Source organism: Neoarius graeffei, chromosome 5 (assembly GCF_027579695.1).
Source record: "Neoarius graeffei isolate fNeoGra1 chromosome 5, fNeoGra1.pri, whole genome shotgun sequence".
Taxonomy (NCBI): Eukaryota; Metazoa; Chordata; class Actinopteri; order Siluriformes; family Ariidae; genus Neoarius; species Neoarius graeffei.
Genome location: NC_083573.1, coordinates 93214820 through 93351042, shown reverse-complemented (window position 1 = coordinate 93351042; position 136223 = coordinate 93214820). Strand labels below are relative to the sequence as shown.

General features: G+C 41.4%; 2 protein-coding genes across 3 annotated transcripts; both read left to right on the top strand.

Annotated features, from left to right (window-relative positions):
• The first annotated feature begins 9047 nt into the window (after positions 1 to 9047).
• Positions 9048 to 47301, top strand: cpb1 (carboxypeptidase B1 (tissue)). The gene is made up of 11 exons (XM_060920729.1): positions 9048 to 9115; positions 9214 to 9289; positions 15270 to 15394; positions 20025 to 20124; positions 20216 to 20317; positions 26908 to 27012; positions 28251 to 28361; positions 31520 to 31610; positions 35506 to 35708; positions 37817 to 37901; positions 47117 to 47301. Exons 1-11 carry the CDS (start codon positions 9048 to 9050, stop codon positions 47299 to 47301), a joined length of 1251 nt encoding a protein of 416 aa, XP_060776712.1.
• Positions 47302 to 63561: 16260 nt separating this feature from the next.
• On the top strand, positions 63562 to 135979 carry gyg1b (glycogenin 1b). Of its 2 annotated transcripts, none has more exons than XM_060922534.1 (7): positions 63562 to 63659; positions 78919 to 79054; positions 99127 to 99301; positions 103463 to 103625; positions 121240 to 121366; positions 128000 to 128213; positions 135181 to 135979. In XM_060922534.1, exons 1-7 carry the CDS (start codon positions 63653 to 63655, stop codon positions 135325 to 135327), a joined length of 969 nt encoding a protein of 322 aa, XP_060778517.1. In that variant the 5' UTR covers positions 63562 to 63652; the 3' UTR covers positions 135328 to 135979. The 2 variants fall into 2 exon arrangements, with proteins under 2 accessions (XP_060778517.1, XP_060778518.1); XM_060922535.1 differs by lacking the exon at positions 63562 to 63659 and adding an exon at positions 63702 to 63798.
• Positions 135980 to 136223: the final 244 nt, after the last annotated feature.

Genomic DNA, 136223 nt, shown 5'->3' with positions numbered 1-136223 from the left:
GAAACATTTAAATGTCTTGGAATGGCCTAGTCAAAGCCCAGACCTCAATCCAATTGAGAATCTTTGGCATAACTTAAGATTGCTGTACATCAATGCAATCCATCTAACTTAAAGGAGTTGGAGCAGTTTTGCCTTGAGGAATGGGCAAAAATCCCAGTGGCTAGATGTGCTAAGCTAATAAAGACATACCCCAAGAGACTTGCAGCTGTAATTGTTGCAAAAGGTGGCTCTATAAAGTATTGACTTTTTTTTTTTGGGGGGGGGGGTGAATGCTTATGCACACTCAAGATTTCTGGGTTGGGTTTTTTCCATCTTAATTATTATTTGTGTCACAATTAAAAAAACAATGTGCACCTTTAAAGTGGTAGGCATGTTGTGTAAATCAAATGGTACTAACCCTCCAAAAATCCATTTTATTTCCAGCTTGTCATGTGACAAAACAGGACAAACACCAAGGGGGATGAATACTTTTGCAAGGCACTGTATTTTCATAATGACATTTATAGTTTTAAATTTTCCTAGTAAGAGATAAACAACAGGTTGACTTTACACCACACAGCCCAGGCAGACTGGTCAATATGACAAAAATGCAAATTGTATTTCTTAGGCCTTACATCTACTTTTTTGGTGTCTTACTATCTGTTTATGTATGGTATTTCTCTATGTTTGCCTGATACAGGAACACGTTTTTGATATGTCCGAATAGAAGATACTAAAGTCCACTTATTCAAATTCTGCACCTTCATGCAAAAATTGTGAATACTTATCCTGCACCGAGCTGCTCGTTTCTTCAGCCTTTTTTTTTTTTTAAATCTGTTGATACCGATTTGCACATGCACTACCGGAACTTACGTTCATGTTGTAAGAATAGGGAAAATATTATTCTTACAACTCATCATAAGAATAGCCACGGCCTTATCTATTTGTCCATGACAGTCAGTTTCTCCACAATGACAGCTTAGCAAGTGAAAATATCTTGAATATAGTCCAGTGTATCCAGTATTTCCTCTTATAAGATTACAATATATCAAATATAAGATTATTAAAACAATTGGAGCTTTAAATTGACCTTTTGTACAAATTCCAAGGTTGAAACTGTTTTTGTTCTATTGGCAGATTATGTTTCTAATTGTAAGCATTTTCTGTATTTCTGAAAAAGATCTTCTGAATAATCTTAAATTTGATTTGTTATCTAATAATAAGAAATCCATATTCAGAATATTTTACTAGCTAAGATTAGTGTTGTAGTCGAGACAACTTCATCCGAGACCAAGTCATGACCGAGACCAAAGTGTATTGAGATCGAGACAAGACAAGAAATTTGAGGGGTTGAGATCAAGTCAAGACCAAAACCAAGGCAGGGCAAGACCGAGTCAAGACCAAAACCAGACCAGGGTGTATGAAGTGGATGGGGGAGGGAGGGGTGACAGCCATTAACAGGAAGAAAATTTTTAAATTAGCAATGGGTCATGTTATTTGTCGCATTTGAAGCAGGAAGTTTTACATCCAGTCACGGTAACAATGTTAATAAATAAATCAGACAATTCATAGGCAATTTAGTGAAATCCCTACAGTTGTGGTCTTGACCGGTCTTGGAATAAAATCCTGAGTCCTCTACGTCCAAGACCAAGACAAGACCGAGTAAAAATGTGGTCGATTCCAAGATGAGACCGAGATCTTCAAAAAGTGGACTTAAGATCAAGATCGGTCTCAAGTACCACAACGTTAGTGAAGATATCACTTGATGCATCTTGGAAGAGCAGCTCCCCCTTTTTTTCTTTTTTTTTTATTTTGTCCCCAAAGCAATATCATCTGGCGTCGCTGCACTGGATTCTGCTACATTTGCATTTTTAAGCAGTAAAAATGAAAATAACGATGTTGTAAAGACAACCAATGGGTCTGGCACTAAAGTGTGTTTTTTCAAGCTTTTTATTTTCCTCAGCCAAACAATACACTTGCTTTAATTATCTCAATTGAACAATTAGAAAATTCCACTCAATTTTTTATTTTTATTATACCTTGCAGTGTAATGAAAAGCTTTTCTCACTGTTCTTTCTGGTGCAAGAAAACACAATAGTACAGCTTAAGAAACAGAACAGTGCAGATGTAACCTACAGGTAGTGCAAGATAATACACGCTTTAAAAAATAAAAGCATTAGAACAAGCTGTAAGTTTTCCAAAGGAGGTAGAGATACTTTAATAGCTTGCAATAATATCTGTATTAACTTGAGAATAAAGCTGTAATGATCAATTTTAATAGCTTATAAACAATTCAGCGAAATAAAACATGCAACCAAATTGCAATACCAAATTTCCCCTGTCAATATTTTCATTGCTCTTAACATACAACTATCTGAGGAAAATAATTAAACATACAATTATGCATAGACTATAGGATCTATATTTTGGCTTTATTGATAAACAGGAGATCTCGTGCCATTACCATGAATTACATAAATTATCAGAATTACCAGCCTTTGTTTATCAATGATGCTTAACTTGTATATACTGTAGATGCATAATAGTAATAAAAATTGCAAGGATTTATGGATATACACCTACACACACACACACACATGCACATTCTCTGATATGAAATATTCATAGTACTACATATCCAACAAGTGTTGCCAGGCAAAACAAACCTCGCCCGGCAGCACTTATTTTATACCTATATGTTGATAATGGTAATATTTCTCAATCAGCTTATCAGCTGTCAGGTTATAGTCCTATGAAAATCTATGACCTTGAGTTTGACATTTCAAAGTCATTCAAGGTCAAAGCTCATGGCAGCAACTGAAAGCCCATATGGGACTTCTTATATGTTGATAATGGTAAACATCTGGCTATCATGAACCATTTTATAACTTTAAAATGGTTCATGATAGCCAGATGTTTACCATTATCAACATATAAGAAGTCCCATATGGGCTTTCAGTTGCTGCCATGAGCTTTGACCTTGAATGACTTTGAAAACCCATGACCTTCAGTTTGACCTTTCAGGGTCACTCAAGGTCAAAGATCATGGTGTCAAATGAAAGCGCATATGGCGCTTCCTATAAGTTGGTAATGGTAAATATCTGTCTACCATCAACCATCTTCAAGTTACAGCCCTCTGAAAATTTGTGACCTTGAGTTTGACCTTTCAGGGTCACTTAAGGTCAAAGATCATGGTGCCAAATGAAAGGCCATATTGGAGTTCCTATATGCTCATAATAGTAAACATTTGTCTATCAGCAACCGATTTTGAGTTATAATGGAAAATATGTTATTTTGATTGAAAGGTTGACCTTTCCAGTGACCTTGACCTTCACCTTGACCTGATTACTCCCAGAATTTAATCAGGTAATCTACAGACAATTGCCCACCTACCCTGAAAATTTGAAGTCAATTGATGCAACCGTCTAGACGCTAGATTGTTAACAGACAGACACACAAACAAACAAACAGACAGACAGACAAACAAACAAACAAACAAACAAACCGCACTGATTACAATACCTCGCCCTGCTTACTCCGTCGCGGGTGAGGTAAAAAAAAAAAAGGTCACTTCAGGTCTTCAGAAGGTCTTGATCAAACTTGAGCTGAAACTCAACTTCTAGAAAAAACTGAACATGTTGACATATCACAGTGAAACATCCTTCGAGTTATAGATTCTCTTAATATATTCACCAAGATCATGTATTTAATATCACTGACCTGTTATCTTTCTCATACGAGTGAAATTGTGATGTGAGTTAGAGACTGTATGTGACTGTAAATAGTTTTTGGTGGTCCGTCTGATTACTGTTGTGTTAAGTAGACGTTACATATTTATACATGTAAATGGTTTAATATTTGTATTTGTATTTGAAATATGCCATCATAGTATCTTGTCCATTTTTATGTCTGTTTCAGTCATTAAATGAATTATTGTGATGGTGAATGTGTTCAGTGATGTTAGTTGTGCTTCTTTGCTGTGTATCACGCTGCGAAAACCGTTTATTCACATTGTGAAATGTTGACTTTTTAAAATAGTTCTGAACATTATAGACTTTCCTGAATTTAAATGTGTTTATCTTTTGCGTGTACTCAATGCAAAAATGTCGAGCATCGCGACATTTTCACCCCTTTCACATACAAAACCTGTTATTGTATCAGGATAAACAACACATGATGTGACGTTAGAACGGCTTCCTAAGTTGGGGTAGTGAGGGACTGGAAACAGGCGCAACAGTTCAAGGTGTTGAACGCTTTATTTTAACTTTCACTTTTCAGTGACTATTAACATACATACACGTTGGGGAACGCAGCTCTCTCTCTCTCATTACTGCCCATCTGAAAGACACACAGAGACACACATTCGTAGACAACCAGTAACTCGTCACATGTTACCTACTGGTTCGATCTGACTCTTCACCATTCACAGCCGATGCTCAACCACACCCTCGCTGCCACAGATGTATAATTCATGAGGCAGCAATTCCATATTGTTGTGAAAAGCTGAGACATTAGCTAGTGAGTTAGCAACATGGTACCAATCGAGTGCCATTTTCATCAAATTTTTATTATACCCCCGCTCCAAAGGACGGGGATTATACTGGTTTTTACCTCTGTCTGTCCATCCATCCGTCCATCCATCTGTATTTCCATCCATCCGAAACACCCTTGTCCTCAGCAACTATGAATCATAGCCACTTGGTACCAAACTTCAGCTTGGGGTTCTATACCGTGTATACCATTTTCAGGTCTGTCGCACATCGACTTCCTGTTTACCGACAATGTATTTATGAAACATACAGTATAGGGTGAATTTACAAAATTTTCGTAACACTTTTCTCAGCAACTACAAATCACAACTGCTTGATATTTGGTACCGAGCTTCAGCTTGGGGTTCTATACCATGTATACAGTTTTCAGGTTTGTTGCACATCGACTTCCTGTTTACCGACTGAATGCATTTACGAAACATATAGGGTGGATTTACAAAATTTTCATAACACTTTTCTCAGCAGCTTCAAATCACAACTGCTTGATATTTGGTACCGAGCTTCAGCTTAGGGTTCTATACCATGTATATAGTTTTCAGGTCTGTCGCACATCAACTTCCTGTTTACCGACAATGTATTTACGAAACATACAGTATAGGGTGAATTTACAAAATTTTCGTAACACTTTTCTCAGCAACTACATATCACAACTGCTTGATATTTGGTGCTGAGCTTCAGCTTGGGGTTCTATACCATGTATACCATTTTCAGGTCTGTCGCACATCAACTTCCTGTTTAACGACAATGTATTTACGAAACATACAGTATAGGGTGAATTTACAAATTTTCCTAACACTTTTCTCAGCAACTACAAATCACAACTGCTTGATATTTGGTACCGAGCTTCAGCTTGGGGTTCTATACCATGTATACAGTTTTCAGGTTTGTTGCACATCGACTTCCTGTTTACCAACAATATATTTACGAAACATATAGGGTGGATTTTGACGCTATTTCAAGAAGCAAAATGCAATTTCAAAATGACAGTTTACCAGGATGCTGTTTGAAATCCCTGGGGAGAGACACTGCTCTTTACTTACTTGTTTCAGGGTTCATTATTTGTTGAAGTCAACATTCATAATAAGTGTCCTATTCCTTCGATTGCTTGCATTCTGATATAAGCGAGAGCGACAGGGGGGATATGTAAGTGAGCAGGAGCTCACAGTTGATCTTGTTTTGAATTTACAGTGAGGCTGTATAAGAATTTGGATTATGTAGGTGTCTGTAGTTCTGTTTTAATATCACTGTATCATCATATACATCACTGCCAGAAACATGAGGACCATCACAACATGTGAATCCAATGGTTCTTTTTCCCACTGGAGCCATGGCAAAAGATTATCATTAACATTACTCAGTCACCAGGGGATAGATTAATGTTTCGACTTTACAACATACAACACCATTACAGCATAATAGTGATAAATAAACAAGCTGGTTTCCAATTACAAACAGACTTGTGCGCTTATCCAACAAAGCACTGCGTGAAGACATCGTGCTTTGCTAGCAAGATTTTAGACATGTTTAGGCAGACTGACTGTTTGTACCACCACTGGCTCTTTACCCAACATGATCTTAGCCAAGGCAAAGTTAAAAAAAATAAAAATAAATACAATTTTAAAAAATCATATTTATTTGTCAGTTCTGGAAATATATCTATGGATTGTATAATTTGAGAAGTCAAGTATGTTGCAGGCAGAAACCTGATTTTTGTCCCTTTTTCTGTTTTCCCAGACTGCCACTTCAATTTTTTTCTTAAATTAGCATCTCTATGTATGGCAGCCATTTCATTCCACTCTCTGTACTGGAATTCCAACACAAGAACTCCTCATTTTACTTAATAAGTTATTGATTAGAGGATCACCTGAACCAAATCATATTTAATAAGGAAAAGTATAAAAACCACTGCTGTGGTCATCACTATCCTCTTGCAATAGGACCAGTTTGGATGGCAAAAATAGTACTAGTAGTACCTTAAATCTAATTGAAATACAACCCCAATTCCAAAAAAGTTGGGACAAAGTACAAATTGTAAATAAAAACAGAATACAATGATGTGGAAGTTTCAAAATTCCATATTTTATTCAGAATAGAACATAGACGGCATATCAAATGTTTAAACTGAGAAAATGTATCATTTAAAGAGAAAAATTAGGTGATTTTAAATTTCATGACAACACATCTCAAAAAAGTTGGGACAAGGCCATGTTTCCCACTGTGAGACATCCCCTTTTCTCTTTACAACAGTCTGTAAACGTCTGGGGACTGAGGAGACAAGTTGCTCAAGTTTAGGGATAGGAATGTTAACCCATTCTTGTCTATGTTCTATTGTGAATACAATATCAGTTTTTGAGATTTGTATATTATTGCATTCCGTTTTTATTTACAATTTGTACTTTGTCCCAACTTTTTTGGAATCGGGGTTGTACAAAAATATCTATTCATCATGCCAAAAGAGATAAAAAGAAAAGTTTTGGGTGAGAAAAAGAAGGGTTCAAGTCTGACTTTACTGGCAGAGGGATACGGTGAGTGTCAAGTTGCTTCCATCCTCAACATTTCAGAGATGGCAGTTCATAAAAGCAAGGTCAAGTAACAGACACTGGGGACAACAAAGTTACAGACTGGCAGAGAGTGAAAACAACTCTCCACTGACCAGGATGATCATCAACTCCATCGAATATCACTCAACAACTGTAGGATTACATCAAGTGACCTACAAAAATAATGGCAAATGGCAGCTGCACAGCAAGGATGGTTTGAAACAGGCTCCTCTGGGCAGGGTTGAAGTCATGCAAAGCTAGGAAAAAGACCTTTATCAATAAGAAGCAAAGAAGAGCCAGGCTAAGGTTTGCTAAAGACCATAAGGATTGGACTGTAGAGGACTGCAGTAAGGTCATCATCTCTGATGAGTCCAGTTTTCAGCTTTTCCCCTCATCTGGTCATCTAATGGTTAGACGGAGACCTGAAGAGACCTACAAGCCACAGTGTCTCACACTCATTGTGAAATTTGGTGGAGGATCAGTTATGATCTGGTGGTGCTTCAGCAAGACTGGAATGGGGCAGATTTTTGTTTGTGAAGAACACATAAATCAAGCCATGTACAAGGTTATCCTGGAAGGAAACTTGCTTCCTTCTGCTCTGACAATGTTCCCTAACTCTAAGGATTGGGTTATCTAGCAGGACAACGCTCCATGCCACACAGCCAGGTCAATCAAGGTATGGATGGAGGACCACAAGATCAAGACCCTGTCATGGCCAGCCCAATCTCCAGACCTGAACCACATTGAAAACCTCTGGACTGTGATCAAAAGGAAGACGGATGGTCACAAGCCATTAAACAAAGCTGAGCTGATTGAATTTTTGCATCAGTAGTGGCATAAAGTCACCTAAAAGCAATGTGAAAGCCTGGTAGAGAGCATGCCAAGACACATGAAAGCTGTGATTAAATGTCAGAGTTATTCCACCAAATACCACGAGCTGGCCTAGTGGTTAGTGTGTCTGCCTCTCGATCGGGAGATCGCAAGTTCTACTTGTGGTCGGGTCATACCTTCATAAAAATGGTACCTACTGCCACCTGGCAAGGCACGCTGCAATACAGATGTGTGTAGGTTACCAGAGAACTAGCCCCCCACTGTAACCCTAGCTGCATAAGTGAGAGGCCAAGGGCTATGGAAATGGAGATCGGTGCCACACCCATGCACTTCAAAGATCTGGTCAGTACTGGGACAGAAGACTACCTGGGAAGACCAGATCCTGGCGTGGAAGGGACTTTGACTTTGATTTCACCAAATATTAATTTCTGAACTCATCCTAAGTTCAAACATTAGTATTGTATTTTTTACAATTGAAGATGATCTTGATTTCTATGCATTATTCAAGGTCTGAAAACACTGTATCTTTTTTGTTATTTTGACCAGTTGTCATTTTCTGCAGTTAAATGCTCTAAATGATAATATTTTTTGTGGAATTTGGAGGGAAATTGTGTCAGTAGTTTATGGAATAAAACAAAATGTTCATGTTCCTCAACCACATACGTATAAATAGTAAAACCAGAGAAACTGATAATTTTGCAGTGGTCTCTTAATTTTTTCCATTATATATAAAATGTGCTAAAATATACACATTTTTATATTAAGGCAAATAAATAACTTTGATGTTTTGTTAAAGATCTTGTCCTGTTGCTCTGATTCTTTTGGACTTAATGATAAAAATTTAAAAAAAAAGCTTGAAATCTTCAGACACTTTTCAAACCAGTAGCTAAAAATGTACATCTACTCCCACTATCAAACCCATGACCTTGGCTTAAAACCCCTCTCTCTCTCTCTATCTGACTTTTTTTAGCATCTATAAATATACTTATTCACATGTTAATCATTGATGACCTTTGTTTAAACTGGATGAGCTCACGGCTGAAAATGATTTGATATGTTGGTGAGAAGATCCTCAGGGATTGGACGGCTCCTGATGATCCGGTCTTATAAAATCAAGCAATGGAACGTTACTGACAGTTGATCAGGTATGATGAAGGCTCTTCTGCTTTTGGGATTGGTAGCAGTGGCTCTCTGTGAGCCGAACCGCTATGTTGGGTAATTTTTAAGGAGGGGAGAGTTTGATGGAAAGATACCATTGATTTAAAACAAGGGCAGTAAAAAATGATAACATCTCTCTCACCTTTGTCTTACAGGGATAAAGTTTTCCGTCTGTGGCCTGTGAGTGATACACATGTATCATTCATCAAGGATCTAGCCAGCAACATGGAGGTATGTTTATTTATTTCAGAAGTGAACACCAAGGTTCTGAACTCGGACCAATTAAAATTACATCATTCCAGTTAATCATCTCATCTCATTATCTCTAGCCGCTTTATCCTTCTACAGGGTCGCAGGCAAGCTGGAGCCTATCCCAGCTGACTACGGGCGAAAGGCGGGGTACACCCTGGATAAGTCGCCAGGTCATCACAGGGCTGACACATAGACATAGACAACCATTCACACTCACACCTACGGTCAATTTAGAGTCACCAGTTAACCTAACCTGCATGTCTTTGGACTGTGGGGGAAACCGGAGCACCCGGAGGAAACCCACGCGGACAACATACAAACTCCACACAGAAAGGCCCTCGCCGGCCCCGGGGCTCGAACCCAGGACCTTCTTGCTGTGAGGCGACAGCGCTAACCACTACACCACCGTGCCGCCCTCCCAGTTAATCATCATCAAGCAATATGAATCGATGAGAGTTTATTTTAAGGAACACATATGAGGGGTTAATTAAGATCTTGCTTAACTGTGGTCCAAGGAAGGACAAGTGGTGAACCAGCAACAAGGCTCAGTGATTTGCATGGGGCACGAAGGCTAGCCCATATGGCCCAATCCCAATCCCACAGAAGAGCTACTGTAGTACAAACTGGTGAAAAAGTTCATACTGGCTAAAACAGAAAGGTGTCAGCATTAACGTTTTCAGCAGTTTGTGCTACAGCAGCTCTTCTCTGGGAAGAGCCCCATGTGACTCAATGAGCCTTCGACACTCATGACCCTGTCGCCTTTTCACTGGTTCTCCTTCCTTGGACCACTTTTGTTCAGTACTAACCACTACATACCAGGAACACCCCACAAGATGTTTCATTTTGGCGATGCTCAGATACAGTCATCTAGCCATTACAATTTGACCCTTGTCAAAGTCACTCAGATCCTTACACTTGCCCATTTTTCCTGCTTCCAACACATCAACTTCAAGAACTGACTGTTCTCTTGCTGCCTTTAACAGGTGCCATTGTAATAAGATAATAATCAATGTTATTCACGTCACCTGTCAGTGGTTTTAATGTTATAGCTGATCAGTGTATATAATAATGCTCAAATTAGACACTTTTAAAAGGTTTATTCACTATCTATTAATCTTTATTCACCACAAACTGTATTAATACATACTCATACATACATAAAAATGAGTAATTATTGCACCAATAATGATAACGCCATAAGCACTTTATTAATAACTCATTATACAAAGTATTAATAACCTTAATGTCCACGTTAGACCATTAGGAACACCTATTAGGGGTTAATTAAGGTCTTGGTCATTGTTCTGTAAAGCTCAAATTAGACATTTATAAATGGTTTACCCACTATGAATTCAATTTTATTCATAAACACTTGCATTGGTTTATAATTGGTGATTTATTGTGTGAAAATGGTGAATAAATCCTTTATTAATTGTGATGCTGCGTTGTTAAATTAATGAGTATGAAATATTCATATTTCTTATTCATATAATAATAATAATTAGTGTATAATCTGGGCGGCACGGTGGTGTAGTGGTTAGCGCTGTCGCCTCACAGCAAGAAGGTCCTGGGTTCGAGCCCCGGGGCCGGCGAGGGCCTTTCTGTGTGGAGTTTGCATGTTCTCCCCGTGTCCACGTGGGTTTCCTCCGGGTGCTCCGGTTTCCCCCACAGTCCAAAGACATGCAGGTTAGGTTAACTGGTGACTCTAAATTGACCGTAGGTGTGAATGTGAGTGTGAATGGTTGTCTGTGTCTATGTGTCAGCCCTGTGATGACCTGGCGACTTGTCCAGGGTGTACCCCGCCTTTCTCCCATAGTCAGCTGGGATAGGCTCCAGCTTGCCTGCGACCCTGTAGAAGGATAAAGCGGCTAGAGATAATGAGATGAGTGTATAATCTTATATCTGTGTGCTGTCAGTTTAAGAGCTTATAAAAGCTGGTCACTAATACTACAATATTCTGTCGTAGAGTTTTTTAGTTATTACTGATTAGAAGCGAAAACAGCACTCTTTAAATCCACTTGTGCCCCGTATTCAAAACTCAAGATCATCTCATCTTTGTCTTTTAGCAAACAAATGTCTGAACACGATTACATCCGAGGCGAGCAAAGCCCATAAATAGATAACTGTATTATTTCTGATGAAAAAAAACACAATTATTTTCATTTAAAGAATGAATCATGAAATGTTTCTGAAAACTGAAATATGGAAGATGGATTGTACAGTAGTATAAGTTCCTTCAGACATCTGCAGAAGTCACCTGCCGCAACCTGAAAGCTCAGTAATTCAATAACTCCTGCTCGTTAATTTTCATAATGAAGATATTTAATAATCTGTCATTAACCAATCATTAATAATGCATTTATTAGTCATTTCCACACAACAGATCTCTAATTATAAACCAATACAAGTGTCACTACATTCATGAATAAAATATAGGGAATAAAATGTGTCTAATTTTAGGTTTCACTGAACTCCTAATACGTGTTCCATAAACATGACTATCATTATCACTGTCACTAATTAGTGACTAAACAGTATGAGGATTTCAATAAACACCAGTCACGTCATATGATAGACTTATTACACTATTAATTCTAATAAGATGCGACTTTAGGTTATTAATTCGTGCCAGATAGCTTGTAAAGCAATGTAATTTACTTAATGACTGTTTATTGAGGAGCATCACAACGAATCGTGCACTTTTTTCAGCATCTTTACAGAACAGATGTCTATTAAGTAGTGATACAGGTCTAATGAATAAAGACACTATTTTGTCTTTGGTATCCTAAATTTTCTGGATTGATTCTCATCTCATCTCATTATCTCTAGCCGCTTTATCCTGTTCTACAGGGTCGCAGGCAAGCTGGAGCCTATCCCAGCTGACTACGGGCGAAAGGCGGGGTACACCCTGGACAAGTCGCCAGGTCATCACAGGGCTGACACATAGACACAGACAACCATTCACACTCACATTCACACCTACGGTCAATTTAGAGTCACCAGTTAACCTAACCTGCATGTTTTGGACTGTGGGGGAAACCGGAGCACCCGGAGGAAACCCATGCGGAAACGGGGAGAACATGCAAACTCCGCACAGAAAGGCCCTCGCCGGCCACGGGGCTCGCACCCAGGACCTTCTTGCTGTGAGGCGACAGCGCTAATCACTACATCACCGTGCCGCCCCTGAATACTGAATGATGGAATTAATTTATTGCAAAGATATAGAAGATAAAAACTCAGCCGGGTCACTTTTGACCCATGTTTTGCATCAAAGGGTTAAGAACGTGTGTTTTCGAGCAGTGTCCATGTTGAAAAGTGGTATCACCTCGTTAAGTTGTAACTCCTTACTGTAGCTGTCTTGGGATGTGCCATTTTTCAAATGAAGCAAAGTTTTGTACCTGACAGGAGTGAGTGATTTTCCATCCACATCATGGCATTTTTGGTTTGTTTATCCACGGCTTTCCTGTGAGAGACAATGAGGGTCGCCATGACACCCACCTCTCCTGAATGCCGGTCTTTGATTTCTGGTTAGCAGCTGAGGCCGAGGGAGCAGAACGTAGCCGAGTGGACCTAGCTACAACAGCCATGTTTTAGTCAGAGGATAACGTCTTTTTAAATTATGTCTTGTTCTGGTTCAACGTGTGCCATCATCGGGTGCACAAACAACTCGCGAAAGCTTAAAGATTATATGAATGGAATCTGTTTTGAGCACAAAAAACGGACTTGCACTGTTGACGTGTTGTCCAGCACCATACGCTGATCATCTGTACATACGATTCCTGTCTTTCCACTAACCGCTGCATTTTGGACCTAAATCAACAGCATTAAGTCTGTGTCATTGTTGTTTAGATATTGTACATTATTTAGACATTACAGTCATTTAGCTGATGTTTTTATTCAAAGCGATTAACAATAAGTGCACGTAGCCGAGAGAATCCAAGAGTGACCAGTGCTGAAGTACGAGTGTAAACAAATAGCCTCCAGATACCATCCAATATCTGGAATGATCAGCGGAGTTAAGAAGTTGAAGAAGCTCTGACAAATACGTAGACAAGGAATTATTTAAGTATGATATGTTTATTGTTTCCAAAGTTTGACAGCATCTGCATTAAAATGGTTAGCCAATGCTTCTTTGATCGAGCTTTTGCTTCTTGAGCCGATACATATTGAGCCTGTATGGTATTTGGCAGACACTTTTGTCCAAATATATAAACACTACATGATTAGTAAACCAATACAATAATACACTCGCTCTACTCAGGCCCTGTCCACACGGCAACGGATTCAGGTGAATCTGATAAAATTGTTTATCGTTTCGGCCTGGTGTCCACACGGCACCGGCGTTTTGGGTGCCCCAAAACGAAATCTTTTGAGAACGGGTTCCAGAGTGAAAAAATCTGGCAACGGAGCCATTGCGAAGTCGTCTGGATGAGTAGAACGGATTTGTTTACGATGACGTCACAACCACATGTGCTTCACGCCGGGTAGAAGTGTAATGAATTTGATGCGAGTTGTCAACAAATCCTATAACTTGGTTCATGAAACGCGCTTACAAAATATTTTCACTGTGAATATTTATTGTGTAATGGTGCAAAGTGAGAGAGAGAGAGAGAGAGAGAGAGAGAGAGAATAGCCCTTAGGGCAGAGTCAATCCTGCCAGCAAAAATAGGGGAAAAAAAGGAGCGATCTCACCTCTTCAGATGTTGGTTTAAGTCTGACAATACATTCCTCAAAAAGGGCGTAGAAGAACAAAGTAATCCATCAACGTGTAGCATTCAATTTATTCCGGACCATTAAAGAATTCTGGAGGATATCAGAATGTTGGCGTACCGGCTTCCATCTACCCCCGTTCATTCCTCTTTCCACGTCTCCATTCAAAAACCAAGCACGTGATTTAAAGGGACTATATCCATAGGATAGGGAGTGAGAAAGTGTGTGCGTGTGACAGTGACAGGGATAGTCACTGTGCGCATGCGCAGTTATGCGCATGCGTCTACTTCTATTGTTCTGGTGTCTCCGATGGGACCGTCTTACAGCACATGTAGAGGTGTGGCATGTGTATTGCATCGTTTTCAGCAAGCGTTGCGTTGCCATATGAACCTGATATTTTACTGATCCGTTGCCCATGTGGACGCGATATTTAAAAAAAAAATCTCGTTGCCGTTGTCGTGTGGATGTAGCCTCAGACATAGCCTACCTTCCAGATCACTGCAAGATTTTCCTTTTTTTGCTCTGGGTCGGCTCGACCTCAGCTTTCAAGCAAACAAACTCACCCTCTCTTTTACACATAATTTTGCCAATTTTATTCCGTGCTTTTGTAATTCCTTAGTTCCTCACCACTAAGAATAAAATAATTGACAATGTCAACGTAGCTGGTGTCGGGCCACAACTTCATGTTGTCTATCCATTCTGTGAAGGTAGACGGATGGGGCACTTTGATCGTATTATCCCCAGAGCACATCAGAAACCCAGACCTGTGTAGTCATCTTTGATCTTACTTACCGAGCAGTTAGCGTTAGCTATAAACGTCAGCACAGTGGAGCGGAAGAAAGATCTCGGCTTCCACTATGATGCAGCAATGAATCATGGGAAAAGTCAGAGTTCTGGAAAGTTGTGGATAGTGGGACATGTGGCATTTTCATTTGGGAATAGATACATTTGCATGAATCAGACCTCCCAATCAGCTGTTTTCGAGAAAGATAGATATAATTTTGTCTGTTTAGTTTACCTTACAAGCAATTTCTTTTTTAAAGAATCCATGTGGTCTAAAGACCACAACAACATTTTCCTGGAGCTGGTACCACAAAAATTCCTAAAGATATAAAGCAGGTTTAATGACGCTTGTGTCATGTTTAAGATCTTCAAGACAGCAGTGACACATCATTAACCTCACAGTCTCTTTTGAGGAGATGTGAATGAGGCAGTTTTGACAGTGTGGTGTATGTTGCGCCCTCTGCAGGTCGACTTCTGGAGCCCTGAAAGCGATGACCTGGTCGCCGTGCAGACCAAAGTCGACATCCATATCCCTGCTTCTCACACTGACATGGTTTCCGTCATGCTGCAACAGAGTGGCATGGACTACCAGTGAGTCCACCTGAGAAAGTGCCTATCATTACCTATCATCAAAAATAGCAGGAGCATCAACAAGAGAAAACTAGATTACACTTCAATTTCGAAACAAAAACATTCATCACGCTTAGATTAAAGCTCGTGTTGAATATTGACAGGAGCTACAGTACGTGGTCCTAAAGGTTTGGGTTTTTAATCAAATTAAAGCATAGGGTATTTTAATGCAGACTATATGCTAAGAAATAATGCATTGATAGTGTTATGATCATTTCTCACAATGCAAAATATAAACAAAACCTTGGACGTGTATAATACCAGTCAAACATTTGTCCACCCCTAGTCTACTCGTTCATAGGTTTTTCTGTATTTCGTATTTTCGACATTATAGAACAGTACTGAAGATGTCAAAACTATGAAATAACATCTGGAACATCGATGGAATTATGTAGTAATCAAAAAGGTGTTTGATATTTTAGATTCTTCAACGTGTCCAGCATTTACCTTGATGACTCTCTGCACACTATTGACATTATCTTAACCAGCTTCATGAGGTAGTCACCTGGAATGCTTTTCAATTAACAGGTGTGCCTCGTCAAAAGTTAATTAGTGGATGAGTTTCTTACTTTCTTAATGTGTTTGAGATCAAATAGTAATTAGTCAATAATAAAAATATTAAATAGATAAATATATGTTATTTAACAGCTGGGAGGTCCGTATCATGAAATACCATGACTGAGGTGTTGAAAGTACTGAGCGAGGCCCTTTGGGCCGAGGTCAGTATTCAAGGCCGAGGTCACGGTATTTCACCATACGAACCGACCTTAAGCTGGCAAATAATATATTTATTTTTTTCTTTACCAAATTCTAACACAAAACGAGAGCGCCCGAAAGGGAAAACCAAGCCGAGCCGCCATTTTGAGTCCTCATTCACGGCTGTAATGCAAATTGCTTCCTCCTTGGTATACAAGTGCACTTCCATGGCAGGGAAAAAAAACTATGTTTTGCCACCTATGTAGTCCCCTATTTATACAAATAGGAGTCATTCAGGATTCAGCCATGTTTTTGCTCGGCGTTAGCAACAGTTACAGGTTTTTAGCTTTCTCCTGAAATGTTTTCTTTTATTTCTTCTTCCTCAGGGGAGTAAAACTCGCTTTCGCTGTGAACACTGTCGTTATCACTATCCATGCTGTAAAATTAATGCTATTCTCCTGAGAAATGCGAAAATAAATGTTGACAAAAATTGCTATGAGGTTTGTTGTTGTTGTGAACGAGCGAGTCGCCAGAGGTCCATAACCGGGGTCCATATCGTAGGATACAGACTTGCTCACAAACCAATCAGAGCGCAGAATTTGATGGAAACCGGACCGCGAAAAAAATAAATAGCCCAAATTTGACAACTGTAGTAATCCATGCACTGTTATGTCAAGAACTGAATAACTAAGTAAAGAGAAACGACATCCATCACTTACTTTAAGACATAAAGCGACTTTTAATTAATAAAAATAAAGAAAAAATATTGAATTAGAATTAGGTGTGTCCAAACTTTTGACTGGTACTGTCTGTGCGCATATATATATATATATATATATATATATATATATATATATATATATATATATATATATATATATATATATAATTCATTTTTGGTGACTTTTGGTTACTGTAAAAATTTTCTTGAATATTGTTAACAGTATATGCAACTGTCTGGTCCATTTAGTATGTTCCATGTCATATTTAAATAATAATGGCTGGCTTTTTTTCATGGTATATCAGATTCCATTCAGCTAGCATGATATTGAACAAGTCAAAGATGAGTAGCTGAATGGAATATATCTGATCTACCACAAAAAAAGCCAGCCAATATTATTATTATTATTATTATTATTATTATTATTATTATTGTCACAGTCACTCGCCAGTGTGGAAGTTTTACATCTCCAACATGTCTCTTTTCCAGTTTTTCACTGTCCATTGGTATGTTTTTCTCTTGTAAATATGCGTGAGGAATATCTAATGAAGTTTTGGTAGCCCTTCAGGTGTTCAGGGTGTCTTTAGTTTCAGTTTTCAGTTTATTTATTTAGTGCTTAAGCCTAGCACTGGATTAGCCTTGTCTTTTCTCTCTCCCGGCTGACAAAGAAATGATTTCCGCATGCGCAGCAGAAAAGTTTTCTCATTGGATCTTCACATGAGCTCCAATGTGTGATGTCATGTTGTCTTAACAACATGTAATATTACAACATCGCATGCTCATTCTCCATTGGGAAGAGTGGCATAATACACGGAGGATAAGCGATATGATAACAATATTGCATGTTGTCAATAAACCTGCTAGAAGGGAAGAGATTACATGTTTTTATTCCATGGAAAAAGTGGCCTGTATGTACAGTGGTGCTTGAAAGTTTGTGAACCCTTTAGAATTTTCTATATTTCTGCATAAATATGACCTAAAACATAATCAGATTTTCACACAAGTCCTAAAAGTAGATAAAGAAAACCCAGTTAAACAAATGAGAAAAAAAATATTATACTCGGTCATTTATTTATTGAGGAAAATGATCCAATATTACATATCTGTGAGTGGCAAAAGTATGTGAACCTTTGCTTTCAGTATCTGGTGTGACCCCCTTGTGCAGCAATAACTGCAACTAAACTGCAACTAAACTGTTGATCAGTCCTGCACACCGGCATGGAGGAATTTTAGCCCATTCCTCCATACAGAACAGCTTCAACTCTGGGATGTTGGTGGGTTTCCTCACATGAACTGCTCGCTTCAGGTCCTTCCACAACATTTTGATTGGATTAAGGTCAAGACTTTAACTTGGCCATTCCAAAACCTTCACTTTATTCTTCTTTAACCATTCTTTGGTAGAACGACTTGTGTGCTTAGGGTCATTGTCTTGCTGCATGACCCACCTTCTCTTGAGATTCGGTTCATGGACAGATGCCCTGACTTTTTCCTTTAGAATTCACTGGTATAATTCAGAATTCATTGTTCCATCAATGATGGCAAGCCGTCCTGACCCAGATGCAGCAAAACAGTCCCAAACCATGATACTACCACCACCAAGTTTCACAGATGGGATAAGGTTCTTATGCTGGAATGCAGTGTTTTCCTTTCTCCAAACATAATGCTTCTCATTTAAACCAAAAAGTTCTATTTTGGTCTCATCCGTCCACAAAACATTTTTCCAATAGCCTTCTGGCTTGTCCATGTGATCTTTAGCAAACTGCAGATGAGCAGCAATGTTCTTTTTGGAGAGCAGTGGCTTTTTCCTTACAACCCTGCCATGCACACCATTGTTGTTCAGTGTTCTCCTGATGGTGGACTCATGAACATTAACATTAGCCAATGTGAGAGAGGCCTTCAGTTGCTTAGAAATTACCCTGGGGTCCTTTGTGACCTTGCCGACTATTGCATGCCTTGCTCTTGGAGTGATCTTTGTTGGTCGACCACTCCTGGGGAGGGGAACAATGGTAATGAATTTCCTCCATTTGTACACAATCTGTCTGACTGTGGATTGGTGGAGTCCAAACTCTTTAGAGATGGTTTTGTAACCTTTTCCAGCCTGATGAGCATCAACAACACTTTTTCTGAGGTCCTCAGATATCTCCTTTGTTTGTGCCATGATACACTTCGACAAACATGTGTTGTGAAGATCAGACTTTGATAGACCCCTGTTCTTTAAATAAAACAGGGTGCCCACTCACACCTGATTGTCATCCCATTGATTGAAAACAGACTGACTCTAATTTCACCTTCAAATTAACTGCTAATCCTAGAGGTTCACATACTTTTGCCACTCACAGATATGCAATATTGGATCATTTTCCTCAATAAATAAATGAGCAAGTATAATATTTTTGTCTCATTTGTTTAACTGGGGTCTCTTTATCTACTTTTAGGACTTGTGTGAAAATCTGATGATGTTTTAGGTCATATTTATGCAGAAATATAGAAAATTCTAAAGGGTTCACAAACTTTCAAGCCCCACTGTATAATAATTAAATAATATTGGCTGGCTTTTTTTCATGGTATATCAGATATATTCCATTCAGCTAGCATAATAGTGAATGAGTCAAAGACGAGTAGCTGAATGGAATATATCTGACAGACCATGAAAAAAAGCTAGTCAATATTATTATTATTATTATTATTATTATTATTATTATTATTATTATACATACACATTCCTTTCAGGTGTTCAATGCATCTTTCTCTTTCAAAATTCTCTCAAAATCTTCCGTATTTAATGAAGCAAACCTGGCGGCCATGTTTGTTTACAAATTATCACAGTCGCTCGCTAGCACAGAAGTTTTATGTCCCTGACGTGCGACGTCATGTTGTCTTGACAACCATGCAATATCGTAAACCATATTCAACGCTCATTCCCATTGAGTAGAGTGACGTAATACACGTAGGACAAGCGATAAGCTAACAATATTGCATGCTATCGAACCAAATGAGTGAAACCTGCTAGAAGGGAATAGAACACGTTTTTATTCCATCAAAAAAGTGTCCTGTATGGATAATAATTATACATATTTGGCAAAATGGAGATTCTGATTGTAAAGACAAACTTCACTGAGGATGCTATGAGCGTGTTGTAGACTGGCGTTTGGCTCGTGTGTGTGTGTGTTACAGAGTGCTGATTGAGGATGTGCAGACAGCTGTGAGACAACAGTTTGACAACAACAAGCAGACCAAAGCCTACAACTACATGAAGTACAACACCTGGGCAGATGTGTGTAATCTTTCTCTTCATATCTAGCTGATGTTCTCTGTTTGTGTATAGTATGTGTTGTAATTGCATATTGGTCTGGTATGATGGACAGATTGAGGCCTGGGTCAGCTCCATCACCTCGGGCAACCCTGCACTGATCAGCCAGTCGATGCTTGGGAAAACTTACGAGGGCCGCACCATGCACCTACTCAAGGTGAGTGTAGGATTTTGAAAAGGTGGACTTTGAGTTTCGTATCAGAATCTGAATTGGACTCTTTTTTTAGTTATTAGTTGTACAGATAGCAGCATAAATTCGGCAATGTGTTGTGATACAACATTGAAACAACACTTCTTGGATGCACATGACATATCATGTCAAAGCTTCATGACCTTTTGGATGCCTGATATGTAGAAGAAGAAGGGATCAGGGGAGATTTTTATGAATCATTAGTTATAACCCAGTTCTAGGCATTTTATAGAATATTTTGAATCAATAGATTAAACATTATTATTATTATTATTATTATTATTATTATTATTATTATTATTATTATTCAAATTGGCAGAGGTGGACAAAGTACCCAACTTCATTACTTAAGTCAAAGTACAGATCCCACTGGTCAAATGTTACTCCGATACAAGTGAAAGTTGTCCAGTCAAATTTTAACTTACAACCCCGATTCCAAAAAAGTTGGGACAAAGTACAAATTGTAAATAAAAACGGAATGCAATGATGTGGAAGTTTCAAAATTCCATATTCTATTCAGAATAGAACATAGATGACATATCAAATGTTTAAACTGAGAAAATGTATCATTTAAAGAGAAAAATTAGGTGATTTTAAATTTCATGACAACAACACATCTCAAAAAAGTTGGGACAAGGCCATGTTTACCACTGTGAGACATCCCCTTTTCTCTTTACAACAGTCTGTAAACGTCTGGGGACTGAGGAGACAAGTTGCTCAAGTTTAGGGATAGGAATGTTAACCCATTCTTGTCTAATGTAGGATTCTAGTTGTTCAACTTTCTTAGGTCTTTTTTGTCGTATCTTCCATTTTATGATGCGCCAAATGTTTTCTATGGGTGAAAGATCTGGACTGCAGGCTGGCCAGTTCAGTACCCGGACCCTTCTTCTACGCAGCCATGATGCTGTAATTGATGCAGTATGTGGTTTGGCATTGTCATGTTGGAAAATGCAAGGTCTTCCCCGAAAGAGACGTCGTCTGGATGGGAGCATATGTTGCTCTAGAATCTGGATATACCTTTCAGCATTGATGGTGTCTTTCCAGATGTGTAAGCTGCCCATGCCACACGCACTAATGCAACCCCATACCATCAGAGATGCAGGCTTCTGAACTGAGCGCTGATAACAACTTGGGTCGTCCTTCTCCTCTTTAGTCCAAATGGCACGGCGTCCCTGATTTCCATAAAGAACTTCAAATTTTGATTCGTCTGACCACAGAACAGTTTTCCACTTTGCCACAGTGCATTTTAAATGAGCCTTGGCCCAGAGAAGACGTCTGCGCTTCTGGATCATGTTTAGATACGGCTTCTTCTTTAAACTATAGAGTTTTAGCTGGCAATGGCAGATGGCACGGTGAATTGTGTTCACAGATAATGTTCTCTGGAAATATTCCTGAGCCCATTTTGTGATTTCCAATACAGAAGCATGCCTGTATGTGATGCAGTGCCGTCTAAGGACCCGAAGATCACGGGCACCCAGTATGGTTTTCCTACCTTGACCCTTACGCACAGAGATTCTTCCAGATTCTCTGAATCTTTTGATGATATTATGCACTGTAGATGATGATATGTTCAAACTCTTTGCAATTTTACACTGTTGAACTCCTTTCTGATATTGCTCCACTATTTGTCGGCGCAGAATTAGGGGGATTGGTGATCCTCTTCCCATCTTTACTTCTGAGAGCTGCTGCCACTCCAAGATGCTCTTTTTATACCCAGTCATGTTAATGACCTATTGCCAATTGACCTAACGAGTTGCAATTTGGTCCTCCAGCTGTTCCTTTTTTGTACCTTTAACTTTTCCAGCCTCTTATTGCCCCTGTCCCAACTTTTTTGAGATGTGTTGCTGTCATGAAATTTCAAATGAGCCAATATTTGGCATGAAATTTCAAAATGTCTCACTTTCGACATTTGATATGTTGTCTATGTTCTATTATGAATACAATATCAGTTTTTGAGATTTGTAAATTATTGCATTCCGTTTTTATTTACAATTTGTACTTTGTCCCAACTTTTTTGGAATCAGGGTTGTAAGTTAAAGTACTGAAGTACTTGCTTTTAAAAATACTTAAGCATTAAAAGTACAGTTTCTGTCAATGCATTGTTGTATTATTGCCACAACGCTTACAAAACCTAACGCCGTTACCAAAGACAGAAATGTGAATTCACAAAATGAACGCATGCTGTGCATCATGTGCATCATGAGAAGTTAATGTTATTCATGTTAGCGTAACGCCATTTTTACATGCTAACTAACAGTCTCCAAGTTAACTAGCTATGTGTAAATGTTAGTTGTGGACAAGGCTATGGCAACTTAGCGGGCAAATCCATAGAAAGTCATTTGACTAACCAGACTGCATAGCTATTGCAACGTTATCGCTAGCTCTAAAAGCACAGACAACTTTGTTGCAAGCTTTCTCTTGGAATAAAACGTTTATATACCTCAATATGCTTCCGCAGGTTGGACGGCGAGTTTTTGTAGGCTGTAATGTGGTTCATTTTCGGCAAACAAAGCAAATATTTAAAATGAAATGAATCTTTAATCCTTTCAGAAAACTGAAACATGGGTTCATGGGCGATGAGTGCGTGCGTTCCCCAGAAGACCCGCCTCCTTCCATTCTGCCATTAACTGATTGTGTTAAATAAAGCTGCTGAGAAATCATTGAACTTGATTTTATACAGTCTATGGACGTGACGTGACCCGAGTAATTACTGATCGGCTCTCAGTGTCACCTGCCAAAAAAACCACTCACGTTTTAGAAAAAAACATCCACTTTCAAAGCTGCTTCATAGTAACGAGTAACGAGGACCTTGATAGAAATGTAGTGGAGTGAAAAGTACGATATTTGCCTTTCAAACGTAGTGAAGTTAAAGTCATAAGTTTCCAAAAAAAAATAATACTCAAGTAAAGTACAGACACTCAAAAAGTGTACTCAAGTAAATGTACTTCGTTACTGTCCACCTCTGGGAACTGGATTTGTTTTCATTCAGCAGTTCCTCTTAAACCCATTTCACACCATTATGCTGAAATCTTTCCACAGCAGGGCATACATTGTTTGTTTGTTTGTTTGTTTGTTTGTTTGTTTGTTTGTTTGTTTGTTTGTTTGTTTGTTCATTTTGCATGCTATACAATAATCTAGTAATCTAATAAACAGCACACGGCTGATATTCCAAGCTGTAGTCTACTACAAAAGCGTGTGCGCTGACACTGGTTAAAATCCACAATCTAACAGTTGTAACAGCCACCAAAGTGTAGAAGTGAGACTCTCATTGGTTTAACAAACTTTATAGGATCATATATAGAGGATATTACACGGTTGGTGAACATATTCACGAGTGTGCCAAGTGAATGAGAAGATAAACTTCATATCTTCACGCCACCGTGTAGTGTTCTTTGTATGATATGGACACAGCCACAAAATAAATACCCAAGTTATCAAAAGAATTTTAATTTGAACCGGTTCATCATTTTGACAACGCGCATCCAGTCAGCGGGAAAACACTGGGAGTGACGTCATCGGAATGAAATATCAGGAATTATTATTATCCATACAGGACACTTTTTCGATGGAATAAAAACGTGTTCTATTCCCTTCTAGCGGGTTTCATTCATTTGGTTCGATAGCATGCAATATTGTGAGCGTATCGCTTATCCTATGTGTATTACGTCACTCTACCCAATGGAGAATGAGCGTTGAATATGGTTTACGATATTGCATGGTTGTCAAGACAACATGACGTCGGAGATGTAAAACTTCCGCACTAGTCAGCAACTGGAACAATTTGTAAACAAACATGGCTGCTAGGTTAGCTTTGTTAAAAACAGAAGATTTTGAGAAAATTTTGAAAGAGAATGGCGTGTTGAACACCTGAAAGGAATGTGTATAATAATAATAATAATAATAATAATGGCTGCCTTTTTTCATGGTATATCAGATATATTCCATTCAGCTAGCATGATATATCTGATATACCGCTCAACACCAGCCAGTATTATTTAAATATGTCAGATTTCAACATATCACTCAGATCCGTGATGTATTTCGTATGAAAAATGTGAGTTTTTCAACACGAGAAGATAAACTTCATATCTTCAAGCCAACTTGTGATTTTCTTTTTATTGTATAGACACGTTCACAAAGTACCCAAATTTATCAAAACAACTCACTCATCGATTTCCTCATGAGTGACATAGAGATTTATGTCACGGTTTTGGTTCTCCACGTCCCGGATGGAGCTCGGATAAAAAATACAAGTGATGTATTTCCCAGTAAAACACTTGTGTCTGTATAATATAAAGTGATGCACGACCTGCGTACAAATAAAACGTCAGTCAAAAAGTCAAAGTCCTTCACATGCCGGAATCTGGTCTTCCCAGGCAGTCTCCTGTTCGAGTACTAACCAACTCTTTAAGGTGTATGGGTGTGGTGCCAACCTCCATTTTGATAGCCCTTGGCCTCCCACCTATACAGCTAGGGTTACAGTGGGGGCAGGTCCTATGGTAATCATGAGAGTTTGACTTCCCTACTCACATCTGTATTGCAGCGTGCCTTGCCAGACGGTAGTAGGTACCATTTTTATGATGGTCTTTGGTATGACCTGACTGCAAGTAGAATTCACAATCTCCCAGTCAAGAGGCGGACAAGCTAACCACTCAGCCAACTCGCAGATAAAGCGTCAGTAAGTTCACTATAAATACAAGAAGCCAGAGTTTGTTAGAGAACATCCCTACACATACAGCATCATGAAGACCAAGGAGAAATCTAAACAAATTCTGGAAAAAAAAAACATTAAGTGGAGGAACCCCTCAACTTTGAACATGTCATAGACTGCCATGAGTTTAAATCCCAAAGATTACCATAACCATCCATGACTTGGAGTCCAGGGAGCAATCTTGGCCTTGCTCTGTTGGCGGATGGGAGGGACGCAATACTCCGTCTCCCTCTAATCACAGTGTCACTCAGGGCCGCGTTAACCCTTGCCGAGGCCCTGGGTAGACACACCCCCGAGGCCCCACCCCCACCTGTTGTCAACTGCGCTCAGCAAATTCACCCCCTCGGACATGCCTGTCTAACTAGACACAGAAACTTAAATAATGACAGTGGCACAATTAGAAATACTATTGAACGATAAAACTTTATATCCATCAACACCTATTTAATCGAGAAAAAGCAATGGTGAAATAGGCAACTGCATGGTGAAAAAATCCATCAGACATCACGGTTAACAAGTCTGGTTAACTTAAGTTTAGCCTCAAGAAGCCTTTGAATGAGTGAGTCAATGAACAACATGTCAAGAACATAACCTAGGCCTACAACAGTTTCTTTAGTATTCAGAACAAGAACATTCATTTGGTATATAACCGTTCGTTTTCATTTTGGAATCCAGGAGACTTAACTTGTGAAAACAAAGAGCGATAGCAAAGAAAGAAAAATATCTTGCTTCTCAGAAATAAATCTCAAAATGTTAGGCTATGTGAAACATTTCATCCTTTCACACACAGAATGTCCCAAACAGCAGTGACACACAGCTTTGTGCATTCAGTTTGACAGCCATGGGTCAACTTACAAGGGCACTTTCCTACTTTTCTGGAAAGCGAAGTCATTAATTAAATCATTGAACTCAAGCTGGAGTTCAATTTATGCGATGGGACAAGGTGGGCTTCCTAACGGGTGGCGAAATGCATCAAAAATGTTATCAATATGATCAAAACTTCTGAAAATATCGTTTCATATTTTCCGATCTCGCTACCTCCGAGGCCCCCTAGTGGCCGAGGCCCTGGGCAGCTGCCCATGAAGCCCATTAGGATAACGCGTCCTTGGTGTCACTTGCTAATCAAGGGCATCTCTGAGCTCATGGATGAGGAAGAGCATGGATAGTGCTTTCCTCTGTGTGTAAGCACCAGTTCGAGCATCTGCTCTTCACTGATTGGTTGCTGTTGTGTGATGGGAGAGCTGGCTGATGGGAAGGAACTGGGCAAGTTTGAAAATATGGAAAAGTTCAAGGGGGTCAATACTTATGCAACCTCATCTTTGACACTTTTATTTGTTAATAGTTGTGCCAATGATCAATCTTTCATATATTAACAATACCACCAATATTAATATTATGGGCTGTTTTGTGTAGGACCATATACAAATCCTACATTAAACTGATGTGAAGGTTAAAGTATTTCCACAATCTTACACACTCGGATTGAAGTTCACATCCACATTTTATTCCAAAGATACGTTTTAAATGATTTTTAAGAATTTTTTTTTTTTAATGGTCAGTGCAGCCATACATTACATTACAGCCATTTAGCAGACACTCTTATCCAGAGCGATGTACAACATACCCAGAGCAGCCTGGGGAGCAGTTGGGGGTTAGGTGCCTCACTCAAGGGCACTTCAGCCATTCCTGCTGGTCCAGGGAATCAAACAAGCAACCTTTTGGCCATGGCTTCCTCATACATGAATTATTGTCACTGACTTGATGCAAGTGCTGAGTGACATCAATTCAGTGCCATTGCTGTTTAAATTAGGATGAACTTTGGCTAATAAATTCACTTTTTTCACAGATTGGGAAGAACACTGGATTCACCAAGCCTGCCATCTTCATGGATTGTGGAATCCATGCCCGCGAGTGGATCAGCCCTGCTTTCTGTCAGTGGTTCGTCCAGACGGTGAAGCCAAACTCAGAAACTCACTCACTCACTCATTCACAGATCTGCAGGGCTAAATACTTATCAAGGGGTGCGAAGTAAGAAATAAAACACTCCAGGACATGCCATGATAGGAAATTAATCAACAATGGAGCCATGTGATGCACCTTAATGCAAAAAAAAGCACAGTTTCTTTCACAATGAAGAAGATGAATATTTAACATTTATTCCAGAAAATCGAGTCGTACATGAGCTGATAGCCGATAATAATAATAATTCTTGAAAATTTTTAAAAAGATACATTCTTACCATCAAATACTTTCGTTCCATATTTTGTTGCTTTGGGGGTTTGGGTTTTTTTTTTTTGTATTTTTGGGGTTTTGTTTTCGAATTGAGTTTTTATTTCGTCCTCGGTTGGTTCAGCAACACGCTCCGCTATTTTGTTTTTGTCTACTCACGGTATATGAGCTGATATCCTAGTAGTAGAGTAGCCAATCAGAGCACGCAATTGCGCATATCCAGTGAATATGGATAGAATAATTACAAATCTCATCTCATCTCATTATCTGTAGCAGCTTTATCCTGTTCTACAGGGTCGCAGGCAAGCTGGAGCCTATCCCAGCTGATTACGGGCGAAAGGCGGGGTACACCCTGGACAAGTCGCCAGGTCATCACAGGGCTGACACATAGACACAGACAACCATTCACACTCACATCTACGGTCAATTTAGAGTCACCAGTTAACCTAACCTGCATGTCTTTGGACTGTGGGGGAAACCGGAGCACCCGGAGGAAACCCACGCGGACACGGGGAGAACATGCAAACTCCACACAGAAAGGCCCTCGCCGGCCACGGGGCTCGAACCCGGACCTTCTTGCTGTGAGGCGACAGCGCTAACCACTACACCACCGTGCCGCCATAATTGCAAATATCAGTGTTTTAAATTTTTTTTTATACTACAACAAGTAGTTTGCTGAGTGCTATATTTTTTCTTTATTAAAAAAAACAACAACAACAACAACAACACATTGTACACCTACTTGAACACACTTGTAACAAACACTTCAGGTTTCTTTCGCCTCCTTACACATTACAATAACACTTTCACACCATGTTATATCTCTACCGGTTTGTAACACAAATGCCATGCTTTTTTATTGCATACTGTACTGGTATTTGTGTGAATTATTTTATTGCATCATTATTATGTCACACGTTGAGAAGTAATCTGTGACGCTGTGATGTTCCTCATGTTTAGGCCGTGAGCACGTATGGAAGTAACCCTCAGATGACCAGCCTGCTGAATACGATGGATGTCTTTGTGCTGCCTGTGTTTAACGTGGATGGTTACGAGTTCTCCTGGAAGAGCGTATGGATGGTTTTTCTCCTCATGTCACTCATAATATACTACGGTTCAATTGTCTGAGCACGACCAAGAACTATGGTTCTTTTTAACTATCAATTAGCAACCTTTATAATTGTGATTAAACGTTTTAGTGCCACAGAATACTGTAGGGGAGAGCGGGGAGAATTGGGATGAGGGAGAGTTGGGACAGTTTGTCTTCCCATAAATTAATTTCAGCCAATTAGGTTTTAGATGACATCAGAAGATAGAAGTCGCCCCTTAGACTAACCAACTTCCTTTGGAGACATGAACCTGGAGATAGCAGTAAGGTTTGTGCAGTTAAATATTTTATCAACCAAAATTTGTATTTTCTCCTTCGCCTCTACCTACCATACATTCTATGGTATAACGTATGCTGAAGAGTTACCATATATAGTATTATTTATTAAACTTAAATTCTGAGGAAAAAAAATTTAAGGATTTTTTTTTCCAAAATAGCCAGATGGGGAAAGTTGGGACAGTTCATTATGTTACAGGTTTTTTCTTGTGGTTTACAAATATAAAATTGTTAAAAAATGTTTGTTCAAAATGTGGGCTTGTCCCTTCATGAGGATTAAACTTATTCCATTCCTTCTTGAGAATGGAACTGTTTTGTCGAGTCAGGTTTTCGGTAAACTGACATTTTTCCTATCGCTGTACCACCATTAGCTGTTCATACAGTTCATATGATGCATGTTTTGATAACGAGACCGTCAATGACGACGTAGCTCACTCCAGCCTCGTCTAGTCCAGAAGGAACGATCTAAAGTGGGCCACCTTGAGCAATAAATGTTGCAAGCTATATACACTATATACAAGCTATATATAGAAGCGATATCCACCCTAGGAATACCGACCGATTTGCCAGAAAGAATTCAAAACGGTGAGGAATTGACCGAGAAGAAGCGATTTTTGTTGAACTGCACATTAAGGCTTAATTAGTCCATAACTTCATTAATAATTGGAATTTGTAATGAAGCAAATCTGGGTAGAAGTTATATGCACCCTAGGTACCTCTACCTTCCTGCCAGAAAGAATCAAAATCGGTGAAGAATTGCTGGGTTTCACATGACATCACATCCGCCTCATTAGTTATTCAAAACTTTAGCTGGTGGTCTACCAAAGCTCAGTTGACAAAACGTTTGTACGGAGAAGGTGCATTGCTCGCATGAAAAATGCCTTACGCTTGCGTTGTTTTAGGTTGTTCGAATCGATTAAACCATGAAACTGATAAAAGTTTCTTCAGGGTTCCCCGTGAACTCATAAAAAAGGGTGAACGAACACAGGATTTCACAAAAAGATGTCGAGAAAGGTGGCTTTTGAACCTCTCACTGAAATCGAAGGGAGCCGAGTCGAAGCATGCTCAAGTTTGCAGTGATCACTTGGTGAAAGGTTTGTATTTCCCTCTCAGCTATGTCCTTACTGTTTTCCAAGTACTTTTCTTGCCATGTGCCATTATTTTACGGTACCTTTTTTAGTCACGAAGTGCTAAAGTCCCCAGCTGTTTCTTTGTTTACTCCTCACAAAGTCCATATGCATGAAGGTCGCGACAAAATTCTTCCCCAGCCATACAGTTACAGTGCGCCGTGATCACTTCTCCGTCTTGTTTAACTAAGATCCAGGTCTTTAAAGGGGTTTCTGATGATCTTTGTGAATGATTTAGCTGAGAGATAAGAGCCAACACAAGTGAGAATCAAGCAAACTGTTGTTTGTTTACACTTCAACTTGCAGCGCTTTGTTGTAAAGACGCGAACAAAAAGCTTAAAAAAAACATACTTACACGGGCAAAAACAATCCAGGATTCATTTGCCAGCAACTTGATCCTGAGGTCCTTTACCCAGCCACATACAAAAAAGTCGTAAGCCTCCGTACTCTTCCACGCTTTCATCTGTTTTGCGGTGTAGAAGGACGTCTGCAACACCAGATAGTTCGAGATGTCGGGGAACTCGACTGAAGGGTAGTTTCCAGATCGTATGACAAATCCTTCTTTCCCAGACTGTAGGGGTCGATTCCATTGCACATAGCAATCTTCTGAATATATCTAAAGTGAGCAGTGACTTCTAGATTACAAGCATACTATGATATGTTATTGCTAGTTGTTTGCACTACGGCAGCCATTTTGGTTTGCTAGACCACCAGCTGTTTCACCGGAAGTGAAATCACTAAGAAAAGTTATGTGATTGAAACCCAAGAATTGTGGGAGAAGAAGCGATTTGTGTGGCAACTACTCATTAGGGATTGATTAATTACTCCATGTCTTCATTATTAATTGCACTTATGTATGCAAATTTGGGTAGAAGCTATATGCAGCCCAGGCAGACCTACGTTCCTGCCAAAAAGAATAAAAATTGATGAAGAATTGAGACAGAAGAAACAATTTTTGTGAAATGTGGACAACGTTGGACGGACGATGGACAACACATGATGGCATAAGCTCATCGCCCGTTGGCTGGATGACCTAATAAATAAAAATTAAACGTAGGATTAAGCGAGGTATTTTATTTTTGTTCCAAGTCTCCCAACATAAGGCTCCATTTCTCCCCTCGATGTCTCATGTCTCTGTGCAAAAAATAATGACAGAAAAATTGATGCCTGAAGGCCAGTATATGTGACGAGCTGAGAAGCAAATGTTGTAAGAGCGTATAAGAGGTAAATACTCTCTCAGGCAATATGAATGTGACACTAATTGCAAAGAATTACACACAATCTACAAAAACTGAAAACCCATCCCAAGTCTCCCTGCTTTCTCCTACTTCTTTTTGAAAGAACTTCTGAGAGTTTCGGTCACAGGTCTGCATTCATTTCTTTACTTTTTTGAAAGAAAATGATCAGAACTGCAATCTAGTTTTATGAATAGACTTCAATCTAAATCTGAAATCAGATTAGTGGTTGAAATGAACATTGTGCTGCATGTATGCTCTATTTATTAGTTTAACTAAATAGCATTAAGATTGAGATCATTATTTGTCACACAAACGAAAAATTGTCTCAGTTTCTGAATAACCAGTTTTGAACCTGGAAACAGTTCTAGCTTTTTCTGCAAACTTGACTCTATTTCTGATCACTCACATGAAACTTTGATACACTTTGTTTGAAATATGAGGTTAAGAAATAAAATGTGGTGTTGTGATGTGGGCCTGTAGAACAGGATGTGGAGGAAGACGCGCTCTCGCAAGAGCGGATCCAACTGCATCGGTACCGATCCCAACAGGAACTTCGACGCTGGATGGTGCAGTGAGTACATTCCCAACATCATCATCCTTACTATTGGACTGCATTGTACTTCATTTCTGATTTTTTTTTATTCTTGAGGATTTATTTGCCTGTTTATTTAAGTAGATAAATACATACAGTTGTAGTCAGAAGTTTACATTCAGTGACATGAATGTCATCTTGGATATGAATGTCATGGCAATATTTGGGCTTTCAGTAATTTCTTTGAACTGTTCTTTTTCTGTGGCAGAATGATTCTACAGCATACAGCTTTAATTAAAAAAAACACTAGAATTTGGTGCACAAGTTTTAGTTTGGGCGGCACGGTGGTGTAGTGGTTAGCGCTGTCGCCTCACAGCAAGAAGGTCCTGGGTTCGAGCCCCAGGGCCGGCGAGGGCCTTTCTGTGCGGAGTTTGCATGTTCTCCCCGTGTCCGCGTGGGTTTCCTCCGGGTGCTCCGGTTTCCCCCACAGTCCAAAGACATGCAGGTTAGGTTAACTGGTGACTCTAAATTGACCGTAGGTGTGAATGTGAGTGTGAATGGTTGTCTGTGTCTATGTGTCAGCCCTGTGATGACCTGGCGACTTGTCCAGGGTGTACCCCGCCTTTCGCCTGTAGTCAGCTGGGATAGGTTCCAGCTTGCCTGCGACCCTGTAGAAGGATAAAGCGGCTAGAGATAATGAGATGAGATGAAGTTTTAGTTTTAATTTTCTTTGGGTTTTCTGAAATCAATCAAAAGCGAGTCAAAGAGTCCCATATATACGTTTGGGTACGTACGTTGGGGGAGTGCCTGTTAGAGAACACACTCTGTCTAGGCCGTCGGCATGGTGAGGTAGGGTGGCCAGTTCCTTTCCTCGCCGCCTTTGACTTCCCCAGTGCTTTTCCACCAGGTCCCCATTCACTGCTGGGTGGACAGGGATTCCCGGGGTGGCCCCAGATTCCCGTCGAGCCGAGGCTCGACCCGGGGACCATTCACTTAGCGGTCAAGTGCTCTAACCACTTGGCCACCTGCGCTCCTCTGAAATCAATACAGGGTCAAAATTATACATACTGGCTCAAAAATATACATACAGCATACCTAATATTTGGGTAAAATGTCTCTTCACGAGGGGCGGCATGGCGGTGTAGTGGTTAGGACTGTCGCCTCACAGCAAGAAAGTCCTGGGTTCAAGCCCAGTGGCCAACAAGGGCCTTTCTGTGTGGAGTTTGCACGCTCTCCCCGTGGGTTTCCTCCGGGTGCTCCGGTTTCCCCCACAGTCCAAATGCATGCAGGTTAGGCTAATTGGTGGTTCTAAATTGACCGTATCTGTGAGTGTGAATGGTTGTCTGTGTCTTTGTGTCAGCCCTCCGATGACCTGGCAACTTTTCCAGGGTGTACCCCGCCTTTCGCCCATAGTCAGCTGGGATAGGTTCTAGCTTGCCTGCGACCCTGTAGGACAGGATAAGTGGCTACAGATAATGGATGGATGATCTCTTTGCAAGATTCACCTTGACCAAACATTTTTGTTTACCATGAACAAGCTTCTGGCAGAATTCTGGTTGGATATTTCATGACTTTTCATGGTAGAATTGGTAGAGTTCAATTAAGTTTGTTTTTTCTTGGCATGGACTCAATTTATAAGCACAGTCCATATATTTTCAATAGGGTTGAAGTCAGGACATGCTTTAAGCTTAATGTTAGCCTGCTTTATCCTCCACAACCAGCTCTGATGCATGTTTGGGTTCATTGTCCTGTTGTGATTCCCAAGCCCCAAGTCGTGTTCAAGTTTCTGATGGTTTATGCTGAAGAATTCTGAGGTAGTCCTCCTTCTTCATTATTCCATCCACTTTGTGCAATGAACCAGTTTCACTGGCAGCAAAACAGCCCCAGAGCATGATGATCCTACCACCACCAGCTGGTACAGTGTCCCTCTGTACATGGTGGTCATTGTGGCCAAACAACTCGATCTTTGTCTCATCTGACCATACAGCTTTCCTCCAGAAGGCTTTTTCTTTGTCCGTGTGGTCAACTTCAAACTTTAGTTAAGCTTGAAGGTGTCAATTTTGGAGCAGGGGGTTATTTCTTGGACAGCAGCCATGATCTGTGATCCATCAGCTTCCAGTTCATGGCAGGGCTGTGCCATGGTGGTTCCTGGGTTGTTCCTGACCATCCAAACTAATTTCCTTTCAGCTGAGGGTGACAGTTTGGGTTTTCTTGAAGCAAAGTGGTTTGGCAAAGTGACTACACCTCACAATAACTTGGATACAACTGTTTGAACTGATTTTGGAATTTGCAGTTGTTTAGAAATGGCTCCAAGAGACATTCCGGAGTTGTGTATATCTGTGATCCTCTTTCTCAGATCTGCACTGAGCTCCTTGGACTTCCCCATTTTACTGTGTGTTGGTCAATCCAATGAGTGCTGTAAACAAACCCTTTTTATGAAGGCACAGAGAAGCTACCAGCTGTAGTCAATCATGATCCCTAACAGGAAGTTAAGAGACCTCGGCCTTGGCAAGAAGAGAGACATTTTGGAAGTTTCAGCACCTCTGAATTAATCATCTAAGTGAGCGTATGTAAATTTTTGACCCAGTATGTATAATTTTGACCCTGTGTTGATTTCAGAAAACCCAAAGAAAATTAAAACTTGTGCACCAAATTCTAATTTTTTTTGTATGCTGTATAATCATTCTGCCACAGAAAAAGAACAGTTCAAAGAAATTACTGAAAGCCCAAATATTGCCATGACATTCATATCCAAGATGACATTCATGTCACAGTATGTAAACTTCTGACCACAACTGTATGTATATTTATTAGATAAATCAGAAAAATAGATGTGAAAAATAATTTTTGCTCATAATTATAATGAACAAAGTATGATTGTTGTTATTGTTGTGTATCGAACTGTATTTATTTTACATTGAGTAAATATTTAACTTAACACAACATTTTATTTATTTATTTATTTATTTATTTATTTGCTCATTTATTCTTTTTTTAAGTCATTTATTTACCCTTTTTTGGTCTTAAATTGTGAAGAAACTTTAATACTGAGGTAATAATAAATCATTTAAAATAATATTTTTTACTCCTCCTTATAATAAACAAATGATTATTGTTGTCACTGTTGTATATTAAATATAATTTAATATACAGATGATGCTGAGGCGGCACGGTGGTGTAGTGGTTAGCGCTGTCACCTCACAGCAAGAAGGTCCGAGGGCCTTTCTGTGCGGAGTTTGCATGTTCTCCCCGTGTCCGCGTGGGTTTCCTCCGGGTGCTCCGGTTTCCCCCACAATCCAAAGACATGCAGGTTAGGTTAACTGGTGACTCTAAATTGACCGTAGGTGTGAATGTGAGTGTGAATGGTTGTCTGTGTCTATGTGTCAGCCCTGTGATGACCTGGCGACTTGTCCAGGGTGTACCCCGCCTTTCGCCCGTAGTCAGCTGGGATAGGCTCCAGCTTGCCTGCGACCCTGTAGAACAGGATAAAGCGGCTACAGATAATGAGATGAGATGAGATACAGCTGATGCTTGCTTTTATTTATTTATTTCGCCTCATCATCATCTTCACCATTGTACTTCATGCAAGATGTTTTTATTTATATATTTGGGTCTGTTTATTTACTTTATTTATTTAATTGTACATTTGTTTCTTGCTGTTTTTATTCACTTATTTATGCTTTTTGGTATTAAATTTCAAAAAGCAGCTCAGAGAATGAAGGAATAATAGAACATTTAAATGTATTTAATTTATTCTAATTGTTCTTATTGTTGTTTTATAGTAAAGCTGCCTTTTAAAATGTATTCAAAGATACAATGAATATAGAGTTAATATTTTGGCCTGTAAAAGGAAGACAAGAAGAAGAAGGAACAATTTGGAATAATATAAATTTGTTTCTCTCTTTTACACACACACACACACACACACACACAGCGGTGGGAGCCTCCAAAAACCCCTGCAGTGAGACTTACTGTGGACCTTCTGTCGAGTCGGAGATCGAGGTGCAGAACGTGGCAAACTTTATCCGCAGGAACAAGTCCATCATTAAGGCTTATCTCACCATCCACTCATACTCTCAGCTCCTCCTGTTCCCGTACTCCTACACATACGCACAGGCCAAAGACCATGTTGAGCTGGTAGTACTACACACACACACACACACACACATTTTCAGGAACTCACCTGTGTTCCTGAAAATAGGCGTGTTTAACGAGGCAGCTCATTGATGGAACAGATAGCATTGATGCCTTGATGAAATGTTTTCAAAACATTGTTTCGACTCATACATTCTGAGATAGAGATGAAGACTCCACCTGTTTACACCTTACAGGTTTCACCAGAGGTGTAAAATATACGGCCCATGGACCAGGCCCGGTAATGATTCACTGATTTGAAAAATGTCTGTTATTCCACTAGGGGGCAAAATAGAGCAATAATTTTAGGGTAAATTTAAGGGTATAAACTCAACTCCTGACAAAATGTGTGAATAATACACTACCGTTCAAAAGTTTGGGGTCACTTTGAAATGTCCTTATTTTTGAAAGAAAAGCACTGTTCTTTTCAATGAAGATCACTTTAAACTAATCAGAAATCCACTCTATACATTGCTAATGTGGTAAATGACTATTCTAGCTGCAAATGTCTGGTTTTTGGTGCAATATCTCCATAGGTGTATAGAGGCCCATTTCCAGCAACTCTCACTCCAGTGTTCTAATGGTACAATGTGTTTGCTCATTGCCTCAGAAGGCTAATGGATGATTAGAAAACCCTTGTACAATCATGTTAGCACAGCTGAAAACAGTTGAGCTCTTTAGAGAAGCTATAAAACTGACCTTCCTTTGAGCAGATTGAGTTTCTGGAGCATCGCATTTGTGGGGTCGATTAAATGCTCAAAATGGCCAGAAAAATGTCTTGACTATATTTTCTATTCATTTTACAACTTATGGTGGTAAATAAAAGTGTGACTTTTCATGGAAAACACAAGGGAACGGTGCGACATGAACTAAAACGAAATCAAGCTGCAGGTAAAACCAACTTTGTTTTCATTTCTGGTTCTTTTACCATCAAGGTAGTAACTGATTAGTTCCAGATGGTGGCAGTAGTATTCTTTGGAGTCATAAAACTCCAAGAAGAAAAAGATGTTTGCTGTGCAATACATGAAAATCTAAAACTAGCACTACAACTATATAAAAACAAAACTAAAGCTAGTTAACGTCTCACAATAAAACTAAAACTACTTGTACTACTTGTACTTGTACTACTTGTACAGTTTTACGTTCCTTCGCAATAGATTTACATTCCCTTTTAATAGTTTTACGTTCCTTCACAAAAGTTTTACGTTCCCTTGTAATAGCTTTACGTTCCTGAGCAATAGTTTTACGTTCCCTCACAATAGCTTTATGTTCCCTTTTAATAGTTTTACGTTCCCTCACAAAAGTTTTATGTTCCTGAGCAATAGTTTTAGGTTCCCTCACAACAGTTTTACGTTCCCTTGCAATAGTTTTACGTTCCCTTTTAATAGTTTTACGTTCCCTCACAAAAGTTTTACATTCCTGAGCAATAGTTTTACATTCCCTCACAACAGCTTTCTTTCCCTTGCAATAGTTTTACGTTCCCTTTTAATAGTTTTACATTCCTTCACAATAGTTTTACGTTCCCTTGTAAGTTTTATGTTCCTTCACAATAGATTTACGTTCCCTCGCAACAGTTTTACGTTCCCTCACAATAGCTTCCTTTCCCTTGTAATAGTTTTATGTTCCTTTGCAATAGTTTTACGTTCCCTCGCAACTGTTTTACGTTCACAAAAGTTTTATGTTCCCTTGTAATAGTTTTACGTTCCCTCACATTGTGATTTTCAGACTCACAATCCTTACTTTAGTTCCTCTACTATTACATTGTCATGGCACACATCCAGAATTGTCCTGTACCACCTTTGATGCATTAATTGAATTTTAATGGACTAAAATAAGTTGTATTGTTGTTTAGTAACTATGTAGAAATAATAAAGCACATGCTCAAATGTTGCACATGTTTTACGCACAAACCTGAATATCTATGCAATCACAATTTGTATGTTTTTTATTTGTAAATAATTTTGCAAATTATATTGATTTTTCCCACTGATTAACTCCTGATCATTATTACAGCCATTTCAGCTCCAGTTTATAACACAAAATATGGAAGATTTTTGGACTTGCCCTTGTAATGCAAGTGAAAGCTCTCTCTCTGTGTGTGTGTGTGTTAGATGAGTGTGGCAGTGTCTGCATCAGAGGCTCTGCGCAGTCAATATGGTACTAGCTACACCAGCGGCCCTGGAGCCGCCACCATCTGTATGTACCACTCTCACACACACACACACACACATATATATATATATATATTCATCCTCTGTCCCTCTATAATATATAAGAAATGCTTAATCCTGAGCTGGATTTCTTCTTGGGTGCATGTTTTGTGGCATAGACAACAAATCCAACATCATTACATGAGTCTTTTTTATTTTTTTTTTCTATTTTGCATAAGGGAATATCACATTACACCCAGAGCATATTTTCCAGTGAATGCCTGAGTGTCAAATATGTTAAATGAACCCGTGGTTACAGAATTTATCAGTTCCAGATGTGTGTGTTTCCATGGATGGGGATAATTAACTCTCAAACTCGTGGTTTATTATTTATTATTATTATTTATTATTCTGCTTAAAGGATATTATACAACATGCAACAAATTATGAATTATTCAGTATCTACAGTGAAATTAATGGAAATATAATATGCATGTACAAGAGAATAGATTGTAAGTTTGGACGCCATGGTTCAAGAGATTAAAGGGTTAAAAGAAAATGAATGCTTGTACAATTCATTGTTGCAGTCAAGAAGAACAAAATTTGGACTTTCTCTGCATGATCTCTGTCTATTTCTTTCTTTTCTTCTTTTTTCTTTGCAAAACATCAACACTAGTGTTTAACCCTCTGGGGTCTGAGGGTATTTTCTGGCACTAATGATTTTGGCGTGCTCTGATTTTGTTGTCAATTTCAACAAATCTAAGCAGTATTTTCAAAGTCATATGACTTTTTTGTATTCAGCACAAGTCCAGTTACAATAATATCTCTGTAGTTTGTATGTCATGATTGTACTTAAAAAAAAAACAGATGAATGAAGATGTTGTAAAAAGCATTTTTAGAAGTGTGTTGGAATGTGTGAAAAAAACATGACCTTACCCATTGTGACGAACTGTTTTGATCACTTGAGGTGATTCTGTTCAGTCTGAGGAATGGATCAAGCACAAAAACTTAAATCTGCTCCATTGATTTGGACAATTAACTGGCCATCAAAAAATTTATGTCCTATTGTTTTGGGATAAAGGGTTGGCAGTGGGAGGGGCATTCAATGAGAAGAGAAAAAAATCCATTCCATTCAATGAGAAGAGTGAAAACCGCTTCCACTGCCAACTCTGAATCCCATCAGGTTGAGTCCCAATGGGTAAGGTCATGTTTTTCACACATTCCAACACAGTTCTAAAACTGCTTTTTACAGCAGCTTCATTTATCTGGTATTTGACTTTATTTTGGTATTTGACTCTATTCAGTGGGTCTTGAAATTAACTCTTGTACTGTTTTACTCAGTTCAGAGCCACAACCATCTCTGTTACTCTGTTAAACAATTACTCTATAATTTTTGCTCCAACTCCAACTCTCTAAACTCAAAATCGAGCAAAATTAACTATTTTTGAGGAAAATACTTTTAACTCTGGAAAAATTGCTCAGTCACAGCGCACGCACATCAACCAATCTGCTTATCAGAAATATTTACACTTACTCGAATTGATCTTCGGCTGGATCGAGTCGAAGTAAAAAAAAAAAGCACCGCTCATCATCAGTGTCGCAGTTCTCAAGATTGAATTAAATCACTGTACTGAATCATGAATTGAATCACTGACCTGAAATTGAATTGCTGTCCTGAATCATGAATTGAATCACTGACCTGAAATTGAATTACTGTTCTGAATCATGAATTGATTCGCTGTCCTGAAATTGAATAGCTGTCCTGAATGATGAATTGAATCATGAATTGATTCGCTGTCCTGAAATTGAATTGCTGTCCTGAATCATGAATTGAATCACTGTCCTGAAATTGAATCACTGTCCTGAATCATGAATTGAATCATGAATTGATTCGCTGATCTGAAATTGAATTACTATCCTGAATCATGAATTGAATCATGAATTGATTCGCTGTCCTGAAATTGAATCGCTGTCCTGAAAAATGAATTGAATCATGAATTGATTTGCTGTCCTGAATCATGAATTGAATCACTGTTCTGAAATTGAATCACTGTCCTGAATCATGAATTGAATTGCTTTCCTGAAATGGAATTGCTGTCCTGAATCATGAATTGAATCATGAATTGATTCGCTGTCCTGAAATTGAATCATTGTCCTGAATCATGAATTGAATCACTGTTCTGAATCATCTGGAGCACATAAAATCCATGTGCCATGTCACAACAAGTTTTACCTCCAAATAGCCTAAACTATGTCTGACAAATTTTATCCTGTTTACGGTGGGCGTTTTCACCACGAAAAAGAAACCAATCGAAACCGAAAGAGTGAAAGTGATCATCATGCCGTTATCACATGAATAATCTCTTATGAATGTGTAAGTGGGCACTCAGTGTTCCGACTCCGATGTGACTGAGTAAGGTGACAAGTTTTATGTTTCATCTAACTTAGAAAAGTATGAAGTATAAAGTTTCTGTCAATATGTTTATCATGGGGTGGCACGGTGGTGTAGTGGTTAGCGCTGTCGCCTCACAGCAAGAAGGTCCGCGTTCGAGCCCCGTGGCCGGCGAGGGCCTTTCTGTGCGGAGTTTGCATGTTCTCCCCGTGTCCGTGTGGGTTTCCTCCGGGTGCTCCGGTTTCCCTCACAGTCCAAAGACATGCAGGTTAGGTTAACTGGTGACTCTAAATTGAGCGTAGGTGTGAATGTGAGTGTGAATGGTTGTCTGTGTCTATGTATCAGCCCTGTGATGACCTGGCGACTTGTCCAGGGTGTACCCCGCCTTTCACCCGTAGTCAGCTGGGATAGGCTCCAGCTTGCCTGCGACCCTGTAGAACAGGATAAAGCAGCTAGAGATAATGAGATGAGATGAGACGTTTATCATGCTTGTATGATGAAAAACCCGCAAAGATATTTATCTAAATCCATGACCTACTCATTCTAAACCTGCCGAGCTTCACCGGCGAACCTCTCGACCCCAGAGGGTTAAGAGGAATGTAAGAGGTTACTCAAGCATTCTGTGCTAAATTAGATCTTATATGGCAGATGATCTTTTCTGCACTTTTCCACTGTAACTCTGCTATAACCCGCTCTTTGTGGGACGTCCAAGTAGTTCATTATACCGAAAAGTTTGTAACGCTGAAATGGACCCACTTGTCACACCAAACACTCAGGTTATATGCAAATTTTAGGCACATTCTCCTCATCATGAACTTCTCCTTCCGAGTCACTATCACAGTTCACTGACTGAGTTAAAGGATCACGAAGGGAGGCGATGATTTCTTCGTCTGTTATGGAAATGACGGAGGTGACCGGTGTATCGCTCATTGTCAGTGTCCACACACTGACTCTCTGTTTTCTAAATCTTCACCATTCAGTTTACAACCCCGATTCCAAAAAAGTTGGGACAAAGTACAAATTGTAAATAAAAACAGAATGCAATAATTTACAAATCTCAAAAACTGATATTGGATTCACAATAGAACATAGACAACATATCAAATGTCGAAAGTGAGACATTTTGAAATTTCATGCCAAATATTGGCTCATTTGAAATTTCATGACAGCAACACATCTCAAAAAACTTGGGACAGGGGCAATAAGAGGCTGGAAAAGTTAAAGGTGCAAAAAAGGAACAGCTGGAGGACCAAATTGCAAATCATTAGGTCAATTGGCAATAGGTCATTAACATGACTGGGTATAAAAAGAGCATCTTGGAGTGGCAGCGGCTCTCAGAAGTAAAGATGGGAAGAGGATCACCAATCCCCCTAATTCTGCACCGACAAATAGTGGAGCAATATCAGAAAGGAGTTCGACAGTGTAAAATTGCAAAGAGTTTGAACATATCATCATCTACAGTGCATAAAATCATCAAAAGATTCAGAGAATCTGGAAGAATCTCTGTGCGTAAGGGTCAAGGCCGGAAAACCATACTGGGTGCCTGTGATCTTCGGGCCCTTAGACGGCACTGCATCACATACAGGCATGCTTCTGTATTGGAAATCACAAAATGGGCTCAGGAATATTTCCAGAGAACATTATCTGTGAACACAATTCACCGTGCCATCCACCGTTGCCAGCTAAAACTCTATAGTTCAAAGAAGAAGCCATATCTAAACATGATCCAGAAGCGCAGACGTCTTCTCTGGGCCAAGGCTCATTTAAAATGGACTGTGGCAAAGTGGAAAACTGTTCTGTGGTCAGACGAATCAAAATTTGAAGTTCTTTATGAAAATCAGGGATGCCGTGTCATTCGGACTAAAGAGGAGAAGGACGACCCAAGTTGTTATCAGCGCTCAGTTCAGAAGCCTGCATCTCTGATGGTATGGGGTTGCATTAGTGCGTGTGGCATGGGCAGCTTACACATCTGGAAAGACACCATCAATGCTGAAAGGTATATCCAGGTTCTAGAGCAACATATGCTCCCATCCATACAACATCTCTTTCAGGGAAGACCTTGCATTTTCCAACATGACAAGGCCAAACCACATACTGCATCAATTACAGCATCATGGCTGCGTAGAAGAAGGGTCCGGGTACTGAACTGGCCAGCCTGCAGTCCAGATCTTTCACCCATAGAAAACATTTGGCGCATCATCAAACAGAAGATACGACAAAAAAGACGTAAGACAGTTGAGCAACTAGAATCCTACATTAGACAAGAATGGGTTAACATTCCTATCCCTAAACTTGAGCAACTTGTCTCCTCAGTCCCCAGACGTTTACAGACTGTTGTAAAGAGAAAAGGGGATGTCTCACAGTGGGAAACATGGCCTTGTCCCAACTTTTTTGAGATGTGTTGTTGTCATGAAATTTAAAATCGCCTAATTTTTCTCTTTAAATGATACATTTTCTCAGTTTAAACATTTGATATGTCATCTATGTTCTATTCTGAATAAAATATGGAATTTTGAAACTTCCACATCATTGCATTCCATTTTTATTTACAATTTGTACTTTGTCCCAACTTTTTTGGAATCGGGGTTGTATTCATGTGTTGCAAATCACTGATGATGTCATTTATGTCACAGCAGGGCAGGGCAGGGCTAGTATGGGTGCGGCAGGGCGGGGCGGGGGGGTATAAAAACACCGCTGGGACACTTTAACTACTTGATAAGTTTAGCTTTATCAGCAGTCATCTTATCCTTTTATCGATCCTTTGGTCACCGTTCTCAATAATTGTTAGTGATCGAGACCTAAGCGAGCCTCATTAAGCCTTTGTTTTATGGCGTTAATATGTATTGTTAATGTGACTGCAGACTTGATTACTTATTGTATGTCTCTGGTGGGAAGAGGAGCGCATGGCTCAGTGATGTTTTTATTCTGAAGACTCCGACTCATTATGACAAAAGGCAGGGACACGAACTTAGTTTGTTATATGTGAAAGTTCATAGTAAAAGAGTTTGTTATAGTGGCATTGTAGTGTACATATGAACACTTCATGATATTCTGATGTTAATAATCTCGTTTAGTGATGTGAATTGTTATTTCTCTTCTTTCATACCACAAGGGGGTGCCAAATGAAACAAATTCGCTAAATGATAGTAAGATAAATAGTAAGATGTGTTTTTTCACTTATCTTGGTGCCCCAAGGTGGTCTGATATCTCAAAGTGACTGCTTATCCTGCTGATAACAAAAAATAAATCCTTTCAGAGTCAAGTTAACATAAGATATCATTCATTACACCCATCAGAAATAGAGATAAGAATGTATACTTTAACTTCCATGAAGCACAGAAAAGATAGATAGATAGATAGATAGATAGAGCGGCACGGTGGTGTAGTGGTTATCACTGTCGCCTCACAGCAAGAAGGTCCTGGGTTCGAGCCCCATGGCTGGCGAGGGCCTTTCTGTGCGGAGTTTGCATGTTGTCCGCGTGGGTTTACTATGAAAACTAACCATGGTTTTTTTGGGAAACCATGGTGCATTTTACCTCAGTGTTCACTTAAATTTTTAGGTTCTAAGTAAATGTTAATGGATCTGGGCTGTTAATCGAGATCCTTCTCTACAGCATTGACTGTTGGACGAAAGCATGGTAATACTACAGTTAGTGCATCCTTTTAAAAACCATACTATCCCTTTTTAAACTAATTTCGTAGTTACTATGACCTATTACACATACAACTATGATGCTACCACAGCTACTGCAGTACTATGGATAAACCACAGTAATGCTATGGTTGGTTCATAGTACTTAGAATCACCATGAAATACCATAGTAGAACCATGGTTACTGCCATGGATGAACCATAGTAATACTATGGTTGGTTCATAGTACTTAGAATAACTATGAGATACCATGGTAGAATCATGGTTACTACATAAAAACCATGGTAAAACCATAGTAAACCATGGTAGATCTTGGCAAGGGCCTTTCTGTGCGGAGTTTGCATGTTCTCCCCGTGTCCGCATGGGTTTCCTCCGGGTGCTCCGGTTTCCCCCACAGTCCAAAGACATGCAGGTTAGGTTAACTGGTGACTCTAGATTGACCGTAGGTGTGAATGTGAGTGTGAATGGTTGTCTGTGTCTATGTGTCAGCCCTGCGATGACCTGGTGACTTGTCCAGGGTGTACCCCGCCTTTCACCCGTAGTCAGCTGGGATAGGCTCCAGCTTGCCTGCGACCCTGTAGAACAGGATAAAGCGGCTAGAGATAATGAGATGAGATATATCAATGTTTGGTGTTAGACCAGAACGTCAGAGATGTAGGAGCTCATCTGGCCTGCCATCAGAACAACTGTGACTACCAGAACATCAGACAGAACTGAAAAGTGACAATGTGAGAGAGGACAAATTGTTTACAACAAGAAAATCAACAAAGGATTTCCTAAATTTTGTTCCCTAAGATAAGATCGACCCAAAACGTTGATCAGTACTGAATTCACATGATAAACGAGAGAGGAGATACAATTCTAGTCAAAAGAAAATGTTAAGTTGACCTAATGACTAGTTTGTTAGCAAAAAAAACTACAATACAATGACCAAGTTTTGTGCAGAAGGTCGAGTTCTTTCAAATCAAACAATCAGAACTGAAATCCACTGAGAACTGAAGGAGGGAGGAGATATGAGTTAACTGAAAATGAACGAAGTTGTAAACAAATTGTTTACAACAAGAAAATCAGCAAACAAATGGCCAAGTTTTGGTCACTGAAGAAAGATCTACCCAGAACATTGATCAGAACTGGAATCAGGTGAGAAATGAAAGAGGAGATACAATTTTAATTAGAAGTCCCAAAAATTCATGAAGTTGACCTAATTAGCAGTTCGTTAGCAAAAATTTGACAAAACAACAACTACGTTTTGTACAGAAGGACTGTTTTCAAACGCAACAATCAGACCTGAAATCCATTGAGAACTGTGGGACGAGATACGATTTAACTGAAAATAAACAAAGTTGTAAACAAATTGTTTACAACAGGAAAATCAACAAATTTTGTTGCTCAAGAGAAGATCTACCCAAAACATCTATCACAACTGAATTGGATGAGAAATGAGCAAGAGGAGATACAATTCTAGTGAGAGGCCTGGAAAATTCGTTAATTTGGCGTAATTAGTAACTCATTAGCAAAAGAAAAAGACAAAACAATGACCAAGTTTTGTGCAAAATGATGAGTTCTTTCAAACAAAACAATCCGAACTGAAATCCGTAGAGAACTGACGGAGGAGATACGATTTAACTGAATTGTGGACGACCGATGGACGACAGATGCCAACGCCATGGCAACAGCTCTTCGGCCTTATGGACAAATGAGCTAACAACTCTGGGCTGAGTTTCCCAAAAGCATCGTAGCACAAAGATCATTGTTAAATGGTAGAGCGAGCAGCACAATGAACACTCTCTCCTAGTTAAGATGTTCTTAGCCTTAAGAGGTTTTTGGGAAACCTACCCCAGATCTCTAACATATACAGCCTCATCCTTTCTGTCCTCAGTTTGACTCTTCTAAGTGTTTGTTCGCTCTTTCAGCTCTGTTTAAAATGCACATAAGCAGACAATCCATTTCCCATCATGCCTTGCTGGCAGTTGATTCTGTGAATAGTGTTTGAGTTAACCCTTTGATGCAAAACATATGCACACCCCTTCTAATGCACAACATGGGTCAAAAATGACCCGCATTCATTTTCCAGGTTATTTCATGCTGACTGAGTTTTTCTTTGCTCTATCTTTTGAAATCAATTTATTTTATGATTGAATATTCCAAGTATTCTTTAAATATCTTGTTTTTAGTTACCACAAATCATTAATTTAATTTTTTCTTTCCTACTTTATGAGCAAAAATACTTTTTATATTACTACACATGGGTCATCCAAGTGTGATTTAAAATTAAATGTCTTAATACTATAATAATAATTTGTTTCAAGTAATTACTTTAGCAGTGAATGGGGCCAGTTATTTATTTATTAACTATGTAGTTAGCTAAGCCAACTACAATAAAATTAGCTAACGAAAGTAGAATATGTCAACAGCTCGGTAGCTTATAGTAATTACTTGGAACTTTCCGACAAGTAATCGACTCACTCTCAAGGTAACCTAAACATCATCAATTTTTTTCTAAGGTAATGTTAGAACAATTGAAAAACATTACTTGCATGTATGAGATGGGCAAAGGGCGCTGTGCTGAGCTGTGAAATGTCTGACACAAGCACAATTCACAGTTCCCACCAAACGCTGGAGTAAATGCATGCGGGTCGGTTCTGACCCATGTGTGTAAACTTGATGTAGAATTACAAAAGCTCTGCTTGTTCATAACTTAAGAAAGGAAAAATAAAAATGATGATTTGTGCTAAACAAAAACAAGATATTGACTGCATATTTGGAAAAGTAAATGACAAAATGAATTGATTTCAAAAGTATATCATAGAAACACTCAGCCGTACATGAAATAACCTGGAAAATGAATGCAGGTCGTTTTTGACCCATGTTGTGCATTAGAAGGGTAGTGATACAAAAAGGGTTTTTATTCAAAAAGTAAGAAAGGAAAAAATAAAATAAGGATGTATGATGATCAAAAACAAGTTAATTGAGGAATACCTTGAATACTGAATGATGGGATTAATTTATCGCAAAGATATAGAAGATAAAAACTCAGCCGGGTCACTTTTGACCCATGTTTTAATCATTCAGATCAGAGCCACTGTTGATTTCATGTGTGTTATTAGTTTTATTACATCTGTGCTCTGCTTTTATGGTTGATACACAATCATGATCAGTACGTGTCATGCTTCATTATCCGTGTATGAGTGTGAGTGTGTGTTTCTTTTCCCGACAGACCCTGCTGCTGGTGGTTCTGATGATTGGGCCTATGATCTGGGTGTGAAATACGCGTTCACGTTCGAGCTCCGTGACACAGGTCGTTATGGCTTCCTGCTGCCCGAATCTCAGATCAAACCCACGTGTGAGGAGACCATGCTGGGAGTCATGTCCATCGCTGCCCACGTGCAGAACAACCTGTAGTGAGAGACATGTGCAGCAAGTGCATGCATGAGAATAATTGCAATAAAACATGATTTTTCGCTAAAGTCCAAAGCATAACGTTGCATTTATTTACTTTTTAAAAAATAAATACTTAGTTTTCATTGCACACTTTACTTGGTCCTTTGTATTTGTGCTCTGCTCTCACTCAGAAGATGATCTGATCAGGAATATCTAACAACTCAGAAATGTGTGTGTGGGTTGGGGGGAAGGGGGGTCAGTAAGAAGAAAAAGAAAAATGATGTCAGTGATGGGGGGAAATAGTTTTTGTTTGTTTGTTTTTTCAAGAAACAGGCTTTTACACATTTAATACTTGCTCTTCAGTCATATTATACCGGCTAGTGGCCTAGTGGTAGCATGTCCGCCGGGAGATCGTGAGTTCTATTCACGGTCGGGTCATACCAAAGACCATCATAAAAATGGTACCTACTACCACCTGGCAAGGCACGCTGCAATACAGATGCAAGTGGGGAGTTAAACTCTCGTGGTTACCAGAGGACCCGCCCCCCACTGTAACCCTAGCTATGTAATAGGCGAGAGGCCGAGGGCTGTGGAAACAGAGATTGGCACCGCCCGATGCGCCACATGGCGCGGGAAGGACTTTAACTAACTTTTTTCAGTCATATTGCATCATTTGGGGCGGCACAGTGGTGTAGTGGTTAGCGCTGTCGCCTCACAGCAAGAAGGTCCGGGTTCGAGCCCCGGGGCCGGCGAGGGCCTTTCTGTGCGGAGTTTGCATGTTCTCCCCGTGTCCGCATGGGTTTCCTCCGGGTGCTCCGGTTTCCCCCACAGTCCAAAGACATGCAGGTTAGGTTAACTGGTGACTCTAAATTGACCGTAGGTGTGAATGTGAGTGTGAATGGTTGTCTGTGTCTATGTGTCAGCCCTGTGATGACCTGGCGACTTGTCCAGGGTGTACCCCGCCTTTCGCCCGTAGTCAGCTGGGATAGGCTCCAGCTTGCCTGCGACCCTGTAGAACAGGATAAAGCGGCTACAGATAATGAGATGAGATGAGATTGCATCATTTGCACACAATCTGTCTCTGAAGTGACTTCTTCCCAAAAATATCAAAGGTTTTAAGGATTAATTGATTATCCTGTAGTAAATTATCTCAAAGGAGGGGGAAAATGTTATTTAAATGCTAATGTTTCTTTACATTGCCGGTAGAGGCGAGTCATTTAGCTAAATCTCATCATAAAACTATTTATAGGCAGATAACCTTCCTTGGGCAGCACGGTGGTGTAGTGGTTAGCACTGTCACCTCACAGCAAGAAGGTCCTGGGTTCGAGCCCCGTGGCCGGCGAGGGCCTTTCTGTGCGGAGTTTGCATGTTCTCCCCGTGTCCGCGTGGGTTTCCTCCGGGTGCTCCGGTTTTCCCCACAGTCCAAAGACATGCAGGTTAGGTTAACTGGTGACTCTAAATTGACCGTAGGTGTGAATGTGAGTGTGAATGGCTGTCTGTGTCTATGTGTCAGCCCTGTGATGACCTGGCGACTTGTCCAGGGTGTACCCCGCCTTTCGCCCGTAGTCAGCTGGGATAGGCTCCAGCTTGCCTGCGACCCTGTAGGACAGGATAAAGCGGCTACAGATAATGAGATGAGATGAGATTGCATCATTTGCACACAATCTGTCTCTGAAGTGACTTCTTCCCAAAAATATCAAAGGTTTTAAGGATTAATTGATTATCCTGTAGTAAATTATCTCAAAGGAGGGGGAAAATCTTATTTAAATGCTAATGTTTCTTTACATTGCCGGTAGAGGCGAGTCATTTAGCTAAATCTCATCATAAAACTATTTATAGGCAGATAACCTTCCTTGGGCAGCACGGTGGTGTAGTGGTTAGCACTGTCACCTCACAGCAAGAAGGTCCTGGGTTCGAGCCTCGTGGCCGGCGAGGGCCTTTCTGTGCAGAGTTTGCATGTTCTCCCCGTGTCCGCGTGGGTTTCCTCCGGGTGCTCCGGTTTCCCCCACAGTCCAAAGACATGCAGGTTAGGTTAACTGGTGACTCTAAATTGACCGTAGGTGTAAATGTGAGTGTGAATGGTTGTCTGTGTCTATGTGTCAGCCCTGTGATGACCTGGCGACTTGTCCAGGGTGTACCCCGCCTTTCGCCCGTAGTCAGCTGGGATAGGCTCCAGCTTGCCTGCGACCCTGTAGAACAGGATAAAGCGGCTACAGATAATGAGATGAGATGAGGCTGTACACAAAATGACCTGCTTATAAAACAGAATAATTGGGTGACATAATGATGGGCGGCACGGTGGTGTAGTGGTTAGCACGGTCACCTCACAGCAAGAAAGTTCTGGGTTCGAGCCCAGCGGCTGGCGAGGGCCTTTCTGTGTGGAGTTTGCATGTTCTCCCCATGTCTGCGTGGGTTTCCTCTGGGTGCTCCAGTTTCCCCCACAGTCCAAAGACATGCAATTAGGTTAATATGGGACGCCCTTGGGCTGAGGTGCCCTTGAGCGAGGCACCTAACTCCCAACTGCTCCCCGGCCGCTGTTAGCATGGCTGCCCACTGCTCTGGGTATGTGTGTGTGCTCATTGCTCACATGTGTGTGTGTGCATGTGTGTGTTCACTGCTTCAGATGGGTTAAATGCAGAGAGGAATTTCACAAGTGTGTGATGAATAAAGTTGTGCTTTCTTTCTTTCTAATTTCCTCATACTGAAATTAGAAAATATCTAGAAATAGATGAATAATCCGAGACTTGTTTTTAGCCTTCTCGAGTAATCCAATTTGGTTATAACTTTCCTAACCAAAGATTTGAGAGAAAAATAGTCAGGAAATAGAGGAGCTTCTGTGTGAAAGTCTGTCTTTGGGCTGGACTGGAACGTTAATGTCTCAGTGTGCAGCTCAATAACATCACTGTATTCATTCTGTGCTGTGTTCTCGCTCTGTGTGTGTGTGTGTGTGTGTGTGTGTGTGTGTGTGTGTGTGTGTGTGTGTGAAGAAAGAAAGACAGAGAGGAGGTTTGTCCAAAACTTTCTATGGGGTACATGATTGTAGTATCACCCACACACCCACCCACACACACACACTCACACACATATCTTGATAACGGTGTGTCAACGTATGGAAGTGGTGCTTGTTTTTCTGTATTTTAAAGATGCCTGCTAAGACAGTTGTGTGTGGGGGGGAGTGGTTTTGGAGCAACACACTGTGACTCAGAATCACACAAACATCAACAGGACAGAAAGAACCAGAATCAGCACAGTTATATAATGCTTTATAATGTGGGTCAAAGCCTTCTGTGAATTACTCCACTTGTAATATAGAAAACTGGCCACCAGGTGGAGACAAAACACAGCTGAATGTGCAATGGTTATTTAATATATAACCTCTGATAGATAATCCCATCCATCCATCACCTGTAACTGCTTATCCTGTGCAGGGTCACAGGCAAGCTGGAGCCTATGCCAGCTGACCATGGGTGAAAGGCGGGGTACACCCTGGACAAGTCGCCAGGTCATCACAGGGCTGACACATAGACACAGACAACCATTCACACTCACATTCACACCTACGGTCAATTTAGAGTCACCAGTTAACCTAACCTGCATGTCTTTGGACTGTGGGGGAAACCGGAGCACAGACACAGGGAGAACATGCAAACGCCACACAGAAAGGCCCACGTCAGCCTGCTGGGCTCGAACCCAGAACCATCTTGCTGTGACTCGGCAGTGCTAACCACTACACCACCGTGCTGCACTCTGATAAATAATTGCCAGAGGATTTTCAGGCTCACCTGGGGCTAAAATGTGTGATTTTTCTGTTTGAAAACAAGTTCAATGAAATCTGTGAATAGTCCTGTGTATTAAAATCTCATCTCATCTCATCATCTCTAGCCGCTTTATCCTGTCCTACAGGGTCGCAGGCAAGCTGGAGCCTATCCCAGCTGACTATGGGCGAAAGGCGGGGTACACCCTGGACAAGTCGCCAGGTCATCACAGGGCTGACACATAGACACAGACAACCATTCACACTCACATTCACACCTACGGTCAATTTAGAGTCACCAGTTAACCTAACCTGCATGTCTTTGGACTGTGGGGGAAACCGGAGCACCCGGAGGAAACCCACGCGGACACGGGGAGATCATGCAAACTCCGCACAGAAAGGCCCTCGCCGGCCACGGGGCTCGAACCCGGACCTTCTTGCTGTGAGGCGACAGCGCTAACCACTACACCACCGTGCCGCCCGTGTATTAAAATGTATTATTTATTTGTTTTTATGAGAATAATTTATTATTGTCATACATTTATAATTTTAAATATTGTAATTTACAGTCACATACATGTTTTATTCGAAAGAATATTATGAATATATTTTACTACAACTACAACCCCAAATCAGGAAGAGTTGGAACGGTATGTTGAAGTTAAAATTAAAATACTGATTTGTAAATAATCTTTGACCTGTATTGCACTCAAAACAATACAACAGCACATTATTTGATGTTTTACCTCATGAATATTATTGTTTTGTTTGTTTGTTTTTTCAAAATAAACACATTTCAATTTTGATTCTTGCAACACTTTTCAAAAAAAGTTGAGACAGGAAAGCATTTACCGGTACGACTTTATAATCTTGTCATTCCTTCTCACAACACTTAAAAGATGTTCAGGAACTGGAGACACTAAGTGATGAAGCAAACAGATCTTAAGGTGTGCAACAGTACAGGGTTGTCGTGATCATATTTTTCATTTCAGAATTCTCCACACATTCTCTATCGGGGACAGAGGGGACACACCCTCTTATTCCACAGCCACGCCTTTGTAATGTGTGCAGAATGTGGTTTTGCATTGTCTTGTTAAAATCTCCCTGGAAAAGATGTCGTCTTGAAGGCAGCATATGTTACTCCAAAATCTCAGTGTACTTTTCTGCATTAATGCTCCATCACAGAAGTGTACAGTGGTGCTTGAAAGTTTGTGAACCCTTTAGAATTTTCTACGGTATATTTCTGCATAAATATGACCTAAAACATCATCAGATTTTCACACAAGTCCTAAAAGTAGATAAAGAGAACCCAGTTAAACAAATGAGACAAAAATATTATACTTGGTAATTTATTTACCATTCATCGGGAAAATCCTTGAAAAAATTGTCTTCAATCAATTAACTGCCTTCTTGATATCAAACAGCTGCTTTGATAACTTTCAGTCAGGATTTTGTGCCAATCATAGCACTGAAACAGCGCTGATTAAAGTTATAAATGACATACGTCTTAATACTGATGCAGGCAAAAAACATCGGTCCTGGTGTTACTGGACCTCAGTGCAGCTTTTGATACTGTTGATCACAACATACTGCTATACCGACTTGAACACTGGGTTGGGTTGACTGGTAAAGTTATCAATTGGTTAAAATCATACTTAAAAGATAGAAGCTTCTTTGTTACCATTGGAAATTGTACCTCAACATCAATGTCCTTGACCTGTGGTGTCCCCCAGGGGTCGAGCCTTGGACCATTACTATTCAACCTTTATATGCTCCCACTTGGACAAATTATCAAGAACAACTCAATTTTGTATCACTGCTATGCAGATGACACCCAAATTTATTTTGCTCTATCACCTAATGATTATGCCCCCCTTGAATGTCTCTACCAGTGTATCGACCAAATCAACTACTGGATGTCACAAAATTTTCTTCAGCTGAACACAGATAAAACAGAAGTAATTCTATTTGGGAAAAAAGATGAAAGACTCAGGATTACCACTATTCTTGACACAAAAGGGATTAAAACAAAAGATATGGTTAAAAATCTTGGTGTTTTCATTGACAACGAGCTAAACTTTGACAGTCACATGAAAGCAATCACTAAATCGGCATTTTATCACCTAAAAAACATTTCCACACTAAGAGGACTTATGTCAAAAAATGATCTGGAAAAACTTATACATGCCTTCATCTCTAGTAGGGTTGACTACTGCAATGGCCTTTTCACAGGCCTGCCAAAAAAGACCATCAAACGACTTCAGGTGATTCAAAATGCAGCGGCGAGGGTTCTCACACGAACAAAAAGAACAGAGCACATTACTCCAATTCTTAGGTCCCTTCACTGGCTTCCAGTAAGCTACAGAATTGACTTTAAAGCGTTGCTGCTGGTGTACAAATCTCTAAATGGTACAGGGCCCAATTACCTCTCTGATATGTTGCAGCGGCCTAACCCAATCAGATCTACCAGATCGCAGCAGCAAAATTTACTGGTAAAACCTGTTGTTAAAACAAAGTGTGGTGAAGCAGCTTTTAGCTACTATGCAGTGCAGCTATGGAACCAACTGCCAGAGGACATCAAAAATGCTTCTGCTGTTGGCAGCTTCAAATCTAAACTAAAGACCAAGCTGTTTTCAGATGCTTTCTGCTAACTGATAAATATCATCATCTTTAGGCAGCACGGTGGTGTAGTGGTTAGCACTGTTGCCTCACAGCAAGAAGGTCCTGGGTTCGAGCCCCGTGGCCGGCGAGGGCCTTTCTGTGCGGAGTTTGCATGTTCTCCCCGTGTCCACGTGGGTTTCCTCCGGGTGCTCCGGTTTCCCCCACAGTCCAAAGACATGCAGGTTAGGTTAACTGGTGACTCTAAATTGACCGTAGGTGTGGATGTGAGTGTGAATGGTTGTCTGTGTCTATGTGTCAGCCCTGTGATGACCTGGCGACTTGTCCAGGGTGTACCCCGCCTTTCGCCCGTAGTCAGCTGGGATAGGCTCCAGCTTGCCTGCGACCCTGTAGAACAGGATAAAGCGGCTAGAGATAATGAGATGAGATGAGATCATCATCTTTACATGTTTTAAACTTTACTTAACTTTTACAGTCTTTACATATTTTAAACTTTACTTAACTTTTACAGTCTTTGCATGTTTTAAACTTTACTTAACTTTAATTCCATTTTATTCTGCTGTTTTTTACTGAACTTTTACTTCATTTTATTATTTTATTTCTACTATTGTTTAATTCTTATATTATTTTATTTTTCTCTCTTCTTCCCCCTTTATTTTATGTAATTTTATTTTCTATTGTTTACTGTTTTACCTCTGTAAAGCACATTGAACTGCCACTGTGTATGAAATGCGCTATATAAATAAACTTGCCTTGCCTTGCCTTGCCTTTCCTGAAGACATCCGTGTGTGGTGGCTCTTGATGCCCTGACACCAGCCTCAGTCCACTCCTGGTGAAGCTCTCTCGAGTACTTGAATCGACTTTTCTTGACAATCCTCTTAAGGCTGCAATCATCCATCCCTATTGCTTGTGCACCTTTTCCAGCCAGTCTTTTCAGCATTGACCTTCTGTGGCTTCCCCTCCTTCTGGAAGGTGTCAATGATTTGATCATCTCCTGGACAACTGTCAAGTCAGCAGTCTTCCCCACGATTGTGGTTGCATGTTCTGAACTAGACTGAGAGATACACAATACTTATACTGTTTTACTCAAACTCGAAATGAAATATTCTGATAATTTGAGATACTGGATTTCTGATTTTCATGAGCTATAAGGTATCCATCCATTATCTGTAACCCTATCCCAGCTGACTATGGGTGAGAGGCGGGGTACACCCTGGACAAGTTGCCAGGTCATCACAGGGCTGACACATAGAGACAAACAACAATTCACACTCACATTCACACCTACGGTCAATTTAGAGTCACCAGTTAACCTAACCTGCATGTCTTTGGACTGTGGGGGAAACCGGAGCACCCGGAGGAACCCCACGCAGACACAGAAAGAACATACAAACTCAACACAGAAAGGCCCTCGTCGGCTGCTGGGCTCCAACCCAGGACCTTCTTGCTGTGAGGCAACAGCACTAACCACTACACCACTGTGCCACCCCACTATAAGGTATAATCCATCCATCCATTATCTGTAGCCGCTTATCCTGTACTACAGGGTTGCAGACAAGCTGCAGGGGTGTAGTTAGGATTTTTCAAAGGAGGGGTCACACACTGACCATTTCGAGTTTTAGGTAGCTGAGAAACTGGCTCTTCCATTATTGCTGTTTCTTCCACGTTTTCTTGATGCCGTGTTCTCGAAACAGCACACTAAAACTTAGCTTCGATGCCACAAAATGCAACTTTGATGGAAAAAATATATAATAAATTGCTTACCTCTCTTCACATCGAAAGAAGGAGGAAAGTTTTGCTTGTTTTGACATGGTGAATTATTAACACAAGAGGAAATACTCGTAATTCGCAACTAAAAAGACTGCAGCTACACTGGCAGCTTGAACATGCTTTCTAGTGCGATTGTGTTGCACTTGCGCAGAACTGTATCAGTCCTGCGCGCCTTGGCTCGTGCACCTGAAGGCGCACCTCCTGCGCACGCGCGCCGTTAACGAAGAACACCTGTCTTTAATCAATGAACTACGTTTGGGCTATTTACGGACTGCGCCCATGCAAGGATGATGCAAAGTATTACACCGCGTCTAGTGTGCCTTACAGAGCCTTGTTTCCTGTCCTTGTTGACCTCCTAGTTTTTCGACTCCTGTTTCTCGTCCCTTGATCTTGTATAGTTTTGCCTCTGATATTCTGTCCGTGCCTCGATTGACCTCCTGCCTGTTTCCTCAATTATGACTTTGCCTGCTTTTTTGGACTGTTTGCCTGTTGTGTGCGTTTCACACACTTCATGCTCATATCGAACTGTGTATTATTTAACATATCTGCATTTACATCCGCCTCTCCCGAACACACTCTGACAAACTGGGTTTTCGTGCCCAAACCACAGGAAGTCCATACAAGGTTATAGAAACCCTAATGAGGCTGAGGTGACACTCTAGTTAAAAAAAATGTTAGAAAAATTACAGTGGGCACTTTTCTAATATTCTTATGTGGCTATTGAAAAAATGTATGGTCCGACAAAGGGGGGGTCACGGGCACCTCAGGACCCCCCCTAGCTATGCCCCTGAGCTGGAGCCTATCCCAGCTGACTACAAGGATCCCCTTGAGGAAGATGGGAGCGAGGGAGACCCCGGGGAGGAGGATATGTGCGAAGCCACTTTAAGCCAGGTAGAGATCAGTTCACACCATGGTGACGAGAAGGAAGACGAGGGTGTTATGGATGTCAACCCAGCGCAGCCGACGCCAGTAGAACACTTCTCTATTTCAACTGATCTTGCACTATGGGGAGATCTAACGGAGTTGAAAAAAGAACTGGCTATTGCTAATGGTCCCGCCACCTACCACAACCGGGCGGCTAAATATGCAGCATCCGCACGGCATGACGGTAAGAAAACCAGATTTCTTACAAATGATCTCTTTCAATGCCAGCTGCCGAACAAACAGTCAGTGTCCAGAGATTGGCCAATCTACTCCCCTTCAACCGGCATGGTTTATTGCTTCGCGTGCAAATGCCTGGCTGTGCAGCAAAATGCCTTCACATCGGGATACAGTGACTGGAATTTCCAGTTTATGTGTACTAATGTTTATGTATATGCTACTATTTTTGACAGCAAAGGGCAAGGTTTGTGAGTGTGTGCAGGAGGTTACTGAATGCGTGCACGCAGGGTGGTGGTGGGGGGCACTTGAGGTATGGACCCTTTTCACGTGACGTCACGACAAACGCAGCCGCCATTTTGGACATGTACTACCAGTAGTCTACCACAGCCAACAACGAGGAACGACGGCGAAGCATCGAAAGGAATATAGCCATCAAAGAAAGTTTTTACTTTCAGCAAGACTTCCATCATGCCATTATATTGTTGTGCACCTGGATGTAGTAACCATCAACACACAAGGCAAGATTTATCATTTTATCAGATCCCGACAGATGCTGACCGACGGAGAAGATGGATGGTCTCTAAAATATTGGCAAAATGATGTTTATTGACATAGCAATCGTGTGTAACGGGAATCATTTGCATATCCAAAGTGTTGTGTTTACGTCAAAGATAAAATAAAGCGATATGACAACGACTGCTGCTGCCAGGTTGGGGACACAAACTAGTAGAAAGGAAGTGTGCCAACAGACTTCGTTTGTGGTCAATTCTGCTTTAAGGTAAGATGCATTTAATTATTCGTCTGCTGTGGGTTTGGAATCGGTAGCCTGACCGATTCGTTCATGTTTGTGGTGCCATTTGTTTGTTGACGCGTGTTGAAATGGAAGATTGGTTGTTGACATGATTTCCAGTGATGCTTTGGTGCTGCTGTGGATCAGATGTGTTGAGTAGCCTGACTGTTTGTTTTTTCTTGCGTGTGGTATCATTGTTGACGCGAGGTTGTTTTTTGAACATGCCAATGCGGACACGATTTCCCCTGATGAGTTATGACTTCAGACGCGATGCGTGTGTGGAGGTGTGGAGTCCACGTGATATGTGCATAAGATAGGCTTCTCATGTGTTTGGAGATCCGCGCTCTGAGACAAGCACAAGCGCAAGCACCCCCCCCCCCCCCCCCCCCCCCCAAGGGGAAAAAAGGGACCCCCCCGAAAATATCGGCATAGTTCGAACACTGGGTTGGAGAAAGTAATGGCAAATAGTGAGTGCACAAACCATAAAAGGTAAACTGTACACAGCGCCAGGGCAGTGTGATGGTATGTCTACTTTTAGATTGTGTTAGCTTATCAATGAACACACTCGTCACTCGACGAGTTTCACATCTTTACGACGGATACTTAAAGTGCTGATGACACGTTTTTGACATCTTTGGCGATGTTTTATAACATAAAAAGTAATTCCCGATGATCCATATATTAATTCACGAAGGCGCCTATTTTACAAGTTATGATAAAAAACGCGGCTATTTGGGCAAATTTGACAGGGCTGCAGCACCCAGGAGATGAAAGAGGAGGAGGAGCTATATGACGTCAGCGAAAGAACCTTCCTCCTAACTTACCAGTTTGTTGTTGATGCGACAGGTGTTCAGTTTGTCATTATTAGTATTATTATTATACATTATTATATATATATCCATACCGACTAGTGGCCTAGTGGTAGCGTGTCCGCCGGGAGATCGTGAGTTCTATTCATGGTCGGGTCATACCAAAGACCATCATAAAAATGGTACCTACCGCCATCTGGCAAGGCACGCTGCAATACAGATGTGCATGGGGAGTTAAACTCTCGTGGTTACCAGAGGACTAGCCCCCCACTGTAACCCTAGCTATGTAATAGGTGAGAGGCCGAGGGCTATGGAAACGGAGATTGGCGCCGCCTGATGCACCACATACAGGTTGGGCCTGGTTAGTACTTGAGTGGGAGACTGCCTAGGAATACCAGGTACTGTAAGGCGTGGGAAGGACTTTGATATACGTATATATATATATATATATATATATATATATATATATATATATATTAGTTATTATGCCTTCGCGTTGTGTTGCCGGCTTTTGCTCCAAAACCTACAAGGATGGGGTAAGTTTATTCAAGTTTCCCAGAGATCCCGAGCTGCATGCGAAGTGGGTGAAGCAAGTCAGGCGCACTCGTGACAAGTGGGAGCCCTCACCAACATTCGTCCTGTGCTCTGAACACTTCGATTTGGATTGTTTTGACACCCTTCCCAGCTTAAAAGAATCTCTTGGGTGTTCAGTTCATCACAAACGTGTGTTACTACCATCAGCAGTGCCTACACAGTGTTGCCAGATTGGGAGGTTTCCCGCCCAGTTGAGTGGTTTCAAGTGCATTTTGGTGGGTTTTGAACATATTTTGGGCTGGAAAACGTCAGCAGTATCAGATACTGCTGACGTTTTCCAGCCCAAAATATGTTCAAAACCCACCAAAATGCACTTGAAACCGCCCAACTGGGCGGGATTCCTCCCAATCTGGCAACACTGCCAGTATTCCGGAGGGGGTCTACTAGTAGCTATGCTGGATCCAAAGACAGTCCTCCTGTCAGAACATGTGTTGTGAAACGACATAAGATAAAGGTACGTAGAGCTATAGATTCTACATGATAATCATAAATGTAATCATAAAGTCGGCGTGATATCAGTCATGTATTTGCGTGTGAAAGCTTGCGGCTTTCATGTAACTGCCGCCTAGCAATGAGAGGCAAAGGGTAAAGAGGGTAGGCTATCATAGATTCTATTCGGAAGAGATCAACACAATTCTAGACTCCCAGAAGAGGAAGAGCTAGCACTAGAGAGTTCACCGGCGTTTTCATGCGCCATTTCCATCGAGTAGAACCAGAGTAGAACAGCCAGTGAACCGCAGCGTGTTCTTCCGCTGACGTCACAACATGGCCGCGAGCCACGGACCCAGTTTTCTTGCGCTGTGCAATTAAAAGTTGGATATTTGCGTAACAACAGCTTCTTTTCACGTAATTATAACAGAAATCTAACATGTTTGCCATGTTGTATAGTTTATTTAAGAAATTGCATAGAGTCATGTTCGTGTCATCAGCCCTTTAAATGTGTGTTAGGTATTATTGTTGCAGTCTAAGCAGTCATTGTAGCAGCTAGATGAGCGAGAACCGAAAGGGTCTGTGCCATAAACTGTTATTTCTTCATGTCCAAAATGGCGGTCGCGTTTACGAAGGTCACGTGAGTGAAAAGGGTCTATAGTGCCCAGGGGCACCGCATTGGCTTAATACGGCACTGACCGGAGCACCCGGAGGAACCCCACGCGGACACGGGGAGAACATGCAAACTTCGCAAAGAAAGGCCCTTGTCGGCTGCTGGGCTCGAACCCGGACCTTCTTGCTGTGAGGCGACAGCGCTAACCACTACACCACCATGCCACCCCCGCTATAAGGTATAATCATCAAAATTAAAACAAACAAACAGGGCGTCACGGTGGTGTAGTGGTTAGCCCTGTCGCCTCACAGCAAGAAGGTCTGGGTTCGAGCCCCGTGGCCGGCGAGGGCCTTTCTGTGCAGAGTTTGCATGTTCTCCCCATGTCCGCGTGGGTTTCCTCCGGGTGCTCCGGTTTCCCCCACAGTCCAAAGACATGCAGGTTAGGTTAACTGGTGACTCTAAATTGACCATAGGTGTGAATGTGAGTGTGAATGGTTGTCTGTGTCTATGTGTCAGCCCTGTGATGACCTGGCGACTTGTCCAGGGTGTACCCCGCCTTTCGCCCATAGTCAGCTGGGATAGGCTCCAGCTTGCCTGCGACCCTGTAGAACAGGGGTCACCAAACTACGGCCCGCGGGCCAGATCCGGCCCGCCACCCCCCTTTGACCGGCCCCCCAGCCCCTCTGCCCCCCATCACTTGAACCGGCCCTATGAGGCAATCACCAAAAGTGGTCATGGCCTATTTTTTTAAATTGCTTTTTGGCAAATAATAACATGTCTGCATCTTGTATTTTGTTGATTTTATCAATTAAAATTGATATTTAGTTATAAAATGAACTATTCATATTTTCCGAATTTTCGTCATATGCTCGCGATCAAGCAGTGACAGGCAGCGCATGCGCAGAGAACTGTCAGTGTTCAGGACAGCAAAATGGCTAGTGGTAAGTGAAAAGCTGACAGAGAGTGCAGAGTTTTTAAAGAACAGTGGACCACCAATTATTTTTTCGTTCAGTGTAAGGACCGTGCAGTTTGTCTTGTATGTAAAGAAAGTGTGCTGGTTTTCAAAGAATATAATCTGCGTCGTCACTATGAAACCCGCCACAAAGAGTATGCTAGTTTGCGAGGGCAAACAAGAGAAGACAGGATTCGGAGGATGAAATGCGGACTGGCTGCACAACAGAATGTTTCCTTCACCAAACCCAGATCAACCAGGCTGCTGTCTGAGCTAGCTATAAGGTAGCTCACCTACTAGCTACCCATGGAAAGCCGTTTACTGATGGGGACTTTGTTAAAGTATGCATGCTTGCTGTGGCCGAGGAGGTGTGTCCCGACAAGAAGGATGCGCTCAACGCGGTGAGTCTCTCCGCACCTACTATGACCAGGCGAACCGAAGATTTGGGGGACAACATGTATGACCAGCTGAATGAGAGAGTCAGAATTCAAGTTTTTTGCTTTGGCCATGGATGAGAGCAATGGCGTGCAGGACACAGCACAACTGCTGTGATCTATTGATCTATTGCTCATATTATTATAATTTCACTGTTTTTTAAAAATGTATTTATTTTATAGGCCTATTTATTTGACCTTTATTAAGTGCTGCACACAATTATTATTAATATTATTAATAATATCAACAGGCCTACCTACAATTTATAATTTTCCACTCACCTTTGCCAGTGTCAATCACCTCAAATAGGCAGATGTTTCTTACCTTGACAGCTTTGATATTATTTTTATTAGAAAATAAATAAATGGAATATCAGTGGTATTTCAAATTAAAACAAAGTGTGAAGACTCTAGTACTACTTTTGCAAACCACTAGTAAAGATAAACACATATGTGCCAGGAATCAAGTGTTGATATAGTAGTGTGGGTATAGTAGTGTGGATATAGTAGTGTGGATATAGTAGTGGGGATATAGTAGTGTGGATATAGTAGTGTTGATATAGTAGTGTGGATATAGTAGTGTTGATATAATAGTGGGGATATAGTAGTGTGGGTATAGTAGTGTGGATATAGTAGTGGGGATATAGTAGTGGGGATATAGTAGTGTGGATATAGTAGTGTTGATATAGTAGTGTGGATATAGTAGTGTTGATATAATAGTGGGGATATAGTAGTGTGGGTATAGTAGTGGGGATATAGTAGTGGGGATATAGTAGTGTGGGTATAGTAGTGTGGATATAGTAGTGGGGGTATAGTAGTGTGGGTATAGTAGTGGGGATATAGTAGTGTGGATATAGTAGTGTGGATATAGTAGTGTTGATATAGTAGTGTGGATATAGTAGTGTTGATATAATAGTGGGGATATAGTAGTGTGGGTATAGTAGTGTGGATATAGTAGTGGGGATATAGTAGTGTGGGTATAGTAGTGGGGATATAGTAGTGGGGATATAGTAGTGGGGATATAGTAGTGTGGATATAGTAGTGTGGGTATAGTAGTGGGGATATAGTAGTGGGGATATAGTAGTGTGGATATAGTAGTGTTGATATAGTAGTGTGGATATAGTAGTGTGGATATAGTACTGTTGATATAGTAGTGGGGATATAGTAGTGTGGGTATAGTAGTGTGGATATAGTAGTGTTGATATAGTAGTGTGGGTATAGTAGTGGGGATATAGTAGTGTTGATATAGTAGTGGGGATATAGTAGTGTGGGTATAGTAGTGTGGATATAATAGTGGGGATATAGTAGTGTTGATATAGTAGTGTGGATATAGTAGTGTTGATATAGTAGTGGAGATATAGTAGTGTGGATATAATAGTGGGGATATAGTAGTGTTGATATAGTAGTGTGGATATAGTAGTGTTGATATAGTAGTGGAGATATAGTAGTGGGGATATAGTAGTGTGGATATAGTAGTGTGGGTATAGTAGTGTGGATATAGTAGTGTGGATATAGTAGTGTTGATATAGTAGTGGGGATATAGTAGTGTGGGTATAGTAGTGTTGATATAGTAGTGGGGGATATAGTAGTGGGGATATAGTAGTGGGGGATATAGTAGTGTGGATATAGTAGTGTGGGGGTATAGTAGTGGGGATATAGTAGTGTGGGGGTATAGTAGTGGGGATATAGTAGCGGGGATATAGTAGTGTGGGGGTATAGTAGTGGGGATATAGTAGTGGGGATATAGTAGCGGGGATATAGTAGTGTGGGGGTATAGTAGTGGGGATATAGTAGTGGGGGATATAGTAGTGTGGATATAGTAGTGGGGATATAGTAGTGTGGGGGTATAGTAGTGGGGATATAGTAGTGTGGGGGATATAGTAGTGGGGATATAGTAGTGTGGGGGTATAGTAGTGGGGATATAGTAGTGTGGATATAGTAGTGGGGATATAGTAGTGTGGGTATAGTAGTGTGGATATAGTAGTGGGGATATAGTAGTGTGGATGGCTGTGCCAGGCTAGTAATCTCTACTACACAATGAGGCCTGCTGGTGGTCATATTTGTCTGGGTCATACAATTCTATGTTATATAGCTGACCCGACCCCGACCCCCATCACAGTCAGGAACGACAATGTGGCCCCCAGAGAAAAAAGTTTGGTGACCCCTGCTGTAGAAGGATAAAGCGGCTGCAGATAATGAGATGAGATAATGAGACAAACAAACAGAACTTTTTCATGATTTTGAGATGCACTAGTGGGCTTGGAACACAAACTCGTGCACCCTGTGTGTCCTGACTGATCATCCATGACAGAGGGGCAGTGGGCGTGGACGAGAGGAAGGACTCGGGGCGGTCACGTGACAGCGAGAGGCTTTATATGAGGGCGGCGCGTGCGCGTGTATAAATGCGTCTGTGTGCGCGCGCTGAGCTCCTTGTAGAGCGTGTGCATGTGAGCGCTCGAGCTGTGCGGCAGTGTGCCTTTAATACGCAAGCGCGGCGGAAGAGCGACATGGCAGGTAGGTGCGCGCGCGCTGCGCTGCTCTACATGGCGGATCCACTGTAACACTGAGCAGCTGCTCTACTTCACACTACAGCGCATGCTCAACACGCTCTGAAAACCTGTTTCTGATACCAGAGTTATCTTCAGCACCATGGGTTTGTTCTTACTGGGGTCTTTTTTCAGTATCCAAGGCCTAGTTTACCCCTAAAGCGGAAACTCTCGGTTCTCGTGTCCTGTGAGTTTCTATAACTAAAGCATTCTGTATCCCGGAAGTGACGTTTTGTTGTTTAAGCCGCTGTAGAACGCATCATTTCGCACGTACTCCAGTGCCAAGCTTTAAAGGTGCAATAAGCGATTTTGTTTTGTTATAAATAATACGAGTAAGCTGTGAAAATCTTAAGAATGTTATTAAAAATACCAGTTTAAGGCTGTTATCTCGGGAGAAAATCGTCATGTGGGTGAGAAAACCACTAGAGCAGGGCTTTTCAAAGTGTGGGGCGCGCCCCCCCTGGGGGGTGCCAGAGTTCTTCAGGGGGGGCGCAACGTGAGAGACAAAATGGATCGATTTTTAGTACCTAAAGCTACAGTGAGTGAGGAGACAAAGTCTGGGCCAAGCAAAAAAAAACAGAGCCTCCAGGATGTTGCGATTTGCAACTTCAGCGCAAATTCAACCAATCCCCGTGAATTCAGGGCGGTGTTGCAATTATATCCAATCACCGCAACTTTCCCGCAAATTTGACCAATCATTGGCGTCGTCTTGAGGTGACGTCGACAAACTACCTTCCGCCTTACTTCCGTGTGTTCAAGAGAAGCAGCATACGCGCAGTGTTGCCAGATTGGGAGGTTTCAAGTGCATTTTGGCGGGTTTTGAACATATTTTGGACTGGAAAACATCAGCAGTATCTGGCAACACTGAAAGTGTTATGTTTACAGTGAAGGACTGTGTGCACTTTATTTTATTTTTTTTTTACTTAATACAAGAAATTAATGGATGCCAACATTTTTGCCAAAATGGTATTTTATTTTCCATTGTTTAGGCAGCTTCAGTATCATACTGTGAGATTCTGTTCAAATTGTTTTTTTTCTTCTATGAAGCCTGAGCCATTTATTTAATTAGTTTATAATTGTTTAATTTAGTCTTCAGGAGAGACTGCCTGCACACAGTACTAGTATTAATAGTTTTTTTTTTTTTCTTACAGGAAAGCTGAGGCGTTTATATTATATTTTAAGGTAACTTCATGTTGTGCTGTGAGGTTCTCTGCACTTTAACTTTTGAACCAACAGGAGCATTTGGATCAGTAAAGCCTATTTTTCTGCATTTTTGTAGTCCTGGTAATCTTTTATATTGGTAAAGTTGTTTATAGGACCATTTCTCAGTGTCTGTTTTTTTAATCAATAGTTTTTCAGTAATAACTTAATATTTAACATATCACTCAATTTTAATCACAAAAAGAGAAAATCGCAACAATTTCTCGCAACTTTCACTTCCTCCCGCAATGTAATCGCAACAAAAACCTAAAAAAACACCAACTTTCATCGCAATTTTTTTTGGAAAACCCCCGCAACATCAGACATTTTAGCCCGCAGCAATCACAAAAAAGGCCCGCGGAATCCTGGGGGACTGAAAAAAGGACGTATGACCACGATTATTTAAAGTTTGGATTTTCATGGACTGGATCTGAAGATGCTCCATTGCCACAGTGTGTTGTCTGCCAAGAGGTGCTAGCTAATGAGGATATGAGATGTTTAAAACGTGTAAAACAAGATGTTTTAAAAAGCACAGATGTTTAAAATGTGAAAAAGAAAAAAGTGTACAACCATTTTTTAAAAATACGAATGGAACATTAAGTATAGCAACAAAATTGTAAGGGGGGGGTGCGGTTGTTTATTTGCTCTCCGAGGGGGGGCTGACTCTCCCACACTTTGAAAACCCCTGCACTAGAGAAAATCGCTGTCCAGAAGGCGTGTTTGTGTTTGCATAGCTGTCCTGTCAGGCATCTTTAGACACCCTTTGTTTCACACTCTGTGAGCTGACCTAGTAGTTAGCGTGTCCACATCTCGGCTGGGAGGTCGTGAGTTTTCCTCGCAGTCGAGTCATGCCGAAGACCATCGTTAAAAATGGTACCTAGGCATGCTGTAATACAGATGTGAGTGGGGGTTAGAATTAGGGCTGGGTATCACCAGATACGATACTATGGCGATATTTTGCCCACGATAACGATAATATCACGGTACAGCGATTCTGCGATAATCGATATATTGCAAGAAATTTCAACCACATCACGATATCTGTCACTGAAGAAAATCAGAATTTATTGACCACTGTAAAATTACATTTCACATACATAACTACACACTCTTGCCAGACATGTATTTGTCTCTATTCCACTGCTGGCAAAACCAAGAGTTGCTTCACTACAACATACAGAAAATTCCCATTTCTGTGCTAGTATTATCAACTTTTCTGTAAGCATGGACACATCAGTGCTGCTTAACAAGCAGAATCAAATTGTTTTATGAAAACTTAAAACTTGCACTGCAGACTGCACATACATTTCAGTGCTAACACTAATATCAATTTGTTCTTTGTAAACTTGAGAACATATACCTGAGAACATTTAACTTGTGCTTATTTTGCAGGAACAACACACTGTCTGAAACACATTGAAAAGTGCAGTGTGCATCTTAGTCTCCTACTGCGCATGCGCAGAACACATGAATTAGCAAGTTCTCATACAGACTGGTTTATTATTCAAAACAAGGCATTACAAATTATTTGATTCAGCCAAAGACTCGACCAATACGCACAACATAAAAATCGGCAAATGCGTGAAATACTCACCGATTTTCTATCAGCCCAGCTGTACCGTGATATTATCGTTATCGTGGGCAAAATATCGCCATAGTATCGTGAGGTATCTGGTGATACCCAGCCCTATTTCCTACCCTCCTGGATTTCGCGCATGCGCAGTAGGCTTGGTAGGACAAATCCAAGAGGTAGGATAACTTTACAGAACACCGGCTCACTGGTTTTTTTTTTTTTTCTCCTTTCCTTTGGAATCCAAAGTGCCTCCAAACATCTGCCTTAAAGTTCGGCGGCGTCTCTAGGTTTACGTTAACAGCCATACTTGCTTGTTTTTTTTTTGTCCTCACTGCAACCGCCGGGGAAAAAAGAAGACGAAGAGTGCCTTGCAGTGAGGGAGCGGCACAGCGACACCTCGCGGAGCGGAGGTGCGGAAGTCATACTGGATTTACAACCCGTCTGAAACATGACTTATTATTTGAAAAAAAATCGATATTCAAATTGAGTATCGATATTGAATCAGAAGACAAAGTATCGCGATATATCGCTGTATCTATATTTTTGCACACCCCTAGTTAGAATGTTTGTGTTTGCATAGCTGTCCTGTCAGGCATCTTTAGACACCCTTTTTCACTCTGTGAGCTGGCCTAGTAGTTAGCGTGTCCACATTTCGGCCAGGAGGTCATGAGTTCTCCTTGCAGTCGGGTCATACCAAAGACAATCGTAAAAATGGTACCTAGTACCACCTGGCAAGGCATGCTGTAATACAGATGTGAGTGGGGGTTAGCATGTTTGTTTGCATAACTGTCCTGTCAGGCATCTTTAGACACCCTTTTTCACTCTGTGAGCTGGCCTAGTGGTTAGCGTGTCCACATGTTCTCCTCGCAGTCGGGTCATACCAAAGACCATCGTAAAAATGGTACCTAGTACCACCTGGCAAGGCATGCTGTAATACAGATGTGAGTGGGGGTTAGCATGTTTGCATAACTGTCCTGTCAGTCATCTTTAGACATGCTTTTTCCACTCACTGCGAGCTGGCCTAGTGGTTAGCATGTCCACATGTTCTCCTCGCAGTCGGGTCATACCAAAGACTATGGTAAAAATGGTACCTAGTATCACCTAGCAAGGCATGCTGTAATACAGATGTGAGTGGGGGTTAGCATGTTTGTATTTGCATAGCTGTCCTGTCAGGCATCTTTAGACACCCTTTTTCACTCACTGCGAGCTGGCCTAGTGGTTAGCATGTCCACATGTTCTCCTCGCAGTCGGGTCATACCAAAGACTATGGTAAAAATGGTACCTAATACCACCTGGCAAGGCATGCTGTAATACAGATGTGAGTGGGGAAGTCAAACTCTCGTGGTTACCAGAGGACCCGCCCCCCCACTGTAACCCTAGCTGTATAGGCAAGAGGCCGAGGGCATCGAAATGGAGATCAGCACCACACTCCTACATCTTAAAGTTGACTAGTCCTGGGACAGGAGACTGCCTGGGAAGACCAGATTCTGGTGTGATGGGGACTTTGACCCCCTGCCTCCCTTTCACTGACTACGTTTACATGCACGTCCAAATCGAGCTGCTGTTGGTAATCAAGCTGCTGTTGGTAATCGAGCAAAGGGTCCCAGCAGGGGTGCCAGAGAAATCCAATCCTACATGCACAAGTGAAATCGGGCTATTGTGCAAGGTGCATTGTGCACCCGAGCCACACGTGGCGCTACACGCCCCATCGTGTTGGTACACTTCCGGTTGTCGTCATGAAGAGCTATAGTGTTGCCAGATACTGCTGACGTTTTCCAGCCCAAAACATGTTCAAATCCGCTAAAATGCACTTAAAACCCCCAATCTGGCAACACTAGCAGTTCCGTGTTCAAGCTGTTAGGCTTGCTCTAACAGACTATGGCTACAAACTGTCCGGCGCAGACCACTGTTTTGTAAGACAACTTATTTTGCACAATATTTTTCTAAAGTCCATTTTTTGCTTACAAAAAAATATATTTTTTTGCTTACAATTTAACTTGTCTTAAACACACAAAGTTCAATTGTTTTTTTATTGACATTCTTCAGATGTTGGAGATATATAAAATACACACACAAATACAATGACTTGTTTATGTACACAATTCACAGCTATGCAACAGCTGTACAGATGTATTTGGTGATACAGTAAGTGAGCTAAATTTTAACAGTGCAAACAATGCCACAAAAAGAAAAGATTCATGCCGTTGTCATGATTTGTTGTCATGCCGACCGAGGCTGTTGTGTTTCCCGCTTGTGGTCTTGTCACTCGTCACTTCCGGAAGTAGCTCGACAACTAGCTCGATAGGGTATACATGCACAAAGTAGCTCGGCAGAAATCGCATAAACTAGGTCGTGTAGCTCGATTCCGAGAAATCAAGTTCGGTTCAATTTCAGCCGAATTAAGGTGTATACATGGCATTTTGAACTTCGATTTCAGTCGAGCAACGGCAGAAACTCGATTCTCTCTATGTGCATGTAAACGTAGTGAGTCACTGTGCAGCATGTGAATATTGCTTATTGGGGAGGGGACTGCACTACCTCAGTCAGTATGAATCGGGGAGTCTCTACTTTTTAAGGTTGCATTAGAAATTGCTAAAAGTTTTAGGCCCCACTGTATTTTTAGTCTATTTATTATATTTCCCATTCATTTATATTTATGCACAGCTTTCGAAACCCTGTGCCTAATAACTTGTCTCACCAGCCGAAAGCCTGATGACCTATTGCCATCACGTTGCATCTGTTCACAATTCACAAAAATTGCTGTTCCCTGAATTTTCAATGGATTTTTTATTCTGATTGTCTTGTTTGGAAGCGCTAATCAAACTGCACAATAGTTACCCCCTGGTTTTGTGATTGGCACGGTTGTGAGCTACTGCTTCACTGACTTTTTTTTTTTTTTTTTTTAAATTATTAGAAACTATTTTTGCCAAGTAAAGAATAAAACCTATGCTGTTGTAGGAAAATGATCCACAACAGGGTGGCACCTTCTGAAGTGCTTAAGGGGGAACTGAAGGCAAATTATTTTTCCTCAAAATTCTATTTATCTAACTTTTTCTAAAATGTAGGAATGCATTTCTGACAGCTATTTTGTCACTGCTGTAGCAAGTTCTGAGTGTTTGAAATATACTCTGTAATATCAGTCCATATGTCGAAGCAATGGCCGTAAACGAGATTTGTTGAGACCTGTGTGAGACATCGTAGGACGGAAGTAAAATGTACAGCGGAAATCAAAGTGACTATCTGCCAACGCTGTCAAAAGATGTGCGCCCTCTTTCTGGCTGACGTAATCAAGCCAGAAGTTTTCCACGTGTCCGAAGTCGCTCCCTACTCGCTAGATAGGGCTCCATATAGTGGGGACACCATTTTTGTAATGCTGTCCGAAACTTTAGTGAGGATTATGTGGGAAATGCGTGGAGTATAATATGTATTTATAACAAAATACATGCATGTACTTATTTTGAAAACCCACCAGCCACCTGATCTGGCACATTTTAATTGTGCGACAGTAATGACGTAAATACCAACGCAACTGGATAGTCCTTATCCTGTCATCTTTCCAACTCTTCTCAGTTGGTTCAAAGTCTTATGGAATAATGTCCGTGTTGTGACTGCGAGGGAGGCAGATGTGCGGAAGTATACGGTTTAATAAAGTGCAGAATATATATATACACAGGCAAACGATCCAAAACGTCAGGCTAGATCACAAATGAGAATACAGGCAAAAGGGTCGGTCGAGGCACAAACAGTACATCAAAGGCTAAGTGAGGAATTTTTTGTTCACCTGGTGGACAGGAAACGGATTTTTTTTTTTTAAGGATGGCCTTGTTCCCCAATTAATCAGGAAGTTATGGATTACAGCTGAAGTTCTGGCACTCCAATCAACTCTACTGTATGTACGGTTTTTAATGGAGAAACATGTTTCAGTTACATTCTTCGTTATTTCCAGGGGTGCCAATAGTAATGGCAAATGGTCTTAATTATTTCTTGAGGGATTTTTCCTCAAGTGTATTTCAATTAAAGTTTGGGGTGTGTTTTTTTTTTTTTTTTTTTTTTCTTTTCAGTGCAAAAAAGCTACAGCACAGTCCTTAATGTGTCCTCTGGAAGACTTGTACATGGAAATACTCCCTACTGTTACTTTTTTCCTCCTTCCACTCCTAGTTAATTTCTTTGGGACGTAACCGTACTTTTACTGGAGTATGATTTGAGCAATTCCAGCGTTATGGACGTGACACTTGAACTCAAAATGGCAACAAATGACCCAGTGCATGTTTTATTGTCCCCCAGTATTTAAACAGGTGTTGCATATTTTAAGGCTGTACCATACTGGAGAAGTGATAGAACAAGAACAATTTCCATAGTACATCTAGGGCATGCCAGGAAATGCCAATAAAAGATGCGTTATGGACGTGACAGAAAAAGTATCACTTTTCTTGGGTGACTGTACATTTTTATCAAACTCTGTGAAATTGTAAACCTAATGTCGAAATGGAGATATCCATTTGATAGAGGGGTCCAAGGTGAATATTAAAAAAATCTTTGTTTAAAATATTTTGTATTTCATGCAGAGTTTCGGAAGGAAAAGTCAGCGTTATGGATGTGACGAAATTCCGTTATGGATGTGACGCGTCTGAAATAGACATGGCATATGTTTAGAATATCAGCAATTTAACCACCATAACCCTTTGAAAAACTCTCTAAATATCAGCTAAAACTATCAAAGTTCTTAAATAATATTTAGGATGGCTATTGTTTTGTGGATTTTAGCATACATTTCTGTGGCTTGTGGCAATAATATAGAATTGTACATGATCAAAGTTGATTTTAGCTTGGGGTTTACATTATAAGAAAGAAAGACTGACAGTGACATATTAGGTTGGTTACAAATTGGTTCAACTTATTCACATCTGTAAAATACAGGCCTAGGTGAGATCTCTGGGAGTGGTTTTGATGTATTACATGTTGCTTTATTTTTGCATGGTGAGGTTGACATTTACATGGAATTGCCCATTTGCTACTTTTTCTTCCCCTGGTCACGCATCTGACTGTGATGGGGGGGAAAAAAAATCTAAAGATTAATAACTGATCTGTTATTCCTCAGCTGAGCTGATGGTGAATTACACCAGGAGTCTTTAATCTTATCCCCAAAGGGCTGGTGTGGCTGCAGGCTTTCATTCCAGCATGTTGTACTTGTTTGGAGACCAAGATGAACTGGCGTGTGCAGTCAACAAAGTAAATTTTCATTTGATTTAGCTGGAATGAAGGCTTGCAGCCACACTGACCCTTCAGGGATGAGATTGAAGACTTGCGGGTTCCACGGGTTAATCAGTGAAGTAATTTAACTTTAATTTGTGCATGCATGAAACCTATTAGAATTGGTGTATATAAGTCAGATTAAGACCGTTACAAGTCATATTAACAGATTATGGTGCTGTACATGAAGCAACACAATTTGAAGGCGAACTTTATCAATTCTATTTCTCATTTTATTAAATATCGGAATGCATTTTTGATCGCTATTTTGTCGCTGCTATAGCAAGTTATGAGTGTTTGAAATATGCTCTGTAATATATCAGTCCGTATGTCAAAGCAATGGCTGTAAATGAGATTGGTTGAGACCTGTGCGAGACATCGTAGGACGGGAGTAAAACGTACAGCGGAAATCAAAGTGACCAACATCTGCCAACGTTGTCAAAAGACGCGCGCGCCCTCTTTCGAATGCTGATGTAATCAAGACGGAAGTTTTGTTTGTTTTGATGGCAATCAGGAAAGTTTGAAAAAAGTAGGCAGTAATCGTCATTTAAACTTGTTTTTGTGCAATATTTCGTTTGGAAAACAGTTTTCAAAATGGCGGCACTGACACTTCACGTTTCGAAGTCTCGCGGAAGTCTCGTGAAGATCGTGCGGATAAGCGACGCCTGCCGTGGACCAAACGAACTAAACTCAACACGGCTAAAAACCGAACAGGCCGATAAGTATAATTTATTGCAATTAGTTGCCAATACGAGTCACGATAAGGTTACTAAACCGAAAACGTAATTGAATAACACGTTAATTAAGAAATAAAGCAAGTTTAAAAATGACTTCAGTTCTCCTTTAAGGTTTTATTTGTACTGGGGGGGGAACTTGGCTGCCCATGATGGGTTGGAGCTCTTTTACAGTAGAGCAGTTTTACAAGCTTACTCCAGTTTGATTTCTTTTGCCGCTTTTCCACTACAAACGCGGCTGAGTCGGGCTGAGCCGTGCGGTGCTGAGTCGGGCTGAGCGGGGCTGTTGGAGTTGCATTTCAACTACAACCGTGCTGGCTGGAAGTGGGTGGACACATTGGGTGGAGTTAGCGAAAGTGGGTGGACGTCAGGTGATGTCGTTAAGCAGCGCAAACAGTGACATCAGTGAGCTTTTAAGCGGTAGTCTCACGACCCGAATAGTAAACAATAAACATGGAGGACATGGAGTCGTTAGTGTTGCTGGTCTTGGTGCTGTGGCTTGTTGTCACCGACAACGCGGACAGATACTGGCAAGAGCGTATAGATGAGGCGAGGCGCATAAGGCTTCAGAAATTCTCGTAATTCGTAATTATTATTCTTCCGGGTTTGCGGTGTTTACAGATCCCAGCGTGCTCGCGGGGCGTGTGGGCATGTGAGGACACTCCTCCTCACCAATCAGTGCACAGGGGAGTGTCTGCTCACGCCCCCAGCCTCACTCGGCTCAGTTTGGCTCGCTTCAGTCCCACTCCAAAACGGTGCGAGTTTTAGGGGCTAAGCAGGGCTGAAGCGAGCTGAGTCGTGCTGGTTTTTGGTAGTCGAAACGCGAGCCGTGTCGGGCTGAAGCGAGCTGAAGTGAGCTGAAAAAGGGTAGTGGAAAAGGGCCATAACACGTTAATTAAGAAATAAAGCAAGTTTAAAAATGACTTCAGTTCTCCTTGAAGGTTTTATTTGTACTGGGGGGGAAACTTGGCTGCCCATGATGGGTTGGAGCTCTTTTACAGTAGAGCAGTTTTACAAGCTTACTCCAGTTTGATTTCTTTGAGACACCATGACTAGCTCTTACTCCCTTAAACTCACACTGGTCTGTTGTAGAGAGCCACTTCTGTGGTCATCATGACATGCAACCCACTGTGGCAACACCAAGAGCCTTTGGAGCCTCCTGGAATTGACACCCAACTCCTGCAGTTTGAGTCATGCACATATTTTAACAGGACATGGTGTTTGTTGCATACTCACTCCACGCTGGATTCTGATTGGGCCGGACATGTTTTTCTACACCAGGATCTGGCTGCAAGGCAGATGACGGGTTTATATTAAAGGGTGCCAGCTCACCTTTCCAAGAGTCTGATTCATTGTGGGTTGTTTGTTTACACATGGGCCACTGCATTTTGAAAGCACATGGCAGCTGCTCTGCTCACTCTCCATGTGCACTCAACTCCCTGAATAGAGCCTTTACAAGAACCTTTTCATGTGTAAAATGCACAATTTTGAGCATGTTCTGCCTGATTTGTGTCATGGTCAAGGCTGTTTCGGATCGGTTAACAGAATAACCATATGGAAAGGAATGGCTTGATCAAAAGACCTTAATGTGTCTGTCGAAGTATCTTCAAAGAAAGATCTCCTTCTCTTGCTGGACAGGGTAGAGGAGGACTGACTGGTTAATTGTACGGTGTATACCATACCGTAAATCCTCTAATATAGGCCGGGGCCTTTATTTCACTCAAGTGCATCTTGGTCCAGGCCATTATTGGAAGGAGGCCAGAATTAGAGGCAGGCCTCTATTTCTATTTGAGCAAAACAGACTACCAGTGGAATGAATAAAAACGAGATTTTGTGTCTATTTGAACCTATAAAATAGGTTCATTTATTGAAAAAGTACAGTTACCATAACGGTATACAGAACATTATCAACAAATACCGGTAATTCAGACATCCTTTCCAGCAGCTGCAATTTTTCTGCACGGCAATACGAAAAAAAAGACAACACAGGCTGCAATCTTGGCCAAACCGACTTGCAAAACAAAGTTTTGAAAAAATGGGATAAAAAGTTAACGGAAACTGTTCTGCCATCACAGCGACATTTTATTTGACGTAGGCTAAGTGGAAGCTGCCGGTGCCGTGTTACTAGCTGATACTGGAGAGGACTGGCAAGCAGATGACACCCCTGGATCACTGCTTTTGGACTTTTTCGTAAAAGTCTGAAACAAGCTCGTTTGTTTCAGGGTTCGTTTACTCATTTTTGACTCGCTTCTCAATAAATTCTCGCACAAGCTCTGACTACTGACGATTGTCTGTCTCTGTTTCTCAAAACTGGAGAGAATCTCAGTGGTGCAAGAAAAGTATATCTGCATTGAGCTTTCTTGGTCACGCACACCCCGCCCACTCCTGAAGCACACAAATGCGCCGGCACACACACGTCTGTCTCTCTTTCTCAAATTGTTGCATTGCCAAAGCATTCAGGTAACAATTATAATTTAAAAAAAAATCTCTCTCCCCAAGGTACGCCTAGTGCGTACGGCCATACGCCTGGCGGCGCCACTGATCACAATTGTCTTTCAGATCGGAACGATTGTGTAAGGCCACTATGATCTCAAACATCGTTGGTTATAGCCCCGGCCTGTATTAGAGTCCGGCCATTATTTACCTTCTCTGACAGCGAGACCGGCCAATATTAGAGTCCCGGCCAGTAATGGAATACAGGCCAGTATTAGAGGATTTACTGTATGTGGACCTTGTACTTGAGTGAATGAGTATAGGTGAAGGGCAGTGGGTGTAGGCCCAGTCCCACAATACAAATATCCTATAAATAAAGCAGTCTCTTGCAGTTTGTGGCTGGTCACACCAGACTGATAACGATAAGCCCAGGCCTGGACTATTGTCTGTGAGGTTGCTTCTGGAGCCCTTTTCCTCCCCAGGCCTGGACCTGATCTGATAAAACATCTGACACATTCCTCCCCCCCCCCCCCCCCCCCCCCCCCAAGGCATCTATGTACATCCTTAACTTCATTCTGCTTCATGGAAGATATAATACAAAGCATGGATATGTGGGTTTTTTTCATGAAATATCAATAGTAAATTAATAAAGTAGACATATAAATGCAGGGAAGATATTTTAATTATGATCTTCGCCAGTCCAAACTTTTTTTTTTTTTAAATCCGTGATGCATCATCCATATGAAATCAGTAACTGCTGTAAATGCTGCCTCTGGACACCTCCTCAATGACGTTCCTGGAATCATTGGGTGTTCAACATCATACACCCTCCTCCAGGTGACCCAGCCAGGGCTGATCAGACCCCAGTTTGTGTCCAGGTTTTGTAGTGGATATGGGTTTCCCCCAGTGTATATATAGCTTTCATATTATACTTGTCCTTTTCATGAAATTAAACAATGTGCATGGTTCCAATACTCTTGCGTTGTTTAATCTGTCCAATCTGTAATGTACTGAAACGTCCATGACCAATCTGTAAATTAGCATCCATGATGCGTCTGTATTAAAATCCGTAACCATTCTGTATTTTTGTATACGTTCCATAATCTGTGACTCTTCTGTATTTTGTCAACCACCAGAGTATGCAAGTCCAAGCTGTACAGTATGACCTGGAATGTGCTGCTACTTGGGGAACTTCCATGATTATACCCAAGTTGCATGCATTTATTTACCCAAGTGGCAGGACCAACTGATGAGGGGCGGCACGGTGGTGTAGTGGTTAGCGCTGTCGCCTCACAGCAAGAAGGTCCGGGTTCGAGCCCTGTGGCCGGCAAGGGCCTTTCTGTGCGGAGTTTGCATGTTCTCCCCGTGTCCGCATGGGGGTGCTCCGGTTTCCCCCACAGTCCAAAGACGTGCAGGTTAGGTTAACTGGTGACACTAAATTGACCGTAGGTGTGAATGTGAGTGTGAATGGTTGTCTGTGTCTATGTGTCAGCCCTGTGATGACTTGGCGACTTGTCCAGGGTGTACCCCGCCTTTCGCCCGTAGTCAGCTGGGATAGGCTCCAGCTTGCCTGCGACCCTGTAGAACAGGATAAAGCGGCTAGAGATAATGAGATGAGAAGTGGCAGGACCAACTGATATAGTTGTGGTGTGACTGCTCCAGACCAGAATTAAATTCAGGCAAAGGTATAGTTGGTTCTTGGTGGTGGGCAATTCCATGTAAATGTCAACCTCACCATGCAAAAATAAAGCAACATGTAATACATCAAAACCACTCCCAGAGATCTCACCTAGGCCTGTATTTTACAGATGTGAATAAGTTGAACCAATTTGTAACCAACCTAATGCGTCACTGTCAGTCTTTCTTTCTTATAATGTAAACCCCAAGCTAAAATCAACTTTGATCATGTACAATTCTATATTATTGCCACAAGCCACAGAAATGTATGCTAAAATCCACAAAACAGCAAAACAATAGCCATCCTAAATATTATTTAAGAACTTTGATAGTTTTAGCTGATATTTAGAGTTTTTCAAAGGGTTATGGTGGTTAAATTGCTGATTTTCTAAACATATGCCATGTCTATTTCAGACGCGTCACATCCATAACGGAATTTCGTCACATCCATAACGCTGACTTTTCCTTCCGAAACTCTGCATGAAATACAAAATATTTTAAACAAAGATTTTTTAATATTCACCTTGGACCCCTCTATCAAATGGATATCTCCATTTCGACATTAGGTTTACGATTTCACAGAGTTTGATAAAAATGTACAGTCACCCAAGAAAAGTGATACTTTTTCTGTCACGTCCATAACGCATCTTTTATTGGCATTTTCTGGCATGCCCTAGATGTACTATGGGAATTGTTCTTGTTCTATCACTTCTCCAGTATGGTACAGCCTTAAAATATGCAACACCTGTTTAAATACTGGGAGACAATAAAACATGCACTGGGTCATTTGTTGCCATTTTGAGTTCAAGTGTCACGTCCATAACGCTGGAATTGCTCTGGTGCGGGTTTTTTGTGTGTTTTGACTATGATGAAGTGAGTGACCATTTTAAAACTTGCTTGATTCGCTATGCTAAATTGCCCCTAGTTGTGAGGTGTACATGGTGTTCCTGGGATAAAACTCTGGAGTCACTGACTACGTTTACATGCACGTCCAAATCGAGCTGCTGTTGGTAATCAAGCAAAGGGTCCCAGCAGGGGTGCCAGAGAAATCCAATCCTACATGCACAAGTGAAATCGGGCTATTGTGCAAGGTGCATTGTGCACCCGAGCCACACGTGGCTCTACACGCCCCATCGTGTTGGTACACTTCCGGTTGTCGTCATGAAGAAGAGCTATAGTGTTGCCAGATACTGCTGACGTTTTCCAGCCCAAAACATGTTCAAATCCGCTAAAATGCACTTAAAACCCCCAATCTGGCAACACTAGCAGTTCCGTGTTCAAGCTTGCTCTAACAGACTATGGCTACAAACTGTCCGGCGCAGACCACTGTTTTGTAAGACAACTTATTTTGCACAATATTATTTTTCTAAAGTCCATTTTTTGCTTACACAATTTTTTTTTTGCTTACAATTTAACTTGTCTTAATAAACACACAAAAAGTTCAATTTTGTTTTTGACATTCTTCAGATGTTGGACATATATATACACACACAAATACAATGACTTGTTTATGTACACAATTCACAGCTATGCAACAGCTGTACAGATGTATTTGGTGATACAGTAAGTGAGCTAACTTTTAACAGTGCAAACAATGCCACAAAAAGAAAAGATTCATGCCATTGTCATGATTCGTTGTCATGCCGACCGAGGCTGTTGTGTTTCCCGCTTGTGGTCTCGTCACTCGTCACTTCCGGAAGTAGCTCGACAACTAGCTCGATAGGGTATACATGCACAAAGTAGCTCGGCAGAAATCGCATAAACTAGGTCGTGTAGCTCGATTCCGAGAAATCAAGTTCGGTTCAATTTCAGCCGAATTAAGGTGTATACATGGCATTTTGAACTTCGATTTCAGTCGAGCAACGGCAGAAATTCGATTCTCTCTGTGCATGTAAACGTAGTGACTGTGACCCTGATCAGGATAAAGTTTCCTAACCTGTCAAGGAGTCCACTATTCCCTTAGTATGGAGTTAAACTTCATGTTCGTTTAAGTTTAACTGTACTGGAGTGTCTTGAGGTTTACGATAACTCTATGCACTTCTTCCCTGCTACACAATCTAGTATGTTTTAGCCGTATTGAAATTAAACAGAATACTGCCTCTTCACAATTTTTCCTCTCCTTACAGGTATTACTAAGCTCTGTATTGGGTACAAGTGAGCCTTGTTTAGTTCTCAGCATGTGCCATTGGTGATGCAAATGGAAAACTGGCACGTTTCAGAAGCCTTTCCATGCCTTTAGTCATGGAAAACATTTCACCCTGCCATAGATTGAGTTCAGCATGCAGTTGACCAAAACAAGGCCTTACATAAGTCTGTTCTGAAAGTGGTGCATTCGACTAAACTCTTCTCTCCCTTTGCAGACCAGGCATTTGTCACCTTGGCCACGAACAATAAATATGCTAAAGGAGCAATGGTGCTGGGGAAGTCCCTGAGGAACCATAAGACCTCCAAGAAGCTGGTGGTGCTCATCGGACCCCATGTGTCAGAACAGTCCAGGTATGCATCAGTAAAGCTGGAATCAGTTTGAGCATTTGAAGTTCTAATTCTGTGAACAGCAGAATAATGCTGTCAACTGATTGCTCTACAGTCCCAGCCAATCGTTCAGACGTGTCTAATTCAATGGATTTTCTTACTTAAGATGAATCATGTCTTAAAGTAATGATGGATGTCATTTCTCTTGACTTGGTTTAATGCTTCTTGACACATGGATTACTACAGTTAGGGCTTTTTTAATTTCGAGTTTTGATCTCGAACACTAAGAAGGCAAGAAACTCGTCCACTAATAACTTGACAAGGCACGCCTGTTAATTGAAAAGCATTCCAGGTGTCGCCCTCATGAAGCTGGTTAAGATGATGCCAAAGCTTTATTATATCAGTGTGCAAAGAGTCATTGAGGTTTAACACTTGATTACCATAATTCCATACATGTTCCAGGTGTTTTCATAATTTTGATGTCTTCAGTGTTCTACAATGTTGAGAATAATCAAAACAGACCCCTATAAATGACTAGGGGTGTATGAACTTGACAGATACTGTAGGTATTCTCCCTAAGCATTTATAGGGCAATATGCCAAAATGACCAATAAAAAGGAAAATTCTGGCTTTTTTTAAACCTGGGCCCCATTTCCCTAGCCTGGGCCCGCCCATCCTAAGTGTGACGCAACACGAGGACCTGTTGCGAGCTTAGTCTGGCAAGGCAAGCTATCTACAGCTTTTCCAAGCTCCTGAAAAATCGGGAGCCAATCAACTTTGAGCATCTCCAACAGCCCTGGGTAGAGGCGTGTTCAAGGCACTGACGTAGTAGAACTGCGACCGGAAGCCATAGATTGTTTACAGAATGTATACCGGAAGCTCTTCATTCATGAATGCTGTATTGAAAGCATTCAACGGGAAGTTCTCATTGAAAACGGAGCAAAGAGCAGCCCTGGAGGTATTTATTGAAAGGAAGGACGTTTTCGCCTTGCTTCTGACCGGCTTCGTTAAGAGTTTAATAATAGGATGTCTATGGTTTAATCTACCAGTTGGCCCCGTCGCGTCACATACGTCAGAGGAAAGAGTGATGTGATTGGTTTAAGCTTCGTCACAGCCTTTTCTGGCTTCGACCAGTAGCAAACTGAGGCATTTCAGGGAGGCGGGTCAACCACGTGCTTTGGGAAACGGTTGGGCTTGATATCTTTGCCAGACCAAATGCTCGCAGAGCTTTGAAGTTGCATTAGCCAGACTACCATTTCCCATCCCTTTGGGTTCAAATATTTTAGGAACAAAAACGATTAAATTGGTGCAGTACCGAGTTAACAACTATTTGCTGAAGATGAAGTGAATATCGGTGATTTATTATACATACAGGCCACTTTTTCCATGGAATAAAAACATGTTCTCTTCCCTTATAGCAGGTTTACTGTATTGATGGCATGCAATATCATTGCTTATCCTCCCGATGGAGAACGAGTGCCAGGCTTTTAGATAGAGGGGCGTCTGGGCGTCTTTTCGACGCCCTGTACTGAAAAAAACAAGAAATTGGACGCCCTACTTTTTAGTACGACGCCCTAAAGACGCCCTAATATTTCCGCCCGTGTTATGTCCGGTAACTTAGCTGAATATGTTAAAAAATCGCCGAGTCTGAGCTTTCCGAGGATCTACAAGCTTTGTTGGCACCGCCATTTTGGAAATTTCAGAAGTCTCGCTTTGACAGCTGTCTTTCCCGAAGACGCCCAGGGTTACCATAGCAACAGCACGAGCCCAGAGTACAAAATATAGGCACCCGCCGCAGAGCTACAGAAACGCGCGTTTCTATGGCTGCACTAATTTCAAAGTTGTGAGAGCCCTCGTTATAAATAAATGGGTTATTAAATAAATTTGGTGTACAAAGCACTTGTAATATGCGTTCCCAGAGCAGAGGGGGAAAAGATGTATGCCTAGGAGACACTGGCATAAATATCCAGACAATATAGCCGTAGACTATATTGCCGCAGCTAAATGTGGAATGTAGACTACCTAAATGTAAATTTTTAGTACCTTGGTTTTTACCTTCTAGCTTTGTAATTAATGGGTTTCTATTGAAAAAACGAATACCATTATAATGTTTGAAGACTTAGCCATATTTCCTGTGTGTTTTTTTCTTTGTTATACTAAATCTTTGGACGCTAGCGGCTTTGAAAGCAAAACTGGTCAGCCGGGGTTGGTTGTCACACTGTGTTCGGGGTTGGTTGTCACATGTAATGCAATTGCAATAGGTGCACTACTGACTGAGACAAACACAGCTACAACAAGCTTTATTTATGTAGTATTCTGCGATCAGAAAGCTTTATAGCTAATTTGTCATGCTTAATATGCAACTCCAGCTCAAAAAATCCCAGAAATGTACCCATTTTAATAATAATATTCATTAAAAATATACGCAGTTTGCAGTGTATTTTGTTTTGGTGTTCCCAAAGTTGATATTGTATTACCAATCTGTTATACCTACATGTATTTTGAATACATTTTCTTTAACATTTTTACATAATTCTCAAAAATATGTATGTATTTTCGGTTCCTGTACCGCCCCATTGAAATAACATTGTGACAACCAACCCTATAGGGAAAAACACTTGGCTGTATTGCTCAAAATTTGCTGTCAAAATGAAGGAAATAGCATTTGAGAGCATTAGAAATTTCAAAATTTTCCGGGGGAGTACCCCCGGAACCCCCTAAAACACTCGTGCCAGCGGCGCTCAACGCGCCGCTACACCTCGCCACATACAGTGACACCTGCAAAAAAGTTAGACTCCCTAAAAAAAAATCCTGCCTAAAAGCCTGACGAGTGCAATATTAATATTGCATGTTGTCAAGACATGACATCAGAGCTCATAAGATCCAGTGACAACTTTTCTGCTGTGTATGCGCCCAATCTTTGTTTGGCCAGGAAAGAGAGAAGGCAGGCTTAATTCAGTGCTAGGTTTAAGTACGGAATAAATAAACTGAAACTAAAGCCGCCCTGAACATCCGAAAGGCTACCAAAACTTGATTTAGAGATTATTCACGCATGTTTTACAAGAGAAAAACATACCAATGGACATAAACTGGAGGAGGCAGACGCATCGGAGATGTAAAACGTCTCTGCTAGTGAGGTGACTGTTTGGACACAGGCATGGCCGTGACGTTTGCGTCATTTTAAAAGCGGAAGGTTTAAAGAGAAAGATGCATTGAACACCATAAAGGGTACCAAAACTTCACTGGATATTCACACATCTTTACAAGAGAAAAACATGGCAACGGACATCGAAAAACTGGAAAGGAGAGCAATAGTGGAAATATTGCCAAAGTTCTACTTGGAGGTGAGGAAAAGTGACGGAGACTTTTACAAGAGGACGTCACTCGTGGACGTAACTCAGCAAAGCCCTTTTGTTTTAAACAACTGCTATGTAACAATTAACTACGACCATAAGTAACTTTGACCTTGAACGGTCACTCTGGATATAGCTTGTATACGAGTTGGGTTGTTCAGGCTTTTTGGACTTGTACCATTTTTGTTAGAACTTTGACTTTGTATAGTATGTTGGATTGACTGAACATTTGAATTGCATTCGATCAGAATTGGCATTCAGTATTGGTAAGTTAACTTTTTGTAAAATCTATAACTGTTCTATCGAATGTCTGTGTATAATAATAATGGCTGGCTTTTTTTCATGGTCTGTCATGTATATTCCATTCAGCTACTCCTCTTCGACTCGTTCAGTATCATGCTATCTGAATGGAATATATGATATACCACTCAACGCTAGCCAATATTTAAATAATAAAGATGAAGTCATGGTGGGTATTCACTAAAGCCTCGGTCACAACCGGCCGTACGTGCTCCTACGGCTGGTCTACGTGCAAAAAACGCAAGAAACGCACGGAGGGCGCACATGTGACGTGCTGATTTTCGAGCCGTAGACTGGCCGCAGACCGGCCGCAGAGGTTCTTTGTCATGTCAAACTCACTCTACGGGCGCTTACTTTTTTTTTTCCAGGTTGCAAGACAAACTTGCGGCCAACGTGCGTCTTTCTCCATGAACAAAAACGCAGCGATTTGGGAAACGCCAAAAAAATCGTACGTCCGGTTGTGACCTAGGCTTAAGCCTGAGGCAGATAACTTGATAGAAAAACACAGGTGACTAATGATTTAAAAAATCATTTTTCAGTCTTCAAAAGCAGCATGCAGATGTAATAATGTGCACAGGCTTGTTACTTATCTATGCTAAGTCACACAAAATGCTGTTTTGAAATGGATAAAATAAATCCCAGTTCCGCCTTACCGTTGAATAGTTTTAGACCAAACTTCGTAGCATCTTTAGTGCTTTTAGGAACAGTTTCTTTCATTTGTAATTCGTCTTCACTTGCAATGACAAGCGATTGGCTGCCATTTTGCCACGTCGCTCAGTGATTATCGAGAAATTGAGTGTCTCGTTTCTCAGTAAGCGTGCGCAATTTCCTATAAGCGTGTCTGTAGTTGTACTAAAATGCTATACCGTATTTTCTGGACTATAAGCCGCTACTTTTTTCCTAGGTTTTGAACCATGCGGCTTATACAAAGGTGCGGCTATTCTGTGGATTTTTCTTCCACCACTAGGGGCGCTCTAACCGGAAGTAGAATCAAAAATAAGATAGACGAAAAATCAATGCAAAGAAGAATTAGCAGATCTTTAGCAGATAGAACACACACGACAAATTACTAACTGGTAATTATTTTCAAATCCAGCCAAGATGATTAAAGTGACTTGTGGTTTCAAACACAGGAGAAATGAAGGTAAATAAATACCGGTTATTTTCTTTTGGTTCTGTTCCGTTTTAATCAGCAAAGTTGCTGCCGTGTTAAAAGGCACTGTTCGGAAAGAATCGGTTCAGGTACATACATGTACATTTACAGTACAAAATCGTTCTGTACATGCAGTAAATATCTAATTTTTCAACATAGATATCTGCGGCTTATAGCCCGGTGCGGCTTGTATATCTTTTATTTTTTTTTTTTTATTTTTTTTTTTTAAAATAGAGCGGATGTGGCTTATATACAGGTGCGCTCTATAGTCCAGAAAATACGGTAATTGGAAACGGCTGTAGTGTAATTCTGTGGGTCAAAGTAAAGCATTAGTCTTCTCCATGGTCATGCTTGTAATGTTTTGTCTGACAATGTTTAAAGGGTCCTTACAGAGATGCACTAATGTCTGTTTACTTCAGTAACTGTAAAGAATCTGTAAAGTTATTTTTGCATTTCTCCTCTTCTGGTCTCTAAGGCAGCACCCCCATTCAGTGCCTGCAGTTGACTTATCACATGGGGGCTGTTGTCCGATGCCTGACCTCATGGAAAGGATCCATTTTGTTAACATCAGGAAACGGCTCCCATGTGGGAATTGGTGTAGATGATTGCCCTGAAGAATTGTGTAGCTGATTTGTGGCTTCTGGTTATAGTGTTCTAACAAAATACTGGGTTGATTTTTTTTTTTTCCAATAGTTTTTGTTCCAAGTCAGTTTTTGACCCAAAAAGGGCAGGATGGGGACTGGGTTAAGAAATCCTAGAGTTTCTTTAACCAAGATTGGCTGGCTAACTTGAAACAAATTCTGTATTCTGCCTCAAATGGGAAAAGTAATTTGAAAAAGTGCACTCGTCCCCTGTATTTCACACGATCACTTGCATGAAATACAGTATAACTGGATGACAAAATGGCTCGGGCTTCAATACTTGAGACTAAAGCTACTCTAACGGGTGTTAACTCAAAGTGAGGGGTTGGAGTGTTGGTTTGTTCTGGTCGGTCACTTCTGGCTTCATCTCTAGAGCTTCTTAAACGTTTATAGGCACAACAACCTATTGACCAATGATGCACTGTTGTGAAAGTGAGCAGAAAACCCAACCAAATATGAGCATTACGACGGATGGGTTTCAAAACGTGACGTGTCGGTGCCGCCATTTTGAAAACTGTTTTTTCCAAATGAAATATTGCCCAAAAAAACTTTATTACTGCCTACTTTTTTTTTTCCAAAACTTTCCTGATCGCTATCAAAACAACCAAAACTTCCGGCTTGATTACATCAGCATTCGAAAGAAGGTGCGTGCGTCTTTTGACAACATTGGCAGATGTCGGTCACTTTGATTTCTGCTGTACGTTTTACTTCCATCCTACGATGTCTTGCACAGGTCTCAACGAATCTCGTTTACAGCCATTGCTTTGACACATGGACTGATGTACATTACAGAGCATATTTCAAACACTCATAACTTGCTATAGCAGTGATAAAATGGCTAAAATGCATTCCTATATTTTAATAAAATGAGAATTTTGATGAATTTGCCTTCAGTTCTCATTTAACAATATTGGTGGAAGCTATGGGTCCCTGGTATCTGATTTATAAATGTCAAACTGTAATCCCACTGCTAGCTAATTTTCCTAAGAATATGTTGAGTATATTGTCGCAGAAGTTGTCCCCCCCCCCCCCCCCCCAATAAATAAATAAATTTAAAGCTAGACGGCCTTTCAATTTCATAAAATTGGTGAAATTTAGTTCCCTCTGAAATTTGGTCATTGTGGTTTTCTTTAATCTCAAAATATCAGGCCATCCTGTGGCTGGGAGGTTAATTTGAGGATTCCTGAACAAATGTGCACGAAATCGCCTGCTTTGTGCAGTCAGGCAGACTAAGGAAGTCCATATGCACATGTTTACCTTTGACTGTGCACTGACTGTTACGACACTTTGTCGCTAAATGAATAGCTGATCACACCAAGGTGCTCGCTGACTGCCAATATTGATTTAGTTTGGGCCTGCGTTTCCTTTCTTTCGCAACATGTCTTCTCACTGTTACTGTAGTCGGTCTTCCACGTTTCATTCGCACACTCGTGTCCTACATTTTTCTCTCTGGTTTCAAATTTGTATCCTACAATGCCTTGTGTGAACAGGGAAAGCCCACCATGTGATGCATGACATGGTATCTTGAATTGGGTCATGGTGAAGCAGGAAAAAATAGTGGGGAATTTAGGGCAATGAGGCTCTAAATTCATTAATTGTTCTATTTATTTTAAAAAATGACTAAATTGGAAGTCTGATTTCAAATTCAGTAGCTTTCGGTCCACTAAACAAAAATAATTGGGTGTCTGGGGGGAATTCTTTTTATGACCTACACTTGAAAAATCTGAAAGGCAGTCTACCTTTAAATGCAACTGAAGAATTTCTCGAGAGCTGTGTGTAGACTTGTAACAAGTGTGACCCCAGGTGTTTGGTTCCAGTGCGTATTTAGTACACTGTTGCGTAGATTAGTGATGGACTTTGATTTGTGGATATAAAAATAGAACAATGTACTTGGCAATGTGATATGTATATGGTGTTTGTACTACATTATACCGGAGTGTGGTAATACCAATACAGCATTGAGGCAGTACACAAGGTCAATTTGGAAAATTCAGGAGAACTATACTTGCAGAAAGTATTCTGTAGGGAACATTGTGTAACGGTGTTGCTGAATTTACAGATTGTACTTTTTAAACTGTACTGCTACAACTGGTTTTTGTGGAGATTGGACAATTCAGTGACTGTTTCAAGATGGAATGTGTAAGCTAGTATTCAGCAATTACCAGGAAATTGCATATGGGTCAGTCCATGAAATGGGGTTACCAAAATGTGACACAGAGGGAGTCACTTAAAACAATTTACAACTGAAAACAACTTTTATTTCCATGAAGCATTGACCATATAAGAAAATATAACCTAGTTAAGATAACTCCTGCTCTACAATGCATGATAAAATCCATAAATATTTACCCGGTTGCTAATGTAACAAGGACACGAACAAGCTTTTAAAAATAAAGGAAAAAAGTTGATAATCAATTTTTTGCTTTTATTTGCTTACTTTAAACATTAACACTGAATAAGAATTCATTAGAAATTAGTTCAACATCATAAACACTGAAAATATGAAATGCCAGTATTTCACAAACTTGATAAAATCTCTAAGATTTGAACAATAACAGTCATTAACAGGAAACAGTTTCATCCTCGTGTTATACAAGTCACAATAACATGGTAGACTTCCTTATCACACAATATCACCAACTGTCGGTCGAACGCAACATGGTTTTAAGCGTAACTTTGCTGGACACGCTGATATCACCTACCTGCTCTTGCTGGCTGCCATTTTGATGCCATTGATGGCGACGAGAGCACGTGTTGTGGTGTGTGAGATCCCGCGAGAAGTTCTCGCGTCAGTTCAGCTGACCTAGATTGAGTAAATGGGTCTCACAGGTTGTGAACGAACCAAGAAGTGAGTGGACGCTAAGTTAGGATGTGAGAAAAAACATCGATAATTTCTTTTATTGCTGTTTGTTTAAATTTCTTTCTACCTACATCGTTTTATAGTATATTCTTCTTTATATTAAAAACATCAATCATGATTTCAACTCGTTTTATCATTTTTTATAAGCCTGGTTTCTAACGTAACACGGTAGGACATCACAATGTTACATTCACAACCTATTTTTAGTGGATGAATTCGAAGCTAAATAGTTTATAGAACCTTAACTTTATTATGTGAGTGTAAAACTAAATTGCAAGTACCATGAAACTAATTTTATTGAAATTCTCAAAGTAATGAAGGTTTATTTAAGCTCAGTCAGCAAATATTCCATGTCTCAAAAAACGTGTCATCCGTGTCCAGTCACGGGAAGAAAATGTTTCACATTTCTTTATTTCAAAAGAGAACTTCATTTTTATTTTATTTCTTCAAACAATATTTATGGATAATCTGCTAAATATTTCTTTAAATCATGGAAATTAAAGATGAAATGATTATGTAAACCCGGACCAATGAAAAGTAACATCATTTCATGGACTGACCCATATAACTGATTGACTTGATAGTTGTTTGTAAGCTACTGTGCTGGAATGTTCCACATTGCATGTTGCTCATCTTGCCTCATTTGGCCCATATTTAGGATGGTTGAGCGACGTGCCAAGCTAAAGTTTTTGCATGAGCTGTTTGGATTTAGAGGCCCAAATACAAGTCCAGATGCCGAAGCTAGCTCGGAAATATCCAATTAGGTCATCATAGATGGCTTGGTTTAGGTTCAGACAACATTAAAGTTAAATCTGGTTAATTCTGGAGAAACCTTAGTCCTGGAGAGGTTTTTTTTTCCTTCTAACATTCAAGTAACTGGAAGCCCTAAAGCTTTTCAGTCTGTAAAGTCTTAATGCTCATCTGTGTCTAGTCCATCAATAAGACCAAATTTTAAGTTTGTCCTGTAATTTGACACTTTTTTAAAGGTGATGACAGGCTTCTAGAGTCTAGATTAAGGGTTTTGTATTGAATGTGAAATTTGCTGAGTAATTGTCATCTTACTTGCAAGGGAAGTAAAGCAGTACCACAAAAGGCTTATTCTTGGTCAGAATAATGTAATGGATTATGTTGGCTCTTCTGGGTTTGGGGTCCATCCATTTTCTTCCACTTGAGTCATGGTAGCAGCAGGGTATTCCAGGTGTCCTTCTCCAGCAATGCTTTCCAGTTCCTCCTGGGGGATCCCAAGGCACTCCCAGGTCAGAGGAGATGTATAAGCTCTCCAGCGTGTTCTGGGTCTACCCTGAGGTCTCCTCCCAGTTGGTTTGGGGTGTGGTGTTTGGTACCCTTATGTGGTCACTTGCCAATTCCCACTTTACTAGCTAGTTCTCTTGATCATACAACTCCTACCAGCCAGGGTGAATGCTGATATATTTCCATCAAGACATGTCAAGCCAATGTCATGGAACCATGTAACACACAAGACTTTATCTGCCCTGCTCAGTATACATGAACTCACAGATGCCCACAACTGACTAATGTCCCCCTGTTTGACAGGGGAAAGAGTAATGCCTTCCTACCCCAGAGCATGGACAGTTGTGCTTTTGGACTCCTGGCCATGGATGCTGTGGTATCACTGGAATTTGAACTCCTTATAACCCAGTGATGGAGTTTGTGAGGAAGTCTGTTTTGCACACCTTTTGTAATTTGAACCATCATGAGGAACATGAAGCTTTGCAAGTCAAACGCTCTAGTTTGAGCCTCTTTAATACACCCTCGTCATCTTCCCCAACAACCCAAAAGTTGCCAAACACGGGGTGAGGAAGGGCGTGACAAGGAGCAGATTTTAAAACGGAAGCACACTTTCCTTTGGTAGTGAACATGTGAAATAACTTCCTTTGATTTTGTATGGTACACTTGCTCAGTTTGGTTCAGTGTTCATGTCTTCATTTTGAGGTAAAAACATGACTTGAGATGCAAGTGTACTAACTAGGTAAACAAAGGTGTATTGGGGCAACCGAAACCGATAGGGTGTGGGTTGTGGGGATTGGGTTTTTCCTCAAGCCCAGTTTAGTCTAATAGTTGGTTTTAAAATATCAGTTGTCAAAGCATTTGAGTTTTTTATGGCACAAACTGCCTTTCATGAGTATGCATCAGGTTGCAGTAACTTGTAGGCTGGTTCTAGTCAATGTCTTGGACTTGTTCCCTCACCCCTCCAAGTAGCTAGTAGAGTAATTTTAGTAACTTCTCGATGTAGCGTTCCCCTTGGGGTCATCAGGAAGTCCCTCAAGGGAGGATTTGTTAGTGTATGACGCAAGGCCAACATTGGTCTGTGAGAACCAGTTCTGGTAAGTATCCAGTGTTGCCTTTGTTTAGTCTGCAGTATTATGTGATTAGGTTAACATGGGGTGGCCTTAGGCTGAGGTGCCCTTGAGCAAGGCACCTAACCTCTGACTGCTCCCCGGGTGCTGTTAGCGTGGCTGCCCACTGCTCTGGGTGTGTTCACTTATTTTGGATGGGTTAAATGAGAGGCATTTCACAAGTGTATGTGTGATGAATGCTTACTCAGTCCTGAGACCTGGTTCTGCTACAATGAGTCAGGATTTTGTTCTGTTCCAGTTTTCAGTGCTCTCTGATTAGCTTGATCATCCATATTGCTTTAAATATAGACTTCCACTCTTGCACTGCTGAACCAATTTGTGTGACTTTCATAATCTGCTTCCTCTTGGTTTTCTTGGTGAATTGTGGTTCCTGCTGTTTGTATTTGACAGGAACAAAAGGAGGATGTTGCAGTGTGTGGTCTGATGTTGCAAACGCTTTTTACCTAACTTGATTTTGTTTTGTACCAACTAATGTGAATTTGATGACTGAATCTGCACTTTAACCACAACTAAGCCTCTCTGGGATTAATATTCCTTTTGGATGTCAGTAAACCAATTTGCTTAAGCTTGAATGTGATCTGAGGATTAGCAAATTCAGTGTTTGGCATAGTAATGGTGTTTTGCATTGGCTTATTTAGAGATGCAATGATTGCAGTTTTTTTTTGGGGGGCAGGCAGTCTGATCTGCTAATTCTGACGTTTGTTGAATCGTAATTGATGGCATATAAACACTAACTTTAATGGAAAAGTTTTGCATCTTCAAGTGCACTAGACAAGCTGCCAACTGAAAATGGAGTACAGCATTTATACTTTCCCAAATGAAAATGGCCTAATGAAACAAGTTGAAATGTAGTGCATGCAGAGTAGAAAAGCTTAGATACTGTTCCATGTGTTCACAGGGTGTGCATGGATTTTGAGACTAATTTCTATCTGTGCTGCGGTGTGCGCAATGTGAAGCATATGGCGCATGAGTAAATTTGACTGGCACTGAATCAGATGAGGCTTTTTAATTTTTCTTCATTCATATTCATATTAAACCATTTATTTAAAGCTATTATGCGTTAGTGGGGTCATGTGGGAATGAGCAAAACAGCAAAGCCAACATGTTCCCAGGAACTGATGAGCCTAGTTACGTTAAGGAAAGTCTTTTGCCATGGCTTTAGTTAGAATCTAAGCTGTTGAATTTCCTTGTTACCATCATATTGCCTGTGTGAAGCAACTACTGGCAGACTCAACTACAAGAAATGAGAACTTTGGCAGAGCTAAGCAAAGATGTTAGACTGACTTTGAACAAAACATCTTCCGAAACAGTTGGAGAACTTGCTCAAGAGACATGATGCAGCTTGATGGCTATTAGCTAGTTAGCAAGATGTCTTGGTTTGGGCTTTTTACCACAATGGACTTGCCCCCTCCTGAAGTTATGGTATGTGTGTGGCTTCAGTGGCAAATACAGCCCCGATTACATACCGTATAACAGCGCCCAAATTACAGGCTTGTCAAAAGGCCCAAAATGGAACATACGAAAATCGCCCAAATTAGAAGAAAAAAATCCTGTTTCATAAGGGTGGAGAACCCAAAATATTTTTATTATTGTTAAATGTCATTTTTTTGGCATATATATTTCAATTAGTGCTGTCAAAAATGTCGCGTTATTAACGCGTTAACTTGACTCAATTTTAACGGCGATAATTTTTATCGCGAGATTAACGCTCTGTAGCATGATGTAGGTTTTTCATAAGCTTTTGAAACTGCCAGGAACTTGGAACAGAGACTTTGGTTCGAAAACCGATAGCAGCTAGACTGTAATGCCACGCCCCGCACAGCCAGAGTCCTCTGCACGCTAGTAGAGATGGAATTTATGGCTCTTTGATGGGATCCGCATCTTTGTGATCCGTTCTTTGAAAAGAGCCGTTCAAAAGACTGGCTAATTTGGCTCTTTTTAAATATTTATTCAGTTTTAAGAAGACAGCGTCTAAAGAAGTCAGATCCCTCTGAACTGTAAACTCAATGCTATCCCAGAAATCCTTCCTGTAATATGCAAATTTGGCCGCCTCTGATTGGACAGCACGACGCATCAACAGGCAGAAAGTGTAAAAGTACAAAATGTGTTAAGTGAGCTGAAACAGTAAAGATCAGATTCAATGCTATATTTATCAACGAACAACTTAAACTTAATATAATGGTGTACTTTATATTATAAGCAAGCATGTCAAGCCTACCGTCACTGTGTAACCTATCTCTCTTTAGTTGTAGACTAACTCAAACAGTAGATCATTTCACTCATGGTTCTCTTGCTAACCCTGCGCCGGTGCTCGGCTTAGGTTTCACTTTGCAGTGGCTGTGTCAAGACATGTTATGCTTTGCAGTAAAAAAAAAAAAACATTGGTGCAAAGCAATCCCATTCACTTTTTTATGCTGATAAGAGAATTACAATGGTTTATGTGACAAAAATGTGCGATTTAATTGCGAGTTAACTATGACAGTCGCGACATTAATCGCGATTAAATATTTTAATCACTTGACAGCACTAATTTCAATTTGTTGTTCGGTCGCTTCGTAACATGAAGTGAACATGAAATGCGTCTAGCGATTACCGTAAACAGTGAGTCTCTGACGTCTGAATGTCGTAAAATATACTTCCTTTGTTGTGAAATTCTCAACGATTCATGATAACATGTGGTTGTCGGTTTGTGATAACTGTTGATAGCATAGATTGACAAGTGGTCGTCATGCCGGGTCGTGGTAGACCTAAGACAACTGGTAAATCACATAAGAACAGCAGTTCATATATTCATGGAAAACGCACAATCGATGGCATTATTAAGCCTACAGGTGGGGGAATGGGGAGGTTTATCACACGACAGAACAGTCAGACGTCAGACGATATTGTTGACAAGGTCGAGGTCGTTGACTTGTCTGCAACAGCTGCCTTACAGTTGCCAGGTACGCTATGGATTTTTATTACATATTTTGTGAGACTTTTATGTAATCTGCTTTGTACCAGCTTATTTTTAAACTTGAGTGAAAAATTATCCCATTTATGCCCAAATTAATTTATACCAAACTATATTGGAAGTTGAATTGAAATAGATGTGCGCCCAAATAGATGCTGTGATCATAATTAGGCTTACAAAACTTTTTGACTTTTTAGATACAGCACTACTTTATACTTGCACATGATTATGTAATTTCTATTTTTATTGCTCGATATATTTATAATTGGTTAAAAAATTACTAAAAATGATGCGTCAAATTTTCGGCACGCTATGCGTGAAAATGGTGGTAAAAAAAAATTTTTAGGCTTGCTACGCTTGCCATGGTGCCCAAATTAAAAACCTGTCTTTGCCCCTGGGCTTGTATGGTGTGGGGGGAGCCCAAATGGAGCTTGACTTGGGTGGGGAGAAGTTAACCTTTTTGGAATTAAATGATTACTTAGGTTATGCTTCAGTACGTTGAAGCAATATCTCACTCCCAGTCGAGCAATTATCACTAGCTCTGATTATCCTAGCTAATCAGCCTGTGGCTTTGTCTCTAAGCTGAATTGCAGCCATGTCAATATATTTGGTGTAGCTGCATGATTGCAAGTATGATTTCTAGAACTGACTTTATAAAAGCAAATCAAGTAATTTTAATGTCTGGTAACTGACATTTTGGACATACTGTGTCGCCAAAGTTTTGGTTTATTTTTGCTCTATTGAGGGAAATTGATCCTGAAGATGCTACTCACTGATGGCCTCTTGGCTAACTGGCTACCCAGCTTACATAGTTGTGTTTTCTGGTAAAATTGGCTTCCCTTCTGTCTCGTCATCTAACAAGTGCTTTTTTTTTTTTTTTTTGGGTGAGCATTTATTCATGAAAATCAGAGGTGGGCAAAGTACCCAACTTCATTACTTAAGTCGAAGTACAGATCTTACTGGTCAAAGGTTACTCCGATACAAGTGGAGGTTGTACAAAGTACTGAAATACTTGCTTTTGAAATTTACTTAAATATTAAAAGTAAATTTTCTGTTAGCGTGTTGTATTATTGCCACAACGCTTACAAAACCTAATACCACTGAAGCAGCCGACTGGATTTACTGACTAACTTGTAGACCCTGTAGAAGAAATACCTGGTAGAAGGTTACCAAATGAAACACAACTGAACTGAAAGAACCATTGTCCCTGACCCAGCCCCAGCAGTGTGTGCACACGTATGTGTATGTTAATCAGGAAGACGGTGGAATAGCTGTAAATGCAGCTTGCTCAGAAAATGACAATCCAACCTGCTTAAAACCCAGGTCCACACCTTGAGTTTAACTGCCCAACTGCAACACTGCTTTAATCAAGATGAAGAAAAATGCAAGACAGTCATCTGACAAAATAAATTCCAACAATTTGTTGACTGACTAGTACAGTACTGTCCATCTCACAGGTCTCGCACACGCAAGTGTATGTATTCTTGCACATATGAATCTGCTTGTGGAATCATGGCAGTTTAACATTAAGCTACCTAGCTCTAAAAGCACACAGCTTCATTGCAAGCTTTCTCTTGGAATAAAACGTTTGCATACCTCAATATACTTCCGCAGGTCGGACGGTGAGTTTTTGTAGGCTGTGATGTGGTTCATTTTAGGCAAACATTTAAAACAAAATGAATAACTTTTTTTTTTAAGAAAACTGAAAAATGGGTTCTAGCTATAGCCATGAGTGCATGCATTCCCCAGAAGAACTGCCTCCTTCCATTCTGCCGTCGACTGATCATGTTAAATAATGCTGCGGAGAAACCATTGATCTTGATTTTATCCAGTCTATGGATGTGACCCTAGTGATTACTGATGGACTGTCAGTGTTGCCTGCGAAAAAACCAGTCACGTTTTAGAAAAGAGCTTCCACTTTCAAAGCTGCTTCATAGTAACAAGGACCTTGATAGAAATGTAGGAAAGTATATTTTGTCTTTCAGATGTAGTGAAGTTAGTCATAAGTGGCAAAAAAAATATTAAGTAGAGGTACTTGGTGTACTTAAGTACAGTCCAAGTAAATGTACTTCATTACTGTTCACCTCTGACGAAAATGTATCCTCTGCCTTGTCAACCGATGTTGCTGATGGTTTTGAGCTAGGAATGGAGTTGCTTTTCTGCACAGATGAGTTGTACAGTGAAGTCTCCCAGTGCAGTTCTACTAAATAGAAACACTGCTCGACCAATCAGATTACTGGATTTTAAGTAGATGTTGTATATAAACGTACTGGCTGCAGGGGATGGTGCACTGGTTGGCTGGATGACCCCCTGCCCCTTATTAAAAAGTTCATTATTGAATGTCACATGATCCTGATCAGAAAGCATTTTAAAAATGTGAATCCAAGGTCAAAACACTTGTGATTTTCTGATATGCAAAAAGGGGTGTGCGTTGCCTTTTGTTTATTTCTGTCTTGTATGTTTGAAGTGGGGCGGCACGGTGGTGTAGTGGTTAGCGCTGTCGCCTCACAGCAAGAAGGTTCGGGTTCGAGCCCCGTGGCCGGCGAGGGCCTTTCTGTGTAGAGTTTGCATGTTGTCTGCATGGGTTTCCTCCGGGTGCTCCGGTTTCCCCCACAGTCCAAAGACGTGCAGGTTAGGTTAACTGGTGACTCTAAATTGAGCGTAGGTGTGAATGTGAGTGTGAATGGTTGTCTGTGTCTATGTGTCAGCCCTGTGATGACCTGGCAACTTGTCCAGGGTGTACCCCGCCTTTCGCCCGTAGTCAGCTGGGATAGGCTCCAGCTTGCCTGCGACCCTGTAGAACAGGATAAAGCGGCTAGAGATGAGATGAGATGTTTGAAGTGTTTCCTGCGTTTTTCTTGGTGTTTGTAAGAATTGACGTGGTATGTTAACTTTGCTCTTCTGTCAAGGTGTCTAAAAGCGAACAAGATGCAGCCCTTTTCAAGCTGGCAAAACCCCCAAATGTATTCAGTATGATTGTGAGCTATGACTTATTTCAGTATTTAAGGTAATGTGAAGTGGGATCAGTAGCGTTTTGAAGATTATGGGTGTCGTTTGTACTTTTAGAACACTGACCTGCTAAGGTAATAAGTAGCTGATGGGGATATTCTTGGTAGCATGCGTTTTCCTTTTGTTTGTGTGTGCTGGGATGAAAACGGGACAGTCTTTATGTAGTAGCAGTATCCAAATGAGGTTCAACACCAAAGGGCTGCTTTAGAGGTTTGGCCAAAGTTGGCAAGTTAACGGTAAGTACCATAGTGTTAATGGGTCAAAGTTTCCCTGGATGGATATAACTCTTGTACTTTCTCAATATTACATTTCCATAATATTGGTGATCTTTACTGTTGTATTACCAGACTTCCCAAACTTTATGACCACCCAAGTATGCTAGTACAGGCACCATTCAAAAACTTTGCAATTTTTCCCCCCCTCCTTGGTAACAGATGAGTCAATGTGTGCAAATCATAAGCGTTTAAGTGTACCTGTAGTGAATTTTTAATTACTAGCCATTTCAAAAGATCACGTGTGATACCAGTGGTTCCATCATGTAATGTTTGTCAAGTGCACATGAGTTTTAAGTCCCTGCTCCACCAGTCAGGTATGGTCAGTGACTTGTTGCCTCCTTCATGGGCTGTTCCAGCACCAGTAGTGATGCGCAGTCATGTAAATGAGATTTGCACACTTGATTTGTCTGTTTAGGCTGCAGTGGAGTGGTCACTGACCCTGTGCTGCAAACACCAGTCTAGGATAACATCAACAACCAATCTGCTCATAGAGCTATTTACACTTGAGATGATCTTTGGCTGGATCAAGTTGAAGTGTAAAAAATAAAAAGGGGCACCGTTCATCAGTCAGTTCTCAAGATTGAACCAAATCGCTATCATGAATTGAATTATTGTCCTGAATTGTCCGAAGCGCGTAAAATCCGCATGCCATCTCGCAACAAGTTTTACCTCCAAATAGCCTGAACTATGACAGATTTTTATCCTGTTTACAGTGGGCATTCCCACTGCAAAAGAGAAACCAATTGAAACTGAAAGCATGAAGGTGATTTCACATGGTAACAGCATGATGGTCTTTTATGAATGTGTAAGTGGGCATTTAATGCTTTGACTCTGGTGCGACCAAGTAAGGTGGCGAGTTTTGTTTCATCTAATTTAGGTAGTTTAAAAACTATTTAGCAGTGGGCGCATAAAGTATAAAGTTTGTCTGTTTATCATGCTTGTATGAAACTTGTGAAGATATTTATCTAAATACATGGACCACCTCATTCTAAACCAGTCAAGCTTCACTGGTGACACTCTCAACCCCAAAGTACAACCAAATCTACTTGCGCATAATGCCATGAAATAGATCTCAGCTCATTATCTCTAGCCGCTTTATCCTTCTACAGGGTCGCAGGCAAGCTGGAGCCTATCCCAGCTGACTACGGGCGAAAGGCGGGGTACACCCTGGACAAGTCGCCAGGTCATCACAGGGCTGACGCATAGACACAGACAACCATTCACACTCACATTCACACCTACGGTCAATTTAGAGTCACCAGTTAACCTAACCTTGCATGTCTTTGGACTGTGGGGGGGAAACCGGAGCACCCGGAGGAAACCCACGCGGACACGGGGAGAACATGCAAACTCCACACAGAAAGGCCCTCGCTGGCCACGGGGCTCGAACCCAGGACCTTCTTGCTGTGAGGCGACAGTGCTAACCACTACACCACCGTGCCGCCCATGAAATAGATGTGCCGTAAAATAAAGATCTGTTACAAGTATTGGATCTATATTCAACATGTTCTGACTGGGAATCTTGACCCACAGAACACTTTACTTGCACCTGGAATCAACGGCTGCATGCCACTTCTGGCCAGCAATGGCTGCTCCCCATGGTTCTGCCTCTGTGGGTAATTCACGAATAAAATTGTCCACAAAAGTGCCTTTTTTTGGATGGACTGCATGTCCTTTTGTCTAGAAGTAATACATAAAGCACGATTGATTAAGCATTACCAGTACTGGTACACTTTAAACTCTCCAATACTAATGGGCATGTTCTGGAGGCTCCACCCCTTCCCTATTTTGAGTGCTGTCAACACGCACAGGCTCCTGTACTTGGTCACAGTAAGTGTGTGTGTGGGGGGGTTATCTTTAATTTTTTAATTTTTAAAAAAATATAAAACGTAAGAATTTCATTGAGTGCATGATCGACCTGGCTAATATTTTGGACAATTGTATAGTTGGCATCCGTTTTAAACTAGATGAATGGCTCTAAATTCCAAACAATGGTTGAAGTATTTCTTTAGACTTTCAGCTAAAAGAAATGGAGGGAGGATGAGTTTTAATCTAAAACCATTAGAGGCCTACAGTGAAGCTTAATGTACACTTAACAGGTAATTTTGCTTCTCTTTTATGGATGATTTCACAATGGGGTGTTTTTACATTTAAAAAAAAAAAATTACATTGATCAAGGTCACAAGTCTAATGCACGGTTCTAGCACTACATCCTGCCACTTTGCTAAAGTGCATATCACGGGTAAATTCAGGAGTGAGATCAATGTAATTCTCCTATTTTATATTAAACTTTGGTCAAATATCTGTAACATTCTGCATTCTCTGCAATTTTTTTTTTTCTTTTACTTTGTGCAATACCAGAAAAATTCAGTTGAAATCAAGCCATTTGAGGCGAATTGGCCCGCCTCTGAAATAACTTGGCATTTGGATTTCCTGGCAAACATTGATTTTCATGACGTCGCGTGCAGGACGCCTCCTTCTGAATCCTACGTCAGCGCTGGTTTGTTTGAGAAAATGACCTGGTGGCTTTCTGCAAATTTCTTCAACGTTATCGCGTAATTATTAAAATGGTTAACAGATGTATCGTAGGAGGGTGTAGCAACACCAATCTTGATGGGATTAGTACTCATCGTTTCCCAAAAGACCGGACAATCAAGTTAACTTTATTGTCAGATATGCTCGACATACAGCACAGGTGAAATTTCAGTCTTCTCTGACCCACGGTGCAGACAGACAATGCAATAAATAAAAATAGAATAACTGAAACAGTATAAACACTCTAGATAAGAAATAGACATTAGACCAAACACTCTCAGGTGTGTATGTGTATATAAAATGAGAGAAATGGGAGCGCTTGGTCTACACAGGCTGTGCACTGAAACCGTACAAAGCTCGCGCAGCCTGCTGGCACTTCTGCAGGTAATGTCACAAAACTGGCTCCAGACTCCCTTGGGATTTTTCCAGACATGTTTTTATTTTTTGCTGTAGACAGATGGCCTTGTGCAAAATGACCCTTCTGGATGAGTGTGTAAAGGGACATACTTTCATATTTAAAACAAAATTGGTCCAGAATATGCCCTTTAAACTTGATTCATTATTCTGGTGTTTAAGTCAAATTAATGAGGTAAGATGACCAGTGATGGGTTGACCCTGAGTTGGTCTTGTTCTCTGCAGAGAAGTGCTTCAGACGCTCTACGATGAGGTCAAGCTGGTGGATGTGTTGGACTCTGGGGACACGGCACACTTGGCCTTGATGCAGAGACCAGACCTGGGTGTGACCCTCACTAAACTCCACTGCTGGACTCTTAAACACTACTCTAAATGTGTGTTTATGGATGCAGACACGATGGTGAGTCAGAGCGAGACCGGGGACATCTGAGCCGAGGGGGTTGGGGTTCTGATGTGGTGTTTTATTGAGCCATTGCATGGGATTCATATCATGGTGTGGGTTATTCACCATGCTTTGTTTGGAATACTGTACGTCCTGTAGTTAGCAAAGTGAGTGCATTTTGGCTAAATGACTGTTTAATGTGGAATGTCCATTTATATAATGGAATTTTTTTTACAATTTTATAATTTAAAAGTACAGTAATTAATTAAGCCACAATCTAATCATTCATGTAATCAATACTGCACTCCATAAGTACAGTGTCCTTGTTATACCTTATGTAGTGAGCATAAACGGTGAATTCTGTATTCAGCTTTGCTTAAATTATTCCTGCAAGGTGGTGAATGGAAGATGGTACTGTTTTTTTAGGTCTAAAATGTAATTTATTTATTTTTTTTTTTTTTTGTGCCCCTCTTTGGGACAGTTTGTTTTGCCAGATGTTTGCAGAAGAATGTTTTAGGTGGGGTTTACATTAGACCGTATCAGCGGATCATCAGATTAACGTTTTTAAAACGATTAGTGTGCACACAGCAACACCAATACACGATTTGCGTGCACACAGCAACACCAATACACGGATACGCTCGGCTCCGCAGGCATCCTGCGCTCCAAATCACTCCACCCTGAACAGCGAGTGCCCTCTGGAGGGTGCGTACTCCGGCCCTGAGCAGCTCACAGAGCGTGCGAGTGAAGCGCACGAGCAGTGATTCGGGACTGAGCCGTTGTGTGATCCCAGCGCAGATCACTTACCACTTGCAAGTGGAAGGATGGCAAGCCTAAAGACAATCATAACTACACAATGGGCAGTATTTGCATCAGTATTTGCAGTATTTTCATACTTTTATACTCTTTAATGAAAGGTGATACAAGGCGGAAGTCCGCGCCGTTTTTCAGCAGTCGCGTCACATGACCAACGCCAGCGAATCAGGAAGGTGGATGTCACAGTGACGTTGTCCAATGACGACGCCAGCTAGAGCTCAGCACAGCGTATCCGCGTATTCTCAATGTTTACACAGCACCGGACCAGACACGATCTAGATTGAATACGTGGACCCTGGCGGATTCCCGTTTCCCGGCGTTTCCAGGCGTTTTAATGTAAACGGACAGTGCATCCGCGAAGAAAACGAGACAGATACGGTCTAATGTAAACTTGGCCTTTGAGTGTCTTTGACATAACATTTGTGCTTGGTAATTGCTCTTGATAGCTGTGTAGTCACTGTAGTGTGTTTGTCTGTATGGTGATTGGTGAACCATTTTGCATCACAGAATATGCCACAGCGGTGCAGCCGCATGGACTCTGGGGCCTGTGATTGTATTGCCCAGACCAGTTGGTCTCCTAGTGGAAAATCCTTAAATGGTATGCTTAAAAAGTAATGGCACTAGGTGTACTGACAATATTTTTATAGTAGAATGCTATCCTTGACTTGCAAGTGATCTCAAAGCAAAATAGAAACCCGTATGTCGGCCACGTTGGTGGAGATACAAATGCGGGGTCGAGACGTTCCATACAAAACATGGTCATGTGTGCGCAACTCTGCTTGTTTTTCCACTGCTTTAAGTGTTCTTTTAGCTATTCCATATCTTTGTGGTGTTTGTGGTCACAGCAGTACTCGTGACTGTGGTACGTCTTGGCATAGTCTTGGCCTGAGATTCACAAACAAAAGCCCCATGAGGGCACTGCCCGGTGCCTAGATTTAATGATTCATACTATGGCACTCCTTTTGCTTTATAAAAATTTTTTGCTTCAGTCAAACTCCATTGAGAATCCCCCCCCCCCCCCCCCCCCCCCCCCCAAATAAATACTTGAAATGTAAAATAACTGATGGTGCGTATGAAAGGCTTGGGACGAAATGACCTGTATTTGTACTCCATGGTTGGTAGAAAAGTCTGAATTTTTTTTTTGTAAAAAAAAAGGGTCAAAACCACCCATCTGTCTTCGCTCTATCATTCAAATTGTGGTAATACTGAGAATTCAGCATTGTTTAGAGAGACACTCTTTCAGCAGCTGCCATCCTACTTGCTTTGTATATCCACCATCATTGCGGACGCTCATGACCTAGCACGTTTTGATCACGTGGTTGCAAGTCATCTATTTGGGACACAGATAAAGTATTTGTTGCTTTAACACCATTTATCTGTAATACTGCCAAAGTGCTATGAGCAACACAACCAGTTTTTGCTCGTACCAGGTGAAAGCTCTCAGGTGCTGAGCTCGAACCTTGCCACGTGATGCGTAGACTCGTCTGTCTGCACTGGCGCTACTGCTTGGCTACCTAACTAATTTGTCGGTTGAGCAACATCCATCAGCGTCTGTATGGTGAACGAGTCTGTCATGTTTAGTCACTTGCGTAAGTTATTAACGTATGTTGGTGTGATGGCATTTGACATGTCTGAGCTGGTGAATGGCATGTGCGCACGTTTTCCTCCCTGCCAGTTCTGACCAAATGCCTCTGACACAGAACAGGTATTGTGTGAATGCCTCATCTGACCTTTTTAACTGTTGCATTGAGTTTACATTTAAGCATGAACCTTGGCCAGTTATGATAAATGGCACTGATCTGGCAGATACTGGGGGGAAAATGGTGGGATCAGGTTATATTGGAGAAAAGGTGATCTTGATTCTTGAAGAAATTGATATGGGAGGGTTTTTCCCCTTTTTTTTTTTTTTTTTTAAAGGAGTGAAATAAGTTTTTAGGATTGTCTCATCTCATTATCTGTAGCCGCTTTATCCTGTTCTACAGGGTCGCAGGCAAGCTGGAGCCTATCCCAGCTGACTACGGGCGAAAGGCGGGGTACACCCTGGACAAGTCGCCAGGTCATCACAGGGCTGATACTTGGGCCAAGTTTACATTAGACCGTATCTGTCTCGTTTTCTTCGCGGATGCACTGTCCGTTTACATTAAAACGCCGGGAAACGGGAATCCGCCAGCGTCCACGTATTCAATCCAGATCGTGTCTGGTCCGGTGCTGTGTAAACATTGAGAATACGCGGATACGCTGTGCTGAGCTCTAGCTGGCGTCGTCATTGGACAGCGTCACTGTGACATCCACCTTCCTGATTCGCTGGCGTTGGTCATGTGACGCGACTGCTGAAAAACGGCGCGGACTTCCGCCTTGTATCACCTTTCATTAAAGAGTATAAAAGTATGAAAATACTGCAAATACTGATGCAAATACTGCCCATTGTGTAGTTATGATTGTCTTTAGGCTTGCCATCCTTCCACTTGCAAGTGGTAAGTGATATGCGCTGGGATCACACACACACAGCGGCTCAGTCCCGAATCACTGCTCATGCGCTTCACTCGCGCGCTCTGTGAGCTGCGCAGGGCCGGAGTGCGCACCCTCCAGAGGGCACTCGCTGTTCAGGGTGGAGTGATTTGGAGCGCAGGATGCCTGCGGAGCCGAGCGTATCCGTGTATTGGCGTTGCTATGTGCACGCGAATCGTGTATTGGTGTTGCTGTGTGCACACTAATCGTTTTAAAAACATTAATCTGATGATCCGCTGATACGGTCTAATGTAAACTTGGCCATAGACACAGACAACCATTCACATTCACACCTACAGTCAATTTAGAGTCACCAGTTAACCTAACCTGCATGTCTTTGGACTGTGGGGGAAACCGGAGCACCCGGAGGAAACCCACGCAGACACGGGGAGAACATGCAAACTCCACACAGAAAGGCCCTCGCCGGCCACGGGGCTCGAACCCGGACCTTCTCGCTGTGAGGCGACAGCGCTAACCACTACACCACCGTGCTGCCCTTTTTTTTAGAATTGTGGTTTACATATCTTGTACTTGGCAATGTAAGGAATTTTTTTTGGGGGGGTTAGCTATGAATTTCCTGTATTAAGAGCTTAAACTAAATCACAATTATTAGTTCTTACCATTTTAAATATTGTCAGGATATTGACATCGGATACGCAGTTTCATGATCAAGATCAAAAAAGAGGATATGTTATCATGCCATCTCTACCTCTTGCTTGTCTTTTATAGAATAATTTCATGCTCATGACATAAAGGGTATAAATCTAGTCTTTGTCATTCCATTAAAATGGAATTTGAAGCTCCTGTTTTGAGAGGCAACACTTGTATTCGCTGTTTATCCATGTCTGTTTTTAGGTGTTAGCGAATATAGATGAGTTGTTTGACAGAGAAGAGTTCTCAGCAGCTCCAGATCCCGGATGGCCCGATTGCTTCAACTCCGGGGTGTTCGTCTTCCAGCCTTCCAACGAGACCTACGGCAAACTTCTTGAGTACTGTACAGAGCACGGCAGCTTTGACGGTAAGTAACCCTCTGCTTGTGTACGTCTTAAGCACTGGTTTAGATTTTGATCCGTTACAGCACTTTAGTGTAAGCTGATCTGCTCAGGAATTAACTCCCTCTCTGTGGATCGTAAATGTGGTTGAGCCCCACAAAGCCAGTTTCTCTGCTTTAGTGTGCTTTATGACTCTGAGGGCTGAGTAGTGTTTAACTCAAGGTTTGATTAAAGACCCAAAGCTGTAGGAACCCAGATACAAGCTGTCTAGAGCATAATGTTTAATCAAATGTAAACCTACTGTACATGTTCATAATTCTGGATGCTGGTTTGTATTCAAAATACTGTTTCCAGGATTTCTGGAAGTTTCATCCAGGTTTCCAGTCATGGAAAATGCCTGAAAATAACCAATGGGGGGGGGGTTCTTGAAATGGTACTAAGGTTTAATGTTTTGTGTGTGTGTTCAAGAAGAAACTATGGTATTGTATACTAATTACATTTAGCAGGCGCTCTTATCCAGAGCAACGTACAACATTCCCAGAGCAGTTGGGGGTTAGACTTCAACCATTCCTGCTGGTCCAGGGAATTGAACCAGTGACCATTTGGTCCCAAAGCTACTTCTCTAACCTTTAGGCCATGGCTCCCTGACAGCAGAATAAGTCTACAAGTGTTTTTCTTTAACACAATGTGAGGGGATCTGTGGAAGAGGCTACAAGTTGAACATGGTACAGGTTTGGGATTTCAACAAATTTGAATCGGATGATCAGGTTAAACTTTGCCAGTCCCCTGGTGATTTGAATATTTGGTGGCGGATGGGTGTGTCTGGAGGTAAATCGGTCCCAAGAGGTCTCTAGGGGTTGTATTGTTCAGGTCTGTGGAATGACTGGTCATGTCTAGTCTGGTTAACACCAGACCATATCACAAGTGAAATATGGTCTGGGATCCACCTATTGAATTTCTCGTAGGGGAGGTGTGGTTTACGATTGTCAACGGCCATTTATTGGACGTTGCAAATGTCTATCATTTGGCGTATACGTAGCCCATGGCCAATCATGGCAGTTGTACCTGGTGACGTAGTTAGAGCGACGAAGAGAAGGAAAGAGAAAAAGAAGGCAAAACAAAACTGTTTTTTTTTTTTTTTTTTTAAACAAACTTTCGCTCTAAATTATTCAGAACAGTGTCTAAAGCTTGATCGAAAGTTTGGTTCGTATCGCTTGCCGCCATGTTAAATGTGATCCGTAAACAGTCCCAAATAAACTACAAGCTTCCGTTTGTCAAGTAGTACGCGTCACTGTCTTTCCACCCCTCCCCACTCTCTGATTGGCTCCCTAACTCAGGCGAGCCTTTAGACCATAGTTTCCATGCTGTCTTTTCAGATCGGAACAATTGTGCAAAGCAGCATGGGATTTCCCAGGCTAGGTCATGTCTATCTTGCTGAAATAATTTTGTAATTATTTGGCATGAGGTCTTGGTTTTATTCTTCCTGTTCAATTTTCAAAGCCCAAGTTATTTGTAGTATAAAATAACTTGCAAGTTGTGCACCAACAACCTTTCAACCCAAGTTTGAGCTGACCAAGTTACCAAAACGAGGATCTTTAAGAACATCAGAGTTGCAAGTTAATCAATATGACCTGGTGAGTAACATGGGTCTTGTGTTCAAGTTATGCAGAATGTTCTGGAAACACCTGAAGGGTTTGAAATGAACATGGCTTCAGAAATAAATGTGCTGGTGGCTTTTCTTTTTTTTGTATATTTAAAAACCACCTCTGTGCACACACTTGTACGCTTTGTTTACAGAACTTGTTAAAATCCCCAAATGTTTACCCATGTGTTGGCTCAAGTCTTCTGAACAGCTTTTACTGTGCCCGTGTCCACTCTTGGCCCATGGCCCTCTCTTCCCACCAAGTCTATTCTCAGCCTGGGTGTGGTGGTTCTGAATGGGCCCCATTCTATCCATGGACTGGCTTCTCAAACTGTTCTACATTCCTATCTGTTCAAGCAGAAATCTCTTCAATAGACGACTTTTAGGCTTTGCAGCCTGATGTACTTGTCCTTTCTAATGCACACAGTAAAGTTACATCTGTCAGGTTTCATTATGTCCAGTGAATGTGTGAAGCTGTTTTTCTCCCTTCATGGGTGTTGCACAACTACAACAGTCTCCCAGGTTGTATCCATGACCTCCAAGTGTTCGTAATCCAGACAGGGTGCTTGGCACAGGGGCATGTGCAGACAAAAAGCCTTTTCATGCTGCTGTTTAACTATTGGGTGGCGTTTAATGTAGGCACTTGTCTAATAGGATTAATGTACCGTTTTATCACATTTGTTTAGAAAGTGCTGAACATGTAGTTGTGCACACTGGGCCAGAGGACCGAGCTGAGCTTTTGAGATGCCTCAATTGCAATGCTATGATAGTAACGGGGGGCTAAAGAGCCTGTGTGAGAAATCTGGATTTGAGCAGCTCAGGACTAACAGCAGGCCAGCCTCAGTTTGAAGTACTTGAGTGGCTATACTGCTTCAGGAGATCAGCAACATGGGAGCATAAACATCCAGAGCTTTAAACTGAATGAGCGGGACTTTGCCTGTCAAGTTCCACATTGAAGTCCATGTGGCTTGAATAAAACTCTGGTAATGAGTGAAGAATTCTGTGGACAGCCAGCAAAATGTTAACTTTATACATCACACACAAACTTGTGAAATTCCTCTCTGCATTAACCGACCTGAAGCAGTGAACATGCACATGACTACACACACCCAGGGTAGTGGGTAGCCATGTTAACAGCACCTGGGGAGCAGTTGGGCAAAGTGCCTTGCTCAAGGGCACCTCTGCCTAAGGCTGCCCCATGTTAACCGTGTGTCTTTGAACTGTGGGGGGAAACCCACACAGACATGGGGAGAACATGCAAACCCCACACAGAAAGGCCCCTGTTGGCTGCTGGGCTTGAGCGCAGAATCTTCTTGCTGTGCACTGACCATGCTGCCCCTTGGTCTATTACAATAAACCAAGCTAAAATTTGGGTCATGTCAAGAAACCTGCTCCTGGTATCCTGTACCAGCAGTACTACCTGCTGCAGGGTTGGACTGTCAACAAAAAAAACTGTCTCCCCCGCCAACTCTTTAGAGTATGGTGAGGAGCATGGCTGGACATACTTGTAGCAAATACAAGATCTATCTAAAGGACACTAGCTCTGGAGAACCAACAATGGCTATCCAGAAACTTGATGGTCAAAGGGGTGCCACTCCAATTTTTAACTCATCCACCTGCAGGGCAGGCCAGGCCAGATGAGCTTGTGCAAATGTGTCCACAATTTTTTGTAAAATCATTATTCTTTCTATGTGATTGGATTTCAATCAAACTTGCATACAATCAGTGTTCCCCAGGTGGGTGTGCATAAAAACTGTCAAGACGGTGGTGCCACCGGTCACTTACAATTTTATGGGTGTCTTGGTCTGTATGAACTGCAGCCTCATTTGAGGTTATTTTTACCTTTTAGTTTCTCATGAGTACAAGGATGGCCATCAAGTGAAGTGCCTATGGCCCTTTAAGGGCAAAAGTATGCTGAACCTAAATGTTTATGATCTGAGGTTTCTCAGATGAAATATGCATGCTAACTACATGACTCCTAAAATGGTATTGACTGGCTAGTCCTGGAATACCCCTGCCCTGTACCTTTTCAGTGTTAAAGCATATATGCTGAGCCATGGCCTCACTGTTTAAATGCCTTGAGACCTCAAGAATAGTTTTAAGCATTAACAATAAATCTAATATAGTAATTTTTACAATTAAAGTGATTCATATAGGTAGCTGTCTGAATGAATGACCTTGATGTCACTGCAGGAAGGCTATCAGACTGACCATTTCCACTATACTAAAACAGAGCTGACTGCAACTTTGAGCTTCCAGTTTAAGCTAATTTATCGCCATGCCATGTAGATGTGTTACTGGCGGGTGCAGCAACATGACAGAAGGTGGATTTTGTTGCATTCATGGCCCAAGAATGTTCAAACTGCAAAGGTTTGGACGCATTTTATGAGAAGTTCACGGGCGCATTGGGCACCTACAAAGTGGTCTCTCCTCTGCTCTGCACATTTTACTGAAGACTTGTACAACCCCAATTCCAAAAAAGTTGGGACAAAGTACAAATTGTAAATAAAAACAGAATGCAGTAATTTACAAATCTCAAACTGATATTGTATTCACAATAGAACATAGACAACATTATCAAATGTCGAAAGTGAGACATTTTGAAGTTTCATGCCAAATATTGGCTCATTTTGAAATTTCATGACAGCAACACATCTCAAAGTTGGGATAGGGGCAATAAGAGGCTGGAAAAGTTAAAGGTACAAAAAAGGAACAGCTGGAGGACCAAATTGCAACTCATTAGGTCAATTGGTAATAGGTCATTAACATGACTGGGTATAAAAAGAGCATCTTGGAGTGGCAGCGGCTCTCAGAAGTAAAGATGGGAAGAGGCTCACCAATCCCCCTAATTCTGCACCGACAAATAGTGGAGCAATATCAGAAAGGAGTTCGACAGTGTAAAATTGCAGAGTTTGAACATATCATCATCTACAGTGCATAATATCAAAAGATTCAGAGAATCTGGAAGAATCTCTGTGCGTAAGGGTCAAGCCTGGAAAACCATACTGGGTGCCCGTGATCTTCGGGCCCTTAGACGGCACTGCATCACATACAGGCATGCTTCTGTATTGGAAATCACAAAATGGGCTCAGGAATATTTCCAGAGAACATTATCTGTGAACACAATTCACCGTGCCATCTGCTGTTGCCAGCTAAAACTCTATAGTTCAAAAAAGCTGTATCTAAACATGATCCAGAAGCGCAGACGTCTTCTCTGGGCCAAGGCTCGTTTAAAATGGACTATGGCAAAGTGGAAAACTGTTCTGTGGTCAGACGAATCAAAATTTGAAGTTCTTTATGGAAATCAGGGACGCCGTGTCATTCGGACTAAAGAGGAGAAGGACGACCCAAGTTATCAGCACTCAGTTCAGAAGCCTGCATCTCTGATGGTATGGGGTTGCATTAGTGTTTGGCATGGGCAGCTTGCACATCTGGAAAGACACCATCAATGCTGAAAGGTATATCCAGGTTCTAGAGCAACATATGCTCCCATCCAGATGACGTCTCTTTCAGGGAAGACCTTGCATTTTCCAACATGACAATGCCAAACCACATACTGCATCAATTACAGCATCATGGCTGCGTAGAAGGGTCCAGGTACTGAACTGGCCAGCCTGCAGTCCAGATCTTTCACCCATAGAAAACATTTGGCGCATCATAAAACGGAAGATACGACAAAAAAGACCTAAGACAGTTGAGCAACTAGAATCCTACATTAGACAAGAATGGGTTAACATTCCTATCCCTAAACTTGAGCAACTTGTCTCCTCAGTCCCCAGACGTTTACAGACTGTTGTAAAGAGAAAAGGGGATGTCTCACAGTGGTAAACATGGCTTTGTCCCAAATTGAGATGTGTTGTCATGAAATTTAAAATCACCTAATTTCTCTTTAAAAGATACATTTCTCAGTTTAAACATTTAATATGTCATCTGTTCTATTCTGAATAAAATATGGAATTTTGAAACTTCCACATCATTGCATTCCATTTTTATTTACAATTTGTACTTTGTCCCAACTTTTTTGGAATCGGGGTTGTACAAGACCTCTGATCTGTTGAGGAGCGTTGGCTATAAGCCCATATTGAAAGGGTGCAGTATCAAGGGAAAGATGTTTGTTTTATTTATTTAAAAAAGGAAAGCAAGTTCAGCTGCACCAGTTCTCCCAGTGTGAGCCAAGGGTTGTTGCTAAAACCCGGGACGGAACTGGACATGACTTATCGCTTGGGCAGTGACCTCTCCACAGTTGTTGGTAAAACCGGTGATGTCCCGGGGTTTAATAATTGCCTGAGCCGAGCAGTAATGGCGGAGTACTCCGTATGGAGAATAAGTGGACCAGCTGTCTGATTTCTTTGCTGTATATGCTTGCCTCAGCAGCAATATCTCACCCTTGCATGGAAGAAGTAAATGAATGGGGAACTGAACAAACTGAGTCACGTTGTTTCGAAACAATCGGCCACAAGGTCGGCCTTCAAGAAGCGAGAACGTGGACTGGTAAGCTGCGACTCTCATTTGGATACAAAACAACTAGTTTACCTGCATTTAGATTAATACATGTAACTTGTATTGTGTATTTAAGCTACCAGTACAAGATTAATTTGCTTTAGGAAGTGATTGTCGCAGCTCATCTGATTTTTATTTAATTGGCCTTTTACGTTTTCAGTGAAAATGCATGTACACGTTTGTTGCATAACACCTATCCTGTTTTAATGAGAGTCAACCCACAATCACTGAAGTCAAATCCGTCTTAGTTGAGCAACAGTATTTCACCATAAATTATTTATGACTTTGGTCTATAGCTGTCAAAGACCTCGGCCTTAAAACCGCATCCTGCTGTGATGTCATGCACTCAGGGCTGGCTGGCTCAGCGGGGCAGCTCAAATGCCAACTTTTTTTTTTTTTTAATTCCCATTTATGCAGCATACAAGAGTCAAGGATGGAGATACTATCCACTCAGAAATGTACTTGAAAATAAAGGTTCTGCATCCGCACGACAACTGCAACGAGATGTTGTTTAAAAATATATCGCGTCCAAATGGGCAACGATCAGTAAAACATCAGGTCCATATGGCAACACAACGCTTGCTGAAAACAATGCAATACACATGCCACATCTCTAGGGGCGCTGTAAGACGGTCCCTTCAGAGACACCAGAACAATAGAAGTAAGGACGCATGCGCATAAACTATTATACGCGAGACTTCATATTAGCCACAAAGTCAGGAAAATCTGTTCGTAAAATTACATTATAATGACCAAATACAATGAAGTGTTTTTCCAGTCTCACCTGTGAAAGGTAATCCCATGTGATCTCGTTTGGACGGCAAACCTGTTGGTACAGTTAAACGCAGCTAATCTTTATTCTCCGCTTTGACCTATCCAATATGGCGGCGAGGATGACTTATGATTCTACACGGAAGGCGGCGTCTTTAATGGTCCGGAATAAATTGAATGCTACACATTGATGGATTAATTTGCTCTTCTACGCCCTTTTTGAGGAATGTATTGCAGGACTTAAACCAACATCTGAAGAGGTGAGATCGCTCCTTTTTTTCCCTATTTTTGCTGGCGGGATTGACTCTGCCCTAAGGGCAGAGTGTCTCTCTCTCGCTCTCTCTCTCTCTCTCTCTCTCTCTCTCTCACTTTGCACCATTATACAAATATTCACAGTGAAAATATTTTGTAAGCGCGTTTCATGAACCAAGTTATAGGATTTGTTGACAACTCGCATCGAGTTCGTTACACTTCTACCTGGCGTGAAGCACTCAGTCATGTGGTTGTGATGTCATCGTAAACAAATCCGTTCTACTCATCCAGACGACTTCACAACGGCAACGTTGCCAGATCTTTGCACTCTGGAACCCGTTCTCAAAAAGATTGCGTTTTGGGCACCCAAACCGCCGGTGCCGTGTGGACGCCAGGCCTAAACGATAAGCAATTGTATCGGAGTCACCTGAATCCGTTGCCGTGTGGACAGGGCCTAAGTGCCCCAACACACCCACTTCAACTCAGGATTGGCAGTTGATTGCTTCCTCCTTCAGATTGGGTGTGTTGGAGCAGGGAAAACAAACATGCAGGACAGGGTTCTCCAAGACCAGGGTTGGGGATCTGTTCGCCGGTTCATCACTATTCAAGAGCCCCAAAATCTTGATCTGTACCTTATTGGAGATGAACATGATACCCAGCATGGACATCTCTTTTTATATGGACATCTTGGTCAGTCATTTAAGTTGGCAAAGCAGAGATGTAAGGTTTTGTTAATATTGAACTCCTGGATTTCTGCATTAATGTGATACTTTCACTTGGAAAAATCTCAATTTAGAAGATGGCTTAATTTACACTGGCATGTAATTGCATTTGGAGTTTAATTGGTGTAATAGTTTCCTTGTCTTTGGCAGGTAGTCAGTTCACGAAGAGCCTCATTGGTGCTGTTTCAAAGTGGCTTGATGTTTGCTGGAGGTGTTTTGAAGCTTCTGTTCCCATTGGAATGAAACAATTTTTTTTTTAAAATAGGATTGGTCTGTAGTATGCAAGACTAATTCACTTTGACCTTTAACGTTTTCTGTTCTTGCCTTTACTCAGCATATGGCTTAGAGCTTGGTTGAAGGAAGTCTTGCAATATTTTGTGGAAGTGGGTATAAAATGCGACAGGATTGCTCTTGATTCCAGATGTTGTACCTTTTTTGAGAACACAATGCCTCAGGTGAAGTTTTAGATCTAGTGCTTAAGAATCCTCAAAAACAAGGTGGGGGTGTGCATTTTAAAGATCTTGGCGTGATGAACAAAAGGGTATTCGTGTCCTGTTGGCTTTGGAATGGAAGGTCACTGAATATGGAGTAGAAATACCAGTTAAATCCATGGCAGAAGTGACCTGGAGGGGCCTTTTTTTTTTTTTTTTTAAATTTCCTTTTTGCTTGTGGACGCAAGCTCTTGCTCTCATCCTCTGCCAGATGAAAGCAGCAGTTGGCAACATACCTTCTTCCAGAGCCCTGTTTATCCTCTCAAAATGAAGGCTCTGAGACTAGTGTAATGTTTGTATAGCCTCTCACACCAGGGGGATTTTCTGCTGCTGATAGCGTGTCTATTTTAAATTGCAGGGTACATTTCAGAGTGAATTGGCTTCAGTAGAGCAGATGTACTGAGATGTTATATGCATGCATTCATCTTAAGGGGTAGTGGGTTTGTGGTATGGTCTCTGGAAAAGATCTGACAGTTGAAGTCTTGAGTGATTTTCTGTACAAGATGTTTTGAAATATGATTAACATGACCACCTTGAAGTTGCTGACTTTTGCTGCAAAACATGGCAGTACTGATCCCTTTCTTGATTTGGGTCCATTGTGAGGGGACTGGAGGGTTTTAGGCCTGGTGGTTTGGGCATAACCACGGTTGAGGCTTTAAAAACTTTCACAAGTTTGCATTGTGGTATAAAGTCTAGTAGAGAAGTTGGTTTATTTGCAGTACATTTAACTGGCCTCCAATAGTTTCCAGTGTTGGTCTACTGGCCCCCCCACTCTGGCAGAACAGGCCTCATTTCTTCCTCCTCCTATTGGTGTGGATTGCTGGGTTTCATGTTACTTCACATCCGCCTCATTAGTTATTCAAAACTTTAGCCGGTGGTCAACCAAAGCTCAGTTGACGGTGTTTGTATGAAGGTGCATTGCTTGCATAAATGCCTTGAGCTTGTTTTTAGGTTGTTTTGAATCGATCAAATCATGAAACCGATAGGTTTCTTTAGGGTCCCCTGTGAACTTAAAGGGTGAACGAATATAGGATTTCACAAAGATGAGTGGTGGCTTTTAAACCCCTCACTGAAATCAAAGGGAGCAAAGCTGGAGCATGCTCGAATTTGCAGTGGTCACTTGGTGAAAGGTTTGTATATCCCTCTCAGCTATGTCCTTTGTGTTTTTTCCAAGTACTTTTCTTGCTGTCGTTATTTTATTGTACTTTTTTTAAAGTCACGAAGCGCTAAAGTCCCCAGCTGTTTTTGTTTACGCCTCAGTCCATGTACATGGTCATGACAATTCTTACCAAGCCATATAGTTAGAACGTGCCATGATCATTTCTCCATCTTGTTTAACTAAGATCCAGGTAGAGCTGGGCGATATGGCCAAAAAAAGAAATTCACAAACCCGATTTTTGATTTTAATCTTTTTTTTTTTCCCCTTCCCCCTACTAAAATCAAACTACAGATGACAAAAATGGTTCAAAGCAAGTTTTGCCATTTTGTTTTCACTTAAATACTTAAATTTCCCCTTTGGGGTTAAAGTGCAACCAGAAGCCAAAAAACAAGCTTGTAGATGTGATGGCAGACCATGCCATTATAAATAGTGAGAATATACAGTAACTTTTAGAAAGCTTTCTCTAACATAGCTTAGTTTCAAACTGGCACTGATGCAATGCACCCTCAAACTTAAAATAAATAAATGCCCCCTTTAAAAAAATTTTTATATACTAGTGCATCTCAAAAAATTAGAATATTGTGAAAGTTCAATATTTTCCATCAGTTATTTAAGGTGAAAATGTTATATATTATACTCATTACACAAATTAAAATGTTTCAATCATTTTTCTATTTTAATCAGTATGGCATACAGTACAAAAACATAAACCATCTCAAAATATTAGAATATTTCATTTCGAGTTTGAGTAAAACAGCCTGAACACAGTGTATCTCTCAGTCTAGTTCAGTACACACAACCACAATCATGGGGAAGACTGCTGACTTGACTGTTGTCCAGAAGATGATCACTGATGCCCTCCACAAGGAGGGTAAGCCACAAAAGGTCATTGCTGAAAAGGGTGGCTGGAAAAGGTGCACAAGCAACAGGGATGGCCGCAGTCTTGAGAGGATTGTCAAGAAAAGTTGATTCAAGAACTTGGGAGAGCTTCACAAAGAGTGGACTGAGGCTGGTGTTGGTGTATTAAGACCCATCACGAACAGACATCTTCAAGAAAGGGGATACAACTTTCGCATTCCTAATATCAAGCTACTCCTGAGCCAGAGACAATGTCAGAAGTGTCTTATCTGGGCTAAGGAGAGAAAGAAATGGACTGTTGCTCAGTGGTCCAAAGTCCTCTTTTCAGATGAAAGTACATGTTGTCGCACATGACTAGTTTCATATACTAGTCCCTAAAATGGCACATGTGCAGTGAGCAAGTCAATGTACGTGCCTATTTTAAAATGAAGTCGGTTGGATGTGTCTGCATGTTAATGAGGTGTTGGTATTAAGGTCAGAATGTCTGTTTAAATACCAAGGGGTGTTGCATTACAATGGAGGTGGGATATGCTACATCTTTGTTTAAAGGTGCGATGTGTAAATTTTATAAAGGAGTTTAAAGCATTCAGCAAAATTCATATCTAAATGTGACCGTATGTATGGTGTTGGATCTACTGAAGTTAGCATGCCTGCCAGCTAGCCTCAAGACGGGACAGATGTAGCCTGGGCCCGCCCATCCTAAGCGTGACGCAACATGAGGGCCTGTTGCGAGCTTAGTCTGGCCAGGCAAGCTATCTACAGCTCTTCCAAGCTCCTGAAAAATCGGGAACCAATCAACTTTGAGCATCTCCAACGGCCCTGGGTAGAGGCATGTTCAAGGCACTGACGTAGTAGAACTGCGACCGGAAGCCATAGATTGTTTACAGAATCTATGCCGGAAGCGCTTCATTCACTAGAAACATTACGAACATGGAGCAAGTTCTCATTGAAAACGGAGTAAAGAGCAGCCCTGGAGGTATTTATTGAAAGGAAGGACGTTTTCGCCTTGCTCCCGACCGGCTTCGGTAAGAGTTTAATCTACCAGTTAGCCCCGTCGCGTCACATACGTCAGAGGAAAGGGTGATGTGATTGGTTTAAGCTTCGTCACAGCCTTTTCTGGCTTCAACCAGTAGCAAACTGAGGCATTTCAGGGGGGCAGGTCAACCACGGGCTCTGGGAAACAGTTGGGCTTAACATCTTGGCCAGACCAATAGCTCGTAGAGCTTTGCAGTCGCGTTAGCCAGACTAGGACAGATGGTCAGTCACACAATACTACTTTGTACCTCAAAAGGTGGGGAGTCACTGTAGTGACACTTGGCCCAAAATAAGAGGATGTATTTCAACCCACTGGATTGGAGTTTGCCTTCAGTTGCAAGTACACATGCTATGAAAAATGCACAAATCTAAAATGGGGGAAACTGTTTTGAGTGACGGACTGTACACATTCAAAAGATGACGGACTATGGAAAGCTAAAGAAAAGACCCTTTGGCCCACAAAGTGTTGAAGGGTCTGTCAGCAAGTCCTCTGGGTGGAAACCTTGGTGTTGAATACTCTATTGTGGCTATTCAGCACGTGTTTTCATGTACGTTATCTGAATTTGCATGAGATGCAAAATCAAATTGCATGTGCTATAAGCTGGATTGTTTTGGTTTGCAAGATGTGCCATGATGCAATGGTCTAATTGTCTTTCTGCAGTTGGGAGATATTGTGGCCTCTTGACCAACATGGTCCGAAGCAGGCACGTGCACACACACAGGGCTTCAGGGGTGCTTGAGCCTCTGCCCTTTTTGCCTCGAATTAAATGTTGCCCTTTTAAAATAATCCTAATAATAAATAATACAGTCCTGTTAGAAGTTTAAAACAACGGCGGTACAAAAACTCCACAGCAATCTACCAATTTTCTTGTAATCCGGGGTGGTTGTGTGCGTTGAGCTGCCGCTTCTCTGTCCATTGCTGCTCCGCTCGAGCGCGGACTGGGAGAGGGGGCGCGCGGACTGGGAGAGGGGGCGCGCGGACTGGGAGAGGGGGCGCGCAGACTGGGAGAATGATAACCGAGGAGATATGACAGTGAGGCAGCTTGAACATGAGTTATGGTCTAACAGTTAGCCCTTTCAAACTGTATGTACATGACATTTGGGTGTTTGTAGGGCTACTGACATTTGTGAGTAATTTAAGTCTCTGTAGTTTAATAATCTGCTTGTTAACTGACGTGACCTGACCTGTTACTGTTCACAATCGATTGCCTCGGCCATGCTTCGGTGTACATGCAAGTATCCTATATCGTCGGGAAGCTTACATTCTCCTCGTGTGTGTGTGTGTGTATATATAACTAGTCGTCGACCTCTTCCACAACGTGCTCAAATCAAATGTGGGTTATGTTTCAGAAAAAAACAAAAGCTTGTGAAAAATGTACTCAGAAGCCTATGCAAAGAAGAGGCTCTCTGATCTCCTTCTCCTCTTGATTGAAAAAGACATACCCGTAAATCACAATGAGGTCATTAATGTCTACAGGGACATGGCCCCCAGAAGGTTACTGCTTTAAGGCCCCTGGAATGTTAGGCTTCTACCTTATGAGAGGAAGGACTGATTATCATTTTGTCCATTAAGCTATTTACTTATTTGTTCAAAGTTCAGGTTTCACTGTTCAATGTTAAATCTTTAACAATAAAAAAGCCTAATAATGCACCAGTGTTTTGCTTTGCATGTCTTCCAAGCCTATGATAGAGTGACAATTTTGCTGATACAAAAGAAATGGCAATTGCATATCACTTTCACCAACACGGGACACATAGCTAAGTACTTACCTTCCTATTAGTATGTTAATTTTAATTCTACATTTCCATGTTTTGGAAAGGACTGGGGGGAAAAAAAAAATCATGCACTTGCTGCCCTTTTTCTGACTGAGCCCCTGCCCCTCTATAATCCTGTGCACGTCCCTGGTCCGAAGAATGCAACAGTGCGTTTACATGCACATAGAGAAAATCGAATTTCTGCCGTAGCTCGACTGAAATCGAAGTTCTAAATGCCATGGAAACACCTTAGCTCAGCTGAAATCGAACCGAGCTGGATTTCTCGTAATCGAGCTACGCGACCTAGATTATGCAATTGTAGCCGAGCTACTTGGTGCATGTAAACCCTATCGAGCTACGTAGTCGAGCTACTTACTTCAGCACTGCCCCTTCCGGAAGTGATGAGTGACGAGACCACAAGTGGGGAAACACAACAGCCTCGGTCGGCATGACAACAGTAGTAGAAACGTGCACTTCTGGAGCAATGAGGAGAGAGTTCATGCTCATTCAGCTTAAGGAGTTGGAAAAAAATATATATAAATAAAATATATAAAATATCTCGATGTTGCTGTCCTCATCATCGTTGTTCTTGTGAACACGGAACTGATAACTTTGTTTATACTCTTGAATAGCTCTTCATGACAACCGGAAGTGTACCAACACGATGGGGCGTGTAGCACCACCTGTGGCTCGGGTGCACAATGTACCTCACACAATAGCTCGATTTCCTTGTGTGCATGTAGGATTGGATTTCTCTGGCACCCCTGCTGGGACCCTTAGCTCGATTACCAACAGTAGCTCGATTTGGATGTGCATGTAAACGCACTGAATGATTTTGAGAAGACTTGAATTTAAACTTGAACACGTCAGACAACTTTCCAGTAAATGCAAGAAGTTGTGCTTTTTCGTGTAATGTGCATGGTGTCTTGCTGTGGTGAATACTTCATGAGCAATTCAAGTATAATGGATGTGAATTTGCACATGATCTACGGTAGGTCTGTTGCATATCTGCCCTGTAGTGATCTTGTGCACCACTGATGTGAGTTGCTGTGACGGTTTTTTCTTGCTTAAAGTGCATATCACGGGTAAATTCAGGAGCAAGGTCAATGTAATTCTATTTTATATTAAACTTTGGTCAAATATCTGTAACATTCTGCATTCTTTGCAATTTTTTTACCTTGCGCAATACCAGAAAAATTCAGTTGAAATCAAGCCATTTGAGGCGAATTGGGCCGCCTCTGGAAAAACTTGGCATTTGGATTTCCCGGCAAACGTTGATTTTCGGGACATCACGTGCGGGACGCCTCCCTCTGAATCCTACGTCAGCGCTGGTTTGTTTGAGAAAACGACCTGGTGGTTTTCTGCAATTTCAATGTTATCGCGTAATTATTAAAATGGTTAACAGATGTAGCGTAGGAGGGTGTAGCAACACTAATCTTGATGGGATTAATACTCATCGTTTCCCAAAAGACCGGACAATAGGAGCGCTTGGTCTACACAGGCTGTGCACTGAAACCGTGCAAAGCTCGCACAGCCTGCTGGCGCTTCCGCAGATAACATCACAAAACTGGCTCCAGACTCATCTGGGATTTTTCCAGATTTTTTTTTTTCCCCTCTGCTGTAGACAGATGGCCTTGTGCAAAATTACCCTTCTGGATGAGTGTGTAAAGGGGGGGACATACTTTCATGTAAAAAAAAAAAACACGAAATTGGTCCAGAATATGCGTAGATGTCCCTTTTCCACCAAAGCAGTTCCAGGGCTGGTTCGGGGCCAGTGCTTAGTTTGGAACCGGGTTTTCTGTTTCCACTGACAAAGAACTGGCTCTGGGGCCAGAAAAACCAGTTCCAGGCTAGCACCAGCACCAGGAATGTAAAGTTGGATGGAACATACTGTACACAAAGATGCTGCGCTCCATCTACAACGCATCATGGAGGGATCATATCCCGAACACAATTGTATGGCCCACTTCCAGCCCTATCTCAAGTAATTCGAAAGAGGAGGCTTGCCCTAGCTGGCCATGTGATCTGAGGAAAGGAATCAGCCAGCAAGTTACTGATGTGGCAACCAGAAGGAAAAAGAAGAGTTGGTTGTCCTCGAACTACCCTCAAACAGATCACTGAAGATGATACTCAGCTTTACTCAGTCGATCTCATCAATGCAATGCATGACAGAGAATTCTGGAGGAAGAACTTTTGTTCTAGCTTCACCGGAGTTCAAGGACAACGGATGACTCAACAGGGAAATACACTCCGTATAGTATGCACGCATGTATGTACGTTTATTTTTGAAAACCCACCAGCCGACTGATCTGGCACGTTTTAATTGTGCAACAGTGATGTGAATACCAGTGCAACGGACTAGTGTCCGAAAGTAGTGGTTGGTTGGTTGGTTGTTTCCCCATTTTACCAATGGGCTCACAATTGTCCTCTTTATAGTAATTCCCTATATAGGGAGCAGTGAACGAGTGCGTGATTTCACAGGGTTTGATTTCTGCTGTACATTTTACTTCCATCCTATGATGCCTTGCACAGGTCTCAACAAATCTTGTTTGCAGCCATTGCTTTGACGTATATTTTTTAACGTAGCATATTTCATTCAAATTGCTATAGCAGTGAGACAATAGCTATCAAAAATGCATTCCTCTGTTTAATAAAATGAGAATTTTGATGAATTTGCCTTCAGTTCCCCTTTAATTTTTATGCCTCCGCCACCTTAAGGTGCAGGAGGCATTGTTTTCGGGTTGTCCGTCCATCCATGCATGTGTTGGTCCTGAAACCTTGTGAGCACGAGATCTCAAAGGCTAATGAAAGGAACTTCACCAAACTTTCACCATTTGTGTGCTTTGGGACAAACATGAACTGATTAGATTTTGAGGTTAAAAGGTCACAGGTCAAGATTACTGTGAGGTCAAATGTCCATCCCCAAACCTTGTGAATGGCATATCTCAAAGACTAATGAAGGGAATTTCACCAAACTTTCACCATTTGTGCACTTTGGGACAAAGATGAAATGATTAGATTTTGAGATCAAAAGGTCTAAGGTCACGGTGAAGTCAAATGTCTGTCCGAAAACCTTGAACACTATCTCCAAGGCAAATGAAAGGAATTTCACCAAACTTTCACCATTTGTGCATTTGGGGACAAACAGTAACTGATTAGATTTTGAGGTTAAAAGGTCACAGGTCAACATTACTGTGAGGTCAAATGTCCATCCCCAAATCACAACTTAAGGTGTGTAGTCTACCAGGCGGAGGCATCCCCATCCACGCCGTTGGTGTTGAGTTCTATCTAGTTTGCCTTTGGTATGCTTTAAACAAACTAACCTGGCTTTGTTAAATCTGTTGCCATGATGGCAAGGCTCTAATTTTGTGACAGTAAAACTGGAGTTCAAGTTTTCCCTCTTGAAAGGATCGCTCAAGCTTCTGAAAGATCTATTCAACTGTGTATCAAGTTTTTCTTCTCGGTTACATATCTGCTGCACATGCCTGGGCTTATCTCTGACCTGAGCTCCAGCGATGTACAGTGAGTGCTTTGAGAACATGACCTTGGCTGGAATCGGGCCTGGGCTTTTTGTGAGCAGCAGGTTCCTCTGGTTCTTGGTAATGTGGACATGAAATTAAATACTTGCTTGTCTGTTGGTCTAGGGGGTGGGGGTGAATAGTTTAGTGCATCTTCCTAGTACCATGTAATGTCTGCATAGACCTTTTATTCTAACTTGTGTATGGGTTCTCCAGTTGCTATAAATCGGGCAACTGCAGTTTTGCTTCAGATTATTCACCTAATGTTGACGTGAGATGGTTGTAGTCCATGGACTCTGTTCGCTAAAGCAATAAAACTCAGATCGCCAAAGAATTCCAGGAACATTACAGCACTTCATGCTTTTGTCATGATGCATTGTCACGCTGGACGCGTTATTGTGGATAAACTGCAGCCATGAAGGGAGGAATTTGGGATCAAGTCAGCAATGATTTAAGTGTGCACCAGGAAAACATTCACAGCCTGTACTGATCTAGCCATTGGTAATCCATCTTTTGTGGTCCTGGCTTTTAAAAAGCAATAACAGGGTTTGGAGTTTTATAACCAAATGTCAAACTGAGGTCCTGTTTGTGAAGGTCAGCTGCTCTAAGCCATGCCACTCAGCTTGATGCATCATTTCCTAGTTCTTTGTCCTGATAACGGTTATACATACTGTGTTTATTCCTGTAAGTGCACAACACCTTTCTGCTAGGTCAGCAGCTGAAGCATGGCCTAGCAGATGCCGGATGTGTATTGGCTCGAGCTTTTATTGACGTGGAATTTTGGCTCCATGATATTGGAGCTGTCTGGCATCTCACCCCAACCCCCCACACCTTTTGTTACTTCATTAACTTTTCATGAGTTGAACACTTTTTCCATTTGAATTGCATGTGTATATGAAGGGGCAGGTTGCTAAGTGTGCTCTTATCTGCTCTGCAGGTGGGGATCAGGGAGTACTCAATGGTTACTTCAGTGACTGGGCCACAGCGGATATCAGAAAACACCTCCCGTTTATCTACAATATGAGCAGCATAGCAATCTACACTTACCTTCCTGCCTTTAAACAGTAAGTACCATGTCTGGATCTGTTTTGAATTCTACTTATCTGACAAAGTTTGAGGATTAACAAGTCCAGCTCCATGTAGAGTCCCAAGAAACGTGGGTCACATGAATGCTGCTCTGTGACGATATGGCAACAGGATCGTCAGGTTTCAGGTTGAGCCATGTGCTTCGTTGGACAGACCAGCCAGATCAAATGTCCATGGCGTAGGACTGACTCCACCAGCTAAAAATAGCATTTCTGATTTTAAAGGACCTCCACTCTATGGGCTTGAAGCGGGACACCCTGTTGGCTTCTAGGGATCAAGGGCTTAGTTTAATTTCTGTTTAAAAGGTCATCACCTTGTCTCAGATGGAAACATGCACCCGTTTGCAGCCAATCAAATGACAGATGGCCTGGTTTTACTTCATGACAGGTCTGGGGATTATACTTAGTTTTTTTTTTTTTTTCTTTTTTATCAGACATCTAGTTTTTGGGTTTGTTTACCTGACATGTTTCGACGTACGACTGTCGTCTTCCTCAGAGTGTCACCGGATGTTATTGGTGATGCATCTTTTATCAGCTGATGTTTCTGAAGGCGTGGCCTTCCTGTCTGGTTTGACAGGTCGGTCACGCCTTCTACTGTCTGTTCGTCCCCCCATACATGCTCTCCCACACCTGGAGTGCCATCTTGCAGGGGACGAACAGACAGTAGAAGGTGTGACCGACCTGTCAAACCAGACAGGAAGGCCACGCCTTCAGAAACATCAGCTGATAAAAGATGCGTCACCAATAACATCCGGTGACACTCTGAGGAAGACGACAGTCGTACATCGAAACGTCAGGTAAACAAACCCAAAAACTAGATGTCTGATAAAAAAGAAAAGAAAAAAAAACTAACTATATTTAATATAAGACATAATGAACGTAATCGAAATAGGTCTGGGGATTGTATTCCTTGTGCCATGGATTTAGACTGGGATTTTTTTTTTCCTCTTCCCTGGTGCTCAAAAGCAACTGATCCCAATCTGGCAAATTGATGAAAGCTCTGACGAAGGAATGTTCATTGTACAACAGTTGGCCGTTTGTTACTATGCTCATGTGATGACTCTGATCTACAAAGATAGTCACCATCTCGATTTAGTAAAGGAGACTGTCCAGTACAAGCTGCCTACTTTGCTCACGTGGAGCGTATTGGGGATGTAACTGAATATGATCAAGTGTCTGTCTTGGCTTGAATTGACTGGGCATCTGGTTGAGACAAGTGCTTGTTAGAATGTTGTATGAGGTTTTTACTTTCATATGCGAGTGGTCCATGATGCTCAATGGACATACCATGTTCATTAACATGAGTGAATGTACAGCATTCATACATCCTTGGTGTCTGCCTAGTCAGTCGCAGTGATTTTACATTAGGCTACTAGAGTAGCAGCTACAATTCTCGACAGCCCAGAATTATCGACACGTCTTCAGATTTACCAGTAAACAATTTTTTACAAAGCTGAGTTTCAGTTAAGTAATTGGTTAATCAACCGGAAGACCCGCCTCGCCCTTTAGCCCATGTTTACATTAGACCGTATCAGCGGATCATCAGATTAACGGTTTTAAAATGATTTGCGTGCACACAGCAACACCAATACACGATTCGCGTGCACACAGCAACACCAATACACGGATACGCTCGGCTCCGCAGGCATCCTGCGCTCCAAATCACTCCGCCCTGAACAGCGAGTGCCCTCTGGAGGGTGCGCACTCCGGCCCTGCGCAGCTCACAGAGCGCGCGAGTGAAGCGCACGAGCAGTGATTCGGGACTGAGCCGCTGTGTGTGTGTGATCCCAGCGCATATCACTTACCACTTGCAAGTGGAAGGATGGCAAGCCTAAAGACAATCATAACTACACAATGGGCAGTATTTGCATCAGTATTTGCAGTATTTTCATACTTTTATACTCTGTAATGAAAGGTGATACAAGGCGGAAGTCCGCGCCGTTTTTCAGCAGTCGCGTCACATGACCAACGCCAGCGAATCAGGAAGGTGGATGTCACAGTGACGTTGTCCAATGACGACGCCAGCTAGAGCTCAGCACAGCGTATCCGCGTATTCTCAATGTTTACACAGCACCGGACCAGACACGATCTGGATTGAATACATGGACGCTGGCGGATTCCCGTTTCCCGGCGGTTTAATGTAAACGGACAGTGCATCCGCGAAGAAAATGACAGATACGGTCTAATGTAAACTTGGCCTTAATCTTGTCTGATGACTCTGCTCGTTACCGGAGATGGAATTTTTTTTAGTACGATCAGCGATTTGAGGAAAGCCTGGACATTATCACAGGTAAGCATGGTGGAAAGGTCATTAGCATGGTTTTTACTGATCAAATTCAGATATTTCATGACATTCTTGTCAACCTACTTTCTTCCTCTTTCATTTGACAGTCGCCATTTTGTATCTAAACGTGCATTTGAGAATCACATGAGGTGTTGATAATGGTGATCACTTTCACCGGTGTCCACCATTATTGACACCCTGTGGAATTAAGTGACATTTACAACTGTTATGGCTCGATCTTTGTGTAACACTGTTGAAGTAGATGAAGTACTTAGATAATTTTTTTTTATTCATAACAATGGAATGCTTGGAGTATTTAGAATTCGATTTGCAATAAATGGAATTGGACCAGAATTAAATTCCTAGTGCATTAAACAAAAAGACGTGCTTGAAATATTCAGTTTTCTATTCCTTTCAGAATTCAATTTTTTTTTTTCTTTCTCCACCCCAGTTTGTTGTAAATGTCTACCACATTACAATATCAGACGTTTTATATTTTGGTTGGAGAAATTGGATGCGACCTTTTGACCTGGATTTTCATGTGGTTACAAGATCAATTGCCTGACATTAGTAAACTACAAAACTAGAAATTAATACAATGACAATGTGATCTATAAAAATACTTGGTGGGTAGAAAGTGGAACAAAGATTTTCTGACCGGTTAAACATATCAGTTCATTTGTTTGCAAACATTTAGCATTACTTCGTTTGTTAAGATATTTTGTACTAGTCTATGTAAAACATTTTAAGTAAAGACTGTTAACTTGATACCACATACAGATAATAATTTTATTTTTTTTTTAAATCCATCTGGATGCCAATAATTGTGGAACAGTGTCACATGATCTGATACACCAAGTAATCGGGAATCGGCTCTTTTTTTTTTTTTTTTTTATTAAATCCAGTTGAAGTTTGAGTAATTATTCATGCACAATTTTCATATTGAATGTTCTACTTTTGCAACAGCCAAAAGATCGTTAAGGTGTCTAATTGTAGCCACAGCTCTAGTTTGTATTTTGGACTCCTGTGCAACTCTGAGGTGGGGTTTACATTAGACCGTATCAGCGGCTCATCAGATTAACGTTTTTAAAAACGATTAGCATGCACACAGCAACGCCAAATGACGCGGTACGCGGTGGTCCGGACTACCGTTGTGGTCCGGACCACGCCGTTTTCAGGTGTGGTCCGGACCACCAAGTTCAGAAGACAAATTTTAAATTTTCAGCTACTTCTTCCCCTAATTTAGAATAAATTCTTTCCTTTGCCCTTTCTTCTGTTGCTTTGTAGTCTCTAGCACATTTTTTCTTATTCCTTAGAAGCTGTTCATAACCACCCTGAGACATAATGACGAAAGTTGGTAAAATTATTTTTCACTTCCCTCGTGGCAGCTCCCGCTTTTTTACATGCGTTAGAACTGGTATCTTTTATTGCGCGCGTGTTTTACGCATGCATTTCTCTTCCGGTTTGAGAAAAAATAACAAATGATGTATGACTTTGTAAAAAAAAACTCGTATTAAATGACAAACACAGTATGATTTTGGTAAGTTTTTATTTATATCGTAATATAATACAGCATACGGTGAACCGGACCACAATCCAGGAAAAATAATTAATTAATGCCCTCGTTTTGTATGGAAAATACGGTGATCCGGACCACCGCGTACCGCGTCAAATACACGATTCGCGTGCACACAGCAACGCCAATACACGGATACGCTAATCACATTCGGCACGCAAGTTGAAATGTCAGTGCGGCTCATCGCTTCCTCAGCGGCTGTGCTCCAAATCACTCCGCCCTGAACAGCGAGTGCCCTCTGGAGGGTGCGCAGCTCAGAGCGCGCGAGTGAAGTGCACGAGCAGTGATTCGGGACTGAGCCGCTGTGCGCAAGTCACTCACCACTTGCAAGTGGAAGGATGGCAAACCTAAAGACCATCATAACTACACAATGGGCAGTATTTGCAGTATTTTCATACTTTTATACTCTTTAATGAAAGGTGATACAAGGCGGAAGTCCGCGCCGTTTTTCAGCAGTCGCGTCACATGACCAACGCCAGCGAATCAGGAAGGTGGATGTCACAGTGACGTTGTCCAGTGACGACGCCAGCTAGAGCTCAGCACAGCGTATCCGCGTATTCTCAATGTTTACACAGCACCGGACCAGACACGATCTGGATTGAATACGTGGACCCTGGCGGATTCCCGTTTCCCGGCGTTTCCAGGCGGTTTAATGTAAACGGACAGTGCATCCGCGAAGAAAACGAGACAGATACGGTCTAATGTAAACTTGGCCTGAGACCATTTTATGAACTGGAGTGATGTGGTTGAAGAGCTTGGTCAGAGTTCACCACACCATGCTGACACGTGAACATCTGGGTTTCCCCCCAATGCTTCTGGGAGCCTGAAAAAGAAAGCGGGGGACTTGCTGGTTTAGACCATGCTCATTTCTTCTAGTTCTAAATATAGGAATGCTAAAGAGTTGTTCCCTACACTAGAGGTGTAACGCAATTGCACCAAGATGGTTATCTTGAGGCTGTTTTTCCTCCCTCATGTAAAAAAAAAAAAAACCCTTCATTATAAGATGCATTTCATCCACAGCATGACTTTAGTTCCTCATTCAGTGAAAATATTTCTATGGACTAGAACCTTGATGCTTGTGTTAGGACCCTGTGTGATGGATGGATGGATGGATGGATGGATGGATCAAGAGAATTTGTAGCATCAGACTACAAGTTCTTTGCCACTTTAGTTTCTTGCAATATGCACATTATTTTTAATAATGTGTTTTTGGGTACCATTCTATTTTGTCTGGGTGGGGTTTTTCTTTATTCCTATGTGGTCTTGCACGTTAAGCTTAGCTTTTAATTTCATCGTACTTGGTATAATGACACGTTCTGATTCAGGCTTGAGCCTAGTGCATTCTGGCATATGGACGCAATGTCCATGTGCTGCAACACATCGAGGGCTCGATTGTTCTGCTGTTGCACTGCAGATACAATATAACTTTCAAGATGACCACTGCCTGCTGCTTCTCCAATAAATAATGGCTCATTCTTCTAAATGTAGTTTCTTGCACCGTAACTGCAACATTCTATGTTGTGTCTCGATTTGTAAAACCAATGATGTACAACTTCACCAAATTCTGTGAATTTGCTCTGATGTAGAGGTCTGCACGGGACAGAATTTTCAGTCCCGCTCCCGCCCGCGCCTGCCATATTTTGTCCCGCTCCCGCCCGCAAATCCCGCATGATGCAGATGTTCGCGTTATTTCTCACGAAAGTTCGTCATTTTTCATGTCATCAACAGCTCTTCTAAATTTGAGTGCCCCATCATCTACATGATGTGACTCAGTTGTTGGATGGGGCAGAATATCTCGCACATCGAATTTGCGTATTGTGGCTGCTGTGTCAACTAAGTGTTGGGCTAACTGAACTAATCCCCGACCAGCGATGCTGTCATACGGGCGGAGATCCGCAGCAACAAAATCGATACATTTCTCCACGGTCTTTGCTTTCAACGTATCTGTCACTTTTGTGTTGTTCCCTCTGAACTCCAACAATTGTTGTCCTTTTAAGACAGTACATACATGGCAATTCAGGCCTGATGTACCTGATTTATGGCCGTTGTATGTCAGAACCTTTTGGCACTTATCACAACAAGCAAAGGGCAGCTGATTTCCCTCTGCGTCGTACATGAGTGAGAACAACTTCCAAATGTCTGATTTCAGGACTCTTGACTTTTTAACGGTAAATGTACCTCTTTTTAAAGCAGCACTTACTTCTGAAGCACTGTGAGCTTCGCTAGAGGAGCTCTGCTCTTCTGCCATGATCAGAGATCTCAAACACGGAAGAGCGGAAAGGAATCAGAAACGTATGCGAGATTAGACCACATCTGCAAATTTAGGCATCTTAAAATGTTTTTATTAATGCCAAAAAATATCCAGCACAAATTATATATGATAGACATAAATTAATAATTTATACATTTTATTTTAAACACATTTTTAGTTAGCGGGACTGCAGCTTATCACCTCTCCTGCATTGTGCACTTCCCCTCCCGGCCGCGCCCACAATGAGCTTTCAAAATTTGTCCTGCACTGCTTTGCGTCGGGTCCCGCGGGACTCCTGCGGGAGTGCAGGGCTCTACTCTGATGTACTGTGTGTAAATTCATAGTATTGACGCCTCTAAATCTTGGCTTGTTTTTTAATTTAAAAGCCAGTCTTAAAATGTTGTAATATTAATCCCTGATCAGTTAAGCGCAAGCCTCACCTAAGCTACAGTCTAAAGTTTACTGAAGCTGCATTAGCTTTAACCACCTCACCTTCCTCAGGTATGGTGCGAACGCCAAGGTGGTGCACTTTCTTGGAAAGACGAAGCCATGGAGCTACACCTTCGACCCGAATCAGAGGAAAGTGCAGGGGAATGTACAGGAAGCTTCATCACACCCTGGCTATCTCCTGGAGTGGTGGAGACTTTACAGCAGCTGTGTGCCTTCCATAAAGCAGCAAGAACACACTGACCAGCCTTTTGAAGTTACTGTTCAGGTGAGTTTTAAACACAGCAGTCACGAGCTGGACAACGTGGCTGAAACCCTGTGATTTAAAAAAATATATTTAAAAAAAAAATCCAGCTTTGACAGTTCAGTTTTGAGAAGGTTAATGCTCAAGTACTTGTACAAGCAAGCATTTGTGGCTTTGGGGTTATGACTCACTCCGGTTTCTCATGGTCCTTTAGCAGACATGCTCTATAATCTAAATGTCAATCCAGTTTTGTGTCGGGGTGAACGATTAATGTGTTTACAATAAAGTCTGCAGCTTTTCAACTATTGAGTTTCTACTAAAATCAGGATACTTGCGTATGAGAGAAATAGATAACATAACACACCCCCTCCTAGGGAGGGGAAGAAATCTTTCAGTTTGGGTACTTTGGCTTGTCTGGGGAAACCTTACAATGGTAGTGTACAACTCTACAACAGAGGGTCGAACACCTTTTTGAGTAAACCTTTAAGGGTGTAAATTTGGCCAAAACTGTATACAATTCCCCAAAACAGGTTTGCTTTTGATACTGAAGCTAATAATCTCTCTTGGGACGGAGCCCACCTGGGTATTGTTTTCGGTGTTATTTTATTTTTTTTAATAAATGTTACAGGAAAACAGCTGGACCAATCTTCATGAAACGTTCATGATCGATGGGTATTGGTCTCCTATAGAACCTCCAACATTGAGGGTCATCCGGTCAAGGTCGTCAATCGTTTTTCAAAATTGCAATATCTTCCTTTCGTATTCATTCAGGTGTGTTCTGATTGGCTGAGAGCAGTATGGTGTGCGAATGAGAATTGGAACCATGTTTATTGGCAAAGTGTTCACACAAGGTCAAAAAGCAAGGTCACCAAAAAGGTCAAAACTGTCTTTTGCAATATCCTTCCTTCATATTAATCTACCGGTGAGGTTTGTTTTTCCTGGCAACTTTTTTTTTTTTTTTAAGATTAGGTAAAACCTCTTATTGATCCCTTTGGGAGGGTTCCCTCAGGGAAATTAAGATTCCAGCAGCATCATTACAGATAAACAGAGAAAAGAAATGGAGAACTTCTAGATAAAGGTCCCATGGCATGAAATTTTCACTTTCTGAGGTTTTTTAACGTTAAAATGAGTTCCTCTGACCTTCTTAAGTCACCCCAGTGGCTAGAAATTTCATAATGTGTAAACCAAACTGTGCCCAACATTTGAGAATGGCGCGTCAAAACGGCGCGTTGATAAACTCTTCCCTTTACTACGTCAGCAAGGGAGATGATCCCCATGCCTCCCCTCTGGATTCCCACCCACTGTATGGATTGCCCGCCCAGCTCAAAAGTTGCCACCAAACATGGAAGTTGCGCTGTACATGGATGTGACAACACAGAAGGGCGTCTGTTTTTACTGCCGACGGGAGAGCCCCTGAAGACGCAGTGGCTTAATTTTATTTACTCCAATAATACGCCGTCGAGTCTACACTTGTTCCGCTGTAACTTATGAGCTTATGTTTTGCCGTGTTTTAAAATCGGTGCCACGTTAGCCTTGCAATGGCTACATTAGCTGTGCAGCTAACCGCTTCCTGCAGTTAGCCAGGTACTCTGCGCTACAAAACCAAAAAGCATGCAGCATGCTCGGTTATAATAGCCAATCAAAACAGTTTTTACAAAGACACCCACATTCTTTTTTTTAAGTCACTCATTCATTTTATTTGTTTGTTCAGTAAAAACCCAAACATTTGTTGAATTTATTTTATTTCCTCGCGTCGCACCTTAATGACGTCAGCACGCGGTATTTTTCCCTTCGCGGTTTGTTCCTTCTCTCTCGCCATAGTAAGACACCCACATCCGCTTGTTCTGACCCACTGGAGGTAGCGTCACAGTGCTGTTAGCCAATCGGAGGTAACATGTTTACATGTCATGAATATTAATGATAAGACCCGCCCCCACCCTCTACCCTTCCCCGCCTCCTGCTTCTCATTAGCAAAACGACGCACTGGGAAAAGCACTGAAATGGGGCTTTCTCCCAGGAGGCTATATCTACGTGCCGAGGGTTCATTTCGAGAAAGGCTGCGGATATAACATCCGGAAACCTCCACGAGCCCGTTTAAAGCATCAACAAACCACCATGCCATGGGACCTTTAAGTATTTACATATACAAATATAAAAATAAGATATGGGGGAGGGAGAGGAGGGGAAAACATTTTTGGTTAATGATGTGGGAAAACAGCTGGACCAATCTTCCTGAAACTTTCAAGATAGATGGGCATTGGTCTCAGAACCTCCAACATTTTTCCGTGTTGAATAAGGAAGCTGCTTCACCTGTAAGAAAATCATTTTTCATGAAGCTAACTCAAATGCAAAGAGAAAAAAAAAACAACCCAAGATTCTTAAGCAAACTCATCCATACTGACTTCTGACTTTCTATTTTTAAAAAAAATGCATTTTAAATCGTGAATTTCTCTGGAGTTTTCAGGCTTAGCTCCTCTTGTCGTATTCTCTTTAACCAACCATTTCTGTTTTTTCTTGAAGCATTTGCTTCACTTTAACATTTTTTCTTGATAGCAGGGAGACGGTAATACCCTTGATCTTTCTCTCGATTTGAACAACCAAAAATGGTGCAAAACTGAACCGTATTGAAGACAGATTAAGCCTTGCATACACAAGACAGTGTCTCAATTATCACATGTGACGTCATGCGCAAGGGGTCTATAAATGACTGGTCATAGTGATGCCTAACTTTCTGCTGAGGAAGAATTATTGATCTTACCTGGATTATCTTTAAGAAAGCAATTGCTCAGAGCAGTCTCAATCGTGAATTTGATAACTTCAGTCTGCAAGAAACTTAACTCTGATTCTTATACTCTGTCCTTTTTAACACACTTGGCACTGCTCTTCTATAACTGTAGACTGTGACTTCACTATCCAGTGTTGCCCAGATCCCTTTTGAGTCTGGTTCCTCTCAAGGTATCTTCAGGGTCATCTCAGGAATTCCCCCTCTCCCTTGCTGATCAGGGATGCGTTTAAATTGAAATCTGATCTTGATTTTCTGTAAAGCTGCTTTTAGCATGTCCATTTTTAAAAGTGCTACACAAATTGAAAAGCTATTTGGTGTCCAGATGGAGCCACAAGTTCGAGCTACTGACTAACCAAAGTATTTTGATGCAAGTGTGATTTTGGAGATGTAGCTTGTAGTGTAATGAGGATGGGTTCCTTTTTGAGTCTGGTTCCTCTCGAGGTTTCTTCCTCATGTCGTCTGAGGGAGTTTTTCCTTGCCACTGTCGCCACAGGCTTGCTCATTGGGGATAGATTAGGGATAAAATTAGCTCATGTTTTAAGTCGTTCAAATTCTGTAGAGCTGCTTTGCGACAGAGTTTATTGTTAAAAGCGCTATACAAATAAACTTGATTTGATTTAGTGGGGATTTAAAATGTAAAGGCAGAGACATGCTGCTTCCCCCTCGCTAAAACAGAATAGTTAAATTCATTGCGGTTTGAGTCCCTGGACAGAGGCAACTATTCTCCAAACCGCACAGTAGCAGATATGTTCGCAGACTAAAGCCGACTAAATTTAGCCCTTTTAGAACCGCCCACCAAGCAAGTGGAAGTAGCAGACAGGAGCCACGTGACTACGTAGGTGTGTGTTGGCCACAAACATGAGCGAGCAGGAGTTTAGTCAGGGAGAAACTTCAAGTTTTAGTTTTTCATCAGTTCAAGTTGATGTACTGACTGAGGAAGAAGAGAGAGGTATCGAACCATACCGATTCGAGCCAGAGTTGTTCGATGAGGGTGGTGTCAGTGACTGATTAACCCGAGGACGATCATGAAGACAGACTTGCAAATATGGAATGACAAGTTTCTCAATGTTCTGAGAATTAGAATTGACTTTATAGTAAAAAAAAAAAAAAAAGACTGAAATGCTACCCTAGTACAGCTGACAGTCTTCAGTTCAACTTTTTTCCGTGGCTGTGCATAGTCTATCGCCGGCAGTAGACTGCCCAGTACTTATGACGTTGGGGGGGTGTTTGGCTGACTGGAAGTTGAAGATGCATTCCTCAAGTTAGTAGTATTACAGTATGTTGGAAACAAAATGCTTTGCAGTTCATTGTCGCGAAGTCTTGACGACTGATTCATCTTTCGGGAACAGGAACAGGTCCACTCCCTCGACAGCATTTGTGTTGCTGCACCCGGCAGAGATGTATCGCTTTCCAGGTGCTTTCCTTTTATATTTTTTTCCCTCTCCCCCTTCATAAGTCGTATATTGTCGTTTAACGATTTTGTCTCTACGTTGTTCTGTCACAAGTTTCCGTCAAAATGAATGTAATCTAGCGGAGTTGGACAGAAGCTACACTGTGTGGATGTAAGCGGAAAAACTGCCAGTAAAACCACTCACTCCTGATGTCATGCAAAAGCCAGCTAATAATGGTGACGTTGGTACACTACCGTTCAAAAGTTTGGGGTCACCCAGACAATTGTTTTTTCCATGAAAAGTCACACTTTTATTTACCACCATAAGTTGTAAAATGGGGGCGGCACGGTGGTGTAGTGGTTAGCGCTGTCGCCTCACAGCAAGAAGGTCCTGGGTTCGAGCCCCGGGGCCGGCAAGGGCCTTTGTGTGGAGTTTGCATGTTCTCCCCGTGTCCGCGTGGGTTTCCTCCGGGTGCTCCGGTTTCCCCCACAGTCCAAAGATATGCAGGTTAGGTTAACTGGTGACTCTAAATTGACCGTAGGTGTGAATGCGAGTGTGAATGGTTGTCTGTGTCTATGTGTCAGCCCTGTGATGACCTGGCGACTTGTCCAGGGTGTACCCCGCCTTTCGCCCGTAGTCAGCTGGGATAGGCTCCAGCTTGCCTGCGACCCTGTAGAAGGATAAAGCGGCTAGAGATAATGAGATGAGATGAGTTGTAAAATGAATAGAAAATAGTCAAGGCATTTTTCTGGCCATTTTGAGCATTTAATCGACCCCACAAATGTGATGCTCCAGAAACTCAATCTGCTCAAAGGAAGGTCAGTTTTATAGCTTCTCTAAAGAGCTCAACTGTTTTCAGCTGTGCTAACATGATTGTACAAGGGTTTTCTAATCATCCATTAGCCTTCTGAGGCAATGAGCAAACACATTGTACCATTAGAACACTGGAGTGAGAGTTGCTGGAAATGGGCCTCTATACACCTATGGAGATATTGCACCAAAAACCAGACATTTGCAGCTAGAATAGTCATTTACCACATTAGCGATGTATAGAGTGGATTTCTGATTAGTTTAAAGTGATCTTCGTTGAAAAGAACAGTGCTTTTCTTTCAAAAATAAGGACATTTCAAAGTAACCCCAAACTTTTGAACGGTAGTGTACCAGGATTCCCTTGGTGGGAAATTTAAACTTGACAAATTCTGAATGTTCCCAACACTTACAATGTGGGTTTCTATCAAGTCAAGGTTTTTTGTTTTTGAAATGTAGCGCTTTTAACAATAGACGTTGTCGCAAAGCAGCTTTACATAACTTTAATGACTAAACATGAGCTAACTTTATCCCTAATCTATCCCCAATGATCAAGCCTGTGGTGATGGTGGCAAGGAAAAAACTCCCTCAGACAACATAAACCTCGAGAGGAACCAGACTCAAAAGGGAACCCATCCTTATGAGTGATGAGACGATGTGTGAACTCTTCATTGATGGAAACTTGAGTGCAAAACTGTTCATGACGACTGCAGTTCTAAAGTTAGCAAGTCAACTGTAGTCCTCAGCCATAAAAGCATTACTAAAGCCCTGTCCACACGGCAACGGATTCAGGTGACTCCGATACAATTGCTTATCGTTTAGGCCTGGCGTCCACACGGCACCGGCGTTTTGGGTGCCCAAAATGCAGTCTTTTTGAGAACGGGTTCCAGAGTGGAAAGATCTGGCAACGTTGCCGTTGTGAAGTCGTCTGGATGAGTAGAACGGATTTGTTTACGATGATGTCACAACCACATGACGGAGTGCTTCACGCCGGGTAGAAGTGTAACGAACTCGATGCGAGTTGTCAACAAATCCTATAACTTGGTTCATGAAACACGCTTACAAAATATTTTCACTGTGAATATTTGTGTAATGGTGCAAAGTGAGAGAGAGAGAGAGAGAGAGAGAGAGAGAGAGAGAGAGAGAGAGAGACTCTGCCCTTAGGGCAGAGTCAATCCCGCCAGCAAAAATAGGGAAAAAAGGAGCGATCTCACCTCTTCAGATGGTTTAAGTCCTACAATACATTCCTCAAAAAGGGAGTAGAAGAGCAAATTAATCCAGCAACGTGTAGCATTCAATTTATTCCGGACCATTAAAGACGCTGCCTTCCACGTAGAATCGTACGTCATCCTCGCCGCCATATTGGATAGGTCAAAGCAGAGAATAAAGATTAGGTGTGTTTAACTGTACCAACAGGTTTGCCGTCCAAACGAGATCACATGGGATTACCTTTCACAGGTGAGACTGGAAAGTAATTTTACGAACAGATTTTCCTGACTTTGTGGCTAATATGAAGTCTCGCGCATAAGTTTATGCACATGCGTCCTTACTACTTCTATTGTTCTGGTGTCTCCGAAGGGACCGTCTTACAGCGCTCCTAGAGGTGTGGCATGTGTATTGCATCGTTTTCAGCAAGCGTTGCGTTGCCATATGGACCTGATATTTTACTAATCGTTGCCCATTTGGACGCGATATATTTTTAAATAACATCTCGTTGTCGTGTGGATGTAGCCTAAGTGTTCAGAATGTCTTCCAAGTGCGACTTTCAACTGTCCATATGGGGCCGTCCTCTACAGGAGCGATGTTTTCATTGTCGGGACTTGTACTATTATCTGAGGGGGGGAAAGGGGTACACTTCTCTCGGCTTTTAAGCTTTCCTTATAGCTTTTGATGCAATCTTGTATCTCCAGTGCAAAATTAAAGCAGCAAATTTGGGACAGCAAGAACTCAAATTGAAAAGAGGTGCGTGTGTGAACACTTTAAATTTTTTCTTGTTCTGTCCTACCAGGAGGAGCTTCAGCCTCCGGTCCTGCCAGGCCCGCCGCCTCTGTCCTCAGCCGAGCGTAAACAGCGATGGGAACAGGGCCAAGCAGACTACATGGGAATGGACGCTTTTGACAACATTGAGAAGAAGCTTGCTGCTTTCCTGAAATAAGGAAGGAGAGAATGGAGCAACGTTGTAAAAGGGCTCCTTTGCAGTTTTAGAGTGATGGTTTGAAACAGAAGTGTAGATCCTATGGCTGCAGTGCCATCCTGACTGGGTTTTCCTTCAGCTATGCAGAACAGTCACTGCAGCGTGCCAACCTCACAACTGAGTTTCTTTCTTAACTTTTGTACACTGTGAAACTGGTATTCATGTTGACTCCGTGCTCTTCACAAAAAACCCAGATACCTTTTTCTTTATATTCCAGATAGTCATGTTTTATAAATCGAGCTGAATTCCACTGTTTTACACAGAGGAGGCGAGACTTTAATAGCAGAGATTTCTGAGATGGCGTTATTCTCGCATACAAGTGAAGTCTTCAAGTCTGACGCTGGTCACATGACTTGCTCTAGTCATCGCTTAGGAATGTCTGTTCACTTTTTATTTAAAGCACTTGAACTTAGGATTTTTTTTGTTGTTGCTGCCTTGGTTTCACCCAGAGTTTTCATGCACTGAAGTCTATATTTCTGCGCCTTATGAATGTCTGCATTAGTCCATGTCCATGTGAGGTGAAGGCTCTTCACCTCATCCAATGCTGCGGTCTTCTCTCATTGCAAATGTCTTACATTTTTCATCTGCACAATAAACATTGGTGATTGTTAAACGTTGTCTTGACTCTGCATAATCCATGTTGTGTTGTATTGAGGCTTTAAACTTGCAGCCATACTTTAAGTAAAGGCATATTTTAAATGTTTCATAAGCCGTTCCAACAATTCCTGCTGCCCATTTGAGGTCAGCTGCTGGACCGTGATCAAGATGCAGACTCAAAGTATTTCAGTGGCTCAGACCAAGTGTGTTCACGTTGGTTGCCTTTTGTAAGAAAAAAATTTTATGTAGCTGTAGCACAA

What these genes read in the sequence shown, in the direction of transcription:
- cpb1 (XM_060920729.1), top strand. Translation starts at nt 9,048, where the DNA reads ATGATGAAGGCTCTTCTGCTTTTGGGATTGGTAGCAGTGGCTCTCTGT. An exon ending in GAGCCGAACCGCTATGTTGG is followed by an intron (nt 9,116 to 9,213) that starts GTAATTTTTAAG and finishes TTTGTCTTACAG; the next exon opens with GGATAAAGTTTTCCGTCTGT. An exon ending in CCCTGGAGCCGCCACCATCT is followed by an intron (nt 37,902 to 47,116) that starts GTATGTACCACT and finishes TTTTCCCGACAG; the next exon opens with ACCCTGCTGCTGGTGGTTCT.
- gyg1b (XM_060922534.1), top strand. An exon ending in TTATGGATGCAGACACGATG is followed by an intron (nt 99,302 to 103,462) that starts GTGAGTCAGAGC and finishes GTCTGTTTTTAG; the next exon opens with GTGTTAGCGAATATAGATGA. An exon ending in AGAGCACGGCAGCTTTGACG is followed by an intron (nt 103,626 to 121,239) that starts GTAAGTAACCCT and finishes TCTGCTCTGCAG; the next exon opens with GTGGGGATCAGGGAGTACTC.